At 33.9% G+C, this 144,179-nt stretch overlaps 2 protein-coding genes, 2 long non-coding RNA genes and 1 pseudogene across 8 annotated transcripts; 1 reads left to right on the top strand and 4 right to left on the bottom strand.

Annotated features, from left to right (window-relative positions):
- Positions 1–3,460: 3,460 nt before the first annotated feature.
- Positions 3,461–11,838, bottom strand: LOC133182244 (perilipin-2-like). 2 transcript variants are annotated; one of them, XM_061317009.1, is made up of 9 exons: positions 11,580–11,838; positions 11,356–11,438; positions 11,111–11,221; positions 10,722–10,914; positions 10,267–10,442; positions 10,038–10,163; positions 8,769–8,939; positions 8,450–8,572; positions 3,461–4,018 (listed from the first exon to the last, which is right to left on the bottom strand). In XM_061317009.1, exons 1-9 carry the CDS (start codon positions 11,803–11,805, stop codon positions 3,902–3,904), a joined length of 1,326 nt encoding a protein of 441 aa, XP_061172993.1. In that variant the 5' UTR covers positions 11,806–11,838; the 3' UTR covers positions 3,461–3,901. The 2 variants fall into 2 exon arrangements, with proteins under 2 accessions (XP_061172993.1, XP_061172992.1); XM_061317008.1 differs by lacking the exon at positions 3,461–4,018 and adding an exon at positions 6,500–6,869 and having other exon boundaries at positions 11,580–11,806.
- A 4,251-nt stretch (positions 11,839–16,089) lies between these two features.
- LOC133183612 (uncharacterized) lies at positions 16,090–25,301 on the bottom strand. The gene is made up of 6 exons (XR_009720687.1): positions 25,204–25,301; positions 23,454–23,763; positions 21,456–22,035; positions 17,893–18,295; positions 17,017–17,110; positions 16,090–16,905 (listed from the first exon to the last, which is right to left on the bottom strand). It is a non-coding gene; the product is annotated as an uncharacterized LOC133183612 (long non-coding RNA).
- Positions 25,302–39,123: 13,822 nt separating this feature from the next.
- LOC133182242 (insulin-like peptide receptor) lies at positions 39,124–109,436 on the bottom strand. Of its 4 annotated transcripts, XM_061317004.1 has the most exons (27): positions 109,250–109,436; positions 90,189–90,761; positions 77,411–77,589; positions 74,611–74,785; positions 73,628–73,726; positions 72,445–72,595; positions 71,358–71,569; positions 70,090–70,216; positions 67,679–67,732; positions 67,175–67,350; positions 66,724–66,894; positions 66,392–66,608; positions 65,021–65,035; positions 58,180–58,236; positions 55,832–56,171; positions 55,445–55,538; positions 51,498–51,646; positions 51,100–51,271; positions 50,635–50,793; positions 49,347–49,489; positions 46,232–46,296; positions 45,577–45,709; positions 44,995–45,024; positions 44,615–44,774; positions 44,304–44,433; positions 44,025–44,159; positions 39,124–43,650 (listed from the first exon to the last, which is right to left on the bottom strand). In XM_061317004.1, the coding sequence occupies exons 1-27, from the start codon at positions 109,371–109,373 to the stop codon at positions 42,996–42,998; spliced, it is 4,695 nt and encodes a 1,564-aa protein (XP_061172988.1). In that variant the 5' UTR covers positions 109,374–109,436; the 3' UTR covers positions 39,124–42,995. The 4 variants fall into 4 exon arrangements, with proteins under 4 accessions (XP_061172988.1, XP_061172990.1, XP_061172989.1 ...); XM_061317006.1 differs by lacking the exon at positions 58,180–58,236; XM_061317005.1 differs by lacking the exon at positions 65,021–65,035.
- Positions 109,437–133,400: 23,964 nt separating this feature from the next.
- LOC133182243 (uncharacterized) lies at positions 133,401–134,999 on the bottom strand. Its single transcript, XR_009720528.1, has 5 exons — positions 134,656–134,999; positions 134,378–134,510; positions 134,153–134,272; positions 133,848–134,064; positions 133,401–133,744 (listed from the first exon to the last, which is right to left on the bottom strand). It is a non-coding gene; the product is annotated as an uncharacterized LOC133182243 (long non-coding RNA).
- A 544-nt stretch (positions 135,000–135,543) lies between these two features.
- On the top strand, positions 135,544–137,626 carry LOC133182665 (bifunctional 3'-5' exonuclease/ATP-dependent helicase WRN-like; annotated as a pseudogene).
- Positions 137,627–144,179: the final 6,553 nt, after the last annotated feature.

The raw sequence follows: 144,179 nt of genomic DNA, 5'->3' as shown, positions 1-144,179 counted from the left end.
TGATTATGATAAATTATATACTGATACTCCTTTTGAATGACCGTCTTGAGTTATATGCATTACATTAAATCGGAAAAAAAATGAAGCAATATAGTCCGTATCCCCTCCACACACACACACACACACACACACAAATCATGCCATGATTTAATTTCAGCTCCTGTTGCATTTATTCATTATAGTTTGAACACAATTATGCTTTAATTAGTTGAACTGGAATTCCATTTGGCATTGAAAGTACATAGTACATTAGACAATTGATTTTTAAGTATGGTATTATAAATACTCAAACTAAGCGGTGTGAACTGTTATAGAAAACCAATTAATAAAAAAAATTGCCCAAAATTTAATTAAACAATTATATTTTCTTTAAGATGATTGTCCACAATAGAGATGTTGAACGGTATAGTCCGTAGCCCCCGTGCTCACATGACATTCATCCTTCTTAGATGCTAAATTAAAGCTCATTTTTGGTCTTTAGATGGTTTTAAACAATATTTTATTATCAAAACACCAATTACATGTAATTCTGACATGTATTATTTTGTTCCGAATATTTATATTTTACTCTTATTGTGAATTTATAGAAAGTTTTTGTATTATTTTGTTAAATTTCACAGGATTTTGTATAAATTGATTTACCGTAGTATCCAAATGAAAGGATTTATTAAACACGTGTGAACTCCAAGATGATAATTTTAACAAATATTTACTGAATAAAGCAACTATTTTTCTATGGTCTATCATTAAATGAAAATACTATATGTATAGTCCGTAGCCCAAGGTCTCAAAATAGTCAATCAAAAAATATCTGACACAGTTTTTCTCTGAGTATTACCAAATAAGTTTGAAATTTTCATCCCCATATACAGTATCTTTAGAAAAAATTGAAAGTACTTTAATGTATCTTTATTTCAAATGTCCAAATATTAAGAGTAGAAAAACTCTCAAAGATTAACAAATTTACCCATGTCCTTTATATACGGTAACATTTAAATGGAAATGAATTATGTGATTTTTTTGCTCAGACAATATTTTGTGAAGTTTTTATTTGAGTTTTTATTTGAATTATACTTATTTTGTTAAGTTGAATATGATAAAGATAAATGTTATGCCTGAATATGTATAGTCCGTAGCCCACTTGGGTCTCTGCTATAGTAAGAGTGAAATCTTTTTAACCGCTTGACAGAAATGGACAGAAATTTCAGACAATTTGCCGAAAGGATGTAGTGTTACATAGAACATACTTATAATACATTTCATTTGACTTAATTTTTTGACTAATCTGCAACCAACATGGGCACCTGATCTTGGCCAAGCCGATATATCTTAATTTGTACCAAAATGTAGGAACTTCATTGAAAATGCTATATCTGTGACAAACACACATACAAAGCAATCATCAGTGAGTCATTTTGCCCCTTTCTGTCCTCTACCATATTAAGGACATACGCAACGTAGTTTGAACTTTTTCATTGGAGTTGAAGAGTTTCGAACTCTGTGCTACATTTTAATGTCTATATATGCTGTTGTACACCTCTTGTAAAACAAGTTTGGATGAACAAAACATCTAGAATATATCTTTAGAAATTTTTGTATATTTTTCTTTGAATTATACAAGAATTTTCATCAATTGATATCTTTTGTCTACGAACATCTGATGGCACTATAATCTTAAATTAAGAATATCTGAAAAATTATCAGTAGGTAAGGTACGTTGCGTATGTCCTTAAACTAAAGTCAACCAGAAGACTCTGACGAGAATGTAGCACTACTGGTTTGTACTTATAACACAGGAAGAGAAAAGTAGCACTCGGATTTGAAACTTTGTAACGACAATAAACAGAATAATCTTTTCTTTTTGTGGCAATTTTTATTGCAACCACATTAAAACTGTAGGAGTAGCTTTTTGAAAGAATTTTACGGAAATTTCAAATGTTAGTAAACCATGGCAACACAGTTTATCGAAAATCAAAAACTGATAAAGAGAACTATGTTTCTAAGTGTAGTCTACTTGTCTGCCAAGTTACGAGTATATTGAAATCACACCAAAACTGTAGGAAGAGTAGCGTTTTTGAAAGCATTTCACAGAAATTTCTATTTTTAGTAACCATGGCAACAAAGTTCATGGAAATAAAAAACCGATATACAGAATTATGTATCTTAGTGTAGTCTACTTGAGTGTCACACCAAAACTATAGGACAAGTAATGTTTTGAAAGTATTTCACATAAATTTAGTAACAATGATAACACAGTTCATCGAAATGAAAAACCGATATACAGAATTATTTCTTAGTGTAGTCTACCTATGTGCCAAGTTATATTAAAATCACACCAAAACTATAGGAGTAGGGTTTTGAATGTATTTTAAAGAAATTTAGAAACCATGCAAATTTTCAAACTTGGACCAATCCCAGATCAAAATTAAACTGATCCCAGCCAGAATTATATAAACTGGAATAAAATAACAATTGTGTTTGCAGACGGACAGACAGCTGGACAGACGGACGTATGAAGGACACCTTACTATCGCATAACCTCTTTTGGTCTCTGACCAGTTGAGCTAAAAATTAAACAAAACTGCTTTTTTCAAAAATTGTTTATTGCACATTATACATTTTAAATGAAAAGCACAAAAAATACTCGGAAGAAACTAACTTCATACACGAACATGTAATACGAAACAAATATAAAGAACAAACAAATCTTCTAAACCAAGACGACATGTACTTCATGAAACAGGCGAAAAACGAGCAATTTCTACAACTGTATTCTTTAAAACATGTAATGCCAAATCAGAAGTAAGGCTAATTCTGTGTCCCCGCTTAAGGGAAAAGGAAGAGGGTGGAAGATCTGAAAAATCTTGCGGAGAAAAGAAAAGTCGACCATGACCTTTCAGCTTTTGGCCTAAAAATAAATATGGGTCGACTAAGGGTATAAAATTTAATTGCAAAACTTCAAAGAGAAATAAAGTTATCACCAGGAAACAATTATATACAAGATATGAATTTCTGACCTTGAACATTTGACCTTAAATATCTCTAGAAACATAGTGTTGCTAAAAAAATGTATGTAATTTCAGACCTTGACCTTTGACCTCAAAATCAATAGCAGTCTTTTTAGGCCACAGGAAGTTGTGAAATTACATTTCGTTGAAAAAGGGCTCAAAGAAACCTGAAGTTATTATCTAGAAACTGTAGTTTGCAATGTATAAATTTATGACCTTGATCTTTAACCTTTTGACCTAAAATCAACAGTGGTCTTTTTAGGCCATAGGGAGTTGTGGTATAAAATGTCATTGCAAATGCTCAAAGGTTTTTCGAGATATCGTCCGGAAACGAACGTGTTCCACACAGTGTATGAATTTCTGGGACAAAAATAGTGAACCTATTGTGTTTAATTTACAAAGCGTCACTAAATTAATATAATATTGTGTGTTCTTTGACTACGAAAACTTAGTTTCAGTACATATCATTTTTATTTATACATGAATTTACAAAGTGAATAAAGCTTTGTCTCACACAGGTCAAACAAAATGTTGGATCCAACTTTCCACAAAATATCACAAATACAGTATATATTATACTATTTACCTTCTTTCCTCAGATGACTGATGATATATACAAAATTATAAGGATTTCAGATTCATCCTGAGTTTCCTGTTAAATAATTTTATGTTTTATAAAGCTGAAGTTTATTATCATTAATACGTATTGTGTTCCATTCATGCAGATTTTCAGAGTATGCACATTAACAGTGAGTTTAGCTTCAGTACTTCATTTTTTAATATTGTCCCAAAAAATTACATTTAAAATAAATAAGAAGTTCGGAAAAAACAAAACAAAAGCGATGAATGTAAGTAGAGAGGGATGAGTTTTTGCTTTACATATAAAATATTGATCAATTCATAACAAATCGGCCATTGTTGTCAGTAGACAGATTGGGCACGTGACCATTACAATCCGGATGATATTCTGGATCCTCAAGGTTCAGGTCCTCAATCTCTAAATCCATCGACTTCAAAGGAAAAAAATACACTTGTTAGGATTGTAATGGAAGAATTGTCAACTATGTGTGTCTTTGTAAAACACTTTGACATGTTGCAAGAAGTTTGACTCTAGTTGAGGGAAAAAAGCATTCAGTGTTGTTAAGTGGAATTACCATGAAAAGGTATTTCCAGTATAGAATTAAGCAAGGATAAATATTTTCTTTAAAAAGCTTTTTAAAAGAGTTCCAAATGGTGATAAAGCTTTTTTGTTAAAAAAAAAAAGAATGCATGATGGAAATAATGTGCTTAGTTTGCTTCTTTGGTATTGAATTGTGTTTATTTAAAGCTAGATTTATTCACTAACACGTCCAGTAAGTAGTCTCTATATGACATTAATTATGAGAACAATTGTCGGAATATTTAAATATTCCAGCCGTTAATTATCGGAAAAATTTGATGCCTGTCCACGCTGATGGAAGAAAGTATGTTGTGTGTTTAGGGGGGGGGGGGGGGTCATACTATATAGTAGTTAATTAACGTATGTCACCAGTGTTTTCATGTAAGTCCGAATTTAAAAGCAGTTTGACCATAACCCTCAAAGTTGCAGCAGTATTAAATTACAATGATTTAACTACGCGTATTATTTCCAGGGTTGGGGTGGGACATATCAACTCAAACAAATGTCAGATTCTTGAATTAACAAGCAAAAAAAATGCCATAAACTTAAAAAACCCTATTCCGTGCTAAGGGGGTAGAATAAGGTAAATAAAACACTTAAAAAGAGGGGTCCAAAGTCATTTTTCTGTTCCTTCTGCACAGAAATTAAATAACTGTAAAATTCCGGGGACCGGGGGGTGGGTCTGTGCATGTTTCGCGATTGACGATGAATAGCGGGATTAGATAATTAAAAGAACTAAAAGTAATAAAGACAAAAACGCTACCGAAAAACAATATATTTTTAGAGAGAGGGATCCAATGTAATATTACCGAAGTGGGATTTTCGAGTTTTGGACAATTTACTTTTTTTTTTTAAATTTTTTGCTTGTCATATTTTCGGACAATTAATTAATTAATTAATTCATTCATTCATTCATTTATTATTATTTTTTTTTAATTTGGCTTGTCATAGATTTTTCTGGTAAGTTTTCTGACTGGCCTCCCCCTTTAACAAGAGGCCTATGGGCCACAAACTCACCTGAGTAACTATGCCCTTTCTCTTCTTCACAGATCCTTTTCCCCTATATATTCTTTTGTAAAAGTTAGACCACAAATCGTGGCCCCACTCCATCCCAGGGGGGTCACAACTTGAAGAAACTTGAATTTAAATATTACCTGAGGATGCTTATCAAATATCAATATGACCAATCATGGCTTTGCTGTTCTTATGAAAAAGATTTTTTAAAATTTTTCTGAAGTATTTCTATGTACAAACTTTATCAACAATTGTGGCCCACCTTATCCCAGGGGATCATGCTTTGAACAAAAATTGAATATACACTACCTGAGGATCCTTCCATATAATTATGACCATTCATGACTTTGCTGTTGTTGAGAAGAAGATTTTTAAACATTTTTCCTTTATATTTCCATGTGATTGTCCTTAGTGTCTCAACCCTACCAATCATCATTTGAATGAACTTAAATTTTCACCATGTTGGAAAGCTTTCACTCAAGTTTCATCTTTTCTGGCCTAGTAGTTTTTGAGAAGATTTTTAAATGACCCCACCCAGTTTTCACTATAACTTAATTATCTCCCCTTGGAAGAGGGTGTGGCCCTTCTTTTGAAGAAACCTGAAACCCCATCACCCAAGAATACTCTGAGCTAAGTTTGGTTTAAATTGGCCAAGAGGTTCTGGAGAAGATGAAATTGTAAAAAGTTTATGGAGACAACAAAGGCAACAACGATGATATGACAATGATGATGACAGACAACAGACAAATTTTGATCAGAAAAGCTCACTTGAGCCTTCGTTTCAACTGAGCTACTATATGCCTGACCCTTGATAAAATACAAAGGGAAAGTTTTCATCTTGTTCAACATTACAGCTAAGGATTATGTTGTTGATCTTCTGTTCTAAAGGAATTTACTGGTAATATTCTTAAGAGAATTACTAGCAATTTAATAGTTTCCTTTACAGGGTACCTGATTCAGTTTGCAATTTTTATGCAAATGACATGCAAAAATGCAAAATTCAAAGCATATGCATAATGGTACCATTTGGCCATCTTTTACAATGGCAGTCTTAATAAAATTGTCCTCTGATGTCCATTTCAAATTTAATAATGAAGTGATGGTACATGTAATCAGGAGACTACATCATTTTATACACTTTCTGCTTCATAAGCTTGTTTATCTGTTTGAATGTAAATATTTTTCATGCTAGAACAATTTTTATATGCAAATGGCAATTTTGACTGAAGCAAAGGGTATCTGAAATTAAATATTTTATAAAAATAAAAAAATTGATGATACCTCCATAATAATTGGTCTGAGAAAAATAACACATGCAAACATTTATAGCAATATTTATTCATGCCTGATGTCAAAACTTAAAGGATCGAGAACAAGAAAAGCAAAAGGAACAAAAAATGTATGTTTGAACACGAAAGGGTCCAAATTCGATATATCTTTTTTTCCCAATAGTTTGTTATATTTTAGTTCAATTACTTGTAAAAAAAAAAAAAAAATAGCAATTATTTCCAGTGTAGTTACTAAACTCTTTTGCAAAGAATCAACAACTGATAAATATTGATATAAGAAATTCAAAATTTTAAATGTCTGTATTTAGTGGAGTATAGAAATCACAGCATTAATCGTGTCACAAGTCCTCATATTCACTCTACTTTCTCTTCAACCTTTTCCTCTTATCCTTTCCAACCCTAATAAAATAGGAAAACATTTTCATTATTGAACTGGCTTTGGGTAGGCAACTGCTATCATGAAATGTATCTATACACTCAGTGACAGTTCTGCATTAAAATGAAGGAGGAAAGCTCCTCCTTTTCAAACAAGATGATAAATGATAATCTGGCACTGACATGATGTTACATGTATAATATGCTCAACCTACATCTACCAGGACAATATTAGTGAATGCAAATACAAAATGTCCAATCGTAGTTTGGTTTGGACTGGAGTAGATTGTCAATGACATGGAGCTAGTAAACTCTGGAGTAGTAAGTATGATATTCAAATGGGATATCCCCACTTTAATAACAAGATGTCTGAGAATTTCAAGGTTTCAGATTATTAGGCATTTACCTACACCACCAGAATACATTTTCCTCTCTTTTGATCTTTTTTTTTAACTGGGTAAACTTAATCTTGTTCACAATGAACTTCAATAAAGAGAAACATAAACAAATGAATTAATAAAATACAATTATCATAAACACATGAGGAAGGGTACTTGTATTAAAAGTTGAAACTTCCACCATGTTATATAAACTGTAGAAAGTCAAAAAATTAACAGCATGGGAAACCACACCCAAGGAAATGAATCAAGTACCGGTACAAAGATGTTAGGAGCTACTCAACAATTTTTTTTAGAGTGTTGGTTCTCACAATGTATAAGACTTTTTTTTATATTCACAGGAATTTAAAAAGTATTATCTGCAATATTATTTGCTATATTGGTAAATTAAAAATCACACAAAACAATTTTGGGTCTTTCATGTTCAAACACACTTCTGGGAAATTATTTGGACAAATCAGAAAAAAGTCAAGAAAATGAAGAGGAGGAGGAAGATTTAAAGCACACTCTCACATGTACATATTACAAGTAAATTTATTTTAAAATTGCACCTTATTTTTTTTATGTTTTATTTTACTCGAGTTTAGTATATGACACTGATATCATAGACAATTTTTTTTTTAAATTGAAAAAAAAATCTAGCTTATGCAATTGTGCTTAGAGTAAGCTTAAATTTTCAATTAAATCTGCCATTTCCTTATTTTTCTTGCAATATGTTTTCAGCATGGTACTAACAGCATAAATGAGTTTGTGGAAGATGCAATGGGCACAATTAACTTGAAACTGAATTGAAATGAAAATGCATTTAATTTATCATAAAAACTTTCTCACCCAATTTTACAAGAAATGTTTTTTTTTTTTTTTTTCAAATAAATTTGCTTAGGAAATATCTAAGATGTATATCCAGCAATGACTAAATTTTGACAAGGAAATGGAACCTTTAGTTCTATTTTTTACATACATGTAACAACAAAAAGGATTAAGGAAAAAATCAAAGTTAGTTCATGCAAGACACAATGCAAAACATTTAATATTTAGTATTGGCTGTTTGAACGAAAAGCATGGGGCATAAATAACTAAAAAAAAAAAAATAAATAAATAAAAAATAATAATAATAATTGTGATAAAATACTGCAGAATTATATGTTTGTTTTTGAACAATCAGCCAATTCTAAATTCTGTCCCAGTTTACAATGGTGTACCTACCAGCCAGTTAAGAGGGCCTGTTAGAAGCTTCTCTGTCAGGAAACTGAGAGTTTCCTGTAAATAGGCCACCCTCTCCTTGGTCTGAGTCAAAACCCAAGCTGGAACATCTTCATATCTCTCAACCTTTAAAAAAAATTAAGTCCAATGGTTATGTTGGATATAAATTATTCCTTTTTTTTCAACTAATATGCTTTTCACCATCATATGATAGGAAAATGTATATAAATCAGATCAGTTAATCATATTTTACTAAGATACATGAAGTAAATAAAGTGATTTCTTGCTATAGACCATTTTGCTTATTATCAAAGACCCTTACTTTTTGAAATGACTGGTATAATTCTTCTGTAAAAGCCTTGGCATCGTGTAATCTTTCTTGTACAGCTTTAGGTTGGAGGGAGTCTGGTAACAGGGAGGTAACTCTTGTGATGCTTTGTTGTAGTTGCTGGCTCACATGACGTGCGACTGCGATTGTTCTACCCTCTACAGTCTGAAAAAATATAAATCTTTCAGTCAAAAGGAACATCTTGTTATTCAATAAGAACTTAATCATTTTTTTTCAGCTTGGTAAAATCATTACCAGGGGGTATTTATGATGCAATTCTATGCTGCATAATCTCATAAAGTTGGTGAATGTCCTTCAAATTAAAATGCACTTTGTTTTGCAATGCATGTGAATAACCTTGTACTTTTTATGCATTATCAAGGACTCTAAAAATAGCAAATAATCAATTCATAAACATGCCAAGGTTGATATCTTGCAGATAAACACCCTTAGAAGATTGACATATACCAACAAGGACATGGACATGCCACTCACAAGGACAAAGACACATGTAGCATGTCTTAATTGCTTCATCAACGTTTATGTGCTTTGTTCACCAACTAGCAAAAACATAATTTTGCATTTTAAAGCTGAACACGCTTCGTAAAAAGAATGTGTCCGCCATATTCGATCAGATTCGAGCTGTATCTGAGGGCCCCTATATATAAAGCAACTCACTTAGTCACTGTTCAGTGTAATCAATCGTCATCGGTGTAGACGGGACGTATGCTATACAGCACTTGGTAGCGACAAAAATAACTGTTCTTCTTTTAATGCAGGAGAGTAAGATACCAAAGACACTTATATATAATTACAACAGTTGCAAAGGTCAGTGCAGTATACAAACACAAATATACGTAACTGACATAAAATGTAAACAAAAGGAATGCAAGATGACCAGCACTAATACGGGTCGCCATTCCACGCCGATACCCGTGACAATAAAGCAGTCAGGTGTAACGAATGCGAAGAGTATACCCTGGTGCTGATATCTAAGATAGTAATATCGAAAATGGCGTATGCCTTTTTACGAGTTGTGTTCAGCTTTAAGTTTACAAAGCAGTTCATCTTGAAGAAAACATTAATATATACAGATAAATGATATACCTGAATGCAGGCAGACATTCATTTTTTTTTAAAATAGAAAATGGTTCAGCTGTAAGGTTCATATGGAATAAAAAATTTCCTCTCTCTTTTCTTTGTCCCTGGTGGGAAAATTTGGCATTTAATGGCAACAAAACTTAGATTAGCACTTGTACTTACATCAGGTAAGTCAGGGTTCTCTGCCTTGATTTCTGACCAGGTGCTGGAGATTTTGTTCTGTGTAGCTTCAACTGTTTCCCCCAACTTTTCCTTAGCTGAGTCCATATTTGTTTTTGCATACTGAATCTGATAATTTGACAAGAAGCACATTCAAATTAATATAAGGAGTATTCATTTTATTGTTTTCAGCATTTTCATACATGATATAAAAATTACAATCAGTGTTTACCAGGTCAACAGTGAAGTTGAGTTTCTGGAGGTTTTCCTTGCTACGGAGCTGTATCCCTTTGAATTCCTTGACCGCTCGTTTGTACATTCGTCTGCGGACTTTGGTGGTCAGAGTTTGGGCTCTGGACACTGGGTCCTGCGGATATTCATCCATTTCCACTTCCTCCTTCTCGGTCTCTGAAAAAAAGGCAACAAAAGTAAGTAATCGAGTCACCTGTTGCTAAACAGAATCCATATAAACCTACATATAAAATATCTGCAGAAAATCTCTTATGTATTTGTAGAAATCCACCAGAATTGTTTTATGAATATATCTCTTCAATCTTTAAGAAGACTCAGTATCTGATATAACTATTTTTTATGACTTGTACAAGATAACAGCTGTGTAAAATCTAAAAAGATTTTTTTTTCAAGCACACAATATTTTTTTTAACTTCCTGTATCTATGTAACCTACCATTTTCTTTCTCTTCCTCCTCCTCTGGTGGCAGGTATTTGTTGATGTAGTCCTCAGAGACAGTGAGGGCATCATTCATTTTCTCTGCCACAAACTGACCATATGTAGTCTCCATCGACTTGGACACCACTGTCATCCCCATATCCTTCACAGATTGTACTGTACTCTGTCCAAACTGCATTACTTTATCTACCTAATAACAGTATCAGAGATATTTTCCTATTTTAATTCATTTGTTCTAAATTTGGAGACAACTGGTATCATAATTTTTAATAATGGAATATTTCTAAATAATAAACTTTTTGTATTCCTTGTGTGCATGTACATCTACATTTCTTTTACTTTCCTGTCATTAATAATTCTGGACTGTATTTTAATTGATTACTAACCTGTTCCTTTCCTTGGTTGTACTTTTCAGAGCCATACTGCTTTACTGCATTCACTCTGTCGATGGCCGGCTTAAGGACGGCCTGGCATGCCTCCTTTCCATCATTAACCAGCTGTTCAACAAATTATGACCAAACATTAAACATATTGAATATATTCCAAAAGCAAAGAAAATATTGATATTAATTGATTAAAAAAATAACTGGATAAAGAATTGCTTTGAAGTTACAAAAAAATAACAACAGACCTCGTCAGTAGGTTTGGTAATAGCTGGGTATCTCTCTTCCAGTTTCTCTAACTGGTCACATGCAATCTTGTTCACGGCATCCACTAAAAAAAGTTTAAAATTTAATTAACCATGTATAATATTATGCTTACTTATCTCATACAGCATAAATCTCGTTTTATATTTGTCCAACATTTATCAAATTAAAATTACATCCCTCTGTCAAACATATGTACTGGACTTACGCTGGGGTTGGTATTTCTCCAGGTATGGTTTCGAAGTCTCAGCCACGGTTTTGATGCTGGATTCAGCCAGATTCAGCGATGCACGAAAGAGCTGGTTGCTTTCCTTGGTTCGTTGATACAGATTGCATGTTTGAGTGACCGCAGTACTGACCACTGGAAGACTGGCCAAACGGCTGACGAACTGCTCCTGGTCTCTTTCTGGTTCCATTATACTCCTCCTGTACATGAAACTGTCAAAAAGATGGATATATCTACCTTTTACAACTTTGCCCTAAATAACATGCATTTTACACTTATGTTTCCTACCTAATATGCACAATTTAACTTGCTGTTTATGATATTTCAAAAAAAAAATCTGAACGGATTTTTCAAAGGAAGCCCCCCCCCCCCCCCCCCCATGAATTTTAAAAGACAGTATATTAAGGTAAGCAACACATTCTATTAACTTAAGACTTCAAATCATATATTTTAGTAAAATACCTGGCTTAATTATCTAAAACAATTAGAAATCTTGTGCAGTTGTGAAAACCAGCTTTCATCATTATTATAATAATTTAACTTCTGGAATTTTCCTAGATATATTGAACACAAAAGAAAAGAGTGTTCTTCAAACAAATGAAGCGAAGGTCTCTATAATCTGATAATATTACTTCGCTATGCATTAGTACATACCTGATCACTTATTCAGTTGGTTGTAAAAGACGAAATTATTCGTATTCGTTGATCTGCTGCTTTTATACACGTACACTGCTAGACGTCGATAAAAACATGAGTTCAAAGTCCAAGTTGCTTGTAACGCTGACGTAAGGGTGAACATGAGGGGTTCCAACCAGGAGACAGTATTGGTTGTGAAATATGATGATTTAGAATGTTTAATTTTTTCTCTCTCATTTTTGATGTTCATTATATGGTATACATTTGCAAGTTATTCAAGTATTCAGAATGATTTTAACGTCATTGCAGCATTTTAGATTTTACTCTCATAACCACGCCACTCCCAATGACGGGGAATTAAAAATAGATCAGGGAAAGCCCCCATTATGTGTGACTGATCAGCACGTGAAAGGCAGACAAATGCTGATACACTATTTTTTAATTTTTTTAAAGAAGGACGAAGGTTAAAAAAGATTCACTGACAATGTAACACGTGGACTGTCATTGTGCTCAGCTGTTGTGAGGAAATGAATTTTCACAAATAATTAATTCTGAAGTAAATACGTGCATGTATGCCAATTCCTATAGCTGTCATCGACTTATTGATTAAAAGAATATGAACATCTCTTTCAATTGTGAAACAAGACCCCTTGCCAGACCCTAGAATAATTATTTGGGGGTCACTTTATGCGCACATGTCTCACAATGCCTGTATTAGTTTCATGTTTAGTTTAAACACATGGGATAATATTAATTTATGTTAGCTGTAGTAATAAAGTTTATAATAAACAAAAAAGTATACAATATATCCTAAAGGCCTACATGCACTTACCCTTGCTAATTACAAACAGGGGTAATATTGCAATGAATTTTTAATCTATGATTCAAAGTTTCCTCTGGTTCACATTAAATTGTCCCTTGGTAAAGAAATTAAAGCTCTTTCCAAACCCGTAGCCCCTCCATGGCTTTTCTTTAAAGGAGTGCAACTTTTACATTTTGTCCTATTACATGTTCTGTATATATGTCAATGGAGGAGGTTTTTTTTACTCAACTTTTCCTTTTTTCCCTGAAAAAAGCAAGATTTAGACTTGAACTATGTAAAATATATACATGGACCTATATATGTTTTAGCAATATGATTTTCTTTAGCCAGAAAAGGAAGTTTTCCCCAAGCCCAAGGATGAAAAATGATATTAATTTAAAGATTTCTTTTGTTATTGAAGTTCATATGACCATTTTTAAAGGAATTGGCTAGGGTATTAAGATTGATAAATCAACAGCAATGAATTCTTTATACACCAACACTGTTCATTCAAAGTTGATAGAAATGTTTGGAGTTGAGATGGGAAATAAAATCTTAAAAGAATGAGTTTATGGATTTCAGCATTTTAAAATAAAATATGCCACCACAGATAACCGTTCCCATATTTATATTAAATTCCAAGCACATATTATCATTTTTTTTTTTTTTTTTTTTTTGGAAAGTGAGCCTGGGTTTTAGCAAGACAAATATGAAAAACTTGCATAAAAAAAAAATTGACCAAAGAGAGAGAGAGAGAGAGTCAGAGAGAATTTTTTGACCAGAAAAAATTTGAATACATTATCATGAGAGGAATTCACCATACTGCAACAAATTAAAAAAGAGTAGGGGGCAGCTTTCAATGAACACCTTTTAAAACTAAAAGGTAAAACATTACAGTTGGGGAAAAAGGGGCAGGGCTAAGCCAATATCAAATGCCTGATACTGAAGCATATATATTTGTCTGCAATTACAAATCGTTATCTCAATTTCAGCAAAGAAGAGCAAATTCCAAAGGACAAAACTTTTCTATAAATTTGCAACAGATAAAAATTCAATATACTAGCTGCTAACACTGATGAAATATTTCTGCATTAAATCACCGTTTGAGAGCTAGAATGGTTTTGGCATACTTGGATCTATATTTACAAGCATATACTACCAGTATTTAGCATATTGTAAACAAGATGCACATGGACCACACTGATCACCTGAGCACTTTGGCTAGGAAAAAGCAGAAATCAGTTCAGTATTGAATAGCTTAAATATAAATGTAGTTCCGACATTTGATGTTCTATTGAGGTCTTGTCCTACCTCCAGGGACATGATTCGAACACATTTGGAACTACTATGAGGATGCTTCTGATTAATAAGACTGCATGGCTTTGATGTTCTGGAGAAGAAATTTTTTATTGATATGTCCCTTTTATTCTATTTTATAACTTTGATCCCTTATTGTGGCCCCACCCTACCCCCTGGGGTCATGATTTGAACAAACCTAAATCTACAATACCTGAGGATGCTTCTCCATATTAATATGACTCAAAAAGACTTTGCTGTTCTTGAGAAGAATAATTTCCAAGATTTTTTCCTATATATTCCTTTGTAAAACTTTGATCCCCCATTGCAGCCCCATTCTACCAGGGGTCATGATTTGAACAAATCTGAATCTACACAACTACACTACCCAAGGACCAATTTATAAATATGATTAAACATGGCTTGCTGTTCTTGTAAAGAAGATTTTCAAAGATTTTTTCCTATGTATTCCTATGTAAAACTTTGATCAGATGCAGCAGAGTAATGATAGACGATATTATATCCCCATGTGGTTTATTTGAAACATGGCCCCTAAAGAATACCGGTATCTCTGGAAAAATCTAAAACTAGAAATATGTCCATAGGACTCAAATGCCCCAGCTAGGGTTCATTAGTAATGCAACATGAAAATAAACCCTCTTCTTTGTTTAACATTAGTACAAGTAGTGAGTTTAAGGTCACCCAGGGAAGGTTAATGTCAAAAAATTATGTCACAGTTAAATACTGCTTACCAATTTGTATAAGTGTATTAATTTGATGGAAATATATAAAACATTTTCTTTAAAACTGGGTTCTAAATATAATACATTTACTAATAAATAGTAATGTTAAAAGTCGAAGTAATTCAGATGACCTAAATATGCTTTAAAAAATCTCTTTCTCAAGAACAGCAGGATCAATATAATTAAGATGAGCATCGTGGCCCATTTTCCTCTTTTAATTTTTGCAGGCATTAATTCAACTTCTGATAATAATCAATTTTTTGAAGAAGGCAACAATGTTGCATCTGGAAAAAATGATTTTGCACCTCATTTCAGCAAATACTGCACCAAAAAAAAAAAAATCAGAATTGAAGATATATATATCTTTACTAGTAATTATTTGAAGAGATTTGAATTTTAAAAATAATATTTGAATTGATGCATTGTACACATCAAATTAAATTATATCTTCTAATGATTAAAAAATTCCTATGATCAGTTGTGTCTACATTAATTTGGCACTCCATATATTCAGTAATGTCATGTAATCTATATATATAATATCAAAACTTCTCCTCTGCTTTTAAGGGCTTGGAACCTTCTGCTTGAAAAAACATGCAAATATGTTAATTCAAACAGGCAGCATTAAAAGTTTTGTGCTTTTATTGTTTTGCTCCTTTTTAAATATTTTTTTTCATTCAAATCTTTTTTTTTTTTTGCCTATCTTTCTTTCTTTTTTCTTTTTTTTTTTTTGGCTTTTTTTGTTGTTGGTTTTTTTTTTGGCTTTTTTTAATATTCTCTTTTCTTTTCTTTCTTTCTTTCTTTTTTTTTGTTTCTTTTTTTTCTTTTGGCTTTTGTTTTGTTTTGTTTTTTGTTTTTTTTCATTTTTTTTTTTGTTTTTGCACAAAACTTGCCAATGAAATCAGACATTCACAAATCATTATTTTACATAAACAAAACTTGCCAATGAAATCAGACATTCACAAATCATTATTTTACATAAACAAATCCAAATTTAACATTTACAAATCACAGTTTAACATTAACAAATCATAATTTAACATTTTCAAATCCCAATTTAACATTTTCAAATGCAAATCATAATTTCACATCAAAATTTGTCAATTACTTTTCCTGCATATTTAGTCACATCAGTATATATACACGTAAATGCAATCATTTAATTGCACAATAACTTAATAATCAGAATCAACTATACAAATTATTACTGGTACAACTGCTGACAGAAATTGTACATTACAGGAATACTAATTTAATATTGAACAATGATTACATCTGCAGCATATTTAATTTGTTTAATTTCAGATAAAATAAAAAGATTATTAAAGACAAAGCAGCCTACGACTAGTTGCATTTTCAACCTCTCCTCCCCAGGCCAGCCTGGCAACCGTAGCGGCCAAGGACCCATGAAGTTCCAACCAGTAATGCCCTAGGGTATCGACAAGGCCTACTAAACAACTAGCTTTCAACTACTTCATCTAAACATTTTATAATAAAAAATATAATGAACAACATAAAATAACATTAGAGCAAAACAATAGATAATAAAAGATATTTACATTAGAATATTCTCAAAGTTAACATATTATCTCATTGGCATAGAGAAAAAGAATGGGGTCAGTGTGGGAGGAAACCGGAGCACCCGGAGAAAACCCACGTGTCTGAGTGGGCGACCCCATACCCTCTTACAACTCAGACACCCATTTCCAAAACAAATGCTTCAAAAAAATTTGTTTTGGATGTACTTGTGTGTGCTTCACAGATCAGGCTTTCTACATTGTCTTTCTCCAAATACAATCACAAGGATTTGCCTCTTCAATACTTTAATTTTCTGTCAATAAATGAGAAAAAAGTAATTACCGTAATTAATCAAAATTAGAACCGATGAAATAAAATGAAGAACAGAGTCTTACAGAATGACATACTTGGGTAACTTCCATACCTGAGGGCTCCTTGTTATTCATTATGTGAAGCACACCAACATAACTTCCTCTGCGTTCTCTTACTGGGTACTGTCACCATATCATCAAAGCACACTATAAAATAGTTTATATTCTTCAGCATCAATTCAAGTATAAAACAGAAATTAACAAGATATATGTGAACAAATGCTAACTAAAATTTGTAATATATCCCCACTCTGATGTGAATATACCCTCTTATGTTGAAATGAATCCCACCATATGACTTGCCCAAAGAAAGAGTGTGCTAAAATTTCAAGCATCTGTTGCTGAGAAAACTTCAATGGAAATTTGATACAGACAGACCCAGGATAAACAAGAAGTTGACATCAGATTCAAACAAATATAAATCCCACCATATGGCATGCCTAAACAAAGAGTATGCTAACATTTCAAGTGTCAGCACTGAGTAGTTGCTGAGAAAACTGTGACAGAAAATTGGTACAGACAGAAACACGGATAATCAGGAAATTGACAACAAATTCGAACAAAAATGAATCCCACCATATGACATGCCTAAACAAAGAGTATGCTAAAATTCGAAGCATCTGCACGGACTAGTTGCTGAGAAAAATGTGACGGATATTTGGTATGGACAGACACATGGATAAACAGGAAGTTGACATCAGATTCGAATGGTTAGATTGAATAGTTGCTGAGAAACTGTTATGGACGGACACACAAACAACTAAACAGACATTCAGACACACAAGGGTAAAACAGTATACTCCCCTCTCCTTCGGAGCAGGGGTATAATAAAAGAACAGACATATCTAAGTGAAATATTATATAGCTCTAAGAATTAATATTCCATTTTTTTCAAAAAGAGATGTTAGATTATTGATTATGTTACATACCTTAACAGTGACAGTGTAACTGTTGGGAAGGTCATCACCTTTCAGTCTTGTCTTTTCCAGTTGTTTTCACCAATTCCTGTCTGGCTGTTGCTGCTCATTTCTGCATTTTGGAGGGTCCACATCCATCAGTCTGGCCATTCTCCAGGTTTTTCTACCAATTATTTCTGTCTGACTGTAACTGCTCATTTTTACATCTTGAAGGGTCAACATCCATCAGTCTTGCCGTTTCCAGGTTTTTTGCACCAATTCCTGTCTGGCTATCGCTGCTCATTCCCTATCATCAGCTGTCAGCATTGCATTTTCCAGTTGTTACAACCAATATTCCTGTTAGGCTCAAAGGCTCTTTTTCACATTGTTGAAGAAAAACTTCATCAACACCATCCTTTGAAGTCTCTTCTTTAACCTGTCAGATGCAAGTGTCTTTTTTCAAACAATATCAGCTTATGCATGATTATCATTTATTAGTAAGTGGAATTTCTAGAAAGATGCAAATTCTTCATCAGCAGCTTTTTCTAATTTTATACTCCTGTGAAAAACTTTTATCCCTATTGTGACCCCACCCTACCCACAGGTGTCATGATTTTTATAGATGTAGTCCAAGATACTTCCATGTCAATGTGACTACACATTGCTTTGTTGTTCTTGAGAAAATTACTTTAAAGATTTTTTTCCTATACATCCATATGTTAAACTCTGATAGTGCACGGTGACTCCACCCTACCCCAGGGGGTCATGATTCGAACAAACTTGAATCTACACTACCTGAGGATGTTTCAACATGGCTTACAATGGCCTTGCTGATCTTGAGAAGATGATTTTTGACAATTTTTTCTATTATTATACAGGTAAACTTTGTTATCTCGACACCAATGGGACTTTCAGAAAATGTTGAGATATTCGTAGTGTCGAAATATCAGAGTGGAGACTTGACATCCAAGATTTCACTGCTTAGCAAGGCAAGACAAGTTTATTATTTACATGACTTCAATAGACAGTAGTTCGTCTTATTTCAGCAATCCCTCTATTTTTTATTACAAAATCTTAAGAGTTATTTTTAAAAATCTTATTTACAAAATGTGTTCTTTGTCTATAATTATCGAAATCTTTCTAATTTTACAAAGTTTCTATCCAGTGTTCCATGTGTAACTTGCTTTTTTTGTCAGAACAGGATATGATATGTGCTCTATAAACTTCGAACTGTATAAAGCCGACATCTGAGATACAGAAAAAAGTAAATACATACTGTTAATCACTTTTTATTCACGAGAACTATACTTTCTTGTAATTACGCGAGGTTGTCTGCTCACGAAAATTTTATTCTCATTTAATTTGTATCGTTAAGGATTTATATACAACAGGGTTTCTTCTAAAGAAGAAAGGCAAAGTCATGATTAGTCATATTAATATGGAAACATCCTCAGGAAGTGTAGATTGAAGTTTTGAAATCATGACTCCCTGGGTAGGGAGGAGCCACAATGGGGGATCAAAGAGCTAGGTTCACTTTATGCATAAAATGGCCCTGTAGATATACCAATTTATTGACTAATACCGCGTGTACCATTTTCAACATTAATTTAAAGTAGAGACTTAGTGCTTTCAGTTTATATAACAGAATTTCCTTTGAAGAGTCCAGGCATTGAAAAACAGGCTGTGTGAAATTGCAATGTTATTGAATTTTGCAGAAAACAGGTGTTTTTGAGAACCTTCAGCAAAGAATTAAAATATGAGCACACCCCTCGATCCAAAAATTAAAATATGTTTTATAATCTTCATTAACAGTTCTTTTATAACATATTTACATATTTTGGATCGGAGGTTGTGCTGTATACAAAATATTAAAAAAAGGCATCATATTTTGACCATTTTTGAAGAAATATTCAGGATATGTGAATAATGACGCAATTCATGACGTCATAATGTATTGACTAGAAAGAAAATTATGTCATTCTCAGGAGATATTCATTCACCAAAAGCTCAAGTATTATTTATTGCCTTGTTGACTAAAACTATACTGTTTTGAATTTTTAGAAATTCACAGGGCCAAAAAAGGCCCTAAGTGGCTCTTGCTCTTTTAACATAGGAATATAAGAAAAAATCTTCAAAAAATTTTCTGCTCAAGAACAGCAAACCATGATTAGTCATATTTATATGGAAACATCCTCAGATACAGTGTAGATTTAAGTTTGTTCAAATCATGACCCCAAGGGGTAGGGTGGGGCCAAAATGGGGGATCAAATTTTTACATAGGAATACAGGTAAATTTTGGTATCTCGACATCAGATATGTCAACAACCTGGACTTATATCGACATATGTCCTCGGTCCCAGCAGTATTTGCTATACAAATGATGTGCAAAAACTCCGAGTCAACCTCAGTAATGTCGGCTTATCTCAATGTATATATTCACAGTCCCAAGAGCAAAATTTACTTGGTATATGTCGACATCGGGGCAATTTTCTGCTCTACTAAACCTAATTTAACTGTTTGTCAGATGGTCACTTATCAAGCACGGATGACTCCTTGTATCTCGACATTCTAAGAAATTCATACCTTTCACATCCCTGTTTTGACTTATTAATAATTAATTCAATAGACTGTGTTGTAGAAGTATCCCAAGCCCCCTTTCCCATCTTTGAGATGTTAATTGTTTAATGTTTAATGTTTAGATTCGGTAATATCAATGATAAATCTATACAATTCTGCGTAAATGTACAGGTGTTTATTTATATCGAACCCTAACATATAACTTTTAAAAGTAGGAAAAGGTAACCGAGTTATAATGAATAACCAAAGAAATAAAATAAATGTCAAAATGAAATGAAATAAAATTTGATAAGAATTTCACAGCGATAACAAATTAATGTTTATTTGTTTAGAAAAATCCTTACTTAACTTTGTTTGAGTTGTCTTAACAGTAGTTAGAGTATATGAACAATAATTTCTTAGCAAAAGTTTAATTTGGGTGTGAAGAGTCAGAATATCTGGTATCACGATTACAAATGCTGGCTATTGCTAACAAGCTCATAATGAGCCTGGCTAAAAATTCAGTTGGCTTATATATAAATTAACTTTACCTAGTTACTAAGATTTTTAATATATTGATATCAATTGTCACAAACACATTTAAAATATGGTATACAAAAATATATTATTTATGGATATAATAAACAATACAAAAATTGTACAATATTGACAATTGAAATAGAGAGGATGAAAGGGGGTGAAAGTGCTTGAAAGAAAGATATCTGCTAATTATAGTACTGGTACTAGAGTAATTGTCAAAGAATTGCAAGTTGTCTCTAACTGCCTGGATTCAGTCTTAAGTAAAAGCCAATCTTTCCATTTTATTTTGAAAATCACTACTATTTATAAGTTTGTAGTATCTTTCAAGCCAGTTATAGGCTCTTGAACAGGACATATAGCAACATACAATCAATCAATCAAACCGATTATGTAATACTTTATTCGTAGCTAAGATACGTTGATTTATTCCAAATTGAAGCCATTGTAATTTGGAACTTTTTATTAATAAGATGATCTTGGATCATGATTATGTCACATACCTGATCAGTGTTAGTTATCTACTGTGATGTGTCTTGTTGGGAAGGTTAACATCCATCAGCCTTGTCTCCTCCAGTTGTTTCCTATTGGCTGCAGCTGCTGTTTCCGAATCTTGGAATGTCAACATCCATCAGTCTTGTCTCCTCCAGTTGTTTCCATCAAGTCCTGGCTCCAAGAACATTTTTTTCCCAATACGGTATCCTGAGTTTTATCCATGCAACATATTTGCTTAATCATTTGCAGTTTTGTATAGCATTTAAATTCAAACAAATCATGGAATTTTTGTTTTGTAATCAAAATTATTTCAAAATTTATTTCATTTTATGGTCTTGGGGCCTGTTGAGAATAACTGCTGTTTCCACCTCTTGGGAGATCATTCTCCATCAGGTTTGCCTTAACATCAATCAACCTCGCCTCAACATCCATCAGCCTTGCCTCCTCCAGTTGTTTCCACCATGTCCTGTTGTCTCCAGCTGCACTTTTTCAGAGTCAATATCAATTAGACTGAGGAAATATTCCATGCTTTCAGGGCTCCTTTCAATCTGCCAGATAGTTCTTCAAGCATCTTTTCAATCTCTTATCCTGGGAGAGGCAAAAAGGGGTTATAAATACTGACACATCTTAACAAAAAATCAACATAAGGTAAGAAAAATGTATCATTCTGCGTTAAAGGCCTACAGACTCATAAAAGGGAATCTCTGATACATGTACAATGCAGTGCCATTGATTGAGCTTAAAATGGACTGGGACACAAAATAGATTAAGAATGTGTACCATTTCTCCTTTTTTTTTGTTGGGAAAATTTTTTCAATGAAATGATGGTGGGAGAAACATAAAGGACAAGGTATGGCCCATATTTAATATAACAAGAGGCCCATGGACCACAACGCTCACCTGAGTAAATTTGGCCCTGCTGTTCTTAACCAGATTTCCCCCTTGTAATACTTATTGTGGCCCCATCCTACTCCCAAGGGTCATGATTTGAACAATTTGAAATCTACACTACCTACGGAAGCTTCCACCTAAGTTTTAGCTTTTCTGGCTCAGTTGTTCTTGAGAAGACTTAACCTATATATTTCAATGTAAAACTTTGATTCTCTATTGTGGCCCCACCCTACCACCGGGGGTCATAATTTGATTTAGAATCCCCACTACCCCAAAGAAGCTTCCAAATAAGTTTCAGCTTTTCTGGCCCAGTGTTTCTTGAGAAGAACATTTTTAAAAAAAATTCCTATATATTTCAATGTAAAAATTTGATTTCTATTGTTGCCCCACCCTACCCCTGGGCCATGATTTGAACAATTTAGAATCTACACTACCTCAGAAAGCTTCCACATAAGTTTCAGCTTTTCTGGCCCAGTGGTATTTGAGATTTTTAATGGCCCTGCCCTATTTTTGTCTTTTTTTGATTATCTCCCTTTGTAAGGGGACTTGGCCCTTCATTTTAAAAATTTACACCTCCCTTTACCCAAGGATGATTTGTACCAACTCTGGCTAAATTGGCCCAGTGATATCCTGAGAAGTTTAAACTGTGAAAGTATACAGACTGACAGATGGATGGACAACAAATAATGCGTGATCAGAAAAGCCCACTTTCGCTTTCAGCTCAGGTGAGCTAAAAATCAAAATGCAGTTAATATTTGTAACTAATAACTGTAAATGATGCTTATTTTGTTTGATTTAAAGTGTAGATGGAGGCTACAAGAATGTGAAAAATCAGAAAATTCCTTAATGCTGATGAAATTTCATGAGATTTCTGAGATTTCCATACATGAGGTATATCTGATACCAGTGTATGAAATATGTAAATTTGATAGCTAGACAAGCTTGATCTTAAAATTATTACAGAACAGAGTATAATTCAACCCAATTTTATATTCAAACCAATTGTATAACACTTTATTTGTAGCTAAGATATATTAATTTATTCTGAATTGTAGCCATTGTAATTTGGAACTTTTATTAATAAGATGATCTTGGATCATAATTATGTCACATACCTGATCAGTGTCAGTTATCTACTGTGATACGTCTTGAAGGGGGGAAGGGGGTTAACATCCATCAGGCTTGTCTCCTCCAGTTGCTTCCACCAAGTCCTGTTGGCTGCAGCTGCTGTTTCCACATCTTAGAAGATCACCATCCATCAGGCTTGTCTCCTCCAGTAGTTTCCACCATGTCCTGTTGGCTGCAGCTGCTGTTTCTACATTTTGGAAGATCAACATCCATCAGGCTTGTCTCCTCCAGTTTTTTCCACCATGTCCTGTTGTCTTTTTCAATCTCTTCACATGGGAGGGACAAGAATATTGACATCTTTACAAAAAATGAACATAAAGTAAGTAGAGCTTATCATTCTGAATTACAGGTCTACAGTCTCAGAAAGGGTATCTCTGATAAAGTGCAGTGTTATGAATTGAGCAATAGACTGGGTCATAAAAAACTAAGAAGTGTAATTTTTTTTTTTTTTTGAGAAAAAATTTCTTTGAAAAGATGGTGGGAGAAACATAAAGGACAAGGTATGGTCCTTGTTTTATATAAAAATCAAAATGCAGTTAAAATTTTTAATCAATAACTGCAAATGATGCTTATTTTGTATTGATTTAAAGTGTAGATGGAGGCTACAAGAATGTGAAAAATTAGAAAATTCCTCAATTCTGATGAAATTTCATTAGATTTCTGAGATTTCCATACATGAGGTGTATCCAATACCAGTGTATGAAATATGTAAATTTAATACATGTCGATAGAGAAGCTTCAAAACAAAATGACTCTTAAAATTGATAAAATTTGAATAAAAAAGAGAAAATTCAGAAAATAACAGCATCCTTTCTGTGACCAATTTTGTATCCTATTACTTAATATCATTACTCATTTTGAAATATAAATGAGTAAAGCTTTTGATTATAAACTATTGCATTGTTCTGAAAGACACCCCCCTTCCCTCCACAATTTGGGCACAGAAGGGGCCTTAGCCTGTCATGTCCTTTTAAAAGTTTCTTACAGACAATAGATATATTAACAATGAATAAAAGTCTCTGAAGAACTTTAGCTCTATTGGTGTGTACTTAAAAAAGAGATGTATCTTTGTATAGTCTGCTTGTATACCATTGTCTTATTGAAATCAGACCAAAACTGTACATGTAGAAGAAATGTTCTGAAAGAGTTTCAGAGAATTTTAGCAGCCATCATTTGGAAAAACCAAAAAGAAATATAAAAAATTATGTAACTTAAGTATAGTCTACTTGTGTACCAAATCCTATTGAAATCAGACCAAAACTTTAGGAATAATGTTTTGAAAAGAGTTTCAAAGAAGTTCCTTTTCTAGTAACCAGGGCAACATCATTTTTCAAAAGCAAAAACCAGTATAAAGAATTATGTATCATAGAATAGTTCATTGTGTATTGATTTGACTTATTAAAAATGGACCAAAACTGAAAGAGAAGTAGCTTTTTGAAAAATTATTTACAAACAGACAGCTAGACAGACGGACGGAAAATGGACATTTTGTTAATGTATAAGCTCTTCTGGTCTCCGATTAGTAGAGATAAAAATACATTGGTCCTTGCCAGGGAAAGCTACACTATATTAAGGATCATTTTCTCCATTTTGGAAAGATGAATTAAGTCACTAATATTAGGACTATTTAACTTTTTTCTGGAACATTTTAAATCACCCAACAATAATGCATAATTTTAGCTGTTATTTTCTGGCTCTGAATTTTTAATTAATTGAATGTTTTCTATTACATTTTACCTCATCTCGCTTAAGAATATTGCTTATTCCTCTGCAACTTTCAAGCTTTTCTGCACCAGCTGCAACGTTACTTCCCATAATAACAACCAAAGAAAGCATATTATTGTTTATATATCCACCATGTCCAATGTAGATACTACTGGAAAATACAACAAAGAACATTAGACACATGCTTAATACCAGTAACAAATAACTAACACTGACATACCAATAACTAATACTGACATACCAATAACAAATAACTAATACTCAAACCAATAACAAATAGCAATAACAAATAACTAATACTTACACACCAATAACAGATAACTAATACTCAAATCAATAACAAATAGCAATAACAAATAACTAATACTGACATACCAGTAACTAATACTGACATACTAATAACCAATAGCTAATACTGACATACCAATAACAAATAATTAACACTCATAACAAATACCTAAACTTGATCATAACAAAAACAACTAAATAAAACTCATAACAATAACAGATAACTAATAAAATCATAACAATAACAAATAACATAATCATAACAACAACAAAAAATTACACTGATAACACTTATAGAAAATTACTAACTTAACTTTCCAAACAAACATATCAACAAACAAATGTCTAACAAAAAAATAAACCTTAGATGTAATAAATAACTAATATAACGAACAGAATAACAAAACAAACATTAAATAATGTTAAATAACATTACCTAAAAATAAACAACTTACAACTAACAACACTAACAAAGCAAAAACTATAACAAATAACTAATATAACAATAAAAACCTAACATTAACATAAAAAACTCCATTCCAGCGTTGTTGGGATGCTGTTCCAATCCAATATGCCCAGCCGCCTCCAAGTCCTAATTCCACCATCTCCAACGATGAAGTCGCGGCAAAGAGAAAACAGAGAAGATTAGACAAACAAAAAACAACAGAACAAAAAAAAATTTTTCACAAAAGATGTGCTGAGAGTGGGGGAGGGAAGGGAAATGTTAGTACTTAGTAGGAGTGCCAAAATAATAATGAAAGGATCATACCTCTGCTATTTCTTAATGACTAAGAAATACCTCCATTCCAGCGTTGTTGGGATGCTGTTCCAATCCAATATGCCCAGCCGCCTCCAAGTCCTTATTCCACCATCTCCAACGATGAGGTCCCGGCAAAGAGAAAACAGAGAAGATTAGACAAACAAAAAACAACACCACACAACAAAAAACTATTACTGTACAAAAGATGTGCTGAGAGTGGGGGAGGGGAGGGAAATGTTAGTACTTAGTAGGAGTGCCAAAATAATGAAATTACCTCTGCTATTTCTTAATGACTAAGAAATACTTCCATTCCAGCGTTGTTGGGATGCTGTTCCAATCCAATATGCCCAGCCGCCTCCAAGTCCTTATTCCACCATATCCAACGATGAAGTCCCGGCAAATAGAGAACAGAGAAGATTAGACAAATTAAACAACAACAGTACAAAAATACAAAAGAAAACAATTTTACAAAAGATGTGCTGAGAGTGGGGGAGGGGAGGGAAATGTTAGTACTTAGTAGGAGTGCCAAAATAATGAAACGATCATACCTCTGCTATTTCTTAATGACTAAGAAATACCTCCATTCCAGCGTTGTTGGGATGCTGTTCCAATCCAATATGCCCAGCCGCCTCCAAGTCCTTATTCCACCATCTCCAACGATGAGGTCCCGGCAAAGAGAAAACAGAGAAGATTAGACAAACAAAAAACAACACCACACAACAAAAAACTATTACTGTACAAAAGATGTGCTGAGAGTGGGGGAGGGGAGGGAAATGTTAGTACTTAGTAGGAGTGCCAAAATAATAATGAAAGTATCATACCTCTGCTATTTCTTAATGACTAAGAAATACCTCCATTCCAGCGTTGTTGGGATGCTGTTCCAATCCAATATGCCCAGTCGCCTCCAAGTCCTTATTCCACCATCTCCAACGATGAGGTCCCGGCAAAGAGAAAACAGAGAAGATTAGACAAACAAAAAACAACACCACACAACAAAAAACTATTACTGTACAAAAGATGTGCTGAGAGTGGGGGAGGGGAGGGAAATGTTAGTACTTAGTAGGAGTGCCAAAATAATGAAATTACCTCTGCTATTTCTTAATGACTAAGAAATACTTCCATTCCAGCGTTGTTGGGATGCTGTTCCAATCCAATATGCCCAGCCGCCTCCAAGTCCTTATTCCACCATCTCCAACGATGAGGTCCCGGCAAATAGAGAACAGAGAAGATTAGACAAATTAAACAACAACAGTACAAAAATACAAAAGAAAACAATTTTACAAAAGATGTGCTGAGAGTGGGGGAGGGGAGGGAAATGTTAGTACTTAGTAGGAGTGCCAAAATAATGAAACGATCATACCTCTGCTATTTCTTAATGACTAAGAAATACCTCCATTCCAGCGTTGTTGGGATGCTGTTCCAATCCAATATGCCCAGCCGCCTCCAAGTCCTTATTCCACCATCTCCAACGATGAGGTCCCGGCAAAGAGAAAACAGAGAAGATTAGACAAACAAAAAACAACACCACACAACAAAAAACTATTACTGTACAAAAGATGTGCTGAGAGTGGGGGAGGGGAGGGAAATGTTAGTACTTAGTAGGAGTGCCAAAATAATGAAACGATCTTACCTCTGCTATTTCTTAATGACTAAGAAATACTTCCATTCCAGCGTTGTTGGGATGCTGTTCCAATCCAATATGCCCAGCCGCCTCCAAGTCCTTATTCTTCCATCTCCAACGATGAAGTCCCGGCAAATAGAGAACAGAGAAGATTAGACAAATTAAACAACAACAGTACAAAAATACAAAAGAAAACAATTTTACAAAAGATGTGCTGAGAGTGGGGGAGGGGAGGGAAATGTTAGTACTTAGTAGGAGTGCCAAAATAATGAAACGATCTTACCTCTGCTATTTCTTAATGACTAAGAAATACCTCCATTCCAGCGTTGTTGGGATGCTGTTCCAATCCAATATGCCCAGCCGCCTCCAAGTCCTTATTCCACCATCTCCAACGATGAGGTCCCGGCAAAGAGAAAACAGAGAAGATTAGACAAACAAAAAACAACACCACACAACAAAAAACTATTACTGTACAAAAGATGTGCTGAGAGTGGGGGAGGGGAGGGAAATGTTAGTACTTAGTAGGAGTGCCAAAATAATGAAACGATCTTACCTCTGCTATTTCTTAATAACTAAGAAATACCTCTATTCCAGCGTTGTTGGGATGCTGTTCCAATCTAATATGCCCAGCCGCCTCCAAGTCCTTATTTCACCATCTCCAACGATGAGGTCCCGGCAAAGAGAAAACAGAGAAAATTAGACAAACAAAAAACAACACCACACAACAAAAAACTATTACTGTACAAAAGATGTGCTGAGAGTGGGGGAGGGGAGGGAAATGTTAGTACTTAGTAGGAGTGCAAAAATAATGAAACGATCTTACCTCTGCTATTTCTTAACGACTAAGAAATACCTCTATTCCAGCGTTGTTGGGATGCTGTTCCAATCCAATATGCCCAGCCGCCTCCAAGTCCTTATTCCACCATATCCAACGATGAAGTCCCGGCAAACAGAGAACAGAGAAGATTAGACAAATTAAACAACAACAGTACAAAAATACAAAAGAAACACAATTTTACAAAAGATGTGCTGAGAGTGGGGGAGGGGAGGGAAATGTTAGTACTTAGTAGGAGTGCCAAAATAATGAAACGATCTTACCTCTGCTATTTCTTAATGACTAAGAAATACCTCTATTCCAGTGTTGTTGGGATGCTGTTCCAATCCAATATGCCCAGCCGCCTCCAAGTCCTTATTCCACCATCTCCAACGATGAAGTCCCGGCAAACAGAGAACAGAGAAGATTAGACAAATTAAACAACAACAGTACAAAAATACAAAAGAAACACAATTTTACAAAAGATGTGCTGAGAGTGGGGAAGGGGAGGGAAATGTTAGTACTTAGTAGGAGTGCCAAAATAATGAAACGATCTTACCTCTGCTATTTCTTAATGACTAAGAAATACCTCCATTCCAGCGTTGTTGGGATGCTGTTCCAATCTAATATGCCCAGCCGCCTCCAAGTCCTAATTCCACCATCTCCAACGATGAAGTCCTGGCAAAGAGAAAACAGAGAAGATTAGACAAACAAAAAACAACACCACACAACAAAAAACTATTACTGTACAAAAGATGTGCTGAGAGTGGGGGAGGGGAGGGAAATGTTAGTACTTAGTAGGAGTGCCAAAATAATAATGAAAGTATCATACCTCTGCTATTTCTTAATGACTAAGAAATACCTCCATTCCAGCGTTGTTGGGATGCTGTTCCAATCCAATATGCCCAGCCGCCTCCAAGTCCTTATTCCACCATCTCCAACGATGAAGTCCCGGCAAAGAGAAAACAGAGAAGATTAGACAAACAAAAAACAACACCACACAACAAAAAACAATTATTGTACAAAAGATGTGCTGAGAGTGGGGGAGGGGAGGAAATGTTAGTACTTAGTAGGAGTGCCAAAATAATGAAACGATCTTACCTCTGCTATTTCTTAATGACTAAGAAATACTTCCATTCCAGCATTGTTGGGATGCTGTTCCAATCCAATATGCCCAGCCGCCCCTAAGTCCTTATTCCACCATCTCCAACGATGAAGTCCCGGCAAATAGAGAACAGAGAAGATTAAACAAATTAAACAACAACAGTACAAAAATGCAAAAATACAAAAGAAAACAACAAATTTTACAAAAGATGTGCTGAGAGTGGGGGAGGGGAGGGAAATGTTAGTACTTAGTAGGAGTGCCAAAATAATAAATAAACGATCTTACCTCTGCTATTTCTTAATGACTAAGAAATACCTCCATTCCAGCTTTGTTGGGATGCTGTTCCAATCCAATATGCCCTGCCGCCTCCAAGTCCTTATTCCACCATCTCCAACGATGAGGTCCCAGCAAAGAGAAAACAGAGAAGATTAGACAAACAAAAAACAACACCACACAACAAAAAACTATTACTGTACAAAAGATGTGCTGAGAGTGGGGGAGGGGAGGGAAATGTTAGTACTTAGTAGGGGTGCCAAAATAATAAATGAAACGATCCTACCTCTGCTATTCCTTAATGACTAAGAAATACTTCCATTCCAGTGTTAATGGGATGCTGTTCCAGTCCAATATGCCAAGCAGCCTCCAAGTCCTTATTCCAACAACTCCAACAATGAAGTCCAGGCAAAGAGAGATTTCAAATGTCAGGAAGGAAACTGCAAATAAACAATACTTTTCAAAGTTTTCTTGTGTACCAAATTATACTGAAATCAGACTAAAGTGTAGGAAAATAGCATGTTGGAATATTTCTATTTTTAATAACCATAGCAATAACACTGTTCATCAAAAACTAATATATAAAATTAAGTAACTTAGTGTAGTCTACTTGCATGTGTGCCAAGTTATATTTTAATCAGTTCAAAACTGTGTGAGGACTAGCATTTTGAAAAATTGTTTACAGACGGACAGACAGCTAGATAGATGAATGGACAACAGGCACCTCACTATCGCATATTATTATGCTTCCTGTCAGTTTCTGTCTATATAGTCAATACCCAACTATTTTTGCAGAGTGGTCTAAGGATTTATATAGGGTAAGCATACTATGCCGAAATAGAGCACGGCTTCTTTTTCTGAAGAAAATCCGACAGCGCCCACGCCGGGGCTCGAACTCACCACCCCGAGATTGTCAGTCCGACACGCTACTGATTACGCCACAGACGCCATTATCTATAGCACTGTATTATAATATATATAAACTTAGTATCAAATATTTTACACTAAAAGAAAAAAAAATAAACAAAATAATTTTTATAAAATAGTATCTTGCAATTTTTTACCCTTCACATAACTAAAATTCTCTGAAACTATCTGTACATGGAACATTCAAAATTAAAGAAAAAAGATTATGATGTACATGTAGCACAACATGACGTCATAATAGGGGTGTACTAACATGAATGTAAGAGGTGATGAAACTGTAACAGGAAAGGAGAAAATGTATGGCTGGACCGGGAATCGAACCTGGGACCCCTGCATCACTAGTCAGGTGCTCTACCGACTGAGCTACCCAGGCCGATATCCACTTATAATACAGAATATTATCAACTAGACTCTCCACTTGAGTCGAAAAGTTTGAATGAACTGTTTAAGACATTAGAATCTTGTGTAGAGAAACTATCTAAATCAATCAATAAGAACTTGGGTTGTGTCTTCGAGGGCGAAGACAATTTAAGGAGGGAGGAATGTAATAGTTTGGGCCGTGGATATCGGTCTGGGTAGCTCAGTCGGTAGAGCACCTGACTAGTGATGCAGGGGTCCCGAGTTCGATTCCCAGTCCAGCAATACATTTTCTCCTTTCCTGTTACAGATTTGGTGCCGTTGACCACCCCTGGACTTGCAGGTGAAAGTCCTGCCAGGGGCAAATAAGAACTTGGGTTGTGTCTTCGAGGGCGAAGACAATTTAAGGAGGGAGGAATGTAATAGTTTGGGCCGTGGATATCGGCCTGGGTAGCTCAGTCGGTAGAGCACCTGACTAGTGATGCAGGGGTCCCAGGTTCGATTCCCGGTCCAGCCATACATTTTCTCCTTTCCTGTTACAGATTTGTGGGCCGTGGATATCGGCCTGGGTAGCTCAGTCAGTAGAGCACCTGAATAATGATACAGGGGTCCCGGGTTTGATTCCCGGTCCAACCATACATTTTCTCCTTTCCTGTTACAGATTTGTTAAAAAATGTATTTATTGCACTAAGAGGTTCCATACACCCAAGAATGTAGGCCAACACTAATAATAACACAGAAATAGCCTAAATATATTTATATTACTGAAATAAGGTAAGGGATATCTAATTCTGCCTTGAACCAATGAGTGACTCTACTATGGGTAACTACATTCCTAACACTCTGCTAGGGGTCAAGAACGGCAAGGTTCGTGCCTTAAGAACTTCAAGTTCGGTAGCAAAGTGTTAGGAATGTAGTTACCCATAGTAGAGTCACTCATTGGTTCAGGGCAGAATTAGATATCCCTTACCTTATTTTAGTAATATAAATATATTTAGGCTATCCCTGTGTTATTATTAGCGTTGGCCTACATTCTTGGGTGTATGGAAGCTCTTTAGTGCAATAAATACATTTTTTAACAAATCTGTAACAGGAAAGGAGAAAATGAATGGCTGGACCGGGAATCGAACCCGGGACCCCTGTATCACTAGTCAGGTGCTCTACCGACTGAGCTACCCAGACCGATATCCACGGCCCAAACCATTACAAAACATTGGAAATGGAGAAAATATTGTCGTTTTTATACAACAGTCAGCATAATTATAACAATAGTGTTGTACTTTGCATGCACTATGCCTAAATAGTAGTCAGGGTTTGACACATAGTGCACTCGCCTCCGGATTGTTCACCATGTGTCAAACCCTGACTACTATTTAGGCATAGTGCATGCAAAGTACAACACTATTATATAATTAGTTCTTTTGGTCTCTGACGAATTCAGAGAAAGTCTAAGTCTCTCATTTTTAGGTCTTATTGGTTAAGGTGCAATTATTTGGAGCATAATCTTACTGTCTTGTCTGTCCTGGTTTGTCTGTCCATCATGCAAAAAAAGTTTTATATTTTGAAAAAAAATCATGTTCTCGTGCAAGATATGGCCAAGATTAGAGTTAGTGAAAGTCAAGCTGATCTATGTCATGAGAACAAATCATAGTAATTCTGAAATGTCTTGTCACAGGTAATGGGCACTTTGGAAAAAAATATGAATGCCTCGTCTCTTCAGATGCAAAAGTATTTCAAACACGGGTCATGAGGTCAAAATGGTTGTACTTCTTGGAAGTGATGTCAAAGGTAATGTACAATAAAAACTTTCTTAGGCGCCAATTGAAATCAATGGCCACCATAGTAAAGTATGTATCCTTACCTGCTCTGAACTTATATCACATTTTGTTTATTGAAATGAAATAGAAATAGTATTCTGATCAAGCAATAACAGAATAATGCAGATTGCTAATGTCTTTTTCAGGAATACCTTGCAGGTTATCAATTGGTATTCTGTATTCAATTGCCATCCCATTATAATCATTGATGTAATTTTTTAAAATAAGTCAAACTTCAAGGTCAAGGTCATGGGGTCAAAACTTAATAAATTTGGAAAGGCCTTTTCACAGGTAATGCACATGAAATATATTAAAGCCATATTTTCTCTCATTCAAAAGTTATGACCAATTGCAAGGTTTAAGTGCTTATGACAGATTGACAAAGAGATGGACAGACAGCACATTTTTTAAACCCAAATACTGTACAGGAGCCTTAAAAACACTGGAATTTAGGTGAAAATACTGACTGTACATTTCTCATCAGAAAACTGTGCAAAAAATAGCTGTAGCAAATATTACCCCAAATAATCAATAATCTAGGTAAGTGTCCATCCTTAGTTGCATGGTCCATACAAGTTCATTCACAACATGCCATATAGTGCAGCTACTCTAAAAAACATTACCCTGATTACTCATCTGGAAAATAAAGGTCAGATCCAGCATCTGAAGCAAGTCTGGTAGTGTCCATCCCTTTATACATCATCCATGCTAGTTTGGTTCTGGTAGCATTTGGAAAATATTGTTCAGTTCCAGAATCCAAAGAGATTGGATAGTGTACATTACCAGATGCATCATCCATAAAAGTTAAGCTTATAGCTACTTGGAAATAAACTTGCTCTGAAAACTAACCTGGTTACTCATCTAGAAAAATTAATGTAGGTCAGATCCGAAGTAAGTCAGGTAGTGTCCATCTATAAATGCATCATCCATGCTTGTTTGGCAGGTACATGTTGATCTTATACATCTTTGGGATTGGATCTGCTCCAAAAACTTTAAACTGTCCACTCATCTGAAATACATGTATATAGATCAAATACAGATATATAGTTAATTAGGAATGGACCTGCTCAAAAAACTCATCTGGAAAATATAGGGCAGATCCAGCATCCAAAGCAAGTCTTATAGTGTCCATCCCTAGATGCATCATCCATGCAAGTTTGGTCCAGATAAAACTTACAGTTAATTGGGAATGGACTTGCCTTCTAAAGCTTTAACCTGGACAACCATGCTAATACTGACACCAATTCTAGTTTGGGGGGGGGGGGGGGTAACATAAACTCATATTGACTTCATTGAGGTGAAATAATAAAAGGACATTTTTTTAACTTTATTTCAAATCAAGAAATGTATCTCAGCATGTAGTGTTAAGTATACTTATTTCAAGCAACTTTTGCAGCTTCTTTTCACCTTAATATCTCTGTGCTCAATATTTATTTTTTGGGGAAAAAGACTGTCCATAGTACCACACACCATGCAAAACACTCTGTCTCACAGACAAGGTTCTAAAAGTTTTGGGGCTATATAAAGCAACAAGATACATGTAATTGATTGGGAATAATTCAGCACAATGAGAAGCAATCATGCTTATCCATGCCTCAATGCACACAAGGTAGTGTACAGTTACTCAAACTTTTGCTTAAAAGTATTCAAAAGCTGCAATATTGGAACTATCTTTGATATGAGTTACTTTTTTGAAAGAAAAGTACATACATGTACATGTATATGACTAGTCAAATACAATGATTTCATATTTCATTAAGTAACTGCTCCAGAATTACTAAAATAGTGCAAATTACAAAATTAAGAAACTACTTTGTAACTAGCTGACTGCGATGCTTTTCTACCTGCTTGCCTGCTAAAGACAGGACTGAAGAGAAGCATTCCTCCAGAGAACACCATTCGAATGAAGACCTTCAAAGTGAGGACTGTCCACTAGGTATTTTCCATTTCACCACATCATCCAGGACGTACATCTGCTAAACAAGGAAAAAGCATTGAAACATTACATATTGTCTTGTATTAGTATTACTGGTTAATTCAGTATATCAAATTAACTACATTTAATAAAAAAAAACTGTCAGACTGGCACTATATTAACATTGAACAAAATACATTAATTTAGAGACGACTCACCTGGGTTAATAATTAATAAAAATCCATGTATTATTAAGATTCAACGGATATACCTCACACACACATTCAACAGGACAACTTTCAAGGCGGCAATATGAACAAAAGATCAGCAGAAAATTCCCACCAAAATGTACACGTGACTAAAGATCAAAGTGCGTCCAATGAAAAACAAGGTTCACCAACCTATATATTCTATTTATAGCACCAAAGTGGGAAAAAAAACACCGACATAACACTGCTACAGATCTCAAGATTTTTTTCCAGTGGGGACCAACTTCTAAAAAAAAAATTCAATCCAGAAATATTTTGAATTAAAGAAAAAAGGTCAACTCCTTTACAAAACATTCAAAAGCTATTTTGAAGGAGGGGGTATATTTTTACCATTCTTCAAATCCTTCATTCTCATCTTAAAAAAGTTATGAACTTGCAACAGTAATATGACATGAAAATCGAAGATTAAACCTTCTCAAGATCGCCAAACTACTTACAAAGAAATTCTGTCAAGTCTGGCTTTCAATTAACGCTAATTAATGATCATTCTGATGACGATTTGAGATGGAAGCAGCTTTGAGTGGTGGGACTTAAATTAAGTGCTAAAGCTTTTCGCAGAAACATGTTTTTGATGGGTAAAATTAATATTATTTATGATCAGAAGACAGTTGAATTCATTTTCAGCTCCAAACTGTCTTTTAAAAAATACATGTACCTAATATCTGAATAAGAGATATGTGAGGTTTACGATGGCGTCCGAACCCCCCCCCCCCTCGGAAATTTGCAGAGTTATTAAATGTACGAGTAAAGCAACGATAAAAGTGACTTTGGAGCAAATATGAAATAGACTTTGGACGCCGCCCTCACCTTCACAAGCAAAAGGTTTTTCACGTTTGGAAAACAAGTTTAGGTTTTTTTAAATGTATATACTTAAGCAACTAAAAGTAACCTTGGACCCCCTCCCCAGAAAATAGGTTTTTCCCTTTGGAAAACAAGTTTACGTTTCATTTTTCTTCTTTCTTTCAAGAAATTTCTGGGTTGGGTTTCTTTTTTTTTTTTTAAAGTGGCCCCCTGGAAAAATTCTTGAATCCACGCCGGCGGTCTCTTCCAAAGGAACGGTCTCTACGTCCAGCAGTGGGATTCAAACCGGCGACGCAAGGATCAACTCCTTACTCCGCGACCCTAGATAGAGAGAACACTAACCACTGCGTCACTAGAGCTACTCGCTCAGAGATAGGGATACGTTTCCATAAAGCACCGCGGCTCCTGGCTTTGGGGCCATAAAACTTAGATGGACTCATTTTTGATCTCAGTTCATATTCCTTTTGTAAAAGTGAGACTGAGATCAAATTTGAGCTCCTTTAAGTTTTGTGGCCACGGACACTGCGGTGTCGGGCGCCCCTCTATAGATGATCTATTACTCAGTTCATTCGTGATTATGGCTTCACGTTATAGATTATTACTAATAGCCAGACATGTTATCTTTTGATACATTGTTTCATTTTTTTTTCACTTTCTCCTTATTTATTTAACATTACAGGGCCGTAGAAAACATTTTCATTTTGGGGGGCACAACCATACATTTTCAGTTTTCAGTCGGGTGGGCATTATCACTACCAAAGATTCCTTGACAAACCCCAAAAAAGGGTAATCAGGCGTTATCATTATATAGTAGCTGTTTTTTAAATAGTATTTTATATATCGGCAAAATTATTGGGAAAGGGACCCCCCCCCCCCGGTTCCTTCTGCCATGCATTACTAATTACCATCCTCGTTAATCATCAATCTTCGCTATTTTTGTATATAGAAATATGACATCTTTAAAAATTGCAATTTCAGTTGGTCATAACTTTTGAATGAGAAAGGATTGGGCTTTCATATTACACATGCATATTACCTGTGACAAGAACTTTCTAAACGTACTTTGACTTTTGACCCCCTGACCTTAAAGTTTGACCTACTTTTCAAAAATCAAATCCTTGCTTATAACTTTCGATCAAGAAGAGACGGGGCTTTCATATTTGATATGTACATTAGTGGCAAGACCTTTCCAAATATGCTATGATTATTGACTCCATGACTTTAAAGTTTGACCTACTTTTCAAAACTTTTAACATTAATTTAAATTGGTTAAAAAATTTGAATGAGAAAGGTAGGGCTTTCATATTACACAAGTACATTACCTGTGACAAAACCTTTCCAAATCTACTATGGTTTTTGACCCTGTGACCTTGACCTTGAAGTTTGAACTACTTTTCAAAAATTAAGTCTTTACTTATAACTTTTGATTAAGAAGAGATAGGGCTTTTATATTTGACAAGTACATTACCTGTGGCAAGACCTTTCTAAATATACTATGATTTTTTACCCCTTGACCTTGATGTTTGATGAAGACAGTTACAATATGTCATAAATAATGGCATCCGATCCACTAAGACACCGAAAGCGGGGGACCATAATTCTTTGATTTTGCTTGTCTGATTTTACACCAAATGATGTGAAAATTTGATTAAAAATCTTAATACAACAAACTTAGCCCCTCACCCCCAACTCTGGGATCTCCTGAACCAAGCCAAAGGATTTAAGTTGTTTAATTTCTCAATATATTACAATCTTAGCCCCACCCTGGTACCTGAACCATAAGTTCGGTAGGATTTGGTAAACTCTGCTTTTCTTGAAAAGTCTGTAATTTTTTTCTCTACCGGTATTTATACTTCCACTCCAAGATTCTATTAATGTGGCTCCTCAACACTCTTGGTAACCAAGATTTGAACGTTAACAAAAATGAATTTGCATTATCTTAGGATACTTGCATATTTATATGACATACTATCATGGTCCTGTTTCCTTCAGATGAAAATTTGTATCTGGCATAAAACTTTGATCCTCAATTGTAGCCCCACCCCATCTCCCAGAACCAAGATTTGAAAAAATCTGAATCGGTACTATCTGAGGATGCTTGCATATTAATATAACTAAAAGCCTTGCTGTTGAGATTTTTTTCCCTCTAATTTCCTACATAAAATTTTCATCCCCTATTGTGGCCCCAACTTGCCCCCAGGACTGCAATTGAAACAAATTTTAATCTGTATTACCCAAGGATATTTGCATATTAGTTTGACCTTGTTGTTCTTGAGAAAAAAAAATTGTTTAGCTAAACACTGCACCACCTGAGGATGCTTGCACATTAATGTGACTGAACATGGCCCTGCTATTCATGAGAAGAAAACTTCAAAGATTTCTTTCCATATTTTCCAAAGTAACTTTTGACCCTCTGTGGACTAACCTTACCCCCAAGGACCATAATTTGAACAAACTTGAATCTACACTGTGTCCGGAAGCTTTCCAATGAGTTTCAACTATTCTGGCCCAGTGGTTCTCGAGATCGACTCCATCCCTATTCTTGCCTTTTCTTGATTACAAATGTATCTCCCCTTGGATTGGGGTGGCATCCTTCTTTTGAACAAATTGAATCCCCTTCACTCAAGGATATTTTGTGGCAAATTTGAAACTGGTCCATTGATTCTTGAGAAGAAGTTGATGATGTGAAAAGATATACACAACAACAGACAAAATCATTTTGCAAATGGTTGTCTGTGACTCAGTGATATTCCAGCAACATCACCCGTGCACTCTCACATAAATGAACAACAGCAACATTTTCATCCAAATTGCTGATACATGTACACAGAAGACACCATTTGCTTAAATAACTTGCTTATTAAACAATTTTTGCCTCTGTGCAGTACACATTGCAAGTTTGCAAAGGTCTGATGTGTTAAAGATAAGATATGGACACATACAAGTCATATTTCCATCCACATGCCCAAAAAAGAACAAAAATAATTAAACATTTTTATGACTCACTTTATTTACACAATCATTTTTTGTACTTTGGTTGGTAGGCAAAAGCTACAAAAAATTGAATGCAATTATGTACAGCCCAATGACAATGCCACTTGAATCAACTCAATGACTATGAACATATGATCAACAGACAACAAAGTATACATAACCACAGACCTCGAGCCTGTCAATAAATAGTCATCTGTATTTACAACACTTCAGTATTGTTCTGAACACACCCTTTCTATCTTACTGTCACCTTGTTTCACCAATTTTAACAACATTTTCAACAGTAATTTTGTTTCTGACAAAAAAATTTCTCCAGTTTAAATCACTGGCTAGTACTCTAAAAAAAATTGCAAAAAATTTATTTGTTAAAAAAAATTCACAATTTGAAGGAAATAAGTAAAAAAAAAAAAAAAAACAACTTTAAAATAAAACTATTTTTAAAAATTTGAAATTATTTTTATTGCTTCCTACAGAAAAGCTAGAGCTCAACGTAGCAGGCATATTAACCATATAAATTGATCTCTCTCATACACACACAATTGGTAATAACTTTACACAACAGTATTTTACATTCATACCCATACTCCATATCAACTGTTCTTCTCACAATCCAGTCACTTCTCGTCAACACACATACTACTTTGTACTTCATGAACGAAAATATATAAAATATCCTCAGTAATGAAACCTACATGTTGGCATTCTGTTTCATTTCAAATATTTAATATTGATATAGTTGTATACAAAAGTCAAGCCCTGTTAGGAGCCTGGTGTAATAATATTTGGTTTCCCCGATATCATGTCTAGATGTGGTACAACAAGTTAGTTCCATTTAATGATTTTTATCTTTAAAAAATCTTTGCAATAAATAACTTTCATACAAAGTATACTTTCTTTTCTATACATCTTGAAGTAATAGATTAATAAAATTTCTGTGTAATGCAAACTTGGTATGAAAATTTTCTTAAAGTACAATATTGTTCTAAAATTATAATAAAAAAAGTAAATTACGGTAATAATTTAAAACGATAGTCAAAATTGTTCCCTCTTTACACATCACTGAATGCCTTCATAATTTAACAACCAGTTCTTTCTCTAAAAAAAAATATATATGAACAGACTGATAAAATTGATCTTAGAACTTCCTCAACTTTGAAACAACCTATTTGTATTAAAATGTATTTTTTGATGATGACAATAAATATATGTATCAAAAGAGGTAGAAAACAAAATAATACAGTAGACTGACTCTATAGATGATCACAAATAGGAGGTCCCTTATCTACATAATTAAGTAAAAAAAAAAATTAAATGTATTTATACATTAGTGTTAAAAACAAGGCATTGTCCTGTAATGTTTATGTCCTATGCACATTATTCTTCCGAGACAATTGTAAACAACAGTTTACTTCATGATGATTGTGTAGAGGAACATTTCTCAAGTCTATGAAATGGCAGAGCAATTATGAAAATAACTTACCAACTAAAAAATTATAGAAATGCGTTTATATTTGTCTTTATCTTTAAATGACTGAAATTACTCAAAAGAAAAACTTGCCTGTAATCATGCTATAAAATGAAAATACCAAATAAAAATACAAACAATTGCAGTACATATTACACTTGTTTTTTACATAAAAAAATGAATTTTTTTTTTTTAAAGAAACTGAAAATTTTCTTTCAAGACAAAACATAACAAATTAATAAAAAAAATCTTCCTAAAAGCCATGAATTCAAATAAAAGCTGCTCTTCCCAACTTTTCTTTTATACAATGTGCCTTAAAAAAATCCCACACAGAATCATGCTGACAAAGGACTGAGGTACAAAAACCCAGAGAATATCAGTATATACAATTGACATAAATAAACATGATGTAATCACTCATTAAGTTTGGTCAACTGTCTGAGAGTTTTTATACAGGATATGTAACTAATGAGTATAAATATCACCCTGTCCCTGACTGTAATGAATCTGACATTAGCATCTTTGATAACCTTTGAAACCTTTCTTAAATTTTTCTTTCACATCAGATCCTAGTAAATATAGGCACAGTTTCTATAAATTAAACCTTTTGTGAATTACAGAAGTATTACTTATTGATTAGAAAACTTAACAGATTAACTGTCTGAATTCAATAAAAACCTCCAAGTACATACACAATGAATCAAAAATTTTGATTTTGTAAACTTTTATTCTCAACATGTAAAACACAATTTTGCTTCCTCTCTATTGATAATCCACTATGATCTCAATTTTTCATTCAGTCTTTTCAACATCTTATAACTCATCGAATGTAATGGCCGAGTAGGACATGTACTGTGATCAAATATGTATAGGAATGTAACTTAGTCCAAACCAGACCGTGTTCATATACCAAGTCGATGGACACACTTATCTTGTGTTCAGTCAAATCTGTGTATTGCAGTTTTTCAGTAATAATATCACACTGTAAACATGGTAATAATAAAACAAATTTTCTCCATCAATTTCTACAGATGTTCATTTGTAAAAACCTTATTTCTTTTACAATTTCTTCAACATGTTAATTAGCTGAAAGAGTACAAATTATCAAAAGATAAAGTTACTGCCTGCACAGCCATATATGATTGAATGACTTTCTGTATGTTTTGATCCCTCTGAGTGAAAATCTTAGTTCCAATATCCAATTCAAAATTTAATTCCAAATCATGAGATAAGAGATGCTGCAATACATAAATCCCTGCCACTTTGACGATCTAGGAATATCTGTCATGTTTTCTACATGTATATCATAACGTATCATTCACTACCTCTTATGCCATGGGGTTACATCATATTTTGATTTTGAGAAAAAAAGAGATCCAAGGAGAATATTCTCATCAAATTAAGAAAAACAAACTTTGATAAAAATACTGTCAATGCCATAAATGGTTATTGAAATTTACAACCAAGAAAATTTCCTCTTTCTCACTATACCATCGCACAGCACTATGACTAGAATGTATACATTTCTGTTGTTTGACATTTGATTACATGGTCAGTTTTACATTAAGACTAGTTAAAGGGGGAAATCATCTATACTATAAAGCTTGTCTGAAAGAACCTAGAGAAAATGTCTGTACTTTTCATTATTTCTTTACAACTTCTAATAGTATTTACATTTATATTAGTGAATTTCTAACGCCAGCATCAAAATGTGTTCAGAATTTTCTCTTAGTTTAAAAATTTCAGAAGTACATCTTAAATATGACCAATTACTAAAAATACCAGGCTATATGATGTCAGGCAATCTTGAAAACAGGAAATACAAACTTGGTTTAGAAAAAAAAATGTTTATATCAAATTTAGTTGAACAAACAAGTATTGTAAAAAAGTAAAATTTAAGACAAAATTTAAACCTTCTCAAAATTAAAATCTTAGATATTCTGTTACACTAAGGAAATTTTTAGATGTTAAAGAACAGTCAGTTTTCTTTTCTCAAAAACGCATCAAATGACACAATAAGTAAATTGTAACACATGATAAAATATAATCATTAAAGTTAATCTCAAAACTTTAGATCTGTAATAATGGGACTGAGAACAACTAAAACTGAGCTCAATGTATTCATACATTCAACAGTGTATACATTTCAACCCATGCCCAAATAAAACATTCTCACTAAAAAACGAAAGTTTACTTGTTTTGACACAAAGTCTATGATAAAAGCAGGACCAGTCTTGAGAGAGTTGACCAAGATCATGTCAACACATCTGGAAAGAATTTCATAAAACTGACATAATAAATGAAAAAACAATGAAATATGGTAGAAATGAGATCACAATAACATCTATTTTAAGACATGACTATGAAGGATAAAATGAGAGAAAGAAAAAAAAAAACACTAGCATTTTGTCGTTTTTAAGTGATGCATGGCAATATGTCCGTTCGCAATATGGACGCCGTTCATTTGAGCGTAACTGCTACTGGAACTCTTTGAGCTATCCTTGCTATCGTCACTTGACCCTATTGCACTGTAAGGATTGGAACAAGAACTAAACTGATGATCCGGAAGTAAATCCGGATTATTCTCCTGCGTTAGAATGCAGTCACAAGGCTCTGTGCCATTTAGCATCAGTTTGTCCGCTTGTGAACGAGAATATAACACATTATTCACTTTATCAATCCTCAGCTCAGGGAATAACTCCCCATTCTGATTCGAATGCTGTGCTTCCTGATAGTCCGGGGGATAATAATCCACCCCGATGTCTATATCATCATCCAATTCTTGGTCCTGGAGCTCATGGAGGTCAACACCCCCTTCTGCCCCTTTCATGTCACATTCGTCCTCATCCTGAATGAATGGCGTTTTTGACTCGTCCACATCTTCATCACCTTCCTCTATGTATTCTAATGAGTCTTGTTTATTTTCATCACTGAAAAAGTATGACTTGTGGGCAAATGATGGGTCCAATTCTGGGACCAACTCCTCTAAAATCTCCTTGAAAGTTGGTCTTTGTTTTGGTCGATAGCGCCAACACTTTTGCATTAATTCAAATCTGCAAGTAACATACAGAACATTAGATATTTCAATTTATTCCACACTGGTTTATATTTACAAGTTATTTATTTGAATTCAAATTTATTTAAACTCCAACTGAGTGACAATTTCAGATCAAATCATCACACCTTACTTGATAGTAAAGCAAAGGAGTCTCAAAACCATCCCTTACTTTTATTCAATCATGAATGTATGCTAGTGTTTTAATTACATGTACATTTTCCCATATTTATACATTCCTGATGTTTTGGTTTACTCTATTTGTTGTTGCTGGTATACTAAGGAATCACACAAACACATTTTCCAAGTTGAATTACAGAGAAGTACCCTGTTGTAATATATATATAATAAATATAAATGTCTACTACTCACAGTCTGTCTGGACAATCCTCAGGTTTCTCCATCACACGGCCATTCAGCACATACCTCAGGACCTCCTCATTGGACAGGCCCTGATAAGGCTGGGCAGCCAGAGTGGCCATTTCCCATAAGACCACTCCATATGACCTGTTGAAACACACTTTCTATTATTCATAATTTGTATAATTAACAACAGAGAAGTTATGAGAATGCTATTTTTTCATACATCGTGCAATATTTCACACCTTTCGATATGGAATAGTTCATCAGACATAGGGGATGCTAACTTACCATACATCAGACAGACTGGTAAATATTCCGTCTTTCAATGACTCAGGAGCCATCCACCTCACCGGTAATAATGCTTTACCCCCCTTCCTATAATAATCTGTCTCATAAATGTCTCTTGTCATGCCAAAATCTGCAACATTATAGAGCACAGATCTAAGTCTCACATCATATACATGTATAAAGTCAAATATATTGTAACTTTCATTTTTTATTGCTAGGCTTATCACCAAGAGATTAGGTAAGCATATCATACCTGTTTACTTTGTCAAATAAACGTAATATATTATGTTTACCTCCCAGTATATACTGACCTGCGATTTTGACTGTGAGGTCTTCAGCAACCATACAATTCCTAGCTGCTAAATCCCTATGTACAAACTTCTTATCAGCTAAATATGCCATGCCATCAGCTATTTCTCCTGCCATCTGAATAATTCGTTTAATGGTGGGTGGTGTTCTACTAATGTTTTCCTGAAAATAAATATATCACCTGAATATTTCTGAAGAGAGAGTTTCTCTATGTCCAATCATCAGCCTTAAAATTGTTAATATCAGGTAATTTATATCATCAAAAACTGTTTCAACTACATGTATATAAGTTTAATTTCACACTTGTATCTCAAAAAAATACATCTACATGTATATAAAACAATTGAAACCCAAGTAAAATAAAGTTAATGATAATACCAACCTTTATTCCAGCAAATGTAGAATCAATGTCCTGTAAACAGAAATAAAAACCACCTTTATAATAAAGTTAAAGAACAACATGGTACTGATGTTTGAAACTCTGCTAAACACAAACAAAGGCCAAAGAAAAACAAAATAAAGAAAAGTCCACTTCAAACAGTCCCCCTCACGGAAAATATACTGGAAAGTCAATCTCTAATCTATCACCTTAACATCCTTCATTGCACAAGAATAACTGGATAAAACATTGTTAAAATGATTTTGTCCTACAAACCCAATTTAACGAGAGAATTCCTTCCATGTGCTGGCGATATAGCAAAATAAACAGGGCAGATAATTATAGTCTACATACATGTATGCACTATGAATAATTCCAAAAGTCAACACGTCAGATAACTTAGAAGCAAGAGAAATTGTGCCGAATTGTAACAAATTGGACAAATTCATACTGCAAGACACAGTTAAATTATTCTAACTATGGAATAATTAACTTGACATTTTTATTCAACTTTTACTTTCTTACTCTCAATATTTATCCAAACATATTTCTTTCAATATGTAACACTGTAAGATTCAAACTCACTTCTTCCACTGGTCGATGCATCCTGAGAAAATTCTTGAGATCGCCTTTCTCCATCAGTTCCATAATTAGCAGGGCTGGCTGACCATCCGAGACCACACCTAGCAACCTGACCACATGGTTACAGGCAAAGGCCCTAAAATCACACAAAGTCACAATGAAGTCTGTATTATATAATAAGGAGAAGGGCTGGCTGGCCATCAGACTAAAACCTAGCAACTGAACCTTGTACTGATGAAAACACCTAGAAACAGTCCACTTTAATATATTGACTACTGTAAAAAATGCACCATCGAATTAGTTGAATACATTTTATTTGTAGAAGTAATACAAGAAATAGCAAAGCATAAATGAACAAGAACATTTTATTATTTTTGAGAATCAAAGTTTCTTTACAGGTAGAAGCATGTTCTGTGACATTAGATCCCATGCTAAGCATTACTGATGCTAACAGTGTTTGAGAGTACCACCTTTGCAAGGTCGCCTATAAAAAGAATATTTTCACACAGACAGTGCTGGTCTGTTGATGACTCGATTCTTGTGATGGTCAGTATATTTGCTCATTCTAAATAAACAGTCAACTGAAACCCTTCTTTAATTATATGTATCAAGCTTTATTATACAGCTTATACAAGGTGACAGTGGTACATGTACTTACTTCATTCTAGATGCTTCACTCAGGAACTCCATCCTCTCTCTGTATGTAGCATGTTCATTGACAGTCTGAAATTTTAAACCATTCTAATTTTTAAAGACAAATCTATTTTAGTTTTCATTCTTCCCTCCAAACACAGAAGGGTATAAACAATAATGAAGAAAATTAAATGGCTAAATAACAAAGTTGCCCTTTTCCCATTTTTTTAATTGCATATAAAAACTTTCAGTGATTTTGCAACATTTTTTTGAAATGTTGGTTTTGAATGGGGAAAAATTATCAAACTTTTGAACAAATTTGGGAAAACAATACTGTAGATTCCTTATTTTTCACAAAATGACTTTTGACGTCAAATCGCGAGAACAATAATTCACGAGTGGACGGTTGATCGAGAGATTTTACATTGATTTCAGCACCATAAAAATACAAGAGGCCAATGGGCCACATCGCTCACCTGAGTAACTTTGGCTATGCCGTTCTTTACCAGATTTCCCCTTGTAATACCTACTGTGACCCCGCCCTACCCCCGGGGTCATGATTTTTAAAATTTAGAATCTACACTACCCCAGGATGCTTCCACATAAGTTTCAGCTATTCTTGTCCAGTGGTTCTTGAGAAGAAGATTTTTAAAGGTTTTTCCTATATATTTCAATGTAAAACTTGGATTCCCTATTGTGGCCCCACCCTACCCCCAGGGGTCACCATTTGAACAATTTAGAATCTACACTACCCCAGGATGATTCCACATAAGTTTCAGCTATTCTGGTCCAGTGGTTCTTGAGAAGAAGATTTTTAAAGGTTTTTCCTATATATTTCAATGTAAAACTTGGATTCCCTATTGTGGCCCCACCCTACCCACGGGGGTCATGATTTGAACAATTTAGAATCTACATTACCCCAGGATGCTTCCTCATAAGTTTCAGCTATTCTGGCCCTGTGGTTCTTGAGAAGAAGATTTTTAAAGATTTTCCCTATATATTTCAATGTAAAACTTGGATTCCCTATTGTGGCCCCGCCCTACCTCCGGGGGTCATGATTTGAAGAATTTACAATCTACACTACCCCAGAATGCTTCCACATAAGTTTCAGCTATTCTGGTCCAGTGGTTCTTGAGAAGAAGATTTTTAAAGGTTTTTCCTATATATTTCAATGTAAAACTTGGATTCCCTATTGGGGCCCCACCCTACCCCCGGGGGTCACGATTCGAACAATTTAGAATCTACACGATGCCTGGATGATTCCACATAAGTTTCAGATATTCTGGTCCAGTGGTTCTTGAGAAGAAGATTTTGAAAGATTTATCCTATATATTTCAATGTAAAACTTGGATTCCCTATTGTGGCCCCACCCTACCCCCAGGGGTCATGATTTGAACAATTTACAATCTACATTACCCCAGGATGCTTCCACATAAGTTTCAGCTATTCTGGTCCAGTGGTTCTTGAGAAGAAGATTTTTTAATGACCCTACCCTATTTTTGTCTTTTCTTGATTATCTCCCCTTGTAAGGGGACTTGGCCCTTTATTTTAACAATTTAAACTCCCCTTCACCCAAGGATACTTTGTACCAAGTTTGGTTAAAATTGGCCCACTGGTTCTTGAGAAGAAGTTGAAAATGTGAAAAGTTTACAGACGGACGGACGACGGACAACAGGTGATCAGAAAAGCTCACTTGAGCTTTCAGCTCAGGTGAGCTAAAAAGCAAGTAATTTTATTTCGCGAGTGGTGCTTCTCGTGTAATTACGCGATAATTAATTCCTCGCGTATATTTAGGAATCTACAGTAAGCAATATCATTTTAAATACCCCTTTTCAAAATACATCATATCAAACAAGTAATGAATTATCTCGACACTCTCTCTTGAATTAATGAATTATTTCAACAGTCTCTCTTGAATTAATGAATTATCTCGACAGTCTCTCTTGAATTTATAAACTAGAACTGTCCAAAAGGGACAAATACCCACTGCTGGGTTTTTCAGAAAAGGTACCAAATCACTAATGTTTTCTAGATGTGAGAGGTGTTCACAATTTGCTTAAACATTTAGAGTGAAAATTTAATTACTCATTATATTTTTTTTAATGAATGAAACTAAGGTGCAGCCTAATAAAACATCAATTCCAATAATTACAGTGTTTTTTATTACATTGAAAAAATAGTTTGCAACTATCTGTCATCTTTGTGAGACATGACACTCTGCAAACTGAGTGTTGAAAAAAAAATGATCATAATTAATTATACAAAATCAAGTTGATCTTAATACCTTTATATCAAATTCATTTTAAAAATAAAAGGCTGGTTCCAGTTACTATGTATTTTGACAGACATAAATTACAATTAGGAGACTTAGACAACAGAGATCTTTATTTCTTTCTGCCCAATTCCCAGGAGATCTGCTTGATCAGAGATGCCCTAACAGCTTCCCACACTGAACTCATTAATTAATCTTTAACTGGATGCATGTCCACTCTTTACTCCCAAGGGACAAATGGATTTACACTATCTGCTGTGTAATGTAAAAACTGTTTTTAATACTTTTTGATTTTTTTTTTAGTTCTAATGAGTTGTTTTAAGCTGTAGTTCACATTTTTGTACAGATGTTCTAGATTCTATGTCTCAAACCTTAGACATGAACCCGAAATGACTAAGTCAATAAAAATGAAAAAAAAAAAACTGTGAAATGCAGAAAAATTATCAAATAATGTTGAAAATACCAGGTGCACATCTCCATATGGTAAATAATAAGTATACAAATTTTCATACAAATCTATGCAATAGTCTCTGGGAACAGATTCGGACAAAACCACATAATAAAAATGAAAAAAAAACAACATGTAAAATGCAGAAAAATTATCCCATCATGATGAAAATACCAGGTGCACACCTTCATATGGCAAATAATAAGTGTACAAATTTTCAGACAAATCCTTGCAACAGTTTCCAAGAAATGGTCCGGACAAAATCTCGTCTACAGACAGACGGACGGACAGACAGACAGACGGACAAGCTGATTCCAATATACCCCCCCTAAACTTCATTTGCGGGGGGTATAATTATCTTGACACCCTTTCTCTTGAATTAATGAATTATCTCAACACTCTCTTGAATTCACGAATTACCTTGACAGCAACTTTGATTTCCCCTCCCTTTCCATACAGGTCTCTGGCAACACCTTCATACACCATACCAAATGAACCTTGTCCCAGTTCCCGAATCAGCTGAATCTTGTCGCGCTCTACTTCCCATTCATCAGGGTTGTAATCTGTATCAAATGTTCAGCATTAGAACATAAAAGTCAATAAACTTGCAAAGTGCAATCAGATACGACTCATTTCCTGCTTCTTTGAATATTAATTTTTTTATAGGATTACATTTCAATTTCACAATCTCTCTTTTTCACCATTATCTGAAAGAAGTATCTTAATTCTGAAATATGATTTTAAAAACAAAGATACAAAAGATGCACTTAATTCACCCAAAAAGAAAAAAAAAGAAAACATCTAATTTGCATTATCGATATCATCTAGCATTTACATTTGCAAGTATTTTGCCTTAATACATATCATACTTATATGCAGTTCAATGACCACAAGTTTGTTTTGAAGAAGTAACACAATTTAACAATAACAGCAATGACATAACTGGTTGACATGTTCAATAGATCCAGAAATGTATCCCAATTTATCTTCATCACATTTCTAGACGATAGTAATGAGATGTGACCCAAAGATTTAAAACTTTCAATTTAATATTTTCAAGGTCAAAAGCCTCAGTTGACTCCAAAAGGTTTATACTGAAATCATCTCAACTTGATCTACTAAAGAGAAGTAATCCAACTAAATTGTTTACATATTAATTTAAGCGATAGAGAAGTCAATTCTCACTTCCCAAATTATTTATGAGTTTGTTTTACATTTTCCAAAATATTTTACTCTTCTTGGGATGTCATCAGTTGCTTGAGGAAAGATGATAATTGAGACCTATGTTTTGTGCTTATGGTCACTGAGCAGTGAGGTATCTTTTTTTGTGCCAATAAACACCTACTGAAATGTGTGACCTAAGTTTATATGGTCTCAACTGAAGGACAAGTCTCCACATCCCACAGTGGGATTAGAGACTTTAATGTAAGGATCAATTCCTTACACGGTGACTCTAGAAGGAAAGAAGACCTTTATTCTAACCAATATGCCCTACAAGCAACCACATTCTGCAGCTCCCCCCTTCCATTTCTGCATAGAGAATAGTAGTGTGCTAATCCATTTTGGCTGGCATATTTATTTTAGCATTTGTTGTGAATGAATAATACTGTCTACATTAGAAGGATTTACATCATTTCAAACATTTCCTTTTAGAAAATTTATTCTTAATTTTGAATAATTTTAAATAAAATTGTTAAAAATGTCATACGTTCATAATCAGGGTTGATAGAAGTAAAATCTGGTCTGTCAGGTATCTTCTTGAATCTGCTACGAGCGATGAGCCACACGCCAATGACGACGATGAGAATTAGGAGGAGAACCCCTGATACTGTGACAGCGATGATTGTTTCAGGAGGCCACTCAGATTCTACAGATAAGAAATGATAGTATTAACTGTCTCAGCTCAACAACTTCAGAGCTAAACAACTTTCATACACTATGATCAAGTACATGCATTTTATTATTTTGCAGAACCAAGAATTTATATGCATTCATGATGCACTGAGGTCACTTAACTTCAGGATCAGTTTTCTTGCAGGCAAACTCTGAACTTCTACACTACCTTTGCAATATTTCCTTAAACCTCTTCTTTATTTAGAGACAAAAATAAAGGTCTAGTGATGATATCTACATAAAACAACCACTTTAAAGAAAGTCAAAATTAGTAACCTACCAGTTGCTGGAGCAGAAACAAAGAAATATTTAGGCTCAGTGTAATTGGTTGTAAAGGCCAGGGATGTGGCTCTTATCTGTACAGAATAATTTCCAGGTTCCAGCTTCTGTAGTTTATAGCCATGAATCTTCTTGTACTTCAGGTGAGGTACACATAAAGTATTGGGTTTCACCTATGGCATCAAATATATTAAATTTTAATAATACAATCTCATCACCTCCAATTCATTGTGACAAAAACCAACATGAAAGAACCATTTAATACAGCCACAAATTTCATCATGATAATGAAGTGTGAAGTCTTTCATTCTATATTTATGGTGCAAAAATATTGTCATACTTTTCTCATAGTGGTGGAAAAAAATTTCATCAAAACATTATCATTATTATTTAACTTACATCTTTGATGACTTTGCTGTACTGAATATCATAGCTCAGAATAAGCCCATTGGGTTTTTTAGGCTCATCCCAGTTCACAATTACTTCCCCAGTATTATTAGTCATTTTGTAAATCTTGATTGAATTTACATCAATGTTATCAGCCTTTTCTGCAAAAAAAGTAAATAAATAAAATAAATAAATAAAAAATAATAAAAATTCATTCATAGGCAAAGTTAACTAGATGCCCATCGGCCACAATGCTCACCTGGGACAGCCTTGCTGTGATGGAGATTTTTACAATTTTTTTTCTATATTCCTATAAAATTTGTTGATACTATATTGTAGCATCACCCTACCCCTAGGGCCATGTTTTAAATGAATCTTTACTACCTGGGGATGCTTGTAAAATAATATGAATGACTTTTAAACCCCCCTCCCAACCTCTTTTAGGGATTCTTATTCAAATCTCTTGATCTGCACTACCTGGAGATGCCTGCATAAACATGTAAATATGACTAATCATAACCCTCAAAGTTTTTGTAAAGAAGATTTTAAAAGAATTTTGCATGTAATCCAATGTAAAACTGACCCCCTATTGTGGCCCCACCCTAACCACAATGGCAATGACTGGAACAAACTTGAATCTGCATTACCTGAGAATGGCTGCATATCAATATTATTAATCATGGCCCTACTGTTCTTGAAAAGAAAAAAAAAAAAAAAAAGATATTTTTCTATATATAATCCCTTTGCAATAATAAGAGCCCTTATTCTGGCCCTATCTTACCCCTGGGGTCATGATTTGAACTTTAATATGAACTACCTGAAAATGCTTGTATATTATGATCAATCACAACCTTGGTGTTCTTGAAAAGATTTTTTTAATATATTCCATGTAAATCTTTGATCCCATATTGTGGCCCCACCCTACCCCCAGGGCCAAGATTTGAACAAATTTGAATCCACACTATCTTAGAATGCTTGCATATTAATATCACATACCATGGCATTGCTGTTGTGAGGAGATTTTTTCCAATATATTCACATGTAAAACATATCAGCCAGTGTGGCCCCACCCTACCCTCACGGTTATTTGAACAAACTTGAATCTCCACTACCTGAGGATTCAACAACAATATGAACAAGCATTCTGAAAGTATTGCATTAGCAATACTAGTCCCCTACCGGCAAGTGTAATCTGGTTCCCGTTAAGAATTGAAAATGCCATAATTCCATCAAAAAATTAATGAAGCGGGGCGAAATGCAAACTTGATCTATAACTAATCAAAGTAAAGTCACATACCAAACATAGGTAATCAAAGATTACGAAGCTCACCTTGACGAATGTTATCTATAAGTAAGGCAAATTTCACATATTTTTTTTTTCTAGTTAGGGTACATCCCAAGATCAGTATCCATGCAAGATTGGTTTAAGTATGACTTGTAGTTATTTGGAAATAGACCTGCTCATTAAACTTTTAACCTGTTTAGTAATCAAGAAAATTGTGGTCAGTTCTAACATCCAAAGCAAGTCTGGAAGTTTTCATCCTTAGATGCACCATCTATGCAAGTTTAATCATAACAGGCCACAATATCATCTGCAAAATGTAGGTCAGATTCAGAATCCAAAGCAAGTCTGGAAGTGTCCATCCCTAGATACATCATCCATGCTAATTTGGTTTAAAAATGGCTAAAATTCACTCATGTAGAAAATCTAGGTCAGATCCAGCATCCGAAGCAGGTTGGTTAATGTACATCCCTAGATGCATCATCCATGCAAGTTTGGTCCAGGTAGGGCTTATACCGGTAATTACTTGGGAACAGGACTGCTTCAAAATCTAAACCTGGTCTCACATGTGGAAAATCTAGCTCAGTTCCAGCATCTGAAGCAAGCGTAGTGTCCACCCCTGGATGCATCATCCATCCAAGTTTGGTCCAAGTAGGGCTTATAGTTACTTGGGAATGCACCTGCTCCAAAAACTTTAACCTGGTCATTCATCTGGAAAATCTAGGTCAGATCCAGCATCCGAAGCAAGTGTGGTAGTGTCCATCCCTAGATGCATTATCCATGCAAGTTTGGTCCATGCAGGGCTTATAGTTACTTGGGAATGGGACTTGCTCCAAAAACTTTAACCTGCAGTGGTCATTCATCTGGAAAATCTAGGTCAGATCCAGCATCCGAAGCAAATGTGGTAGTGTCCATCCCTAGATGCATCATACATGCAAGTTTAGTTCAGGTAGGGCTTATAGTTACTTGGGAATGCACCTGCTCCAAAAACTTTAACCTGCAGTGGTCATTCATCTGGAAAATCTAGGTCAGATCCAGCATCCGAAGCAAATGTGGTAGTGTCCATCCCTAGATGCATCATACATGCAAGTTTAGTTCAGGTAGGGCTTATAGTTACTTGGGAATGCACCTGCTCCAAAAACTTTAACCTGGTCATTCATCTGGAAAATCTAGGTCAGATCCAGCATCCGAAGCAAGTGTGGTAGTGTCCATCCCTAGATGCATTATCCATGCAAGTTTGGTCCAGGTAGGGCTTCTAGTTACTTAGGAATGGACCTGCGCCAAAAACTTTAACCTGGTCATTCATCTGGAAAATCTAGGTCAGATCCAGCATCCGAAGCAAGTGTGGTAGTGTCCATCCCTAGATGCATTATCCATGCAAGTTTGGTCCATGCAGGGCTTATAGTTACTTGGGAATGGGACTTGCTCCTAAAACTTTAACCGGGACACCGACGCTAACGCCGACGGTATAGCATAAGCTCATCTCGACTTCGTCGAGGTGAGCTAAAAATCAGCTCAATATCTGAAAGCGTTTAGAAGAAAATTGCGGAAAACCCCTAAAAATTGAAAAGGCCATAATTCCGTCAAAAATCAATGAAGCGGAATGAAATGCAAACTTGATCTGTAACTCATCAAGTTACACTGACAAACCAAAAATCAGCTCAATATCTGCAAGCGTTTAGGAAAAAAGTGCGGAAAACCAAGTGGGACAGACTGACAGACAGAGGGACAGACAGACAGCTAGACAGACAGACGGACAGACAGACAGATGGACGGACAGTCTCAGAGGAAACCTATAGTCCCCTCCGGTTTCACCGGTAGGGGACTAATAATCACGCCTTTACTGTTCTTGAGAAGATTCTTAAGTTTTTCCCCATATATTCCCAAGTTAAAATTAGTTGCCCAATGTGGCCCAACCCTACCCCAAGGGGTCATCACTTGAACCTACACTACTTGAGGATGCTTCCTTATCAACATGACTAATCATGGCTTTTCTGTTCTTGAGAAAAAGATTTTTTTAAAAGATTTTTTCCAATATATTCAAATGAAAAACTTTGAACCCCTGTGTGGCCCCATCCTATTCCTACCCCCACGGGTCATCACTTGAACGAACCTGAATCTACCCTCCTTAAGATGCTTCAATATTGATATGACTCATTATGCCTTTGCTGTTCTTGAGGAGATCTTAAAGCTTTTCCCTATATATTCTCAAGTTAAAATCAGATTGCTTAGATTAGATTGTAAACTTTGATCACCCATAGTGGCCCATCCCTACCCTCTGGAGTCATGATTGCAACAAACTTGAATGTACTCAATGCCATGGAATTTTTATACATGTATATGTTTCATTTTTTCTGGCCTAGTGGTTCATAAGATTTTTAAATAACCCAACCAGTTTTTACTATTTTCTTTATCATCTCCCCTTGGAAGAGGGCACAACCCTTCATTTGAAGAAACTTGAATCCCTTCACCCAAAGATACTGTATGCCAAGTTTGATTGAAATTTGCCCAGTGCCTCTGGAGAAGACGACGAAAAATTGAAAAGTTTCAGATGACAACAACCACAACAACAACAGTTTGATCAGAAAAGCTCACTTGAACCTTCGGCTCAGGTGAGTTAAATACACACCCCTTTCTTCCACAACCTATTTTTGAGGGAAAAGCCAATGCCACTTACTGTCGGGTAAGGTCCTGGCCAGTGATATAGCCCTGATACTGCAGAGCTTAATTCTGGCTGGATCCCGAGGATCTCTCTCCTGACAAGCTATCACCTATTGAATACAGAAAAATTCACATCACATAAATCATAGGCTTGAATTTAAAAAAAAAGTGTCATTGCAATAGAAAAAATAAATGAAATATATTACATACCGGTAAATTTACAATGATTCTGCCTGTCATTTCATTGTCATTGCTAATATGAATGTAATGACTTTAACATATATTACCCAGTTACAAAATAAGAAAATTATTAAAAAAATAAGTTTCACCATGGACATCAATACTGTTCAGAATAAAATTATGTTTTAATTTATGAATCTTTTCTGAGCTAAGGTTAACATACCTCAATTCTATAGTCCTGAAAGTGGCCTAAGTTGCTGATAATGTAACTCATATCATTCTTTTGTACTGGAGTCTGAACAATGACCTTATTAAAGGGGAGATCTTTTTCTGTCTCATTCGCTTCATCTGTGTCATTTTCCAGAGAATCATTTAAATTGAACTTGAGGTGGCCAGGGACAGATGAGTTATACTGCATGGAGGCCTCTCGACTATACCGCTTGGCTCTCTGTCGAGCAAACTTAGGGTTCTGATTTTTTGGCAGTCTGGTAGGACGTGTGATATTAAAGTTCTTGAACTTGCGGTTTTTTTTGAACAGTCTTTCTGCTTTTTTGCTGTCCATTCTATAAGAAATGTATTAGAAAATTATTATTCATTTAAATGATCATTTTCATCGACAGCTTTATAAATTTATTAGAAAAGGAGATCTTTCTCCATGTTTTCTTAAGGTTGACCAAATCGAATGAACAAATTTAACAATGGGTAATTTCATATTATTTAGCTATAAATTAAATAAATTATATAGGTGTTAAGTTAATGAATCATATTCCTGAAATAATCACTCGTGTTAATGGTAAAAAAGTGCTTAAACACAATCAATATAAAAACTCGTGATTAATCAGTGCTGTGAATTAGATCAACTCAAAATGTGTATCAAATATATCGTGCATTTCAAGATTCTTGGAGGCTGCACTTTTGTTTTAATGTGTTAAGCTTATAAATTGTTTAGAATGTAAATTAAAATGAAAAGGAAATAATCTCTTTTAAGTTATTACAAGTGCAACAATCCAATGATCTTCACATGCATATAGACTAGCTAGCTGTCAGATATACAAGAAAACAGAATATATAAATGAATTTCATAAAGGCATATACACTTCGTAATGTGTTTACAAAATACTATCTAAATATATACATATATATATATACAGGTAGCATCACTCTATACTCATAGGTCTGACAATAGCAGTATTATTCAAGTCCATCACATCATAGATTATGCACAATTCTGGAAGGAAGTGTGAGAGAGGGGGGGAAGGTAGTAGGGGGGTTAACAGCCATGCTCAAGTCGAAAGAATGAAAAGGCCTCAGTCCTATTCCCAAAGCTGGAAAAGAATGTCTGAAAAAACCATGAAAATGACTAGTCTGAGTTAATCAACTTGACTGCTGGGTAACCTCTTGGTTTCAGCCACTGAAATTGCTCAAAACTAGCTACACCATAAAATCACAATCTTCCTGCTTCCATGAGCATGGAAAAGGTTATCTGTATGAAATTTGATGATCAGTTTTAGTGAAAATATATCAGCACTACATGGAGTGTAGGTAAGTCTACTAATGGGAGTTTTAGAAGATGATTTTCTACAATAATATATAGGTGTACAAGCATATAAAAGTAAGATGTTTTTGCAACTACCTAAGTATGGTGAACTGGCTGTAAAGCTTATCACATTTAAGAAAAGAACAAATTCAACCATCTCTTTTTCCGATTGATATGAGGCATTTAATATACGGTATATGGGTGCTATTTTGTAACTAGCCCTTGGGGAATCACGACTGCTCAAGGAAACACCAAAATACCAAGAAGACAGCACATTCTGAATTTCCAGTCATTCAAATTGAGGGTATATTTTCCATGGATTCTTAAAATTTTGAAGTCAATAAAAAAATTAATCCATGCAAGCCAAAAACCTAGAGTGCATTAGGTGAAAGCCATTATGAATGCCATGTTTCATGCACCTCATTATATAATAGTAAAGGATATAGAAAATTCAAAATTCTGTTGAGGAATAAAGAAAAAAAATATAAAAATATAAATTATGAAAAATTTTACTTTGTAATCTCAAGCCAAAATGAGAAAGAATTTTAAGCATGAATTTAGCTGGTGCAAAAATTATTGTAAATTTAGACAATTTTACATTTTGATTTTTCTTTCTTTTATAGAATGCCAAAGTTGATAATTCAGGGTTTTTTCTTGCATAAAAATACACTGAAAGCGACTAAATTTATGGACAATATCTTGCCTTCTCTCTATAAAAGCAAACAACATCAATAATATGAATTTTGAATTTATAAAAATTTCTGCATTTAGTATAAGCATATTTTCATCATTTTTAACAATTTTCTTAAGAGGGTCATGAAAAAATTGTTATCCACTTCTTCAGTAATCTATTTATCTGTTGAGATCATCTCCGTTGAAATTCATGCAAATCTTGTTTAAAAACTCTTTCAGATAATGCAAGATGCACATTATTAGTGTTGCTGGCGATTATAGGCAGAGGTGCATTTTACACTAGCTACAAAAAATGGTTGGCCGACTCTTTAAAATTTTTGGTGGTATGTGGTCAAACTCACGATGTGGGCAAATCTGTGGGCAAATCCGGCATTGGTTTTGGGGGACCGTAATCTGTCCTGTGATAATTAAGCAATACAAGCCAATTGTGATTACTACAGATATTTGCTGACTATAAACACAAAACACATGATCAAAAAACACCTTTCCTCAAGACTAAAGCACGACATTAAAGAAGAAGAAAAAAAATATGTACAAAAGACTGAAAATTAAACAGATGATATGATATTATTAAGAAATTAATCAAAAAACCAAGAGAACATGTATTATAATTAATGCATGATTTACAGAATGAAAATACCCTGGAGGATAAAATTTTTCAAAAATAAATGACTTTCATTCCATGAAAAGAGATTTACTGACATGAATATGATTGTGGATTAAAAGCAAGTAATGACTGTTACAGTACAATGAAGGGGTATCTGATATATGATGTTACATAAATAACTACAGTAGCAACAAAGACATCCTCACAACACATTTACTGCATTTATTTCACAAATCTGCAAGTTATAGCTTTTGTTAAAGAAAAAAAGTTAAATTTTAAGAATAAAAATGTATCTGCTTAGGTCTTTTACTTGTAATACATGTATGGCGTACTATTAATTTATTACTGCCAATATTATTTGTATGTTTACCCACTTTTGTTGAAATATGAAATCTTACAGTATATATGTATACAATTTCTTATACAATGGTATGTTAATCTAGGGCATAAAAAAAATTACACTCCATATTTTTAAAAATTCTGGACTGACAGAAAAATGGCCTCAAAATTCAAACCTATCATTTTAATTTTGGGAATAAAAAATATTTCAAAACTCTTTTCAACATAAACAATGAAATGATCTTGTGAAGGGTTTCCTTCCTTGTGCACTGCCTGATATACCAGTCCCCTTCCTTAGAATTCATTAAAATTGGAAAACCACAATTTTTTATTGGATCATTTGCTAGCAATTATTAAACATATCATCAAAAGAGAAAAACAGAAGACCTATAGACAACATATAACCATTGTATTAATACTTCAAATCATGACCACAATTTCGAGTTCTCTTGGTTTTTTTTAACCACATTAAAATATTTAGAGTAGCATTATCTTCTGTTTAGACAAAAAGTGTACTTTTGAACAAATGGGTCACAAAAAAAAAAAAACAACTTCAAGCTTGCGTGGCCTTAAGGGTCATGGCTGTTCTGCACTGTAAAAAAGTCACATTTTTTCTCATTGGGCAACATCTTAACTTTTTTGGTCTAATTACACTTGTCAAAAATTTTGCTGTAAGGAACTTAAATTGTCTGCACTGTCAAATAATAAGCTGTTTGGGGAGACAAAACAAAGAGATATTAATTTAATAAGTGTAGTGTGTATAATTGACTTCATGCACTTCTTGGCTGTATGTGTGACTAGGATGGGCAGGGTGTGTGCTCACGTCTCACTAGGCAGGTGCTTGGTGGAAATTTTAGCAAAGCTTTAAAAAAAAATCTCAGTTTCCCTTAATTTGTGAATCTGTGTACATTTGTCTATGACAAGATGATACTAACTTTGAAATCCAAATAAAAATCTCAGCACAAGCATGATAATGAACAGATGCATATATGTATATAAAATAGCTGTTTTCCTTTCTCAGGCATTAAAAATAAAGGAGCAACATAATATGATGGATGAGCTGTTAATTTACGATGATTAGCACTTGGGAAAGTTTATGCTTTGTAGAGAACAAATAAATAATACACACTGACATTTATATCTAAGATTATGAATAAATTCTACATTAAACTGATTATATTTTAAAGAAGGGGAAAGGGTGAAGGTAGAGAGGGACCAACTTGCAATAATTATGTGTTAAAATAGTTGTAAGTAACACAGATTTCAATTTTTTTCTAATCAAAGTAGACAGTATCATTGTAATGCAAACTTTATATCTTTATTTAAATAACCCTTATATCCTAATGAGAATTCTTATCATGAAACAAAATTACCAATCAATTTTTAAATTAAAAATGGGGGAAGGGGGGGGGGGGGGGGTTGTGTAGAACAATCAACATTTTATGTTCCTAGCCACCCAAGTTTCCACTGAGAGTCCTATATAAGAGGAAGGTTTACATGAAGACAAACACTTACACCAGACTCAATAGGACAAGACGAAGAAAGAGCAGAAAGTTTCGCGGCAGACTTAAAGCCCAGAAGCACAAAACTGGCATCAATTATCTATCTAGCAACCCAAATTTGAAATTCAAGTATAAGATAGAAGAGAAGAGATAGAAGTATCTAACATCAACACCAGACTTTGAACAAAACAAAACAATAGCCTCTCATTCTATACATGTACCAGTCTGCACAATTCAATCACATCTAAAGACCTGAAAATCTAATGGCCATATTCTAACTGGACATCTGCTTTTCAATCTAATCAGTTTGTCCTTTTCTTCCATATTGATAAATCCCTTCCCTTCTTCATGATTCCCCATCTATAGTCCCCATGTCTTCTTAAACCCTTCATCTATAGTCCCCATGTCTACTTGCACCCTTCATCTTAAGTTCCCATGTCTACTTGCACCCTTCATCTACAGTCCCTATGTCTACTTGCACCCTTCATCTAAAATCCCCATGTCTACTTGCACCCTGCATCTTTAGTTCCATGTCTACTTGCACCCTTCATCGGTAGTCCCCATGTCTACTTGCACCCTTCATCTATAGTCCCATGTCTACTTGCACCCTTCATCTACAGTCCCTATGTCTACTTGCACCCTTCATCTAAAATCCCCATGTCTACTTGCACCTTTCATCTATTGTCCCCATGTATACTTACTCCCTTCATCTAGAGCCCTCATGTCTACTTAGAACCTTCATCTATAGTCCCCATGTCTACTTTCACCTTTCATCTATAACCCCATGTTTACTTGCACCATTCATCTAAAGTCCCCATGCCTACTTGCATCCTTCATCTATAGTCCCCATGTCTCCTTTCACCCTACATCTATAGTCTCCATGTCTACTTGCACCTTTCATCTATAGTCTCCATGTTTTACATGCACCCTTCATCTATAGACCCCATGTCTACTTGCACCCTGCATCTTTAGTTCCATGTCTACTTGCACCATTCATCGGTAGTCCCCATGTCTACTTGCACCTTTCATCTATAGTCCCTATGTCTACTTGCACCTTTCATCTATTGTCCCCATGTATACTAACTCCCTTTATCTATAGCCCCCATGTCTACTTAGACCCTTCATCTATAGTCCCCATGTCTACATGCACCCTTCATCCAAAGTCTCCATGTCTATTTGCACCCTTCATCTATAGTTCCCCATGTCTCCTTGCACCCTTCATCCAAAGTCCCCATGTCTACTTGCACCCTTCATCTATTTTCCCAATGTCTACTTGCACCCTTCATCTATTGTCCCCATGTCTACTTGCACCCTTCATCTATAGTCCCATGTCTACTTGCACCCTTCATCTATTGTCCCTATGTCTACTTGCACCTTTCATCTATAGTTCCCCATGTCTCCTTGCACCCTTCATCCAAAGTCCCCATGTCTACTTGCACCCTGCATCTTTAGTTCCATGTCTTCTTGCACCATTCATTGGTAGTCCCCATGTCTACTTGCACCCTTCATCCACAGTCCCCATGTCTACTTGCACCCTTCATCTATAGTCCCATGTCTACTTGCACCCTTCATCTATAGTCTCAGGGCTATTTGCACCCTTCATCTATTGTCCCCATGTCTACTTGCACCTTTCATCTATAGTTCCCCATGTCTCCTTGCACCCTTCATCCAAAGTCCCCATGTCTACTTGCACCCTTCATCTATTGTCCCCATGTCTACTTGCACCTTTCATCTATAGTCCCCATGTCTACTTGCACCCTTCATCTATTGTCCCCATGTCTACTTGTACCCTTCATCTAAAGTCCCCATGTCTACTTGCACCCTTCATCTATTGTCCCAATGTCTACTTGCACCCTTCATCTTAAGTCCTCATGTCTACTTGCACCCTTCGTCTATAGTCCCATGTCTACTTGCACCCTTCATCTATTGTCCCATGTCTACTTGCACCCTTCATCTATTGTCCCAATGTCTACTTGCACCCTTCATCTATTGTCCCAATGTCTACTTGCACCCTTCATCTATTGTCCCAATGTCTACTTGCACCCTTCATCTATTGTCCCAATGTCTACTTGCACCCTTCATCTATTGTCCCAATGTCTACTTGCACCTTTCATCTATTGTCCCTATGTCTACTTGCACCTTTCATCTATAGTTCCCCATGTCTCCTTGCACCCTTCATCCAAAGTCCCCATGTCTACTTGCACCCTGCATCTTTAGTTCCATGTCTTCTTGCACCATTCATCGGTAGTCCCCATGTCTACTTGCACCCTTCATCCATAGTCCCCATGTCTATTTGTACCCTTCATTTCTATTTTTATTAATAAACAATCCTCATTTATAATACCTTTAAGTCCTCACTTTTCACTCAGGTTATTCTGTAATTCTTATTTCAAGTCCTAGTCATCTAGTCTTTATTTCAAATCCTTTTCCTCTTGTCCTAATTTCAAATACCCATTCTAGTCTTCATTTCCAGTCAATATCCTCCAGTTGCTTTAGCCATTCCCATAATTCCTTCATAAAGCATACTCAAACTCTCATAACCTTCGTTTATTCTACATTCCTCAAAATAACTACACCTTCCAAACTTCTGATCTGACATAATGACCTTATTTCCCTTAATATTTTTTTTTCTTTAGAATAATAAATACCCCCGGGTAGTATGATTGGGGCAAAAGAAAGGCAAACTCTTTGATTGAAAATTGGAAGATTGGATTTCCCTAGTGATTGAATTGTGCATAATTTTTCCTCCACACACACTTACATAACAAGATACACATTTATTGTTATTTCACATCGAAAGATAATCTTGTTTTTTTTTTTTTACCATTAGAGGTGTCACTTCACACTGCATCAGAACTTTAGACTAGCTCTTAACTCCAAGGAACAAGTATTCATTCATAGCATAACATTCTCAAAAGTAATTGAAGCAAAATATATAAAAGAACTATATACGGTAAGGGCGTATTCCTGCCCCCATAATAGTCAAATTTTGAAAATCTCTTGAAATGAGCAAGGTGCATATATTGTATAAAATAATCCAAATTAAGACAATATATTATGAAATTGGAAAAATTAGTTGGCTTTTCTTGTCTCTGTGACGTCACAAACTATTTGGATTTCCGTTTTTTTTTTTAAATAGAGGGCAAAATGCACAGAGTTTGTTCAAATTTGACTATAGTATTTATAGAGCGCAAGCTTGCTCAGGTTCCATATTCACATATTTCATTGATATTATCATTCTACACATTATATCAAAATATCTAGTCTGAGCAGACCTGCGCTCGATAATTTCCAATCAAAATACCGACGTAAAATACACTATTTTCTCTCAAAATCATTGCATTTTGGAATTTACGTCATTTTATTGACGTCATATCTAACTAATGATGTCATAGTTGATAAAAATATTTAATGCTTTGAAGTCTGCAAATATCCACCTGGTTTAGAACATAATTAAAGATTTCTCCATCAAAGTTTTATTTTGGGGGCATATACTGGCCACTACAGAATATAGTCCTTTCCTCATACAATATTTCTGTATACTGTATTTCATGCCAAAGAGTATAGAAAGAAAAAATGCATAATTCAAAAATGTACACGTAATGCAGCAAAAGGAGGCCAAACTGTGATACTCTCGTTACCCTAAAAGTCAAATTCAGATTACTAGGAAAACAAAAGGTTTTTTTCCCCTTTTTTTAATTGACAAAACAGAAAATTTAATGGTTTATTTCAAATACTTTATAAGCACTTGTACTTTTAAAATGAATAAATGAATTTAAAAATTGTAAATGCTAGCTTACTTTTAAAAAAAAAGGACAAAGAAATATCATATTTACCCAAATAAGCACCCAATGCACTTAAAACCTAGAAAGGGTCATTTTTAGTTAATGACTGTCAAAAAAAAAAAAGATCTTGAATTCCTAATAAAGATTTCTCCTTTTTAAGTAAATAAAAAAAAAGATCTTTTTTACTCCAAGATGCATAGAAAATGCATTTATTGATGTGATTTTTTCAAATTATGAACAAATATTTTTTCCCCGGGCATACAAAACAAGTATGAACACTTAATGGGAAAAAAAATGGTTACAATTTTCCTTTATATTTTTCATAAATTTCTTTTTTTTTTAATGGCAACACTGGATTTAAAAGAAAAAAAAGAGCCAAAATAATTAAAGTTTGAAAACCCCACAAGCATAACCTTTTTTAACACTAAAATCACTATGCAAAATTTATAAAATGTTTTAATTTACTGTAAATAAAATCTCCCAGTAAAACCATTTAGCAATCAAACTGAATGTTATGCCATGAACAAATACAGAGGGAAAATTTTTGTTGAACTGTGTCTATACAATACGAACACTCAATATAATATGAAGATATATATGTGAAAAATTAAACGGTATACAATACAAAAGGTTTTTTGTCAAAGTGAAACACGAAAATAAAACTAAAATTAGAAACTAAAAATAACTCACTGTACTTAACAAGTGGTAGATGGTGGTTATATAAATAGAAATGGTAGGAATTCACCTTTGTGATTTTAATCATAAATTCATAAATTACAAGATGCAGTCTACAATGACAATGAGTGAACACAAAAATTTTCCCTGAAGGTTTGGTTTTTTTGGTGGTCGAGTAATAGAGTTAAGTTTTAAATGCAGATGGTGCATCACTCATACATTTTTTTTTTTGGAAAATTTCTTTTTCAATCTGCTTCATTTCATCATTACTTACCCATCTTGTTTGTGCCTAAATGTGATAACAAAGAAGTTGTAACATTATGTAAAGAACGACAAGAAACGTGAGAGACATGGCCGGCATTGTTAGTGGTGAATACAAAAACACATACATATACACTCTTAACACATCAAGACTCTTAAAACACACATTCTTTAGTATTAGAACAAGCATTTTGTTTTCCAACCCATATTCTTTCATAAAAGGAAAATATGGCAGGCAAAACCAAAAAAGAAAAGTTTGGAACCAGTTATTTTTTGGGGAATTGAGATTCTCTTAATTTTACGGTATAGTTGTTACCTAATGAGAGAACTGTTCCCCCATAAAAATTGTGCAGTTTTTTTCTTCTTTGTATGTGTTTTGCTTTATTAAAGCATATTTTAAAAGCATGATGGATGCATTTTTTTTACAGAATGAATAACAAAGAAAGAAAAGAATAAGGACAAGACATTCAACACATAGAGTGATAATCTTAATCTCACACGTTTACATGTGGCTCAGACAGCAGTTTGTGCTCAATGTTGTGAAGTCCCAAATAATGAGAACATGGCCATGATTTTATACAACATTGATAAAAATTCTAGAAAAATCCATATATAAAATAAGAGCAATATATAATGTTCCTCCCTGCATGCTAAATTTGGCTGGAATTCCCCCCTCCAATTAGAATTATTATGAACTGGAAGATTGAGTCACCGTAGACATGTAAAATACAAATATCCAGTTAACATTTTAAATCAGCAATTCTAAAAAAAAAATTATTTCAATATGTGAAAATTAAAAAAAATAGAATCAACAACATTAAAAAACATTAAACTTGCAATTTGATAGGTCATGCTGACACTCTATTTTTACAATATTTATCAAACTAACGTTGGGAATGAGAAAAAAAGGAGACATTTTGGTTTAATAAATTTTTCTAGTGACATTCCAATTCATAGGGAAAAAAAATTGGGGGGAATGTATTTTAAGGACCAAGTGTAGGTGAATCCCCATGCAATTTTAATTCCTGCACGCTATGTTTCCCCCACCAATCATTAGTAGTGTTTCTCCGGATTATAAAAGTCATTCTCTTTCTTGCATTACTTCTAAGGAAATGGCAGACAATTTAATCTTAAAACTGGGGGCACTCTGACTGAACAAGTGAAATATTTCTTGTAATTATATTAAAAAAGTTAAAATAAACACATAAATATTCAGCAGATATTCAATCTTGAAAATTCACTCAAGAATACTTGTAAATGCACAAGGGATAAACTATAATAAAGAAAACCCTATATATATATAAATCACACAATGCAATCTTCTGCCATTTTTCCCTAGTCATTGTTAAGATGTTTTCATTGGCTATACAAGCATGCTATTTACCTCTTGAGGTAGACATAGTTATGTAAGAAGTTCTCAAATGCTATCTGCATTTCTCTCTCCTTCCTCTCCACTTCTTCTTCCTCGTTAGATTTTGGGCACGCACATTCTCCCTGTAACGTCTTGTTGCTGATTTCTCGTCCTAATTGGTCCCGGCCAGTGTCCAGTTCATCCTGTTCGTCATACAGATCTTCTGACTGTTCTATCAGCGTATCTAAGGCTGTTAATACAATACACATTTATCATCATATACTTATTTTTATCAAGTCAGCTAATAAAAAAATCAATCAATTTAAACTCCTGTGACAAATTACTGAATCTCATCAATAACTTACGTTCTGAGCAGTAGTCTCTTTCATTAAATTTTTCATGCACCAGTGGTCGTTTCCTCCAGTACACCTCATAATGTGTAACATTGCCATGAGGGTTGGAGGGAGGGTTCCACATGATTTTAAGGGTCCCAGGTGCTAATGCTTTCACTCGTAACTTGTCTGGTATAGTAGGATCTGTAATTATAAGTCCTTTTCAAGACTGTGCACTTCAAAAAATTCTTGAATTTCAAATGTTTATATCAAGAGTTTTTTTTTTTTTTTTTAAATCTAACAAAATACTTCAACAAGCAATCTAATAACTAAATAAACTAGTTACAAAATTCAATGACTATGTTCAAAGATAAGAGAAAGTTTTCAAAAATTATGAAAGAAAATTATATACTTATTTCAAAACAAAAACAAACAAATCTTTAAAAAAAAAAAAAAAAAAAGTAGGTTTCAATCATAAACATACAATATGGGAGAGTAGTGAAGTAAACAATCTTGCTGATGGCTCCAAATTTAGCTGAGGATGTAGTGTAGGTCTGTACGTATACTGCGTACTGTGTCCAGGGCTTCAAATTCAGCAGCAAAGATGTCACATGGTCTTCATCTCTCCCCATTTTGTTCAAAATATCCTTTGTATTCCACCTGTAATAGTATATAGGAAATGAAGGGCATGTGTTCTATAATGTCATTTAAATTGGAGCATTAATTCTTCCAATACGTTTTCCTAAATGGCAGAGCATTTATTTACATGTAAAGTTTTGGTTCTAAATGTGACAGATAAGGTGGTCAGCATGACCACATTCTGCTGTGCAAGTGTCAAATCAAATTTGTACTGAAAATGTTGACCTATACACCTACTGAAATCTAATTATTGGACAGCCCTGAATATTAAAACATATACACCTACTGAAATCTGATTAATGGACAGCCCTGAATAATTTCATGAAAAAAAAATAGGATATAAACTTACACATCATCGTCACAAACATCTCTTCCTTCATAGATGGAAAGATTTTTGAATGGCCTGCAAAACAGAAAAGAGATTGATTTTTACCCATCATTCCCTTCAGCAACTTCCTGTAGAGGGGAGAACATCAGAATACAACATTGATCATAAAAAATAGATAGATTCATATCACGCTAATGTTCTTGGTCTTCTAAGGGTTTGTAACAGATCTACATATAATTAAAGAACACCACAAAAATTGCATCAAAAGTTCAGAATATCTGGGTCATTCTGACAGTGAGAGCAAGAGATATTATTCAAGCAACTTTTTATTTGTAAGCTAGATAAATTTATTTCATATTTTGTTTTAAACTGCTTTTACCTAAAAGATATGCAGTTAAGTAGGTATATATGTAAAATATTTTATCACTTCTTACCTAACAGTACAAAAGATTTGTAAATTTAGATGATTAATTTAGAAATTGTTAATCTATTTACTAAAAAAAAAAAAAAAAAAAACTAAAACTACAGTGATGCCGTTATGAAATCTCTGAGTGTTTTTGTTTTTTAGGTGTTCACATTTCATATTAAAGATTTAAGGAATATTAAAGCTGCAAACAAAATATCTAAATGTGTTTTATACTACATTTATACATACAAATTATCATTTTAAAAATTGAAGAAAACAAAAAAAAGCTGCTAGCTAGGTTTTTGTTGGGTAACTTGTGGATAAATTGGAAGATTTATAGTGTATCGGTAGGCAGTAGATGGGTTTATAAATATCGGTAGACTTCTGCCTAAATCAGTAAGATTTAACATGTATGATATCTCTAAATGATTGAGCAAGTTCCTATTCCCTACAGCCAATCACAAGAAAAATAACAATTCTACCAACATATTCCACCTGTTTCTTAGAGCAAAATTACCTTGAAATAAATCACATACTTCTTCATAAAAAATCCAATATTAGAAATGTGATTATTTTTAGATGTGTATGTGTGTTTCAAACTATATAGGTACTTATATTAATCATATCACACTACAACAAAAAAATAATATAAACTAAGTGTGCTACAATCTTCTGTCATAATCATCAAGCTCAATTTGGTTAATCAAATTTTATCAAATAGTAATGTTTTTAAATTTATTTTCTATGCATGAACAAAGGAAAATATTCTAAACAATCAAAATATATATATCATTAAATAATCCTACGTCTTGAAATCTGTTATATTCTAATCTACGTTAAGCAATATATATAAACATTCTAATTATTACATTTCTAAAGTTTAAGCCCTAAAGACATTTTCTCTAAATGATGAGCTTATGATGTCAGGAAAATAACAAAATGTGTTTAGATGGATCAGGGTGACCCTAAAACCAGTTTTGTACCAGTCACAATGTGGACATGATGTAATCCCTTCAGTGCAACATGGCGTATAAACATTAACATTAATCAACCAAATCCAACAAAGAAAAAAAAATTACTTATTTTTTTTTTTATATACAAATTTGCCCTTATAAAAAAATCCTACATTGCATAGTACAGATTTCTGTATCAATCTTTGAATATTTACACCTTTGTTTTGTATAAATACTATCAATTTTTTGCTAGTCTATGTGACAAATTTCATGTTTTAGTTGTCTGAGAATGGATCTTATACAAATGGTTTTGATAATGGCATTGAATAATTTGTCAAATTGTTAAGAAATAAATCATTTCACTACTTCAGATTAAAGTAAAGATTTAAAAAAACAAATCTTGTAGGAGGGAGGGGAAAACAGTGCAAAACATAAAAGTGTCAAAATATTTCCTTCTTTTAATGCTATTTCATGAAATGTAAATTATGGAATATTTTGATCTAAATGAGTTTTTCCTGGAGTTAAGCAATCTGTATACTTTTACCTTAGAAATAAATTTAGGTTGACAAAGTCTCTTGATTAGTGGAAGATTTACTGGTAAAATAGAGTCTATTTACAGCAATTTAAGGTAGGGTGGGGGTCTATATACGTAAACAAAAAGTCATCTAAATCTATTTCATACATATTAATACGGTAAATTTAAATATATTGATTTATAAAAAAAAAAAGAAAAAAAAAGCAAAAATATTGTTAATGTAAGGTTGTAAAAACTGCAATTTTTTTCTATATGTAATATAGACTAATCATATACACTGTCAAATGAAAGAAATCCTTAAAAAAATTGGATTCATGCATTTTTATCTGGGATAATTTCACATATCGCAGCCATTGCAACTGATCTTGTATAAATACTTGGAGGGCCATTGCTTAATTAACTTTATATGAACATTGACTTACTCTTGTAAACAGCAAAATGCAATCCGGCACATGCAAATTTTAATTATCCTTCATCAACAATTCAGAAGCTTGCACCACAAAGTTACCAAGCCTTAGTTGTAATTAGAATTACTTACGCCTCTTTCCAGTTGATAACATAGCTTAGCAATTGCCTTGCATCAGAAGTTTTGAAGTTATCCCAGCGTAGGAAAGCAATCCGTGCTGCTATCTTAACTACTGTCAGGTTCAAAGTCTCCACAGTGCCTGTATCAAGATATAGCGGGGTCATACGTAAGCTTTGGTCATCATGCAAGACACATACTATGTATAGCTACATCTCAAAGGTGAATAGAAAGGTGTGGGCAATCATACACTAATAAAATACATCACCAGAACAGAAAAGCCTATGAAGTAAGAATAAAACATTCTACAAAAAGGTAACTGGGTGGATCTAATATTATTGGAGGTGTCGGCCACGTTCCACTTACGCTTCTCTATAGATGATAATATAGCTTAGCAAATTGCGTCGGTCTGGAAATTTGATGTTGCTCCATAGCAGAAAAGCAAAGGTGGGAGTCACACCTGAAACTCTGAGACTAAGGTGTCTCAAACTGCCTGCATATACATAGAGAGGAGGCAAAAACATACAATATTATATGTACAAGGAATTCTGCATCTAACAACTCCCTGTATCAAGGAACGCCCCCCCCCCCCCCCCAAATAAATAACACAACTGTGTCATAACTTCTTCATCGCCTTACAATATACTGATAACCCAAATATCATTCATTAAATGAAAACCAGATATGCAAATATACAGTTTCAAATGACAAAATACTTTCTGGTCAAAAACATATTGTCAAAAATAGATATAATAGTACATCACACCAGGTAAAGATCAATGAACCTGTTCCTTATCAACAAAAGTCAAACTTCACTGCATATCTGCTGTAAATGTCTCAAAACATGCATGTTGTCTTTTTCAGAACTTTGTTTTCGGCAGACAAGGAAGAGGAAACCATTTAGAAAAAAAGAAGAGAGAGGACTTGATTTCCAGTCTTTTTAGACATGATTCATTATTTGTTAAATTCTTTTAATTTATTCCTTACTTTGACAAACTGGCTATAAAGCTTTCATTCAGACGAAATAAACTGAATATTTTAACCATATTTTTCTATTAAAAGCAGATTTAAAAGCAAGTATAAAATTATCAAGAAGAATGTAATATTTTTTGTGTACTGTATGTTAAATCTGAAACTTTAAATTTCTTTCAGAAAAGATATCTTGATCAAACTATGTTAATTACCATTGATTTTGATACCAAAGAGAGACATGAAAAATTTCCTAAATATCCAAAAAACAGATCAAATTTTCTACAGCATAAACATTTAAAACACACACTTACATGGCATTTGGTCTCCATTAGTGCTATCAGATATATCATTCTGGGACTTGTTTGGCATCTTCACCTTCTCTTCGAATGTTTTAATCTTGTTGTAGCAGAGTTTACGGTTGTAGTGGAATATCATTTTGCCATTTTCAATTTCCAGATTGTTCATAACATTTTCTGGGAACAGTTCTTGTAGATTCATGTTGTCGTGGACAAGGAGGGCAAAACTACAACAAGAAAGCATTATCACTAGATTATTTTGTCTTTGATCCACTGACTCTTTAGTTTCAAATCTGTGAAATATGGGAATGTAATTGGTTTTGAAATACATTGCATTTTATCAAAATTCATGCAATCATGTGAATAGTTAAAGTTTGCCAAACAAAGCCTGTCACATGGAATACGAATCATTTCATTATAACAAGCAAATTCAGAGAAGTAGATTAAAGTTCAAGGTCAAAATCACAAGGTAAAAAGTCATGGTATATTTGGAATGGTCTTGTCAGGGGTAATTCACATCTGAAATATGAAAGCTCTATCGTCTCTCATTAGAAGTAATAACCAATGTTAGAATTTTTGAAAGTAGGTCAACATTCAAGGTCAAGGTCTTGGGGGTGAAAAAATTATAGTACGTTAGGTCTTGTCAGAGTTAATGCATGTGAAATATGAAAGTCCTATCTTCTCATTCAAAAGTTACAAATGTCAAAATTTTTGAAAAGTAGATCAAATCTCAAGGTTACAGGGTGAAAAATTATAAACACTTGGAAAGGTCTTGTCAAAGGTAATACACAAGTGAAAAATGAAAACTTTATCTTCTCTCGTTTGGAAGTTATTACAAAAGTTATTACTTTTGAAAAATCAGTCAAAATTACAACCAGGTTAAAGTTTTTGTGACAGATGGACAGACTAACAGACAGATGAATGAGTACTTTCACAAAAGCAGGGGACAACAAAGTCATATTCTGGTTATATTCTTAGAGGTTTACTATCATTCTTCTTTGCATGTACATTAATTTATATATGATTTGTTAGATAATAGTGAATAAAATCCCAATCAGCATTCACTCTTTTTTTGATCAAATGCTAATTTATGTAGACTGACCTATTTGCTGCATTTGAGGATTGTCCACGGATCATCCTAAGATTTTTGAAGAAGCCTAGCGAGAGAAGTATATTTGAGTTATGAATCCACACATAGCCTTGAACTTCCTCAATCTGACCAAGGTTCTTTTCCAATTCCTGAGCAACATTGCCTGCAAAAGTTATTCTCATTCTTTAAATAGAATTCTACATGTAAAATAAAAATTCCAAATCTAACATCAAATTTATATTTACAATTATTATTAAATCATACACGACAGAACTGTTTAATTTTATTTCTCAATAATTTTCTTGATTTTTTTGATTTTCTTCAAACTTCTTTTTTTGAAGATTATATAGTCGAAATGAACTGTTCTTTTTTAAACCTATTTTTCAAACCAAAAAAAAAAATTATCATACTCTCATTAATCTGAAATTTTGTTTCTGAATTTTTTTTAAACCTAAAATCTTCATTTTTGAATTTCCAACTATCTTTTTCTTTTGTTTGACTCTATTTTATGCAGATGTCAAATGTACTTTGCCATTTACTAATATTACACTAAAAATAAAACATTTCTCATAATCAATAACCACTTTCTAGGAAATGTATGCAAAATGATATCACCAATAAAACCTCTCATCTGTAATAACAAAAGTATTGCTAACTAGTACCTGGTGATAACTGTGTCTACTCCTCAGGTAGCACACAACTGTACTGTGTAGTACAGCAAAACTGAGTCAGAGTGAACAAGAGACTAGTGAAAAACTTGCTACATTGTAATATATTTCATGGAAAATTTGTAACAAATTTGATTACAAAATTCACAATAAAACAGAAGTTCAAAATTTCAGACTTTGCCAGTATTGCATAATATTTTGATATTTTGTTGAACCTGGGTTCATTATACTGCATAATATTTTGAACCCATTATCTTTTAACTGTGAAAGTCTCAACAAGGATCAAATTATTATTGCAATAATATTTTGAATCCTGGGTTCAGTATATTATATGGGGGGTTAATATTTCATGGTGATATTTTGAAAATGAGTTCAAAATATCATAGAGTTCAAAATATAAAATCACACCTTAACATTAAATTATCACAACTGTAAATTTGTTATATCCATGTTGGTTATATTTGAGTTTTGCCGTACTTAACTAGAAATGACTATCAAACTACTATCTTTTGCAAGTATTTCCTTACTTCCTTTTCTGATCCTGATTTCTAGGTGGTTGACAATTTTTGTACAACCAAACAATTCCTGTGATTGTGCAACAGTCTCCAGCTTCTTTCCATTACAACCTGCAAGTCAGTCAAAAATCATCATTATCCTGATAACTGTAACCATGGAAACTTTTGTATCTTTTTGTGGTATATTTTATATCAAGTCAACAGTCAATAAGAATTTCAAATCTGAGTCAAGTTGTGGGAAGGGTTATAAAATTTCTCTGATAGAAATATCTTTCAGTAAATAGTATATTGAAGATTAATGAAAGAAAAGAACAACTAGTTGGCAGTTTAAGAAGCCTTTGTGCAACTTGGTCTTTTCATTAAACTTCTGTTAAAATTTGAAAGGATTGTTCATATTGTAAGATTATCCTTTAAATAAGAATACCTATATAGTTGTATTATGCACTATACCAAATGAATTATTTTTAAAATCATGAAAAAAATGATTACATTCCTTAAAGAGAAGTTGTACAAAAATGAGAAATTCCTTCAATAAATAATTACAAAGGGCTATGGTCCACAACACTCACCTGTGTCACCAATTTCTTCCAGATGAATATGTTCAATAGATGATAAAACTATAATTCTTTTTTTCTCCAAATGAAAGGCCATGAATTCAACAATTTTTACTCACAATTTTACCATGAGGCTTGATGCCATTTTTGCTGATTTATTTACCTCCCCCCTTGAAAAAGGGCGTGAACCTCCATTTGAATAAACATGAATCTCCTTCATGCAAAGTTGCTTTGAGGCAAGTTTGGTTGAAATTGGTATTAAGATGAAGATGAAACATGAGGAAAGTTTACATGCATATAAACATTTGTATATATACATACAGATACACATACAACTGGCAATCATTGATCAGAAAAGCTCAATTAAACCTCCAGCTCAGGTGAGCTAAAAACTCTGTAAATCAAGACAACTCCCAGACGATTTAATAACAAACTTCATACTTTTTGGACATTTGTCAACACACTTGACACACGTCATGCCATCTTTAGACTCAAGGTATCCTGCGAGGCATTTGTCCACACACTCTCCAGGATGTTCCCGTTGCTCGCTCTGGACCAGTTTGTACTTGATCACATCCGTACACTCATGCTCCAACAGACATCTTCTTTTCCGCAGCTATTGCAAAAAAAAAAAAAATTTACTTTTACAATCTATTTCAAAAATCTTCAACATACACGCATTATTGTTAAAAACCATAATAACAAACAATAATTTGCTTCCCATAATAAGTTTGTAAATCTCAAGATGCCTCCTCACTATTTCAGAGAGAATGATATTCGCTGGATTTCCATTTGATAATTTGCATTATTTTTCTTTTAAAAAAGGTTTTTCTTTCAAAACAAAAAATGCCCTCCCTCCCCAAAAAATTCAATGTCCTAAACCCCTGCTACACCTATTTCTAAAAATAATATTTTTTTTTCTCCCTTTCATCAACTACCATAAAGATTTATTTGGAATGGAATACTGAGCAGATAGCCATAAGCTAAAAACATAAGCTGACAAAGCAATTGAATCTAATTTCCACAAAACCTATCACCCTTATTCATCACATGATCAAGATGGTTCTATGAATTGGGAAAAAATGTGGGAGAGTGCTTTTTGTTGCATAAGAAAAGGGTGAATGGCATTTTATGCTGTCATTTGCAAACATCAACTTAATGACTGCGGAGTAATATAATGACTTGCTGTCACCTGCAGGACAAACTCTAACGAACAAAAAACCTTCTACACAGAAAAAAGATATTTTCCTTCCTTTATGAAAAGCAACATCATAAGATTATACACAGTATACATTCATAATATCATTAATTATCAGTCGTCAAAATCTTTACAGTGAATAAATACTCCATTTTTTAAGTAAGACAATTTTACTTGTTCTAAAAATACACACCTATTCCAAAACATTCAAAAGCTTTCATGTTTTAGTACAATGGATAATCTAGCTATGTGCATCATAAAGGGTCCAGTATTTTTAGAAAAATTCAAAGTGTTCTTCAAACCAAAAACTGTAAGAGATTGTTTTTATATATAACATGATGGTATTTAAAGACACTGTTTATTTCCCAAGGCAGCTCTAAAGAGAATTATTATTGTTTTGGTTTGATACATCAATCTCTTATCAACAGGTCTGTTTTAATTCAAATTTTCAAGTGAGTGCACCTACAAACTACAGGTGGAATTGTCCATTCATTAAAAAAGTTTTTATTTAGAACTATTATAACACACCAGATGGTTTTTTTTTTTAAATACACTCACAAATAACTTCAGCAAATATCATGTAACCATCTATTTAGGGCACATCAATAACTATTATAAGCAATTATACTGTAACAACTGGCTTTAAAATGAATTACTTACTTAATAAAGATTTTTTTTTTTTTGAATCAGTTGTTTAATAAAAAATATGTACAAGGATTTACTCAAACCTGCAGATAAAAAATATCTTAAAAATCTGATAGTATAAACTAAGGAAGTCATAAAAAAAAATCCAACCATGCATTATTCAAAGTAAAATAAATTGTCTTCATTGATGCACAAAAATATGTATATATAGTTATATTTCAAAGGAATTTATTTAGAGATGGTCAGTGTATGTGTGATAATAACATAATTAAATCAATTATAGATAAATGTACTAGATTATGACCTAGAACATCACTTAAACTCTCCGGTCAAAAGGGGGATTGACAGTAGGCACTTCATGGTGTATTTATACCCACTACTGTAAGACTGGGCAGTTAGGTTATTTATAGATAAGGAAGACAATGAACTTTTTGCACTGAGACCTAATGCTGGCAAGCACACAAAATTCACAGCCTCCAGCTGTACCCACTCTGTGCTTAAGATTCAGGACAAAGCAGGGCTCATGATTAATAATAATAATAATGAAGTATTTATAGCAATGAGATGATCAGGGGTTTAAAAATACTGTGGTCCAGGGTCCAGGACCTCGAGTTTATAGGCCAGGCTAGCTAATAATCACTCGCCAAAATCCATTGGAAAAGAAAAATATTTGTAAAGTAAAAAATTTATTCAAAATTTTTTTTTCAAATGCAATTACTTTTCATTTCTTCTAGCACTTGTTTACTTCAGAATTGGTTTTAGTATTATTTAGAATTAAAGCATCAGGTTGTTAGCATTAGTTTTATAGCGGGATGCAGCAGGAGCCACAAGATAATGAGTTTACACAGGGTCAACAAACATTGCTTCAGTTTTGTTTTATTTGCCAATGGACTAGTGAATTAACATTATATATGGACTAGTGAATTACACAAACTCAGTATTCCCCGGACTATTGAATGTTTGTTGAAAATTTAAAACCCCTGGATAACTACAATTAAATGGAAAAAAAAAAACAGTGTGTATTTGTTAAAAGTTATATACACTTCCAAGTGTCAAAAAGTTGCTTTTTTAAAACAAAAATTATTCAAGAGTCCCTTATATTGTCCAATCACATATTCTCTTCTATTTAACAATAAAATGCTTTGGTTGTTAGCATGAGCATTTATATTGCAGCTGTTACAGAAAAAAAAACCCACTTAAGCAAACAGAAGATATGTTCATAACATTTTCATTTGTTTGAAATGAAGACAAAAAAAAAAAGTTGCTTTAAAAAAAGAAACACTACCAGTATTTCATTACAGATCCTCAATGACCATTAAAGCACTTTGCAAAGTACTGATTGTTATGTAAATTGTTGTTCAACAAATGCCCCCCTCTTTTTTCCAGCACTCTACTTACTGTATAGGTTCCAGGTAAACACTGCTTTTGGCAGATGGTCTTGCCATTGATCATGCTGACAACATTTTTGCAGACTTTGCAGTCATAGTCTGTGGGTCCAGTACAGCCTCCTAGACAGTTAGGATGACAGCAGATACCCTTGTCACAGATTCCACTCAAACAATCCCCTCTGTCACAACCTGTAATAGATATTCAGGAGGTTTGTAAAAATAATGGCCTTTTGATGAAGATTCACACTTGGATTTTTATGCAATCACTGTGTTTGAAAGGGAATACCAACAAAAAAAAATCTCACTCTATTTGAACTAAAATATGATAATATTACTTTCATATTCAGATTACTTGGGAGGAATATATATGCACTGTAGCATCATTCCTAAAGTTTCTATTATCATTCAGCAGAAATTAAATTTATTTTTCTGCACAAATTAAGGCAAAATACTCACCATTCTTAAATCATTTTTTAAAATTGTTTTTGTTTGTCAAATTATTTTTTGTCAGTGAAATCACAAGTGAAATCCTGTGATTGTGTATTTCATTTTTCCAATTCAAACATATGCATTGCTGCTAGTGCAATGACAAACTGTATTTGTAAACCACCTCTGAATGTATATTATTTCATATGCATCATTGCAAGTGCAAAAAACAAAATGTATTTGTCAAACCTTCAAAACTGCACACATTCACCATTATTATATTATATACCATCAGAAGGTGATGTGTCGACTTCGTGGCATAGTTTGAACACATCAGGTTCTATAAATAAGAAGTCTTGTAGCCATTGTGTGGCCTTTATGACCATGAACCAGAGGCCAGATATTTAGTACATGCAGAGAAATCAAAACTTGTGTGATCCTTCAAACTCTCATCAGACAAAGATATCCAGCTAACCACAAGTTGATGAACTTAGACCAGAACAAGAATGTCATCCCAGGTGCATAGAGAAATGACAATACTTCTGAATAATTACCTTGAAAGGACAAGAAACAATAGAACCCAGGCAGGAGGGGAGGCAAATTAGAAGTACATAGGCCACTTGTTTACCTCAAAGGCTGGTTCAGAGCCATGGCAAGAACAAGACGGATGCTCATGTAATTATCCTCACAAATGGTAAAAGTGAAATAAATACAGACACTAGCATTGTGATGATAACAAATTATATCAACATGCTGTCTTGTAATTAAAGCAAAATGTATATGTAAATCAAAACAGACCCACCTTTATTGGAGAGAGGGAGGGGCAAGGTGGTGAAATTCTGATGCATGTAATTTTATTTGTGCCAGATTTATAAACTATCCTCTGATACACTTTCATGTACTACTTGCCCAGATCAACTTCACAATCAAGGACTTGGGTACTAAGAATTTAGTTATGTAGGTACAATCTATTATCATAATAATTTTCTTTCTTGTGTTAATACATGCATATAAAACAGGGTTATGGAATTGGGTTAAATGGTTTGTAATATAAGTTTTTCAGGACATTCCAATTAATGCTCTGGTGTCAAAAATAGATTGAACAATGAACATGATACTGATGGGTACAATTCTTTATGTTTTCTGATCAATAGCTATGTTCCTAGTATTACTGTGCATGTTTCCCATTGATTTCCATGAATAGCTGCACACAATTCAGAACCTGATTAGAAGCACAAACATCTGGGTCAATGTAATGACAGTTGAACAAAGACAATTCAGATTTCCATTTTTTTCTCATTCTTCCTTTCAATTCAATTTCAGTTGCCTGAGTACTTTAACTAAATTCCTTGAAGACAAATTGACACTGGATCAAATATTATATCAAAGTCACACTTGGAGATTAACAAGATGCTATAACATATTATTTCTACAAATTCAGTATTTGTTCTCATTTTATACTTATATAATGGAAAATATTCAGCATGTTCAACCAACACTCCTGCATAGCCAATTTCGCAATCAAGGGAACTTTTATTTTTAATTCAGGAATTATTATGTTACGGAGAGCTTTACTATAATCCATCCCTTATTTATCCAGTATCAACTGCACGCAATTTTATGACGAATCAATACTGTAAGGTTTTTATACTGGGTTTTCTTGACACAACAACAAACATCTCTGTTTCACCAGGAGCCCAGCTTTCTTGTAATATTTCCATGATTAGGGAATAACCTACCCACACTTAAAATTTCAGTTAAATTTTATGCTGTGTTTCATACTTTAATGGTTTAGTTTCATCCTGATTAATAAGTACATGTACGAGCAGAGAACACAGTTATAAGTACAAAACAATATGGAAAAGTGCAGAACTGTTCAGAACATTCTTCATCTCAGAATGTTTAGAAGCATGGTGGTATTACCAGAAAAAAGGTATTGCCAGAGAAAAAAAAATGCTGTCACTGACAGGAAAAATTAAAAACATATAATAAATCATCTATCTAACTGTTAATTAACATATATGTATTATACATCAAACTGTAAAGTTATTATCTAGATTTCAGAATGAGAGTGTTACCTTTTTGATTTTTTGTAAAAATAAAATCACCCCCTGACAGACATGGCGTTCTTTGATGAACCAAAATTAATACAAATGTACAAAACAACCATATTATTGAAATTTCCACCCTTCATATTCATGAAAAATTGCAATATTAAAGAAAGTGATGGGTGGGAGGGGCATTGTGTCTGTTCCTACAGAGCAGCCGGAGGTTTTGACCTTGAGGGTTTGTATTGTGGCTGATTAATTTCACACATTTACTGTCTGCCGAGTAATCCTGGTATAGTTATGACTTGTTGACACCTCAGTCCTGACTGAACACACAGCTACTGTCATATTACTCTCCACATACCAATTAAAAGGCATAAACAAGGAAATATCAGCCATTACTTTATTTAATATATGGACATGTTTCTTTTTCTTTTACAATGTTTTCAGAAATGCCAGATGCCTCCCTTCTTTTGCTAGAGTGCAAGTCTAAAATTACTGTAAATTTTGAGATTTTTTGTGTATTCTTCTGCATATTTTCTTTCTGCAGAGCTGTGGACATTGTTTACGCGAAACAAGCTCATAAAGACACAATAGCCCTTGGCAATTTTTGACCACATTTATTTAATATGACGAACGGAGAAAACTTCTTATACGTTCACTTTGTATTTATATATGAGATCATACCTGAAAGATCCATTGTTTAATAATTCACTGATAGTTCATTGGACCATATAATTCTTGAAATATCATTCCTTGGAATTTAAAACAACTATTAATATTGCCTAAAAATATTATGGAATTTTTTTTTTGGTGGCTGTACAAATTTTAGTCTAGAATTAACACTGCTGGAATCGTATTTTAGTACCAGGTAGTTATACATTAGCTGCAATAATGTAGCCCTCTCCAATTTTTTTTTTTTTTTTTTTTTGGGAGAGGCCCTCTCCTGAAAATATCAGATTTAAAAAAATCAGAGAGGGCTACATTATTGCAGCTAGTTATATATATACATGTATATTGTATTCATCATCATATTAGAACTTTCAAGCATACAGCTAATATTTAGTGTGCATGCATGCATCGAACATCTTTGCATCAGAAATCTTTAGTCTTTGAGCTTATTTTTTCTTTAGTTTTTCTTTTCTTATAAATATAATGGCTGGTATCTAAATAAATATGCAATTTATGCTGCTTAACTTTAGTTCAACTTCATAAACATGTATCTGCCATAAAAATTCAAAACACATTCACTTGGCCTTCAGATGTTTCCGTGTCCATTCAAAACAGACAAGCTTGTTTTAAAAGAAGCTTGAATTATTCATATGTAATATTTCATAATTGTTTTTATTCCATGTTGTGTTGAAAATACTACCAACATTCAGGCAAGCAGAAAGATTAGTTCATCAATTCACCAATGACTTGGCAAACCTTCACTGTTGCACTGAATGTCCCCCCTGTTTTCTTTATCTTGGAGGGATATGTTATTCAAAAAAAGTTGTTATCGAGCAGTCTGCGCCACTCTTCTCTTCTTGTGAAAGAGGTATTCAGACATTCTATTTAAAGCCAAATAAATTGATGAAAAAACATGCCACTGTGACCTAAGTTGGCAAAAATAAAAACAAGCTTTAGCTACAACCTTGACTGGTAGATTACAACACATTGCTGTATGGGGCCAGGCAAAATTCCACACTCTAAATCAAGTTTACATTTTACTGGCTTGTTTGATCATGCCTCCACTTTCTTGTGTTGTGTTTCTTTTTATTTGCACTTTCCATTGAACATATAGTGACAATATATAAATGGAATAATGTTACAGAGATGTGTGTGTGCCTCCAAATAGATTTGAACCTGGGACATCTGGGCATGCCAATCCAGTGCTCTACCAATCAAAGGGTTATCCCACTAGCCCAAGCCAGTAGGATCCCGTTTATCTTAAACTACATGTACCACCTTAATTAAAATGGGATTTTTTAAAAAGCTTTCACCATTCATTCATATATATATTCAATCTTTAAGTACACGTAACTGTGTACATATAGTGTACATGTAACTGAGTACATGAAGTATATTTTTATAGGTTATTTATATGAAAGAATACAATTTATGTTACAACTAGAAATATGTCCACAGGACATGAATGCCCTGCCGAGGGTATATTAGTAATGAAACATTTTAACACAAATTGAGAAAAGTGAGATCAAGGTCAAAGGAAAGGTCAAGGTCAAAAAATATTGATGCAGTTGAATAGCTTACATCAGTATGTATCAGCATATGAAGTTTGACACTAATTTAAGAAAAATGAGGTCAAGGTCAAAGGAAAGGTCAAGGTCAAGAATTGTTGCCGGAGTTGAAAAGGTTATATCAGTATGTATAAGCATATGAAGTTTGATAAAACTATTATAAACAGTTTCTTTAAAACTGAGCTAAACACTAATTTAAGAAGAGTGAGGTCAAGGTCAAAGGAAAGGTCAATGTCAAAAAATATTGATGCAGTTGAATAGCTCTCACAAGTATGCATCAGCATATGAAGTTTGACACTAATTTAAGAAAGTGAGGTCAAGGTCAAAGGAAAGGTCAAGGTCAAAAAATGTTGATGCAGTTGAATAGCTCTCATCAGTATGTATCAGCATATGAAGTTTAATAACACTATCTTGAATGGTATCTTTAAAACTGAGCTAAAAACTTATTTAAGAAAAGTGAGGTCAAGGTCAAAGTAAAGGTCAAGGTAAAAAATATTGCAGTTGAATAGCTCTCATCAGTATGTATCAGCATATGAAGTTTGTTAAAAATATCTTAAATGGTTTCATTAAAACTGAGCTAAACACTAATTTAAGAAAAGTGAGGTCAAGGTCAAAAGAAAAGGTCAAGGTCAAAAATGTTGATGCAGTTGAATAGCTTACATCAGTATGTATCAACATATGAAGTTTGATTACACCACCTTGAATGGTATCTTTAAAACTGAGCTAAACACTAATTGAAGAAAAGTGAGGTCAAGGTCAAAGGAAAGGTCAAGGTCAAAAATGTTGATGCATTTGAATAGCATACATCAGTATGTATCAACATATGAAGTTTGATTACACCATCTTGAATGGTATCTTTAAAACTGAGCTAAACACTAATTTAAGAAAAGTGAGGTCAAGGTCAAAGGAAAGTCAAGGTCAAAAAAAGTTGATGCAGTTGCATAGTTCTCATCAATATCTATCAGCATATGAAGTTTGATAAAAATATCTTGGATAGTTTCTTTGAAACTGAGCTTTGAACAGAGCTAAACGCAAAGCGTGACGGAAGGACAGACGGAAGGACGGAAGGACAGAAGACAGACATGACAAACACTATATGCCCCGTCCATATTCATGGCGGGGCATAATAAAAATTGTTACTGCAGGGTCCAATACTGAGGATACAATCAGCATCATTCAAGTTTGAATTTAAGTACAGGTCAGTTTTAGTTATCTTTTCTATAACCAGAAGTCTCTGCCGAGACTGTAGCTCTACTGTTGAACTTATAACAAAGGAAGAGAAAAAGTAGCACTTGGACTTGAAACTTTGCAACAGTAATAAATAAAATAATATATGATCCTTGATTTCGTTTCTTTTTGTGGCAAGATTGCAATCAAACTAAAACTGTAGGGGGAGTAGCCTTTTAAAAGAATTTTACAGAAATCTCGATTTTATTTACCATGGCAACATCATTAATCAAAATAAAAAAAACAATAAAGACATTTATGTATCTCAGTATAGTCTACTTGCATGCCAGATTTTATAAAAATCAGACCAACGTAGGAAGCATAGCATTTTGAAAGTATTTCACAGAAATTTCTATTTTTAGTAACCATGGCAACACTGTTCATCAAAACCAAAAAAAAGAAGGTACACAGAATTATGTATCTTAGTGTGCAAAGTTATATTGAAATCAGACCAAACTGTAGGAAGAGTAGCATTTTGAAAGTATTTCACAGAAATTTCTATTTTTAGTAACCATGGCAACACCATTCATCAGAATCAAAAACCAATGCACAAAATTATGTATCTTAGTGTAGTCTACTTGTGTGCAAAGTTATAATATTGAAATCTGAAAAAAAAAACTTTCAGGGTAGCATTTTGAAAGTATTTCACAGAAAATTCTATTTTTAGTAACTATGGCAAAACCATTCAGCGAAATCCAAAACCCATAAATAGAATTATGTATCTTAGTGTAATCTACTTGTTTGCCACATTACATTGAAATCAGACCAAAACGGTAGGAGGAGTAGCATTTTGAATAATTGTTTATAGACAGATGGGCAGACCGACAGACAGACGGATGATGGACGCCTTACTATTGCATATTAAGCTCTTCTAGTCTCTGACCAGTAGAGCTAAAAATCAACTTAGTCAGTAACTATTGTTTATTTTGAAATTACAAAACCTTTCAAATATATGAATATGACTTTCTCAAAATAAAATCTCATAAATTTCTCTAAACTCTTAAAAGTAAACAATAAATTTTAGATTTATATCATGCTATTCTTAACAGCAATATTATTTGGCTTCATGAACATGGTTTTAATTTTTTTAATGGTGAAAAGTCCCCCGAGAATAATAGGCAAGGTGTTAATGATGGGCCACATGGGAGACTGCCAAATGAATTTAAATCTTTTACACGCAAAAAACGGGATTAAAACATGACCTTGACAAAAGTTATTTGGAAACCCATTTCAATGATATACTTAGGTATAAAGGCAAGATTTCTACTACTAAGTATATATACTGGTATTAATGTGCTAAATCTAATTTATACACATATATTAATAATCCCTTCTGGGTGTGTACCAATTAATATTTTTATTGTTACCTTTTCAAGGTTTTTGTACAATTTTCCACTAAACTCTGATTATAGAGAGAGTATGCAGTTTAATTTTCTCTCAGTAAATGAGTTTTTGTTTTGTTTTGTTTTTTTTTTTGTTTCTGTGATCAGAATTCATGAATTTGGTATCCACACATGTATGATACACAAGCATTCTAATAGGACTACATATACCAATGTGGCAGTCAGACAGGTTTGATTGCTGGTGGCCAGATAGCTCAGTTGGTAGAGCACCCATATAGAGATTCAGAGGGCCCAGTTCAAATCCAGGTCTGGTCTGTCAAATTTTTCTCCTTTCCTGTTACATTTGGTGTTTTGACCATGCTCTTGAAGTGACAGCTGAAAGACCTGCCAGGGAAGAGCCTGGATTGGTGTCTTCAGGGGCCGAAGACCTTTAAGGAGGGAGGAATGTGGCAATTCGATTGCCTGTGGCCTAACAACTCAGTTCGTTGATAGAACACCTGACCACAGATTCAGGGGTTTAAAACCTGTTCTGGTTCCTTTGCGTTTTCTTCTTTCCTGTTACAATTATGCAACACTAGGTCCCCTACCAGCAAGTGTGCTTTTCTTAAATATTTAGCAGAAAAAATTCATTGAAGTAGAAAATGTGTATACTCAATCTGTAACTCATCAAGGTGTACCCACGAAAATAAGTTCAATATTTGCTAGCAGCTAGGGAAAAAACTGGAAAAAAGCTGTAAAATATACTAAATTTTTTAAGTCTGAGGGCCATAATTCCATCAAATATTGTTCAAGTGAATTGCACTGTAAACTTGATCTGTAACTCATCAAGGTAAACTCAAATACCAAATCAGCTCAATATCTGCAAGCAGATATTGTGTTTTGAAAGAATTTTAAAGAAATTTCTATTTGTGGAAATCAAAAACTGATACACAGACCAATGTTTATTAGTATAGCCTACTTCTGTACCAAGTTTTATTAAAATTGGACCAAAACTGCAGGAGGAGTAGTGTTTTGAAAAAAAAAAATTGTTTACAGACAGACATACAGAAGGATGGATACCTTACCAATTGCATAAGCTCTTCTGGTCTCTGACCAGTGGAGCTTAAAGCTTGAAAACTATTTGGACTTATCCACATACAGAGTGCAAAAGTCCCTCTGGCATTTGTTTGTACATGTTGTAGGGGACTAAAGGGGTTAAATGATACAGCTTTTAAAAGACTAAAAATAAGTGTAACATGATATATCATGATATACTGAATCTGTATCATGATATGCATCATGATATTTCAACTTTCATAATTTAATACAAATTGAAATGCGAAACTTTATCATAATGTGAAAGCTAGGATAAAAGTTGTACATTATTTCATCAAGTTCACAAATACATTATATGTAAAATTTATAAAGCGTTGAACACAATAAAATGCAGCATAAAATTTGTTTGCTAATGGTAGGTTCATTTACTTAAAGGAAATAAATTGCTTTAAATGTATGTCATACATGTATATTGTGATACTCAGACATACAGTTTTTGTATCTAAATAGGATACAATTTTTTTCTGTACTGCAGTATACTGGCCAGTACATCCCTACTGATTTATATTAGTTAATTTAACAAGAAATCATGACTGCTGTGATAATCTAACCTAGGTGTACCAGGCAATATCTATGTACACTTCACAGTGCCCCCCCCCCCCCCCTTTATATTTTTGCCAGTATATAAATGTACTGTATTATAGAAAACAAAGCTGCTTTCCAGTTGTGCCCCCCTCAATAGAATTGTGCCATTATATACTGTGGAATCATCATTGTTTGTGGGGGATCGATATTTGTGGATTTCATGGGGTATTGTTCTTACCTACGAATTAACGTCCCCATGAACATTGAAACACACATGCATTTAGTACATTTAATTTATTTATCTTTATAAAATATGAAAAGTTACCCACAGAATTACGTCCCCATCAACCAGTCAAATTTTGGTTATCCATGAACATTATCCCCACAAACAATGATGATACAATTAATTTTTTTAAAAAACCTAATTTGAGATTGAACCCCCTCAAAAAACATCTGATGGCTTATTTCAATATTATTTTTGGTAGGTTGTGCCCCCCTTCCTAAACTGAAATTGCTCCCTATGGACCTGAAAGTCGTGAAAAATAACCTTAACTTTCGCTGGAAGAAGGAAAATTTGGTTCTAAATTTGTATTAAAATACATGTATATATATTATTTTGATTTAAAAAAAAAAAAAATACAAAAATAACTGAACAAACTCAAAGCTATATATATTAAGATTTTTTCACAGTGACTGGTTTGATCCACCCCTTTATACTGTTAAATGCCTCAATGTAAAAGTTTTTGATCCACATGTGACAGCTGCACCCTTTCTCTGTTAAACCACAAAAATCAATGGCCTGCTGTTCCTAACATGTCTTTGTACAATCTAATTAGTTTAATGTAAATAATAGTATTCTCATTCATTGTACTTATTTGGGCCGCTTACACATATCATTTGGAAGACTGTATAATTATATATATGTTAATTAGAGAAGAACGTACCTCTTAAATATTCATTCATGTATTAAAAAAAAATCAACAAGTGGCTTCATAGGGGAACAAATTTTTCTTCATTTCATATACATGTAAATTTATTCTCCATGTCAGGAAGAAGCATGAATGGAGATTTGAGGTCCTACATCATAAATGAATGGAAAATGTGATTGTTTCATGTCCAATAAAACATACGATGGCCTTTTAACATGTTCAATGACTCTTGTGACATAAAAGTAACAGATTTCATGGTAATGAATGAAATTTAAGAAAAATGTCATCCTGAGAGAATATTTACCAAAAGAAATTTCCAATTCCAAATATTTCGTTAACAATACCTAAATACTGATCTACAAGGCACCTGAGTTGTTTTTGGAAATGTGACAACAGAAGAAACATGTATTAGTCCTCTGCATTAATTTTTTGTATTTTAAAACACAGCTTTGTTTGCAACTTCAAGACTGACTGTTTACAAAAAAGAAAAAAGAAAATAAAACTACACAAACCTACAATCTACTGAAAAAGCTGAAGAGGAAGGGCATGCAGCTTCTTTGTGCTTGCATAATCTGTAAGCTAAAATCAAATCTTCTAAAAAGATAGCCTACACTTTCACAGCTGCTTGTGAAGGGATCAGAAACAACACCAACTGTGCACACTGTTAAATTCCAGTTCTTGTGAAGGTTTTTTGTGCAGGAAACATATCATAAAACCTTGACATTGTGAAAATGTTTCAATGCTTAATATCTTTAGTAACAAGAAGCCCATGTGCCACAATGCTCACCTAATTTGCTATGGCTCTTAAGTTCTTCATCAGCAGTTTTTTTAAATCACATATTGTGCCCCCCTACCCCCTGGTCATGATCATGATTTAAACAAACTTGAATCTACACTACCTGAGACTGCTTCCATATAAATATGCCTATAATTATGGCTTTGCCATTTCTTGGAAGAAGATTTTTAAATATTTTTTTTCTATATATTCTAGGGATGTCAACGAATAGTCGACTATTCGACCATCAGTCGAATAGACCGACGATCGAATAATGAAACGACATTCGAATAAATAAATTTCAATAAAGAGTGATAAAGAGATGGAATTCTCATCCTAAAATTGAGAAACCAGCCGTCTTTCCTCAGACACAGTCAATAAGATAATTTTCCTCATTAAAAACTGCTGGTTTTATATGTAGAAAGTACAGTAATTAGAAATGCTTCACTTCCGCGAGTATTATTTGTCAATTAATGTGTTGTTTTTGTAATAAAATTATCTCGTTATACTGCACTTTCTTTGTAAAATTATTAATTGGACTTGATCTCATACCATGTACCCATTATAGCCGTGACATGTTTTGACACTAAGATAATTATTATAAAATAAATATTCTTTTATATATTTCAAAGACATTTTGATAGTTGGTACAAAAAGTATATTCAAATATTTAACAATACAACATTATCACAGATTTATCGTGTGTGTCCACCCCCCACCCCCCATCATTTTAATAAGCTTTAAAAAATATATCATACTCTCATTTTTATGCTTCCTAAAACAAACGACTTTACAGATCGATTTATGAACATGATTGACGGGGAAATCATACATTTTAGGTCCATGTAAACATCTGTGTGTAACATTTGATGTTACTTTTTAATAAATTTAAGAAAAGGGGACTTCGGGTTAAATATGTCATGTACCAGTGAAGTTTGAAATAAAATTTTAGTTTCCGAAAAAAGTTTCGAATATATTCGACTATCGTTCGAATAATGCAATCGAATATTCGACTACAGAAAATAAATATTTTGACATCCCTAATATATTCCCATGTTAAACATTGATCCTTTATTGTGGCTCCACCCTACCCCAGGGGGGTATGATCTGAACAAACTTGAATTTACACCCACCCTACCTTGAATCCTCTTCAACGGGTGTGGTTGAAATTGACCCAGTGGTTCTTAAAGATGAAAATGTGAAAAGATTAACAACAACAACAAAGACCGACAAAGGACAAATTTTGATCAGAAAAGCTCAATTAAGCCTTAATCTCAGGTGAGCTAAAAAGCTGGAGGATAGAAGTGATTAGAACATGATATCCAGAGCTGATGAACATGATGAAAGGAAAGTGAGGAGAAGGTCCAGGGCCCACTGGAAAACATTGAAATGATTGCAAGTCAATCAATTGCTGTAAGGACTTTTTCTCATTACAATAGTAAACAATGAAGATTGACAGCTTATAAAAATTCTGTTTTTTCAAATTTTTGGCAGAGGAAAACAGAAATCCAAAGAATGAAAAGAGAAATTGTAAGGTGTATTTTAGATGCAGAAACCATAAGGCTTATCAAAATCATAAGGGTTTGCAGCTTTGCAAGTCTCTCATCTGGGCAAGCAGGTACATTTTCCTTGTATTTCATTGTCCTGGAATTTACCTCACCCATCTTCTGCTAATGTCATGTACCAACACATGTTAAAAAGTGTTATTTGTGCATAAAAAGTATCATTTTTGAACACAAATTCTACATATTAACTGTATAGGAAGTTGTTGATTTTTTTTTCAAAGAAAAGCAAAATTATACGATTCACTTTTAGATCCAAAATCAAGAAACAACTTTGTACCAATATCTATTTTTGTCAATTTACTATTCAACAGAATCTCAAAACAATAAAGCACTGGCCTGCTTTAGAAATCAAAAATTCATTCATTTAAATTTCAAATTTGTTAAATTTTTGGCCTGTGCAAAATTTAATCAAGTTTTGATGAATTGTATCACTGTCACTTAATAAATGTCATGATTTACCACGTAGGAGTTAAGATCTCCAGCTACGAATATTCAATTTTTTGACTTTGGAAAAAAATATTCTTTGGGCTGATAATAGTAAAGTAAAAGTTTAAGTAATGGGTAAAACAAATTGAAACACAAGACATCTTTTATCCAGAATAAACTTCTACTTACTTAAAATCTTTTGGCAATGCGATTTGGTCCAGCACCTATTCTTTACTTCCTTGGTAACCTCCCCTGATGCTGTGACAACCGCTGTGCTGGTACAGTTACTTGGACACACATCCACACATTCTTTGGCAATTCTGTTCCTTTTAAAATAGTGCTCACTCATTCCCTGAACACCGACAGCTATTTTGGTCCAGTCAATGGTATCAATATAACAAAGCATAGGATTCTTTTCAAATCTGACTGCTCCGCGTTCTATGGTAGTCAGACCAATCAAACCCAGCTCCTCTAAGTCCATCAATTCAAACACCACCAAAGCAAAATTGAAGAAAAGCTTGTGACCGCGAATTATGGACAGGTTGGGAAATATCCGTCTGAGACTTTTTAATCCATAGACACGGTAAAGAAGAAAGAATTCTGTGATCTCCACTAGATCAGGAAAGTACAGATTTTCATACTGTTGATGTGAGGCCCCCTCAATCAGAAGAATTTTCAAGTTCCCCTCGATAACAGTACAGTTTTCTAGTTCAGCAAATGCATTCACATCATTTCGAATATCAACATCTTCACATATCATACCTGCAAAAAAAACAAAAAAACAACATTGTTCTTTTAAATGTAAAAACTGTTGACAAACATCTAAAACTGCAGAAATACACCATTCTGTCAGTTAAATGAAGTTACACACACCATCTCTCAATAGCGTTAGTCATATAGATACAGATATGCTATAAAAAATGTCTGTGATAGGCAATGTAACACTGAATATCTAAATGAAAAAGTGTTCAATCATAATTCAGAATCTCAAATTGCTTTCTCATTTACAATATGTTTTCCGTACAAAATATTTACCCTTCTAAAGAAGATGTAATAGATTCATGCTACCTCGACAAAGCAAATTACAGACATTTTTCATACTAGTGTAAGACCAATTTTTGGAAGAGATAAAAAGAAATATAGTACACTACATATAGATTGTGCTGTCACCATTTCTTCATGACCATTTACCGATCTTTTGATGTATGAATTGATGTAATTTTTTATTTTTTGGTTGGTTGGGGAGGGGGAGGGGGGAGGGAGATTTCTGTAAAGGTGTTAAGGGATACTAAATTTTTTAAATGATTTTTTTATCTGATACCTGGCAGATTTAAATTCTCTCTTATCTTTATGGCTTTGTACCTAATGCAAGATTCATGCACCAAGCATGATGTCAACGCAAGAAAAACAAGAATGGGCCAAGGTCAAATACCTTTAATCGCCTATTGACCTTGAAATACACTGAACACGTTTTTTTCTAAACATAGAAGAGGAAAACACACAGCTCCAAACATGTATAAGATAATGAAAAATGAACAAAATGACTTCATTATGTGAAAACTTTTATCTTTTTACTAACTCAGAAATGTCTGTATTAGGGACATCAAACAGTTTACAAACTATCTGCATCGTTCTGAACTTCAAATCAGAATAAAGAACTATATACGGTAAGGGCGTTTTCCTGCCCCCATAATAGTCAAATTTTGAAAATCTCTTGAAATGAGAAAAAGTGCATATATTGTATAAAATAACCCAAATTAAGACAATATATTATGAAATTGGAAAAATTAGTTGGCTTTTCTTGTCTCTGTGACGTCACAAACTATTTGGATTTCCGTTATTTTTAAAATAGAGGCCAAAATGCACAGAGTTTGTTCAATTTTGACTATAGTATTTATAGAGCGCAAGCTTGCTCAGGTACCATATTCACATATTTCATTGATATTATCATTCTACACATTATATCAAAAGATCTAGTCTGAGCAGACCTGCGCTCGATAATTTCCAATCAAAATACCGACGTAAAATACGCTATTTTCTCTCAAAATCATTGCAATTTGAAATTTACGTCATTTTATTGACGTCATATCTTACTAATGATGTCATAGTTGATGAAAATATTTAATGCTATGAAGTCTGCAAATATCCACCTGGTTTAGAACATAATTAAAGATTTCTCCATCAAAGTTTTATTTTGGGGGCAGATACTGGCCACTACAGAATATAGTCCTTTTGACACACATAGACGAGTCATAAACATACTTGACATAGCTTCTGTTCCAAAATATTCTGTGGCACATATTATGATGTCCCATAGTAAAAATGATGTCAAAATGTTAAAATGACATCTGTTCACAATTTAAAAATGACATGAATACCTATATGTAGAAGATGCAACAGAATTGGATGTTCTACAGGAGCAAATGGCAGTTATAAAGTTTAATTTATGTAAAACTTGATAAACTATTTAAAGTTTATGGCCATAAAGGACTTGCCAAAACTTCAACTAGTAAGTGGATGAAACATTTCAGCTATGGAAGGGTAAAGTCCACAATGATGCTCATTCTGGGTGCTCAATGAACTTGGGTATGGAAAGCAATGAGCAACTCTAGTGCAGAGCAACTTTTAAAGAAAGGTTACTGATCAAGTCACAGTTAACCAAATATCTGAAGATCTCGTTATGTCCTATGGCCCTAATCAAGAGATTTTTGACCTGTGCACTTGGAAAAAGAAAAAAGAGACAAAAACCAAAATTTGAATTGTTTTATGCAAGTTAATCAACTAGTCTGCAAACTTGCTGACCACCCCTTGTACATTCAGACAGAAAAGTAAGGTGTTTAGAGTATGCAAAAATTTATCATTTCAGAGATATATTTCACTTAAAGTGGGCAAACCCTAATTAGCATGTGAATGAGATAAGATTATGTGTCAATCTAAAAACAACTCATATAATTCACAATTTATCAATTAATTTATGTGATTTATATTCAGAAGGAAATGGTTTTGAAGCAAAGTCTAATTTATTAGAGTAAAATTATATGCTTAATAATATATTGCAGCAGTAATTCTCATATACCATGTGCTATGCATCTATGCATGTTCAACATGTATGTGCAACATGCATTTATTGTTTTTTGGAGGGGAGGGGATGAAAGATGACAAATTATTCTTGTGTGTTAACAATAAAATCAATTTGGGCTGTAATAGAATTAAAGCTTAATTAGGAGAGAAAGGTTCCCTGAAAAAGAGAATTTCAGTGTATCCCCAAGGTAAATTCATATCACTGAAACACTGCCACAGTATATATAAGAATGAAAAGGGTTTAAATTCTGCATGCAGCCAAATATTAAATTTCCTTTCACCAATCTTAAAATCAAATGCCAGGAATGCAAGAATTTTGCTGACAACTTTTAAGTATAATCGGAATGTACATCACAATAAAAGTGTAAATATATAAAAATGCAACAAAATAACTCCATTGAAAGATAGCAGATCAAGTTTTCAGAATTATCATAACTAGTCTTGATAAACAACATTTTGTGTACATAGCACTAACTACCAAGGACAACTTGACATATACCAACTAGCAGTGAATGTCACCTTGAAAAAAACAAACTCAGACATCTTGCACCAAAACACTTTATTATTGATTGCTTTAAATTTTCATTAGCAAACATCAAACTGCTCTAAAAATATATCATACAATTAACTTTGCTCTGGTTTTTCAAATGATCACACGACCACAACTCTTGTGAGCAGGCATTCAGTCAACATATTTTTCCATTCACTAAAATAAATGCTGGTGACTATGTACTTCATAAACCATGCGAGGAATTCTATTCATTGTTCATGGCTAAGTTAGCATGTAAATATGTGGGGTACAAAACCTTAACTTCCATTCTATAAAACATAACTCACAAACCTGAGATAAACTGATTGTATTACTGAGAATGAATTTCTTTCAAAATGAATTAAAATTAAAATATTCTCTTCAATATGAATATTCAAGGAAAAGCTTGTGAATTCTTGTACATCTTGCCCAGGTAAAATCTGGATTTAACAATTTGATGTTATCACATTTACTCAGTAATCATAAATATATTAAGTTCAGAATCCCTTTTTTAAGTACTATAAAATATAAATATAAAACTTCATCCTAATGGCACAATGATGGAGTGTGGGGTTAAATAGAAAGTATGACAATATAATCAAATGTCCTCATGTGTTGAAAATAAATCTCCCATAAAGTGTGCAACATTTGACAAAAAATTCAAGTTAGATGACTCTTGTGATTACAAATTCCAGCCACATGTCATTATTTTCCAGTTGGATTTATCTGGCAATAAGACATGATCCCACAAAACCCATGGATTCCATGTTTTAAACATTAAAAGAGGCATAATTTCTCTTATTTCAGATGTAATTATATATATCTTAATGAAAAGTACATGAATGTGATAAAACCTTCATTTCAATATAACATGTATACATGCAAAAAAAATGGACCTTTAGACATATCCATGCCTTTTTACAGAAATCTTGATCTAACATGCCACTAATGACAAGAAAATTAAACACAATAAGATTTTGAATGATTTGATCATTGCATGACCTGATTCACCATTTCTTTCTTGAATCAGTTCTCTGATATATACATACCAGGTACCTTTAAGCTTGCTCAACTTTAGGTGTACATTAAATTCTGGTATTTTTGAAGTTACTACATAAATATTTACTTCATCTATTGGATCAGCCTTCACAGTTTTTTTACAGCCTGCAATTTAATTAATTGGATTCCACATACAATTAACCACCTGCAAATCTTCCTCTTAATGATAAAATCCAGAATGTATCAAGGTTGCACATACAGTATGAATTCAGAGAAACAAAATTACCATGAACTAAATAACTATACAGTATTAACTGGTCTGCTTTCCATTATAATTTTTTTTTTAAGGAAGTGTTTCTTTTGCATCATGAATAGTTTTGTTGTAAAACAATTTTTATCTCTTGGTTAATTGGAAGTCACATTATTTTTAAAAACATTATTTAAAACAATTGTGCAAGATATTTTCCTCTACCTCTATTCTTTATTGCAATTTCTTGGAAAATTTAAATTTATTAATGCATTTCTAGAAAAAGTACATAATTATACAACAAGAGATGTTTGTGAAACACTTTAGCCCCCTCCCCCCAATAGCTGGAATTTTTCCAAGTCCAAGGGGCATAACTCTGTCAACAAGAGGTACTTTGGCCTATTGTGGCCCCGCCCTACCCCGGGGGCCATGATTTGAACAATTTAGAATCTACACTACCCAAGGATGCTTCCACATAAGTTTCAGCTTTTCTGGCCCAGTGGTTCTTGAGAAGAAGATTTTTTAATAACCCCACCCTTTTTTGTCTTTTCTTGATTATCTCCCCTAGTAAGGGGCGTTGGCCCTTCATTTTAAAAATTTAAACTCCCCTTCACCCAAGGATGCTCTGTACCAACTTTGGTTAAAATTGGCTCAGTGGTTCTTGAGAAGAAGTCGAAAATGTGAAAAGTTTACAGATGGACAGACAGACAGACAGACGGACGGACGGACGGATGACGGTCAATAGGTGATCAGAAAAGCTCACAGGTGAGCTAAAAATTGATCGATCGTACCCAAAACAGAACTTAATTGACCTAGATGTTTTTATGATTAATCTGTATACCAAATTTCATTTCGGTACGTGCAACCTCTGCAAAGAAAATGAATGGAAACTGCAAATAATTGGAATTTTCCCAAGTCCAAGGGGCACAACTCTGTCAAACATTGTTCGATCATACCCAAAACAAAACTTGACCTAGATATTCTTATGATAAATCTGTGTATCAAATTACATTTCAGTATGTACAACCTCTGCAAAGAAAATGAACGGAAACTGCAAATACACTGTAATTGGAATTTTTCTAAGTCTAAGGGGCATAACTCTGTCAAAAAATTGCTCGATCGTACCCAAAACGGAACTTGACCAAGATATTCTTATGATAAATCTGTATACCAAATTTCATTTCAGTATGTGCAACCTCTGCGAAGAAAATGATCAGAAACTGTTAGTGGACCGACAGACATACAGACTGACCGAAATACCGACAGCAGCAAAGCAATATACCCTCCCTTTTTCGAAGGGGGGGCATAAATATGTGCTAAGCAATCAAAACAAAATTCACCTTTCTTCTAAAGTGCCAAAAACACCAGCACAATATGAATGACATAAAACTCATCCTGAACCTCTAGGGTTGATTATTTTTTCAAAATATTGAAGCAAATGTATACTGTACAAATATTTTTACCATCCTTTTCTACAATTAATTATTAAAAGGGTGAAAAATCAAGGAAAATGACAATTAAAACATTGATTATTTTACAAATTTACACAATCTTAACGAAATTAATGATCGTTAATGGAGTTTTCGTGGTATCATTTTCATTTTTTTTTTTTTGTCTAAAGGCAAGAAAACATTATTGATTCCAGGAAGTTATCAATTAATACTGAAAATGCAGTTTTACCAAAACAGTGCAATGGACCAATGAATGATGAGCAGTGAGGATGTGTGGGTGTTCCAGTGATGGCTGCCATTTTGTGCTATTGTTCTAAAGATTTTTTTTTTCTTCATTACCCCAATATTTTGTGATATAACTCAATACTTGGTTTAAAAATCCACATTGAGGATAAAAGCAAATGAAATATAGTTCAGAGAAAGTATTAATTTGTATCTTTGACTGACATGAGCTTACATGTTACTTACTACTCAGCTAATATACTGAATGTTAATCAGCATCTACAGTTTCCGCAATTCATAATTTACATAGACAATGATAAAATTCATTCATTTATACTATTGGAGGTATTTTCATCGACATATGCAAATTCTAAGGTTTGTAATTATACATATAACTGACACTGTATATACATGCAGTTTCAAAGAGAATAGACAGAATGGAAATGGGTAATTTCCAATTCAAAATTTTTTTGCAACTGATTGACCCTTCAAAGATAGACATCCAATATTTGTCTTTCTTTACTTTTTGTTTTTCTACTAAAACACATGATTGTAGGCTATTAAGAAAAGTGGATTGAAATATTTTGCTTTCATTTCTTGCAAAATTGATTAAATACAAGTAATCAAGATATTATGATCAACCCATAACACATGAACAAACAGATAGCAATGATATCTTTTGGGTAATGTGCATGCATATTCTGTCATGGACAGACTCCAAAGCTGTATTTCACTTTTATTTCAAATTCATAATTATATTTATCTGGCAATTCACTATTAATAGAGAGCTTTATGAAGATTTATACTTACAAAACCAAAACTCCACTTGAAATTATATCTGTTATTTGGGTATTATTATTGATATTATTCAAGCAGAAAAAATGTGATCAAAACCATGATCATTGACAAATAAAAAAAAAAAACCCAAGAAAATTCAATTGTTATGGTTAAAAAACCCCATTTTTTAAAAAAAATATGCAAATGTCATTTAAAATGTCTTATTTACTAGGATGGTGTTTTTTTTTTTTAGCATTAACACCAATGTTGATTTGTACATGTTTCAATTGATCACCGAACTTTTTTTTCAGCAAAGCAAGTTCAAACAGTACATTCAATTTCAATACATTAAGATTTTTTGGGGAACAAATTTGTATTTCATTGGATTTTAAAAATCAATCTTGGCACAGTTGTTTTCGAAACCCCCCAAAAATTAATTCAAACATAAAAAATTCTGTTATTCAAGATATCAAACAAAGCAATCTTGGTACATTGTTTGAACCGTCAAAAAAATAAATCACTGCAAAAGATATATAATACAAAGAGTTGGTTTGTACTATGACCTTGAAAACATTAATTATTTTTCTCAAGTCCAAAAACACAAAGTCATTCTTATTTAGATCTCCACAATTTAAATGTGCATGTTATATCCATCATGCCTGATTACTTCTCGTTTGTTTTGAGCTGGGATTTGTTCGTAACCTGATAACATAAACATTTTTGGTATTGCAGATAAATATGGTATCACAAGTGTTCTTTGATGATGTTCTAAGGAAACCAACCAAATACAACAAATGTATCTGCAAAACATATTGCATGACATTTTCTACAGTCAAAAAAAGAAAAAATCAGATGTTTTTGAATTTTAAAACAAAAAATTACAACAATATACAGAAATGGCACGATTATAATTTTAACTAATGGATTATATAAACATTGCAATTAAATGTATTTTTTCTGCTGTGCTGATATCTTACAAATTGCTCATTTTTGTATATCTTTCCAGTCTAATCAAAAAAGAACAATATACACTGTATACTAAGCATGAAATGCTATCTACAGTAAATTTTGTTACATTTTAGTTTTCTAACAACTCCATCATTGTTAACTATCATTCTTCATTTTATTAACATGTAAATTATAATCCTCCATTCTACTTTCACATTAGCAAAGTTTAAAAATGAATGTTAACTTTAAAAAAAAAAAAATTCTGGACATTTATTATATCCATTGTCCATATTCTCTGCCTACCACTCTTAAACAGATATGACCAATCCTAAATACTTGTGGTTAAAGGATCAGTTCAATCTTTTTATATCCCTTGGTTGCTTATCAGATACCCTGAGCCATGTCCTTATTCTAGGTCATTTACTCTGCAACATCTTTGTTTCTTCATTAAAGGCAACACAAAAACAAATTTCTTAAAATTCATTGCAACCTTGTACATGTATTTCTACTTGTCCAAGAAACTACGAAAAACAGAAAAAAAAGATGATTTTCACAATTAGAAAATATGGGGTATACATTATCCAACGTCAGTTTGAGATACAATTGACTCTCAATTAGAGCCTATCAAGTGATTGGTTGAATCTTGGCTTTTATGCCCTCCATTTGAAAAAAAAAATAAAATACTAACTAAAGGTCAGTATTGGAATGTTGCACCCTCATATATGATAAAAATCCGCCATTTTGAGTAGACTCCACTGGTTGTAAACAACTCCCATGTCCTGATGAAATATTATCTGGCATTATCTAAATTTAAATACCAGATCTTTTGTAAAAATGGTCCAGGTTAAGGTCACCTAACAGAAATAAATTCAGTCGAGTAGTTAGGCACAACAGAAAAATCAATTCATGCTTGTTTTGGATTGGAAGGCATGAGATTTTTTTTCCTCATTGCACGCTGCCGACACACTTTTTGACTCAGCCGATTTTTTTCCCTCTGTGTCTGGAAACTGTAACTCACCCAAAACAACTTTATTATCTCTCCAACTATCAAACATTTTTCAAAACAACCTACACAGTAAACACATAAAGGCATATATCTCATAACTAGTAACATAGCTCCGTCTTTATTACTTAAGGAAATATTTTCAATGTCTCAAAGGCAAATTGCCCGAATTACACTCAGAATGCCCAGAAAGTGCTTGATGGAGAATTAAAGATCTAAAACATAAATTTATACAGCTGGATGAGGGAGAGACAAATTCCTACACCCTATATCAGCTTACCTCCCCTGACAATGCTTAAAGCATGTATAGTCAAGATAATTTTCTGGGTTTTTTTTTGGTCATCTTCCTAAGGAGTAAGCTTCATGAGCAATTCTCGCAAAGATGTTGATATTTAAATTAAATTAGAACACTGATTCATAAAATTGTTAGGTCGTTTTAAAGATCTTAATCACGTTTAGCAATAAGAATTCAGAATTAAGTTTGAGTGCAAAGAGTAAAATTTGTTATTCCATCTGTCTTTACACTAGCTTGTTGTTTGCATTTTTTAACCTTGAAAAGTATTGAAAATCAATACAATTCCCATTTGAAAAAAACAGCTGGAATTCCAGAATCTGTCAATATGTCTGGGAACTAATACTCTAATGCTGGATGTTTAAAGCACAGAATCCAGTTTGCATGTTTTTGAATTAAAGAAATTTATGAACATAAATCAAAAGCCTGAAAGGCTTCAATGACGTCGAAGAAGAAAAACAATTTCAAAAGATCATTTTGAATTTGAAGATAGCAATAAGTCAAGTGAGTGACTCAGGAGAAATAATAAAAAAAATAGCTTTAAACAAAATATCACAATTACAGTCCGGGGCCTTATGTCATGGTCCGAATGGAGCAGGGTTCGAATTGACGAATCCGGGATGTTTCGCGCCGATTCTGTTTCGCACTGAGATGGTTCGCGCCAGGATGATTCGCGCCGATTTGGGCGCGAAACATCTCACGTTTTATTTTAAATCTTTCATCACATTTTCATCCGTTTTAAATTATTTATCAAATATGATATAAATATTTTGTGTGCTCAAATTCATGACTTAATAACATGCACTGCTATAGTTAACGGATCGTACCGTGCCCTTTTGCTCAGGGTGTCTGTTCAACAATTCAACAATGTTTCAATGAGGATTTAATTGTAATAAGTTGGAGATCAAAAGGTGAAAATTAAAGTTGATGTGTGGGTTGTCCAAGCCAGCAGTAATTACTTAATTAGATGGCGGTATTATAATTATCTACTTATACGTAATTAGTACGGTGTTGTAATAATTCATAATTATGCTATATATGTATACTTCAAACACAGACATAAATAATTTACTTATCTGCTTCAAATATAATCTTCTTATTAAATTTAAAAAAAAATGTTCCAAAAATATCTATATTTACATATAGTTAAAATCTAAACTCAGTAGCACATTTATGTACTTGGAGTGAAACATCGCGGGGCGAACCATCTCAGCGCGAAACAGAATTGGCGCGAAACATCGTGGGGCGAACCATGCATAGGTGCGAAACATCCCGTTACCGAATTGACCAGACACCGTCGAACATGTTTATGCTAAATTCTTTTCAGTCAGTTGAAGAACTATGAAGGATTTCATGAATTTATATAATATTTTTTCTAATTGCCAATGTCAAAGCGTTGTATTAGTGATTGCATCTAAACTACAACCAAGACTGTTCTGTTACAGTTACGATCGAGTTACGATCGGGCGTGGTATACGGTATACTGGGAAATGGAGGAAATAGAGAAATACAGTAATACTGGTCAATATCATCGGTTTTTAGGATAGAGTTGGTTAGACGATTGTATAAGTAAAGCTAAGATTTAGAAATTCAATCTTTTTAGTCTTGTAGTATTCGTGTTTATGTAATTTTGTAATTATTTTACCTCCTGTTGTGTTGTTTATGTTACACGGTTATCGTTCCGAAATGTTATTCATGTCATTCAACGCACCCTTTCTGTAGAAATTCATCCGCAACAACCATCACGTTTTTCTTGTGTGAGAATAAAACATAATATTGTTGTTTTGCAATAGAATTAATTGCAGATATAATTGATGCAATTTTATTTTCAAGCTATTATTCATTTTGAGCGTTTTCAAAGAAATTGGTTTATAGCTATTGCTATTTTCTATTGCGGATGCATCGACTGACACATTCGGTCGCGTACATATCCGGTCGCGATTTCAACTGGGTGCTTGCTAGATGACGTTCGAGCTCCAAGAGCTCGACGTCATAAAAAAGTCGGTCTTTATCAACAACAGTAAATCTAGGTACTATTCATTCAAGTGTCTCATGTATATATGAATATATGTACTAGCAAGAGAATTTCAGCAATTCTTGGCTCCATTCATGAAATTTTCAATTTGTTTAAGAATAACAAACATATACCTTTGGGTGTATACAAGTCTCCTGTTCTTGATTATGATTATGAGTGCATATAGTCATTCATAATATAAACTTATATTTATGTATGAATAATACCTTACATCTGATATACTTGATTACTGTATCAAATCAATTTTGTTCTGAAGCGTTTTTAACAGGTCTGGGCGGCCTCCGTTTTTGGAGGATAGCTAGATTCAATATGGCTGCCAAAATTTTTACCATATATGGAAACCGCATTGCATTGTGGGATAGTTTATCCTCCGATTTCAGAGGATAACACAGGTAATTTTCAAACACCTCGTGCCTCTCTTTAATCAAAAAGTGCAAGCACCAGAGTACATGTAAATGAAAGTTCAAACATTAAACTATCGATTGTATGTGGCGATTTGAGATTCTATGTCTAGATATTTTGCAATTTATTTTCAAAGTTGGCACTTTTAGCGCTCCATTATTACTCAATATTTCTTGTTATTTTGTTTCATTTTTTATGATTTTTCCCTATTTAGACAAATAAAAAAGGACTTTAATATTTCTTTCATGTTTTCTTTTAATTAAAAAAAGGAGAACAAAGGGAAATACAAAGAGAAACATATTTTAAGCGTATTTAAAACGCAGAATATACTCTGCCTTATAATTAAAGCAAATAAAACTATAAATGGATTGAATAAATAATTATGAAAATAAATAAATAATTTTAATAGCATTAATAAATAAAATAAATAATTTAACACGTTTACTAAGAAATTAACATATATTCATACAGCCATGTGTATACATAAACAAAATATTACAAAGTGATGTGCTTAATAATTATTAAATGAAAGAAATAATAAATGATTAAACTTCTTTTTTTTTCAAATTAGTTTATCAAAAGTTCTAAACTGCTTATCACATAATTACGGTACTGGAAAATCAGAGTGGGTTTAATTAACCGCAGTCACAGGCACTGCCAGGTAAGTGCAATATAATTTATGTTCCAAGCTGTATACGGAATAACTGATTGACGGCAATTACAAAAATATAGTTGTATTGATTTAATATCTGGAATTATCCATCATCATATTAAATTGTACCTTTTATTTGTTTTGATTTCGAATTCAGCGTACGGTTCATAAATGCAAGAGTTGCTGTTATTTGTTTGGTTAAGAGTTAACTGCCCTTTGTTTTGAAAATTCCGGTAGGTGGCAAGACCGCTATCCTCTGTTTTCAGAGGATAAAATCTATCCTCCAAAAACAGAGGCCGCCTAGACCTGTTTAAGGTTTCCTCAAATGCTAAAATGTCATGTAAAACACACTTAAAACGAAGTGCCAGGAATGGCGGATTTTGCTTAGTTATGTCTGTAATTCATTATACATGTACTTTGTTAGGGGTAACAATATATTTTACAGTCATGAGGAATCTAAATCACTTTACTGTAAGCTTCAATTCACTATGAGCATGTTTGAATAAAGGTGTTTTACTGTATAACAGGTTAACCATATACCATTGCCTCTAGATCGCTGCAAGAACAAAATAAATGAAAGATAACCATTGCCTCTAGATCATGGTTAGAACAAAATTACAAGACATAGTACATGTATAACCATTGAACCATAACCATTGCCTCTAGATCACGGTTAGAACAAAATTACATGTATAACCATGGAACCATAATCACTGCCTCTAGAAAGTGATGAGAACAAAATTGTATGTATATTCATGGAAGCATAACCATTGCCTCTAGATCATGGTTAGAACAAAATTACAAGTATAACCATGGAACCGTAACCATTGACTCTAGATAATGATAAGAACAAAATTATATGTATATTATTGACTCTAGATCATGGTTAGAACAAAATTACATGTATATCTATATATATATATGCAGTGTTTTCCCTAAAAACCGGCTAGTGGCCAAATTAATTGACCTCTTCAATTGTGATAACAGATTAACAAACAGATGGACAGACCAAGAACTATATGCCCCTGAATCTTCAGTTAAGGAGTCATAAAAAAATAAAGGGAAAATGCCAAATATTTTTCATGCTTAACTGATACGAGTTCAATCTAGTTTTCTTTTAAAGTATATGAATTTTTTAAAAGAAATTATTGATCTTTTTTCTTTTTTTTTTTTACAGTCCATGAATATTTTTTCACTTTGTTGTTAGAAGAGTAGAATGATAGAGGGGAGGGGGAGGCTGGGGGTAAACCTGTAACTTAATCTACAAACTGTCAAGTTTTAGCAGAGAAAGAGAAACAAATTCAAAATAAGAACAAAAATCAAATAATCACTGACTAATCAGTGATCTCTAACACTGCTAATCACATATTCATGTAAGCCCGCGTGGGGCAGTGGTTAGAGCATCTGCTCTAGAGTCACAGAGTAAGGAGTTGATCCTTACATCGCAGGTTCGAATCCCACTGCGGGACGTGGAGACCGGTCCTTCGGATGAGACCGAATAAACCGAGGTCCCGTGTCACAGTAGGTGCTGGCACGAGTGCCGAGCATAGATCAAAATTTGTAGCCCTCCATCAGCAAGTGGTGGCGTCTCCATATGAGTGAAAAATTCTTGAGAGGGACATTAACAACAAACAAACAAACATATTCATGTAAAGATTGGCTGAAGAGGAATTCCAAAGAGACTTTGGACTTTTACACAAATAAAACCAACCATTTCACACTTCTAATTTCATGAATCATGTTATTCTTTTGTTGACTATTCCATTTCAATCATGGGGAAGAGACAGTGAAACTCTTCAAACTGCAGGCAACATATGTTCCTGTTTGTAGTATGGCTGCAATAATTAGGATTTATTTACAGATACCATGAATATTTAATTTTTTTTTAATTTCAATTCATATGAATGAATTTATATTTTTATCATATATTGAGAATGCCAAAACCAATAGCGTTTTATAACTCTGTAACGTACTTGACAGTTTGAGTTGGTGGGATGTTGATGGAATATGTGTCTCCTAGGGGATAGAATATCTTTCTCAGAATCTCCATGCATCCTGTGGATGGTTCTCACTTAGCATCATCAGATTATGGAGAACTTTTTACTTTATATCTTATTTTTGAAAAGTAATACATGTGCATGGATTTTATATAGTATTTTATTTGGATATAAGGCACTTGGTGTAGTGGTAAAAAAAAAATGCTACACAAATTAATATATGATCATCATATATACTGCAGAAAAAAAAAAGACAGAAAAGAGGTTACTTAGTTTGTCACTTAACCTTTATAATGAGACTATATTTTTAAAGCTTTATTCTAACACTCGACATTTCTCTAGTTTTCCTTATAAAATTAAATTTGTTGCAAAGTTAATACCCACCCGCCCCGAAGACTGCAAGTTCTTAAGTTATTTTACATGATGACTTGTATAGAGGACAGTCTATGAGACATGTGTCTTCAGTTTATGTCTCTATTGTATTGTATAGTGGACAGTCTACGGGACATGTGGCTTCAGTTTATGTCTCTATTGTGTTGTATAGTCGATAAGCTACAGTACATTTGGCTTCAGTTTATGTCTCCATCGTATGGTATAGAGGACAGGCTACAGGACACGTGGCTTCAGTTTATGTATAGTGCATGTGGCTTCAGTTTATGTCTCTATCGTATTGTATAGTGGACAGGCTACAGGACATGTGGCTTCAGTTTATGTCTCTACTGTATTTAGTATAGTGGATAAGCTACAGGACAGGTGGCTTCAGTTTTTGTCTCTATTGTATTGTAGAGAGGACAGGCTACAGGACACATAGCTTACTTCAGTTTATATCTCTATTGTGTTGTATAGTGGACAGGCTACAGTACATATGGCTTCATTTTATGTCTCTATCGTATTGTATCTAGCTATAGAAGACAGGCTACAGGACACGTAGCTTAATTCAGTTGTGTTGTATAGTGGACAGTCTACAGGACATGTGGCTTCAGTTTATGTCTCTATCGTCCTGTATAGTGGATAGGCTAAAGGACATGTGGCTTCAGTTTATGTCTCTATCGTATTTTATAGTGGATAGGCTACATGACATGTGACCAGTTTATGTTTCTATTGTGTTATATAGTGGACAGGCTACAGGACATGTGGCTTTAGTTTATGTCACTATTGTATTGTATAGAGGACAGGCTACCGGACACATAGCTGGTTAATTCAGTTTATGTCTCTATTGTGTTGTATAGTGGACAGGCTACAGGACATGTAGTTTCAGTTTATGTCTCTATTGTATTGTGTAGAGGACAGGCTACAGGACATGCAGTTTCAGTTTATGTCTCTATTGTATTGTATAGTGGACAGGCTACAGCACATATTTCAGTTTATGTCGTTTAGTGGACAGGCTACAGGACACACAAATTCACTTTAATATGTCTCTATTATAAAATACTTCTTGTCTTCGGTCAGTGACCAAACAACAGTGTTCACCCAAGCAAGACACAAATCAACTTCTGTAAAGCATATGCATGAAAACAACCTACATCTTGTTTGTGTAATGTTTATAATTCAGAGAAATGCAAAGGGGGCATTAGAAGTCAATTTCAATGAGAATAAATATTTCTAGTTTCATTTCTGTATCATCAACAGTTTGTTTCTAAATGTCAGTTCTTTCAGACATCACTAAACTCCAGTATATTCATGTATTTGTGCAAAATTGTGTTAAACATGTTAAATAAAAGCTTGTGCTGAACCCATACACATAAATGAAAACATAATATTACACAATTGATATCAACTACAACTATTCATAAACTACAAAATAGTCTCTATAGACGTGTTTGACTGGGAAATGAAGACAAACACCATGCAGATATGAATTTTCTATTTCTTTTGTAAATTGTAAATGATGTACAGCTTGAATACCAATATCTTGAATACCATGGATGTGTAAAAGTGATTTGGAAGTCCCAACCACTCTTTCTTAAAGTACTTTACTCCTAATATCTTGAACTCTCAGATATCTCGAAATTTTTTGTCAATCCCACTGAGCTCGAGATAACAAGGTTTTACTGTAATTCTACATTACACTTTGTAGTACAATTCATGTGGATTTCAGCATTATTTTCTCCTAAACTGAACCTAAAATGTTTGCTTGTGTTTATTGTAAGTGTATTGCCTAGCAATGAGAAGTCAGTGTATGCTATACAACATATAATACCATACAAATGTACTGTAAAATTTTCATTTATAAACAAACAAAACTGACCAATAGTACAATGTTCTCAGACCCTCTTATATCTGCAGCTGGACTTGTCAGTTTCACAATGAGGACAACTGCCTCTACACAACACTGCATTTTTTTCCAGTGTATCTGACAACAGGGTTGGGGAGCCTCATACACAAACAAAGGAAATGATTCATAGACCAACAAAATGTCATTCCCTTTCACTGGTTCATGCATGATTCAATTCACAAGTGTCAATTTGTTAGGTGAAATCTTGTTACACAATAATGTCCTGATAGACAAAGTGCTAACACCATTTTATTAAACCAGACAAAACCAATAGACCAATGCCCTTTCTTCTTGCACTTTTGACTAAAGTACCGGTATATATCTTTATAAAAAAATTCATTAACTCATATGCCAATTTTTAAGTGAAAATTCACCATAGATGGAGACTGAAAATAATACTGACTCCTCAAGAAAGAGCTGTTGTTTTATCGATATACAGATTCAATTTCATAATAAAAAGTATTGATATAGATCTATATATTAACTTTTTTACTACAAATATTTCTTTCACATTAAAGAGACACATCATGCCTAATAGTCAACTGGTTTTATTGTATTTTTTGTTGTTGGTAGTGGGTTTTTTTTTTTTCAAATAAACTTAATTATGAAAATGAACAAAGGAAAACATATTTAAGAAACTGTGTTTATTTGACTGACAATAAACTAAAAGACCTAATAAAATGAAATAAAATTTCTAAGATGAGGAATATGGACTCATTGGACAATGAGAAATTAATGTATCAATACTCAAAGAATGTATCAGAATTATATCAAAACAATTTGATTCAATATTACATTACCTAAAATCTATTAATGACAACTCTACCTCTAAATTTGTGTTTATTTGCTGTTAAACTCATTTACATTAAATGAAAGTTGAAAGTTTAAAAAAAAAAAGAGAGAAAAGATTTCCCTAAAACAGCATGAGAGGGACAGAAGGTTCACAAGTATAGTAAAATAGTTAGGACAATTAAACTTTAAAATTGTTTTGCTTGCACTTGCTGACTCCATTTTTGGATCGAATGTGGTAATTTTATGGGGAGGGGGGAGTTTTTATTGGGTAATCACAGGGCTTTTGATAAGGTTACAATTTTTTTTTTTAACCTGCACAGTAGTACACTTATTTAACCTCATAAAATTAAAACTTTAAAATACACAACTAAATAAAGTTCTGATATCCAGAAATTTATACATCTAAAGAAAAAATTCATCTTGATAAATTGCTGGGAAAAAATGGTTCAGGTGCAATTTAAGTTATAGGCAATTTAAAACAAACAATATTTTATTTTAGGTCTTACTGTGTAATCAATTCACACAGTTGATGCAATTAATTCAGTCATTTGACTTTGGGCTTTTCTGATGACAAAATAAGGACTTAATTATAGCTATAAGCAGGTATTAATGTTTGCTAGAAAAATATGTTTTAAACTTTTTACCATACATGTAAGAAGATCAAAAAAGTAACATTGTATATTGCATGTAGTGAAAAGATTTCCGTTATTGTAAACATACAACCAAACCAATTTTTTTGCTATAATAATAATAATTTGTGAACTCTTAATAGTCACATGGATGATGAGTATGACATTATGTACAATAGAATAATTATATATAACATATTCAAATGGAGTTTTAAACATTGATACAAGAAATATTGCCATTTTCTGAAAGAACATGGTGGAATGTGCCAGTAGGAAAAAAAAGTGCATTGCATTAAATCATCAAAATCAATACTTTCTGAAGACAGACTACACAATTAATTCTTTGTCTCCATCTGCAACTTACTACATGATGATTAAAAATACCTCCATTGCAAATATCATTCAATGGACCTCGCAAAGCAACAAATCAGTTATTGCCAATTTAACAATACACTGATGTGGATGCAATTGATCACTTCATTCTGCTAAACATATGTAAACCACAATACAAAACACTTCTCAAGATTCATTGTGGATAACAATAAAATGAATGCAGAGGTGGATCAAATTTAAAAAAAACAAAATCATCCAATTGGTTATGCAGATGTAGATACAATTCCAAAAAATCATAACTGTCAGTCAAGATATAATTTACCAACCTACAGTCAAAACACCTGTCAATTTTAAAAGCAAATGTCCTCAATCCACTCATTTGTCAGTATGCTGGGGGACTGGAAGCACTCCAATCAAAAGCCACATATTCTCTTTAGTCCCAAGACCAGCTACAATGGTTGTGCAAGTGGGAGTGAAATAATTATAATTTTGGTTTCAAGGCTCTAATATGATAAAATTCATGATTTATCTAATGCATTCCACCTCTGCATTCAACGCACATTTTTGTGTAGGACTAGAAACTCACCTTTGCCATTTGGGTTGGGGTACTTGGTGGTTTTCTTGTCCATAGCATATCTTGCCCCCACCATGCACTGACACAGGATGACCAACAACAAGAAACATGCTGTTTGCTGAAGTAGTTTTACCATATTAAATTCTAGCTCATATCAAAATAGTGTCACATGTGCTGAGAGAGAGAGGAAATATAAATATGCAGGTTTGCAAGGTATTTGTTGTATGCTAATTAAAGAACTATGTATATATTATATAAATATTGTTAATATATCAGTTATTTCAAGTATGTGAAGAAACACGTGTGGGCAAAACAACAAAGGGTCTGGGAAAGTTATCAAAACGAGACCCTTGTCGCGGTGCGTAGCAAACTATAAAAATCCCCAGGCTGGTCATAAACAAACATCGACCATATAAGCTTTACGTTAATTCGTTTGAGGAAGGAAGGGTTATTTCCGATCTTAAAAACTATACAAAATCACATTTTCAATCACAACAAATCACATGTACTAAAATTGATCACAAGAATCTATCGTAAATCCACCGTTGTTTGTTCACATTTAGAAGAACTTAGCCTTGAACTCTCGCCGTATTGTTTAGGCTGTCGAATGAGTAGCAAATCCAATGAAAAAGCCATATCGATTACGTTGTTTCTTTAATTCATCCATGACAATCACATCTGTATAAGTTTAAGTTCCATAATACCATATTCTGATGCACCAAAAGTCCACAATAACCTTAAAATCAATTAAAAACCATAGGTAATACACAGTCTATTACATGCTATAACATTTCTCTAGAAGTAAACAAGCCCGTAAAATGATTGGTCGATTATTGTTCTAAAGCTACCACGTTCAGTTAATCCACGGTTTCGTATCATGCTGTCAAGGTCATATAGTAAGGAAGTCATTTCCCCCGTTTAATAAATCGATCGTAAACTAAAAATTAATTCAAACTCACAAGATTATGTTAGAAAAGGAATTGTCGGACACTCCCCAACAGCCCTGATCTGCAGCCTTCATAAAATTTAGCACAGGTCACAAAATGTTGTGCAATCATGTACGTAGACCGTGTTTGACTATACAAGGCATGGTTATATTTTCCCTTCCCTTTTCTTCAAGCGGTCGCAGTAAAACTGATTTATCTTCATTTATTAATTACTTTTATAAATTTATATAACCTAATTGTGTATAAATCTTTTGAATTAAAAACATACAGCTCACTCTTGCTAAATACAGTATGTGATCACCCCCCCCCCCTTTTTATCCAAATATGAAAATCTTAGAAGTTCACAACTATGAAGAATTATTGTTTGATTTTTATCAAACACCATATATAGTCATAAGTCAGATTATATTTTCCTCATTTTTTGTTAGGATAAAATATGGCATTTTTTCTCCTCCACTGTCCGAAATATACATAGTTGTACATGCGTAGGGTTTCAAGACTGAGTAATCAGTTAATTTCAGACGAATACTTTCTGAGAATTTTAGATACAATTTATTTAATTAGGATATCAAATATTTCTCTACTACCAGTTTTCGAAACATAGAGATTGTATTTGTATTTAAAAAAAAAAAAAGAAAAAAAAATTGCCACAAAGCCTATATTTACCTTCATTTTGTTACTTTCACTTCAAACATATAGTGTTTTTCTTTTGATAATACTGACTTAGTCAGTATCTTACTATGTATTAAAAAAGTACATTGATCAGTGGCGGATCCAGGAATTTCGTAACGGGGGGTGCAGTAGAAGGCGGGGAGGGGGGGGGGGTCTGGGGGCTGCATTGAAGCCCCCAGTGGGTCTAGGGCAAAGCTCTGATGGGGGTCCGGAAACGAAGCCCACGGAAGCTGACAAATTCTTACAAATAAGAGATGTCTTTTCCTTGATTTTAGGATAATGGACATATTCATAAGTTCTACATACATAAAATTCAAACGGGGGGGGGGGGGGGGGGGCACGCCCGGCCGGCCCTGGATCCGCCTTTGTTGACGAATACTACAGCATTTATTTGGATGTAATGACTTGTTTTTTTGAAAGATTAATCTTTTGATGAAATCTTATCATGTTTTCAAGTGCATTATAACAATCATCATTCATTTGAATTACATGCACGGAGTATACAAGAATGATATGGTCAATGACTAAAATATAAAACCATAACGCTACAGATCTGCAGCTAGGTTTGGAGAAACACTTTGAACCATTAAAGGTTTAGAAAACTTGTTCTCTACGAATTCCTCCTTGTAATCTGCCACTATGATAGAATCTGTATTACGGAAAGTCATTGAATCTTTGCACAGAATCTCATCAGAGGGCAATATCATTACATATAATCGTCTTATATTTATAATTTATCTAGTAAAATCTAGTAAAATCCAACTAAATAAGAAGAAATAATCAATGATATACAGTTTCATGCTTGTCGCTATTTAGTTTCCAAACAGAGTAAAAGTAACTAGAAGGAACAGACAGGGTACCAATAGTGTTTGGATGCAAGCTTCGCACAATATCTTGACAGAAGACAATGTATGTTTACTGCATGACACGCTGAATTCACATAAAATAGATAAACATAGATTAACTGTTCATAAAGTAGGTTTTTCGATAGTAAACTACAGTTTACGAACCGTAAACTATAGTTAACGATTCATGAACTGTAGTTTTCATCCTTAAAACTATATTCAACGGTTGTAAGTTATAGTTTACGAATACTAATCTAAGTTTATCTGTCTTTAAAAAACGTGACCAATAGATTTTGTTAATAAACATTTGTAAGCTATAATTTACATTCATTAACCGAAGTTAAGAGTTGTTAATCATAGTGTCACAAATTGCATCCTCACAATGTCAAGGTTTTGTGATTTCGGAACACAAACCCTAGGGTTTGTGTGGAGTTCCGAAATCACAAAACCTTGACATTGTGAGAATGCACAAATCGTAAAAATACATTTATCAGATAAACCTAATTTTTACATTTATTAATTATAAATTTCTTCGTAAATAATAATTATTTGTCATTTCAGGCCCGTAGAACGCAGGGGGTGGGATGGGGGGGCACTTTTTGCTGAGTATACTATTTTACTATAGTAAATTTTCCTTTAGATGCTCCCCCCCCCCCCCCCCCGCTTTTTTGATTGTTTAAGGTCGTCGATCACTGGCAAATTTCAGGATTCAGACAGGAAATTACCTTTTTTTTGCTTGTCAGCTTTTTTGGGGAAGTTCTCCCCCCCCTTTTGAATCCGTTGCTACGGGCCTGCATTTATACTCATAAACTATATTTAAAAGAGGTAAACTATAATTAAAGATTGAAAACAGTAGTTTGGAGAGATGCTACACTATGATTCAGATATGACAATCATAGTTTATCGTTATTAACTATTATTCATACTCGTTAACTAAAGTTAAGAGTTGTTAAATAAAGATTGAGATCTAAACACCTGTTAACTGTTATTAACGATATAGTTTTCAATTCAAAATCTAGCGGAACAATTCACGAAAGGTAATATGCAATTCAGTCATTGCCGTAAGTTCTATATATATATAGAGAGAGAGAGGGGTGGGGGGGGGGTACAAATCCTGCATCGTATAAGCAGAATTATTTTCTCTTCTTAATAATCTTAAGGACCCTCTCTACACTAAACAAAAATGTTTTTTGGACATTGAGAAAATTATATTGTATAAAGGTGTAAATATTGAGCTTATTTATATCGTTTTCAACATCGGGTGCCTGGCTTTTACCCCCAGGAAAAATGTTCAAAGTCAACAAAGTTTTGATGAACAGAAATCACTGTTGTTTACCTAAGTGGGGAAAAAGCATGCAGATGAGGTGTTCAATTAATTTATTTTGGCCTAACAAAATGTTCAGAATGTTCGAATTCATTAGAAATTGATTGAAAAACTGTAGATTTCGACTTATTTTATTTTAGATATAAGGGCAGATTACTCTAACTTCATAAAAATACCACAGAATTAGAACTCTTTAGTGTGCAGTGTATAGAGGGTTCTTAAATAAGTCAAGCCTTCAGCGACTCGAATGTTCAATCATCTTTGCTGATCTACGACACAAAAGGCTGGAAGGATGAGAGGATAAATTGTCGGTGATTTACTTCACTTCTTATGAAGAAAAAATAGATTACAACATGCCCGCCTTTTTTCTAATAAATAAATAAATTTTAATCAACAATTGTCCTGTTATTTTTCCCTTTCCTATTAGATTGATAGAAAATTTTACTTTCAACAAGTAATATATTTTCATCAACCAATGAAAATAATCGTTGCATAGCAAAATCTTAACATTCTATAACTAGAGGGACAGACAGACGGACGGACAGACAGCTAGACAGACGGACGGACAGACTCAGAGGAAACCTATAGTCCCCTCCGGTTTCACCGGTAAGGGACTAATAATGACTAGTCTATATAGTTTAGAGATGAAACCCATAGTGTTTAGATCGTGAAACCATATTTATAAGATAAACTATGTTTTGCAATAACAGATGATTGTGTTTGTTTTTAGTATTAAGAATAGTTTACTAGTGAAACACAGAATAAGGCTTTAACTATGGTTTAGAGATGTGAAATATAGATTAACGTCATTAACTATAGTTTAAGGTTAGCTAAATTTTGTGAATTTCGCGTGATCATTTATTTTTATTTATGAGTTTTTAAATTTTTTTTTTAAATTATTTTTCCCTTCAGAAATAAAAGAAAGAAAAATGCCAAGGTCAAAATAACAAAGGAGAATTACCCAGATGTTCTAATTAACATGATAATTATATCAACGTTAAAAAAAATGGGGGGGGGGGTATAGGGTTCCACCAGATAAACCAATGACGGAATATCAATGTTAAATCTGAAACTTTACCCCTTAAAAAAACATGAGGTGAACTAGATAAATGAAGTAAAATGTCAAAAGCAAAGTCAGTAACTTTTTTTTAGCATTAATTAAACATATCATTATATTGCTTGCACCTCAACAGATATTGAGTATATATAGTGTAGGAAAACAGAAGGGTGGGCAAAGTTAAGGTCACATGTACAATCATATTGCTTCTAATACATAACATGATACAGGCCTGTAGAACCCACCCCTTTTTCTGGTCACAATTATTTTGAAAAGTTGCCCCCCCCCTTTTGGGCAGTTTTTGTTTGTTTGTTTGTTTGTGTTTGTTTTTGAATGTTTGTTTGTTTTGTTTAGTTTTTGTTTATTGTTTTTTGTTTCTGTTTTTTTTTTTTTTTTTTTTTTTTTGCTTGTCAGATATTTTTCGGAGCCCCCCCCCCCCCCCACTTTTGAAACCGTTCCTATGGGCCTGTGATAAGGGATACAATAAACAGAAATAACGAAGGGAAAGATGGACAGATGAACAAAGAAAGTGACACTTTAATATTGCCCTTTACAATAATAATAATATTTTCACCTCATTAAGTTTTACCCTTTCCCTCTTTCTTGTGATAAAAAAATAATTTGTATATGAATGCCACCATCCACACGTTTATTACCAAATACCCCCAAATTAAGCCCCCAAAATAACTGACTTTTGAATAATATTATCATGTCCTTTCTCTATAGATTGTGGTCGACTTACGAGAAAAAAAAATTCGACGTGGTTTTAAAATTCAAGGAACAACTTTCTAACCGTGTATTTGATCACGACATTCCATGGATTACAGGTAGCCTTGACAGGGAACGTGGATCAATATTTCACCCGAGATAATCCCGCCATAGTGAATAGCAATGTGTGAGAGGACTGGTCATAAGTGGGATTAAATAGTTAAAGAGAGATTTTTCCCTTCATAAATGGATTTCAAAATATTTATATCTTAAATTATTGTTCAATAGGTAATGGCAGTTTATGTTTCGTATCAACATATTTTTGGGCGATATAGAAATAACAAGGTGTTAAAAATCAACACGTCTGGTAACAATACCCGAAATAACATTTCGTAATCTCCTTTTTTTTCTTATTAAATAAACTAAATGACAAAACTCCATTACAACCTACAGATGCATCAGGTGTGTTTCAATACATTCAGAGAGATATATACATAGAAAAGTAATGCCTAGAATGTGTCTGCTCTGACAATCCTTGGACATAGTTTCAACATTTGGTTCTTGCCATTCATGAATAGTAATTTAATGTATAAATTTTTCGAACCATTGTCGCCAAGTAAACATAACATGTATACTGTACATATTGCTAAATAAGAAATAGCCTGGACATAGCAATAGCTGATGACACACACATATATACATATACTGTTCAAGTAGGTGAGAACACTATGCACACAAAGCAAGATCGCAATACCAGTAAATATGTTTACAACGGTAACTAGCTAAAAATTATACTGTATTTTGTTTATTCATTTATTGTCTTACAGTTTCATCCTGACAAACGGTCCTTATTAAAATCTATTATATGGTTGAATAATTACTAGCTCTCTGATTGGCTGAGATCCAATATCACACTTAAGTAATGTTCACTTGTACGAGACTTTCCAGGTAAACATAACATTTTCTTTTCTACATTGGACCAAAAACACCGAAATTGATACAATTAGATTAGGTAGTTATGGTCTTCCGATCCCCCCCCCCCCAAACATTGGACCACATTTCTTAAATGATAATTATCTTTCAGTGTCATGTTTGTGATATAATCCATACCATCAATTCGAAGAATACCTAAATTATATATATATATATATATATATATATATATATATATATATATATATCTACAAATGTAGCTTTTATATATATAGAGTGGGTAGAACTTTTTATGAAATGTTTGTTTTAGGCACTTTTTCGAATTGAATTTAAGTCAATGCAATGAGTAAGCAACCCTCGGGCGAGGTAAATACTGTATTTTGAAGGTTGCTTAATCATCGTCGTCTAAAAAGATTGATTGATTGTATGTTGTTTTACGTCCCATTCGAGAATTTTTCACTCATATAGAGACGTCACCATATACCGGTGAAGGGCTTCAAATTTTGCCCTTTACTCGGCACTCAGGGCCATTGAGCATTGAGGGATCTTTATCGTGCCAACGCCTGCCGTGACACGGGGCCTCGGTTTTTAAGGTCTCATCCGAAGGACCCGCAACTTTAACTTCAAAGTGCCGAGCGCATGGCGAAGGAACAGTTGCTACCCATTTTTATCGACTTATGTCAGTCGTGGCCGAGATTCGAACTCACGACCTCCCGATCACGAAGCGAGCGCTCTACTGACTGAGCTACCGTGAACGGTCGTCTAAAAAGAAAGCAATGTACATGTAATTGTACGTGCAAGATATAAAGTTGACCGCCCAAGCGAAGTGTCTTTTATACTCACTTTTAGTCATGACGTCATGTGCAGAAAAATCAATACTCGACCTATATGAGCCTCGACTTGCGGGGGGGGGGGGGGGGGGGGGACAAGGAGAGTTCCTAAAAAATAATTTATTACATATACTGCTACTCTTAATTTATTTTATCAATGAGAGGTCCATATGTCCATAAATTTTTTGGTAAAGATTTTTTTTTGAAATATTCACTTCAATAATTTGACAAAAGTTAAAAATATTTGTAAATTAACTTTGATTTGTGAAAGGACAAGGCAAGGTAATGGCCGAATTTGGCCCCTTGTCTGATTTGAAAAGGAAAACACAGTCAAAATGGTGATTCTTTTAAGTTAAGAACTTTAAACGTTGCTTGTTTTAAAACCAGCATTAATTTTTATTCAAAGCGTACACGGACGCCACAAGAGGGTGCCTAAGTAGGACATTTTACAGAATTTCCTCAATTCTGATGGAATTTCGTCAAATTTGAGATACTTTTCACTTCGCTTAACATATAGCACAAACTTGCCTATCTGTGATATTTATACACAAGATGCATCTGATGCTAGTACATGAAATACATGTATATAAATTTAGTTGATAGGCAAGCTTGTGCTCTGTGTTTTCTGAACAACGAAATGTGTTTAAAAATGATGAAAATTTGCATAAAAATTAGAACATCACATATTTTGTGACCTTCCTGTGACCTTTGTGTATCCATAAATCAAAATCAATACTTATCTATGTAAAAGGGATGACAACGGATTTTTAAAGATGAACTACATGTAAAATTGTGTTGTTCTTGTAAATACCCTAAACCAGGGGCCAAAAAAGGGTCTTAGCCTATCTTGCCCTTGCATAAATCTTTCTTATTTGTTAGTTGCATAAATTCGGCTCCAGGCATGTGATCGGCAATGGCACATTAATTAGCAGTAAATACTTGAAATTGATCCATTTATATTTCCTTTCATCATCTGGTACATGTATTACATGTACCAATATCCAGGTTGCACAATTGGTACTTTTTCAAAGCCACATGCACAGAACTCAGTATTTTTTACTCAGACTTTTTCAACTTGCGTAGGAAAAATGTAGACGAGGAAGATGATGAACGTTGTTTTTGAGAAGGAGCGACCACTTTTTTCTTCTATACTTGCTTGACAAAAAAATCTGAGCTCACGTTTTATGATAGGCGTTTCCTGCTTCCCCTTCTCCGGAACTTTTGTCTGTCAAATTTTTTTTTGTCTTCATCCATGCCGAAGCAGTGCAGGTACTTCAAAAGAACGATATATTTCTTATTTTTCCTACTTAGATAAGTGATAATTTTAGAAATGAAGACATAAAAGAAAGAAAGAAAAAGCATTAAGGTACAATGACCCTTTGATACTTACTAGTATTCCTTATAAAATTGTCAGTTAAAAGACCATTTCTGTTAAATTCTGCTCTGCAAGGTTTTTAGAAAATATATGTAATTACAAACTAGAGGTACTGTGAGCACTGAGCTTACAAAATGATAACCCCCTACCCGCTCCCATATGAGTATAATGGCAAAGTCCATGTTTTGCTATGGGAATGCCTAGATATCAAAAACTGAAATAGGAGGTGCACAATGACACAATGTAACAAGCATTCTGAGAGTATTGCATTAGCAATACTAGTCCCCTACCGGCAAGTGTAATCTGGTTCCCGTGAAACAATTGAAAATGCCATAATTCAGTCAAAAATCAATGAAGCGGAACGAAATGCAAACTTGATCTATAACTCATCGAGGTTAAGTAACATACAAAAAATCAGCTCAATATCTGCAAGCGTTTAGAAAAAGTGCGGAAAACCAGGTGGGACAGACTCACAGAGGGACAGCTAGACGGACGGACAGATAGACGGACGGAGAGACTCAGAGGAAACCTATAGTCTCCTCCGGTTTCACCGGTAGGGGACTAATAAAGATTTTGTGAAAGTTTCATTAAATTGCGTTCAGTGGCGCAAGAGAAGTTGCGGATAAGAGATCAATTGCTATCCCCAGTTGCAACGGGCGGACAGACATACAGACACCGATCACTAGACACCCCCGCTTTTCAAGCGGAGGGTATAATTATATTTTTGATGATAAATTATACTGTGGTACTGATCCCATTAAAGAAATTGTTAACCCATGTGATTATAATACTACAAAACGTTTATGTATCTACTTAGATAAATACTTTATGCAGAGAAAAAAAATCCAGCGACTGTAAGGAATTGTGTAAAATTGAACTGCATGCAATTATGTTATAATATTCTTCTTTTTTTCCCGTTGTCTGTCATTTGATTTCTTATTTTGACTGTATACCAACATGGCGATGTCAATAAATTGAATTGAATTATATTTCTAAAGAAAATTATCAGCACTATCCAAAGCAAAAAATAGGGACGTTGGATCTAAACTTTGCATTTAAAAGAACAAAATAGATCGTAAATGATTCACATCAAGACAAATTCTGGAAACTGAGATACAATTTACGATCGAAACGTATTATGTTGACAATTTGTATGGTTATAGCTATATCATTTAGCGTTTATTATATCGTATAAGCAGTTAAGATGTGATGCTGCTTAACTTATATAGTAAAACATGCTATTAAGGAAGTCATGATCCCTTTTAACACATTCTGTAGGACCTATTTACTTCCGGGAAGCGATAAATCTAATGAACAAGTTAACAAAGAAGTAGCTATTAACCGGATTAAAGAACTATTAAAAAAAGACATCATAAAGGTAAGCCAGAACTGGGAGACTCTGGAGATAATAAACAGATTGTCTTTAGTGTAAATAAATGGGCGTGACCTGGAGATCTGGGAGTGACTAGTATATCCGTCCAGTAAATGAGACAATTTCAGTGAAAAAATACCTTCAGTTATAATGTTAAGCGTGAATTCTTAAAATTAAGCACACACACACACACACACACATATATATATATATATATATACATACATACATACATATATAAATATATATATATATATATATATATATATATATATATATATATATATATATATATATATATAATTACGAAGAATGATTTCTAAGAAAATTATAATCAAATTCTCTATAACACTCTTTGTGAAAGGATTGAAAATCGCGAGTTTTGCCCCATTTTTTTTTTTTTTTTATATTTTCGTGATGACAAATATCCCTTTGGTATATTCATCTGTGAACAAGATGTGTTTGTGAAACACTGATGCCCCCGTATGACAACTTATAATAAAGGTTAAACTTTCTCAAATTCAAATCAAATATGTTGGTACCCTAAGTAAGGTCTTGTCTCGAGAAGTACCTGTGAAATATGAAAGCCCTAGCAGCAACCAATGATAGATCTGGAAACGATTAAAGTTTTACAAAAGTAAGTCAAACATCAAGGTCAAAATTAATGGTGCCTAAGGAAAGGCCTTTTTGCAAGAAATACACACGTGAAATATGAAAGCCGTAGCACCAATCGTTCTCTAGTTATGGCCAAGGTTAAAGTTTTTCAAAAGTAGGTCAAACTCCAAGGTCAAGGTCAAAGGAACACCATTGTTGGTATCCAAAGGAAGGTCTTGTCACAAGGAATAGACATGATAAATATGAAAGCCCTAGCACCAACTGTTCAAAAGTTATGGCCAAGGTTAAAGTTTTCCAAAAGTAGGTCAAACTCCAAGGTCAAAGTTGTTGGTATCCAAAAGAAGGCCTTGTCAAAAGGATTATGAAAGTTATGGAGTATGAAAGCCCTAGATCCAACCGTTCAAAAGTTATGGCTAAGGTTAAAGTTTTTCAAAAGTAGGTCAAACTCCAAGGTCAAGATCAAAGTTGTTGGTATCCAAAGAAAGGCCTTGTCACAAGGATTACCTATGTGAAGTAAAAAAGCCCTAGCACCAACCTTACAAAAGTTATGGCCAAGGTTAAAGCTCGGTAAAATTTTGCAAAACTGGGCCAAACTCCAAAGTCAAAAGGTCAAATATGATGGTACCCAAAGAAAGGTCTTGTCACAAGAATACACATGTGAAATATGAGGGCCATAGCTCCAACCAATCAAAAGTTATTGGCAATGTTAAAGTTTTTGCGGACAAACAGACAGACGGACGGACAGGGCAAAACTATATACACCCAAATCTTCGATACTGGGCATAAAAACATCACTTTCAAAAATGTCACTTTTATTCAATGGATAAATTACAGTATTTCACTGTTGAAAATATAATGAACTATTCACTGTACCCCTTTTATATATCTATAAGTTTATACTAGCTGATCTTCCAATGCGAATTGAGTTTGATATGATTCTGACAAAGCTTGAATCCAAGGTACATTTTTATGTCCTTATTTTTATTTTCGGTACCATCATATTTGACCTTGACCTTGAAGTTTGACCAAATTTTACAAAATTTTACCCAAATTTTTAACCTTGGCCATAACTTTTGAACAGTTGGTGCTAGGGCTTTCATTCTTCACATGTGTATTCCTTGTGACAAGACCTTCCTTTAGATACCAACAATTATAGTCCATTAACCTTGACCTTGGAGTTTGACCTACTTTTGGAAAACTTTAACCTTGGCCATAACTTTTGAACGATTGGTGCTACGGTTTAATATTTTACAGGCGTATTTTCTGTGGGAAGGCTTTTCCTTGGGCACCATTATTTTGACCTTGAAGTGTGACTTATTTTTGAAAAAAAACTTTTTTCCCCCCATATCTTTTCAACGACTGCTGCTAGAGCTTTCATATTTCACAGGTATTTACCTCGAGACAAGATCTTACTTTGGGTACCAACATATTTGATTTGCATTTGAGAAAGTTTAACCTTTGCCATAAGTTGCCATACGGGGTCATCAATGTTTCACAAACACACCTTGTTTTTTCTCATTTTATGGTCAACATTAATTTCATCCATATCCTTGTTTGAGGGGTAGTTGATTTTAATGTGGTTCTAGTGGCTGAATGGTCCTGGTAAGCACGTTTCGCAGTGCCCGAGCTGCACAGACAATGGAACCGAATCGGATTGATTGATTGTATGTTGTTTAACGTCCCATTCGAGAATTTTTCACTCATATAGAGACGTCACCATATACCAGTGAAGGGCTTCAAATTTAGACCTATACTCGGCACTCAGGGCTATTGAGCAGTAAGGGTTCTTTATCGTGCCAACGCCTACCGTGACCTCGGTTTAAGGTCTCATCAGAAAGACCCGTGCATGACTTTCACTTCTAGTGCCGGGCGCTTGGCGAAGGAACAGTCACTACCTATGTTTACGTCTTAAATTTGACGCGGCGCGGCGAACGAGAATTGAACCCGGGCATCCCCATCACAAAGCGAGCACCCTACCACTAGGCTACCGTGACCGTCTAGGAACCGAATCGGAAAAAAATCTCGAGTGAACAGAATTTTCTTTAATTGAAATTTGAGAAAAATATTGCCCTGCATTCTGTCCTGAGTAACATTTGTTCATCTGACATTATGAAATCTTCAGTTCAGACATGGCAATTGAGCTTCCAATCGAAAAGTAGAACTGTGGTGTAAAGAAAGGGTTGACAGCCTCGTCAAAATGAAAGACAAAACTCTCACGATAAATCGTTTAAAACATAATCTATAATTCAGGAAAGAATATCTGTAGCAGTCACAACAAGGGCGGGTAAAAGAAATGCCAGAGATAAAATGGAATGTGCACTTGTCTAGTGCTCGTATCCTCCATACAGCTAAACCTATCAAACCTTCAGTATCGTAAACATTGTCTTTATTGTCAATAATCTAGGATCTCTTTGTAAAAATATATATGGTAAAGTGTGGTATCTAGAAAAAATGTATATAATATTCATTAAGTCTTCTTTATGTGTCGCATCTATTAATTTAACTAATGAGAAATTGGCATCTTGGTCAGCAGAGTCATAATCTTTTTTTCTTTGAAAATCGCATTTCTTGTATTTAGACGATTCACATTTTCTAGGCATATGATCGTTCACAGTAGAATCATATTGATCCTTTATTATTTATTTCTTCCCCGGCCAATAAGGAAGTTTTGGCATGGTGTCTGTCTCTTTAGTCTGTTACCAAATTGTGTTCTGGCCGTAAAGAAACTCATCTTGACTGCAGTAATTCATACTTTGGCATATTGTTGACATTTATTCGTTTCACATTGTAATAGGTAAATATCATCACCTTGACCGAAGTTTGTATCTCAGAGGTCAAGCTTATTGGATTGAGGATATATCTCCCCCAATACTTCGTATACAAGATTCATTTCCACATATGACATTCACGAGCAACTTCTATATGATTTTCATGCATGGCAAAATTCCGTCTCTATGTATATGTCATGTAAATTTTGAATTTACCGGGTGGCAGCAAATTCAAAATTTACAACATGACATATATTACAGCACAATTCTGAAACGTGATTTAGACAAGAGATTACGCACTCCTGGCCAAAATTATGAATGTCACATAAACAAATGTTTTTGTATATTTTGATATTAACTGAAAAAGTAGAAAAAAAAAATTAAGAAATTACCCTGATTAGGATTATTGCTAGATGTGACTTATTGTTGTGAATGTAGAATTACTAAAGAACTCGTAAATAACAGTCAGGATCGACGCCCGAATTATCAGCACGATTGGTTAACAAAATGATAACTATAACAATCGATCACACTGGTTCCGCCGAATTGCGCTTACTTTAATTCAGCAAACAATTTGAAAACTATGTTATTTTTTTATTCCAATGCAACTGACCGCTATATGATATCTGAGTACTTTATCTTGGAAACACCTTGCAATTTTTGATTCCTTTATAATGATGTGTCCAAAGATGGAATAGTTAAAATAATGCGTCCTCATCACAGGTCTTTAGATCGCTTTAATCCGACTTACAAAAAATTGGGGTGTAAAAAATGGTTACTATGGAACTCCTTACATAGGGTACCCACTTTCGGCAATGAAATACTTTTAAATCAAATTATCTAAAATTTTACTTTCTATTCATATGTATTCACATATAAACAATCTACATTGTTATACCTTTAAAAATTTGTTCCTGTATAATTTTATTTAATAATATAAATCAATGCTAATTAAAGTCTAACATTTCCAATGTTTTACTGAGCGGACATAAAAAAATCGATATTTGTATGTTGATGTACAATGTATGTCAAAAAAAAATAAAAATAAAATAAAATAAATAAATAAAAGGTATAACAAAACATTTATTGACCGTGTTCTCAGGCAAACAGTTTGGTTCTTGGGTCCGACAAAACGCATGTTGCCCTCGAACCCAGTCAATAAATGCATAATGCTACCAAAGTTCATTTCGAAATTCCATATAGTTTGAAATCAATTCCAAAATTGATTTTTTTGAAGAAGTTTCCGAATGTGCTATGATATTTGACCCGTGGTCTTGACTTTAAAGTTTGACGTAATTTTCAAAAATTTTATCATTGCTGCCAACTTTTAAGGGAGCAAAGATAGGGCATTCATATTTGACATGTGCTATTTCTGTGACAAAACCTTTCCAAATGTACTATGATTTTCCCCCATGACCCTGAAGTTTTAACTAATTTTCTAAAAGTTTAACACTGCAATAACTTTTGAATGAGAGAAGACAGAGCATTTATATGTCATGTGCATTACCTGTTTCAAAACCTTTCCGAATGTACAATGGTTTTTGACCTCGTGACCTTGACCTATAAATTTATTAACCTACAGTCTTTATCATTTTATTTCTCCTTGGTAAGAACTTTCGACCGACAGGAGATAGGGCTTTCATGTTTTATATGCAAATTACCTTTGACAACACCTCCCAGAAAGGTATAACAATTTTTGACTTCATGACCTTGATCTATAATTTTGAAGGACACACAAATAAGGCAGTTAAAATATGCCATAAAATCATTGCATCCAAACCACTAAGACATTGAAAGCAGGGGACCACAAATCTTTGAATTTGCTTGTTCGTTACATTACACGTTGGAGATAACGTTAGCGCGAATTATTACATATACGAGGGGTGATCAAAAAGTTCGCGAACTAAATGAATTATACTTCCTTAAAAGAAATAAAATGAGGTTTCAGTGTTCATTATTTTTTAAAGTAGTCCTCTCCGATTTTAATGCACATAAGCCATTGTTCTGCCCAATCGCGAATCACGTGATCCAGGCTGTCACGTGACATGCTCCGTAGCGGTCTGTTCACAGAAGCTAAGAGATTTTTCCGAGTCTTATAATTATTTCTTACCATGCAAGTTATTTTTTATAACAAGAACAGACCATCTGTAGAAATGGCCAAATCTCGGCAATAGAATGGGTGGATAAGGATATCCTTTCCCAGAATTAGCATGGTGACCATCATAACCCGAGTTCTCCGTCTCGGGAGTCGTTTATCCAATGTGGAAAAAGTATGGGCGCCTTCTTTTTTTCACATCTCATATGTTTAAAGTCTAAAGTAAAACGACATTTTAGGGATTTAATAATTATATTATTGTTCCGATATTCAACTATTTTTCTAATTGCAACTTGGCGATCTTTCAAAACAAATTGCTTAACTAAGAGCTCTAAGGACACATCCTTTTGCCGGCTTGCTTTCGCTGGGCAACAGAACAAACATCATTTTTAACCATCTCTCTGCCTTCACTAAAACAATCAATCCAATTAATGATTGAACTTCTGGTAAGTCTTTTGTCTTCACAAGCCTTGTACAAATTATCATATTCTACAGCAAAGGAATTTCCGAGATATATGTTAAACTTTACAGCCGTTCGTTGCTCGAGTACGACTGAGTCAACCATTTTTTTGTCACAAGTCACCTATATATTGACGTCATTTTCACATTGTGACGTCACAAACAGCAAAACATTCTATAACATTTGCTATTTATAGAACATGTACATGACTATATGTGTGCTAAATTTCATTCTAATCTGAATTGTGGTTTTGTAAATATAGAGATAGATCGCGAACTTTTTGATCACCCCTCGTAAAATACGTTATTTTAATGTTATTTCTTTTTCTTTTATAGATCACGTAATCTAACAACCAAGCTTTATGATAAACGTGATGACTTTAACTTTTCAATTGTCAACTTCCCCTACTTATGTAGCAATATACCTTCATCAACTGCATACGGGGTTTATATCTCTCAGTTGATTCGATACGCAAGCGCATGCTCTACGCATGTACAATTTCTAAAACGAGGTAAATTACTGACAAACAAGTTGATGAAACAAGAATATCAGCAGTCTCGTTTAAAGTCATCATTTCGTAAGTTCTATGCTCGATACAATGACCTTATCAGCAAATACAATTTATCATTGAGTCAAATGCTGACTGATTTTATACTAATTGTTAGGTTATTATTTACACACTGAATTGTCGACGGATTTTCCCATTATTTCCCGATCATAACAAGGAGCAACCGGCGGGTGTGACCGGTCGACAGGGGATGCTCACTCCTCCATGGCACCTGATCCCACCTCTGATGTTTTGGAAGTCCGTGTTAGCTCTGCTCCTATTTTGTATTGTCTAATAGACTTTTGAGTTTGAATACTGTTTGTTATCTCCATATATTTATAGATTAATACGTTGGCAACCGTTCACGGTAGCTCAGTCGGTAGAGCGCTCGCTCCGTGATCGGGAGGTCGTGAGTTCGAATCTCGGCCGGACTGACCTAAGTCGATAAAAAATGGGTAGCAACTGTTCCTTCGCCATGTGCTCGGCACCTTGAAGTGAAAGTTGCGGGTCCTTCGGATGAGACCTTAAAAACCGAGGCCCCGTTTCACGGCAGGCGTTGGCACGATAGAGATCCCTCACTGCTCAATGGCCCTGAGTGCCAAGTAAAGGTAAAAAATTTGAAGCCCTTCACTGGTATATGGTGACGTCTCTATATGAGTGAAAAATTCTCGAATGGGACGTAAAACAACATACAATCAATCAATCAATCAATCAATATGTTGGCATATTGTAGAGGGCCCTGGCAACGGAGTTAGGGTTCATAGGACGTAATGTACACGAATGTGATACACGTTCCATTTAGTGGTGTTGTATATAAGCCCAATAACAGCAAATTTTTGTTTTAATTACTAAAACAATGTTTAAGTTCATTACTACGTGTAGCAAACAAGAAACAAATACATGTGTACAGTCATATTATTACGAGCATAGCGTGGCGAAAAAATCCATTACAACTTTTTTTTCTTGTTCACAGAATCCTATGTTAAAATCTAGCGCACTCAACTGCGTTCTTTCTTTGACGAGTATGATCAACAATGCTGACTGTTGTTTTTCTGTAATGTGAAATGAAAAACAACACACCCTCTCGGTTTATGGTAGAAAAAAAAATTATCTGAATTTTCTATTTGTCCATTTGTGATTTTTTTGGTCCCTTCGTAAGGGGCTTTGGTGTTATGGTGGGGCTATGTTGAATCTATAGTGAAAATGCATTATATCTTTAAATATATTTTTCTCTGCTCTTGGAATCTAAGGAGAAAACAAAATATAAAAAGTTGCAATAAGCAAGGGTATTTTTACTAATTTTTTGAAATTCTGCACTACTTGGTCAATTTATTAATTTGTATTTTACTGAAAGAAGTTATTCACATTTGCTATTCACCGATGATAATAAATCACTTTAAATAATGTCATTGTTCTTCAAGACTAAAAGAGGCTTATGTGAGAGGGAATGAAATAGGTTTACAAGTAGTGCTCAAGAACTATTGGTTTGTTTGGTGACTGGTGGGGGATTGTTTGGGGATGGTGACTATTGGGACAAGTAAACATAATTAATTATTTTGCTGATCCCTGATCACCCATTTCTCTTGTTTTTGGGCAACATAGCTTCACTTATCTGCTTACTTAGCTTTATTTTAAATTCAATCTTAGGATTCTTTACAGTGTTACATTGTACTCAGGTGACTGTTAATACATCTCCTCAAATACTATAGGAAAATGGTGAAGATAACGACTATGTATCGATCTCAAAAAACCAACACACAATACAAATCTGTGAACAGGGCATAACTGCATAAAGCACCCACCCCCGAAAATTGTTATATATAATAGCTGAAAGAAGAGGAAGAGCGAGAACACTTAAGATATCTGTTTCCTTAATGAAAATAGAACTGGGAAACTTTCATATCTTGTGATTGGTCATCACAAAAAGATTCACTCTCATTCTACACACACGTACTCCGGATTTGATACTTAAAAGAATGATGAAGATCCTCATTGACAGCATCCATGTAGTCTTCGGAGACCACATATTCCAATTCAATGGAATTCAATGGGCCCTAATTGTGCTTCTTTATTAGCCGACCTGTTATCATATTCCAATATTCTGATGAAGCGAAATTTATTCAAAAACTTCTACACGAGAAGGAAACACTCGCGTGATTACTTTCATTCATATTTTGTTTCGGCATATCCCAGTAAACTCAAAAGAAAAGACAACACAGAGTTTGTCACTTCTGTTTCATATTTCGATGTTTTACTGACTATAAACTATTATGACCAACTAACAACTAAATCGTATGACAAACGAGATGACTCCATCTCTTCCATCGTCAAACCGATCATGTGGCCTAGTGGTAGGGCGGTCGCTTTGAAATCGGGAGGCCCGAGTTCGATTCTCGTTCGCCGCGCCGCGTCAAACCTAAGACGTAAACATAGGTAGTGACTGTTTCTTCTCCAATCGCCTGGCACTAGTCACGGGTCTTTCAGACGAAACCTTAAAAACCGAGTAGAGGTCGGCACGATAAAGAAACCTCATTGCTCAATGGCCCTGAATGCCGAGCATACAGTAGGTCTAAATTTGAAGCACTTCACCGGCATACGGTGACATCTCTATATGAGTGAAAAATTCTCGAATGTGACGTTAAACAACAATCAATCAATCTATCGTCAACTTTCCTTATTTATGTAGTAGTATTTCGCTATCACCTGCATATTGTGTTTATGTCACAACTTACAGTATTCGATACTCAAGAGCATGCTTTGAGTATGATCAATTTTTAAACCGAGGCAGGCTACTGGCAGATAAGTTGATATTACGGAGAATTCAACATTCTCTTTTAAAGTACGCATTTCGTAAATTATATGGTCGTTATAATAACCTTGTTAGCAAATACAAACTGTCATTAAGTCGTATTTTGACTGATATATTCCTAAAAATTGTTAGGTATTTGTTTGTGTACTAAATTTGACTATGGAATATTCTGTCTACTTGATTAGTGTATAGGGCTCACGGCAGATGTCATCGGTCGACAGAGGATGCTTACTCCTCCTAGGCACCTAATCCTACCTCTGAAATTTTAGGGGGACTGAGTTTTTTTGCTCTGTTCACAGATTTGTAATATTTGTATACTTTTGGAGATGGTTCACTGTTCGTTATCTTTGTCCTTTTCATTTTTAATGAGTAATACATATTATAATCAGTCTATGAAAGTCCAACAATGTGAAATACAAATTAAGGCAAGAAATTGTTTTTGCGATCTATCTCATGGCGGTCCGGGTTTCTTTTTTTACAACTGGTTATAAACTTCAAATCAAACATGTAACATTGTAAATATATATATAGTGTTTGGTACTTTAGTAGTAGTGCTAGTTGTTTTTTCTGTTTCCTTTGTTTTTATGACTTCTTTCTAAACTTTTTTCTTTGTCCTGAGGAAGGGACAGGGCGTCCGGAAAATTTGACAATTTCTATTGTTCGTGTCGTTGGTCATTTTTAGTGCTATATATATATATATATATATATATATATATATATATATATATATATATATATATATATATATAGCTTTACTTTACGTTACAAAAAAATTAATTCCTGTCGTCACGACCATTACAGCTACTCACATAAGTGCACCTTTCCTTCAAGATGATGTTTAGTTCTTGCTCTTGTTTTTCAAATTATTCATATTTATATAAAAATTACTCCATGTCTGCGAAATCCATCGTATGTTACCTTTTTCATGTTTTACTACCATCGTGGTAAAAATAACTGTCATCAATTTCACAGCAGTGTTATACTTAATTAACTAAGGTTCACGACAATGAATGAAATATATTGCAATGGAAAGGTTGGGAAATACTGAAGAACAATAGTTTTTGTTTTCAACATAATAGATTCGTTTTCCCCTCACTATGTATAATGTAACGAGTAAGAATTTAAAAATTACAACATTTTGAAAAAAAAAACCCAAACATTACGAATAATCTAAAACAAATTCTGCAAAAATGCAGCTGCTTTCCTTTTATACATATAGTATATGTAATTATTACGATACATCAAATCAAGTAGCGGCGTTGCGTTTCAAGGCGTGACCGTGCGTCTTGCATCAAACTCAAGGATGTCCTGGGAACTTTTTCCCAGTCTATATGTTATGCTAATATCAGCAAGGGTTTTTCTCAAATAGGGAACTGGCGAGTTAACGACTCTATACAAGGTTTCCAGAGAACACAGTTTCGTGAATACGAAAATTGAAAGTATTGATAGAAGGCTCACAGAAATATCATCTCTAGTCAACGACTCTGTTTCGTATAGATTGTGGTTATCCTTATGTAGATTACAGGATGAATGGTAAATCAGGAAGATCCCATGTTCGTTTTGAAAATGATGCTCAAGTAAAAAGCTCAAGATGAGGAAAATGCGACCCAACTTTTGCCGATTTTAGAGGTAAAAACCAAAAGCCCGCAAGTTATGCTGGCAAGACCGATTGAAACGATAGTTGAACTCAATAACTGGAGTGACGTAAAAAATGCTTATGTGCTTGCAACAAGGCTTAGAGGTGATGCTCAAACTGTTCTGAGCGGTATCTGTCCAATTAAGGGTCTGAAATATCAGCAGTTAATCAAAACTCTTGATTCAAGATTCGAGTCCTGGAATCAATCTGAGTGCACTGCACAGAAATCAAAAAAAAAAAAATAATAATTTGAAAACGTGGAGAAATATTAAATTAGCTCATGATATAAAATCACTCGCAAGATATGCATATCCAAATGTCACTCCAGAAAACTGGGACAACTTGCAAAGATTGTTTTATGGATTCCCTATGCGACGCTGAAATTAAATGGGCTGTGTATTAAAGCAAACCTTCATCACTTCAACAAGAAGTTACATTAGCCCTTGAATGTGAAGCTTTCCAGAATGGGCAGAAACCGAGATCAAATTAAAATTCAGTCGAGCATTGAATGAAATTCAGAACAATAGCCCTTCTCCCAACAGCCCACAGGATCCCTTAACTGTAATAAACAGAGACGATCCTAAAAAACACGCAGATTTCAGCGTCTTAAGGTCAGCGTAAAGGCCCATGTCAATAATGCGGCTTGAATGGACACTGGAAGTCCGAATTCAGAAAATACAAGAGAGACCAGAACATGAAACATACACTTGTAAAACAACACTTTCCCCACTGTTCAAAGAAACCCTGCTTTACACTTAGTGTAGCTGACATAATGGGTCAAGTACCACCTAAACCCGAAACACCTGAAAATTTGGATACAAACCTCGCTTTTAGAAATCAGACGTATTGCTTGTGAAAGCCGCTATTTTTGGAGTTGAACTTAATGTCTAATACAAGCATGATTTGATTGTTGCTGATATTGACGAGCAATTCTTCCTTGAATTTGACTTTTTAGCTCAGTATAAATGTAAGATTGATGCTGCCAGAAATAAATTTTCTTTGTTTGTTGTTTAAACGTCCAACTCGAGAATTTTCACTCTTATGGAGACGCCACCACTTGCCGGTGGAGGGCTGCAAATTTAGACCTTTACTCGCCACTCATGGCCATTAAGGGATCTTTTTCGTGCCAGCACGTACTGCGACACAGGCCCTCGGTTTTTATGGTCTCATCCGAAGGACAGGTCGCCCTCGTCCCACAGAGGGGTCCGAATCTGTGACGTAGAGACCAACTGCTTAAACCGCGATTCTAGAGCAGACGATCTAACCACTGCGCCACGCGGGAGACGAAATAGTTTGTAGTATGGACATAAACCTGCATAAAAAAACAATCTCAGGGAACGAGTCAACCTGTCGGATTCGTGGAAGTGAAGATGTTTCACCCCATCCAGTGAAATGGTAAATAATGGAGACATTGTTGGAGATACTGCCATAACAAATGATGTCCTAGGAGTCATGAAGTGAAAAGCTTGCTCAAAGTGGTGTTGTAATAGCCCGATCCCTTGTACATTTGAATCAAGGTTGTGAAATATGAAGATAACGAACAGTATTCAATCTCAAAAGTCCAATGAAACGATAGAAATTTGGAGCAGAGCAAACACGGACCTCGAAATTTAGATATGGGATCAGGTGCCATGGAGGAGTGAGCATCCCTTGCCTACCGGTCACACCCGCCGTGTGCTCCTTGTCATGATCGGAAAAAAACCCGGAAAAATCCGTAGACAGTTCAGTGTATAAATAATGGTCTAACAATTAGTATGAAAAACGTCAGTTAGCATTTAACTCAATGATAGGTTGTATGTGCTGACAAGGTCATTGCATCGACCATAAAACTTGCGAAATGATGACTTCAAACGAGACTGTTGATATCCTTGTTTCATCAACTTGTTTGTCAATAGTTTGCCTCATTTTAGACATTGTTCATATGTAGAGCATGCTCTTGCATATCGAATCAACTGAGAGACATAAACCCCATATGCAGGTGATAAGGGTATATTGCTTCATAAGTAAGGGAAGTTGACGATTGAAAAGTTGAAGTCATCACGTTTATCAAAAGCTTTGTTGTTAGGTTCCCACTAACGTCTTTTTCTAGTAAAATTCATATGTCGACACATTTTACTGGTCTAATAATAAGAAAGACATTATAAACTGGTGTCAAGAGTGCCCCATTTGCCAAATACAAATCCAGTTACCAAACAAATTAAGGCCTATGTGAAACAGTACCAGTGGAAAGTGTGGCCATAAATATTTGTGGCCCTCGACCAAGAACAAAGACTAGAAAAGCATATATATTTGTTATAAGTGATTTGTTCTATCTGCTGGGCGGAGTTTCCCTTTGGTTCATATCGAAGCCTCCACGGTAGCACACTTCTGTTTTTCAATTTCTCTGTAGGTTTGGAGTCCATAGGCAATCCATGCTGATTAGGGTACACAACTCAAGAAATTTGCAAAATATTAGATATTGCCAAAACCAGAACTCCTTACCACCAAAATATTGGTGGATTAGTTGAAGGGTTTAATCGTCCATTGATTGGTTGATTTTATGTTCTTTTTACGTCCCATTCGAGAATTTTTCATCACGCAGAGAGCTTCAAATTTAGACCTATACTCAGGGCTATTGAGCAGTGAGGGTTATTTACCGTGCCTAATCTCGGTGGAGATTCGGCTCTTTTAGATATTTGGTCTGACGCCGAATCTCGGGACAGTCCTTCATAATTCACGTCTGGAAGTTAAGCCCCAACTTCGACCGACTATAGCAAGAATTATTCACCTAAGCGACACTGCCGTTCGCTTCAATTAATTCATTTAGTTGTTTAATTAACTCTCTGTCACTATTATTTCTACCTTCTTACCGTCTAGGCATGTAAATCCCAACATAAAAACATTCACTAAAATCTCCGTTCAAAATATGGTTCCCGTGACGTAAGTGTTTATCTCCTCGCATTAAAGAGTTCATATAGTCTGTTTTCATTTATGTAATTCTGAACCACTATCTACTGTGGCTATTGTATAGATAGATTTGGAAGAACTGTAAATGATTCTAATGTTATTTTAGACAATGTCATAGAAGCAATCTAGTTTCATTTCTGGTCAGTTCCTTTAAGATTTCGAATGGGTTGAGCAATAATTTTTTATTTCTAAATAAAACCCAAAAGCAAAAATCTTACCACTTTGCTCTTTTTACTTTATTCCCTCCAGTATTTGTGCCTAATGTGTTTCACAACCTTGCTGTTGGCAAAGTAAGGATCATGTTGCTGAATTATTTGCATGACAATGATTTCCATGCGGTTTCTTACTTTTTGAAGGTCTTGCTTCATGGGCAGAAACTTTTCCATGGGAATGTCAACAGCCTTTAGAACCTCTTCATCAGTGATATGAGTGGTAGGGATGCGATTTTCTGCACAATATGATAAGGCCCATAGCATCATTTTGTTCCGTCTGTTTGTGTTTTGATGGCATGCCTTTGTCATCTTGCCAACATTGTCCCATGTAATGGTTTACCCAGGTGAAGAAAGATCTAATATATTATATACACATACATGTAGTTACAGTTTATACCTGTATAAGTCTTTATTTTGAAAAAATAAGATTAAATATGATTCCTAAATTTACCCCATTACCTCCTTCAGACTAAATACTTTGTATCTCAACATCAGTTTTTCTATCACTAGGCAACTCCTGCAATGAGCTGCTAATTGTTGGTGATGAAGATACTAAGGCCTGTGATGATTCAGTCTCTCTTTCACTCTCCTCACTTATTACAGAGTTACTGTCTTCACTGCTCCTATAACCAACTTCTTCCTCAGGAACTTCAAACACCCCTGATTTCATCTGTTTCTTGATAAATAAATTGCATAATTAAAAAGCTGGAATTTTTTTCAATTTAATTTCATTTAAAAATAAATTTGTAAAACAAATTTCAAACCTCAATAACATGCTTCATTTTCAAAACATCTGCATCAGCATGTACCCTGAGTTTTGTTATGATTCTTAGGACAGTCTTTAAACTAGTACAAAACCTTAGTTTGTTCAAATGACTAAATGCCTGCAAATAATATTATCATAAATAAGAAAATGTTGCAAAAAATAATCTTTAATCTTCAGCCTTTTATTATATATCATGATGAAAATAATGTTCATGAATGAAAACCTTTCTTTGTGTCCCACTCCTAAACAGCTCTATAGAATTAAGCCCTTGCACAAACTTCACTTTGAAAGGCGATTTCAAGTGCAAGAGGATGGATGCGGCCAATCCTGCTCCAGGAATCAGAGATTTGTTTTTCCTTAAATGATACAAAAATAAGGTTAAGCAATACAGAAAATATTGCAGTTTTTAATCAAATAATTAGTCATAACATTTGGCAGAAGACATTTTTATAAACTAATAGGCAATTTTACTTGCAATTCATTTTTTCATAGCATACATACCCTGACTGAAGAGTTGCTTCTGTCAATGGACTGCTAATAGTTGCAACTATTGCAGCATGCAATAGGGGTATGTGCTTTCACACATCTGTCACTATAGAATCCCACTTGAATCCAACAATGTTTTCCATGCTGCATTTCTTAACTAAGGAGTTATTTGTTTCCTTTAAGAGATTCTTTACTCCCTTTCTGACTTTGTTCTTGATTAAGTTACTGACTGCTTTCTTTGCTCCAGGAAAATGGTTATAAAGGTATCGGAATGCTTTCTTGTATTCATAATTTTCTAGCAATCGACAAGCATTTGCAATGGACCTTCTCACCTGAAATTAATTTTAAATCTTGCAAATAAACTTGAAACACGGTGATTTTCCAATGTAGCACCGAATAAAGGCCCCATTCCCAATTGCAACCCCCCCCCCCCCCTTTTCCTCAAAAATGAACCCACAAGTTGACTTGATCAGAGTTTTGGTAAAAAAAAAAAAAACATGGCCAGGTTTGGAAATCTGAATGAAATAAACAAAATTTTAAGAAACCTGGCTAAAACTTTTTTTAATTGATATTATTCTTTAATTTACAATTCAGAATAATTAAGTAAAAGATCAATTTTATTCATCGTAAGTGTTTATTTCTTGAAAATCATCATGCAATAAAATTTCCCAATAAGTGATAAAATGTTGTTCAAGTTCAAGGGCCTGGGGCCCCAAAAATGAAGTGGAAAATTCCTGAAACAGTTATATTAAATTGCTTACCAATTTTGTAAACATTTTGGCCAAAAAATCTGATGTTGAATTAAACACGCTCCCCCCCCCCCCCTAAATATGCTGATACTAAATTTAAAAACTGTGCATTATTTCATCAATAATATACCTTTCCTTCTTTAAATTTCGGTGTCGTTCCCACTGATCGAAAAACTTTAGATTTTCGTGGGGTTTTCACAGGCGTCAACGAGTGTTTCAACATGGTATCAATCTGTTTACATGTACATTGTTACGTCATCTCCCGCCAAAATGTCCGAGTAAGCTGTATAGCCAGTAATGGATGAAAAGGATATCGTATAGACCTTCAATTCTTTGAAACATTTATACAAGTTTCAATTTACATTAAAAGATGAACAGATGTCCGTCCTGCTGGGTACAATGAACAAACACAATACTTTCGCACTCTTGCCGACAGAGTTTGGAAAGTCGATGTGCTTTACGCTGCCACCTCTTTTACTTGATGAGATATTTATGTCCTCTGTTATTATGATTTCACTTCTGATAATGTTTCAATATATTTTTTTTAATGTTCTGTATGTTTTTTTAGTTGGATTGGACCATTCAACGTATTTCTGTTGTTGTGTCACCATTGAAATCATTGACGGCAGACCAAGTGAATTCCGTTACAGAAATGGGGTCAGAGCTATAGCCATTTCACCAGAAATGCAACATGATATATACAAAGGTGGGATTAACATTAGTAATTAAGTTAACTTCAAATTGGATATAACTAAAACAAGAAATAAATGTTGCACTTAATTGCTTAATATTATTTTTACAGACATTAAACAGGGTAAATACTCCATAGTTTTTATTTCTCCCGAGTCTGCCACGTCCAAATTTTGGAGGGATATCTTCCTATCTGATGATCTCCAGAAAAGGATATGTTTACTTGCCTGTGATGAAGCACATTGCATTTCTGAATGGTACTTATTTTAATATTAAATTACTTTTGGAATTGATTTAATGGGTAATATAAAGTTAAAAAAGCTGTAAACATTGTCATTTCATTAATGGTGTGTATGTTGACAGGGCTGAAGACTTTAGGCCAGTGTACAAAGATGTGTTGAATCTGAGAGTCTTCTTGTCGGAGTTCCTGTCTTAGCCTTAAAAAAGATAAAAAAGTTAGGAAAGATGTTTTTAAATCATTATCATTAGAGGAGGAAACATTAACAATTGCTATTGCACCTGACAGGATGAATTTTAAATTCCTATGAAATTATATTACGTATAAATTTTATCTTGAAGATTTTAATTTAATTGAGTAACATCTTTTAATACATTGAAATCTATATTATTTTACAGGCCTAATATGTATTTGAACTTTAAGGCTTCCAAACAAAATCATGAAAGAGAATAACAGTGGCTTGTTAAATATCTAACACAAGAGGACATCAATGCCAGGAAAATCATTGTGTATAGCAGACAAGAGTACTTTCTACACTTTTTAAAAAACTACAATATATATTATATAATATATATATAAATATAATATATCAACTTATTTCCTATATAGTTTGTAACACAAGCTTTGATTGGTTACAAAGTCGGGTGTAAATTTCTGTACGCTCGACTTGAGCCAGGGGTAAAAAATGTGACGTACACCCTTTATTGGACCTGGATAACTAATAATATCATTTATTTCCTATATCTAAAAACTGTTGTACTTTCCAGATCTGTTACAGCAACCGCAACATTGTACAATCATGTGAAGGACTGTCTTCTGGAGCGGAACAAATCCATAGGAATAATTAGATATGTTTCACCGATCTATAGATGAGAGAAGCAGCCTTAGAGTGTTGGAATCATTTAAAATGCAAGAAAGCAGACTAAGCTGTCTCTTTCCAACTGTTGCATTTGGGATGGGCATACAGAGTTACTGGCAGGAGATTGGAAGAGCAGGTAGAGATGGAAGGCAATCCTATGCTATCTGCTATGCATATGGTAGATCCATGATAAAGAAAAACACGGATGAAAGCATCATTAAAATTGCCAAATCTTCCTTGCAAAAAGAGATGTGTGTGAGATATGCAATTTTGCAACACATGACAATAAAGGGCGTGAAAGATATTTCTTTAACTGAAAATGGAAGAGACTGTAAGGGCCATGGCGAGTGTCCTGCATTTAAATGTTGCTCCTTCTGTTCTGCACACTGTAAATGTAACACGTCTACAATTGAACAAAAACTTGGTATCTTATGTCACCATGTTGGTTGAATTTTTTAAAAACAAATATATGTTTAACTTATTTAGATATCAAATAATGCATTAATTTATCAATAAGTAAACTATAAAATTCATGATACATGAAAATATTGTGTTCACTGAGAATTTCTATCACTAAGCCTACTGAACTTTATATATATATATATATATATATATATATATATATATATATATATATATATATATATATATATATATATATAATCTTATAGACATCAATTTAAATCTAAATTTTTTAATTGATTAATTTAATTACATTTTATCTGATAATTTGTTCTCATGAATATCGTTTTTTAATCATGCTATATTTGAACGCATTTTGTACATTATTTAATATACAATAGCCACAGTAGAGTAGACAGTGGTTCAGAATCACATAAAAGAAAACAGACTATAGAAACTCTTTAATGCGAGGAGATAAACAATTACGTCACGGGAGCCATATTTTGAACGGAGATTTCAGTGAATGTTTTTATGTTGGGATTTACATGCCTAGACGGTAAGCAAGGTAGAAATAATAGTGTCAGAGAGTTAATTAAACAACTAAATGACTTAATTGAAGCGAACGGCAGTGTTGCTTAGGTGAATAATTCTTGCTATAGTCGGTTGAAGTTGGGGCTTAACTTCCAGACGTGAATTATTAAGGACTGTCCCGAGATTCGGCTTCAGATCAAATATCTAAAAGAGCCGAATCTCCACCGAGATTATATCGTGCCAGTCCTTGTCCACTAATATAGAAATGTGTAACGATTAACAAAAGAAAGAGGAAAACGCAAGTCCATGAATAATTTTTTAAGAATTATTTATTGTATATTATGTAATAAAATTTACACAACCCAGTTGTCTTGCGTTGTTTCTTTTGAATTGCATGGTTAGTATGAAATATATGGAGATAACGAACAGTATTCAAGCTCAAAAGTCCATTTAACAATACAAAATAGGAGAAGAGCAAACACGGATCTCCAAACATCAGAGGTGGGATAAGGTGCCATGGAGGAGTGAGCATCCCCTGCCGACCGGTCACACCCGCCGTGTGCTCCTTGTCGTGATCGGGATATAACGGAAAAATCCGTCGACAATTCAGTGTGTAAATAATAGGCTAACAATTAATATGAAAAACGTCTGTCAGCATTTGACTCAATGATAAATTGTATTTGCTGACAAGGTCATTGAATCGACCATAGAACTAATGATGACTTTAAACGAGACAGCTGAAATTCTTGTTTCATCAACTTGTTTGTCAATAATTTACCTCGTTTTAGAAATTTTACATACATAAAGCATGCTCTTGCGTAACGAATCAACTGAGAGAAATATACCCCGTATTCAGGTGATGAAGGTATATTGCTCCATAAGTAAGGGAAGTTGACGATTGAAAAGTTAAAGTCATCACGTTTATCATAAAGCTTGGTTGTTAGATTACCATTAACGTCTTTTTCAAGTAAAATATCCAAATATGAAACAGATGTGTCAGACTCTGTGGTATCTTTTATCTCATGTTCAGCAGAACATATCGTATCGACATAAGAATGGAAATAGTATATTATACGAAAAAGTGAGGGGTGTTACTTTTGCATACTGGCAAGACTGGCACTCAAATAAAATATGACTGCACCAAAATATATCTAGAGCTAAGGAATTCCAGACAATTTTGTCTAACTTTCTATGGTATTGAGGTTCCTAAACGTCTCATGCATCTAGCTATCGAATAAAGGATGTAGTATTTTTGGCGGATCTATTTAATCACCAATGACGTACTACACAACCTGACATCTCGATTGGTAACTTCTCCAAACCGTAAACGGTGCAGCCACAAGCATCAGGTGTAAGAAAAGGTAAACTATCCATTTTAAGCTTAAAAATAGTGTCAATGCTTCCTAGGGATGTAATTAAATATTAAACAATGCTAATGATAATGCAGAGGGAAGTAGTGTTCATATTTATGACGTACAACTATTATAATCAGCAATTATTAATGAAAGCAAAACATGGCGGATATCGAAGTCGAGGACGTGTAATACAAGTAAACATGTGCACATGTATCGTACACAAAATTTTAAGCATAAAGCCACAACGAAAGTTAGACTTGTTGGAAAAATTTCGAAATTTCAATGATAGTGCAGTTTTAAAAAAAATAACATGGTATACTATGACAGCTAGACCACAGCTTTCACACCACACCATTGTTGAAAGAAGAGTTCGCCCTCGAACGGTAACAAATATTTTAAAAATAAAATAATTATTATTCAATAATTTAATTTAATTTTTATCATTTAATTTAATTATTATTGCATTTTAATAGTGGTAACTTACCAATTTATTTTTTAAACAATAAACATTATGTATACATCAATACATTTACAATTATTTCAATACATATAATAACAGGGAACAGATCATAAATACAAACGCCTTAAGACACATATACGAGCAGTGTTGTGTAAACATGAGCGAAAGTAATAGTCACAACAAAATGCATTGTACAATATAAATATAAAATTTAGCAATGAAGTTGATTTATATTTTAGATATGAGTCACAGATCACATAAAAGTCACTGAGTCACAGGAAGATCACACATCAGAAGTCAGGTGGCACATCAGGAGTTCAAGATGAAGAAAACTTATATAAATTCGTATTCACCAAGAGCAAAGGTTTGGATTGTTGATACTTGGGTAGATGCTTCAATTCAGTTTTCCTGGTTTATCACATGTAGATATAGTTTGCGTTTCTTTTGTGTCTTTCAAAACATATTTAGGTTCTCTCATCAAGGTGGTCTTTAAAGAGAAATGGCGACATTTAGGGAATGTCAGCTTCTCATATCTGATGACGCACATGAAGCCCTGCAGAATCCAAGATAGCACCCAATCTTTTTGCTTCAGCGTTGATTTTCTGGAGTAGATGTCCAACAAAATTATTCGACATTGAACTTTGAGCTCCACAGAAGAAGAATCTTTCGCCAGATGTTAGGAGACCAGAGAGGGGAGACTGAACTCCCGCTACGATGAAGAACTTAAGCTGGGGTGGTCTTCTCCTGAGCAGAAATAGCTTCAACCACAGTAGGTGCAGGGATTGAGCAACAGAACTAGAGGGGAGACCATCAGCAGGGATAACAGCTGGAGTCGCGCTGGAGCTGTAGGTAAAGGTGAGATGACACCTGTTCTCCCTGTGGAACCTGAAGGTGAGATAACAGTTGAAGGTGCCAAAACAGCCAGAGATGGGGGTAGAAACGGACAGAGGATCAAATACTGGTGCAGGTTTAGGTTCCACAGGGAGAACAGGTGTCATCCAGACCTGACAAAGAGCTGGCAATGTCGTTGTATGTCAGGCTGGGTATGGGCGGAAATTGATTTCCTTTCATGACTTTCCTAGGTGGAGAAAAGGTCTATACAAGTCAACATCCAAAGAACTGCATATAGAGATGGACATGGATGGGGATCTCAATGGAGACAGAGGGGCAGGTGCAAAAGGCTGTAGTACTTCGTACGCTGACTTGTTGGAAGGTGAGAATGGCTGCCTGAGGTGTTCTTGTCACAAGAGATGGAGATGAAGAAGATGCAGGTTTGAGGTATTTTCTAGTAAAGCTCTTGGTTTTCTTTGTGATCGGCGAGATGAAATACAGCTCGGTCGATAATCAGGGAAGGTAACCACAGGGGAAGGTGGCTGACAAACGTGTCTCTCTTCCTAACGTTGTACCTAAAGGGACCTCCCAAGATGTCTTTTATCAATGTTTTCTACCATCAGGTACTTCTTTGTTGCTGGTATTTCGAAGCGGCAATGATGACACTTTAAGAGATCACAGTGGATTTCATTAAAGTGTCTAGCCAGTTGTCTCCGAAACTTAAAACCACTTGGTCATAAGCGACAGTCGAACATCTGTTGAAAATAAAATAAGGTAATATAAACTTTTTCACACATTAAAATGTTGTTATGAGTATATACACATGCTTGTATTTTAAATGTATTATAGAAAATGTTTATTATTCTCTCAATGATTGCAGATCAGTGAGTGTCAACCTTTCCAAAGTATGACCTAGTAGATACAGATAGAAGTAGATTATGGTGAACAAAATTGACACACCTGTTGGACCTCTTCCATTCTCGTAGATAAGATCATATATTCTTTGTTTAACAGTATAGGGACCCTCCCAATTTCTAGAAAATTTGGGATTCATTTACTTGCTTTCTTTGCATCAAGCAATACAAGGTCCCCAACATTAAACTAATTTTGTTTTGCGTTATAATCGTTTTTCTTCTTTTGTCGGGCGCGAGCTTTCAGCATTTGAAATCTTGCCAGTTCATGAATATCAAACAATTTTTCTTGCATTTTTCTGGCATATTCACTGTACATAAGAATCAATTGGTAACTTGTGAGTATCATGACGTCAATACAACTTATGCATGGGAGGTTGAAATTCTCTTCCCAACATAAGTAGACGAGGTTTCTCCTGTATTGTCATGAATTGAAGATCTGTAAGCAAGCATGAAAAAGGGTAAATATAAAACCCAGTTTTTGGATGTTTTCACATATACTTGTAAGCATGTATTTCAATGTACGATTGACTGGTCACTGTAGCCAAGTGGTAGGGCCTTCACTTCGTGATAGGTAATCCCGGTTTCGATTCTCGTTCGCCGCGCCGCGTCAAATCTAAGACGTAAATATAGTTAGTGACTGTCTAGCGACTAGCACTAGGAGTGAAAGTAACAGATCTTTCGGATTAACCCTTAAAAACCGAGGTCCCGTGTCACGGTAGGCGTTCAGCTTGTGGTCATTGTAAATATACCGTCTGATTGATTGCATAAATTATTAAATTCATAATTTCCCGGGTACATTACAAGGGAGAATACCTGGTGACCCATTACAGTGTAAAATATCTAAGTTTAAAGACATTGTAATCCTGAACTTGACCTTTATACAGGAAAGATGAGCCAAAAGATGCCAAATTTCAAGTTGATATTTAGCACATTTATATAGACTTCTCAAAAATAAAGGTTGATCTCACCCTTGAACTAATTAAAAAAATCTTAAGTATCTTCTACTTAACGGAAAATTTGGGCATTCATTAACGTGTTCATAAACTTCTCTTATTTAAAGTATGAGCTTAAAGACCACTGTCCTAAAATAGTTATTGATCTTCGGCCTAATTTCCACAAAAATAAAATCTTAATATGTCTCTAATTTGTCACGAGTCCTCTGAAAATAATACACTTACTGAACACTTAGCTTCATAACTTTAATAATTGACCATGTTTATTTCAGTTTTTAAGGGTGAAAAAGGATATATTGTTTATTTCTCTCAAACCATATCAATGATGCATGAGGAACAGAAACATGTTTACATATATACAAAATACAAAGCCAAGTAAGGAAGAGTAGTTTAATACCATTTAAAATTTAATACCATTTAAAGTTAAACAGGCTGTAATTTCTTTTCAAACAAATATAGAAGGGTTTTTAAAAATCAGAATCTTTGATAGTCATAAGAATCTCAAATTTGTGAGCATTTAGGGGCAACTGGGGTAAGTGGACACATTAAAGGTTTAACTGGAGTCTGAAAACTTCTAATCTGAACTAATCTTTCTTGTAGTATACTAAACTGATAGTTCACTCTTATCTCTTTGTAGTGTAAAATATTTCTCAGCTTAATTCAAATGGTTTGAAATATATGGGCTTAAAAGTTAAATTTTAAAAAGTGTTCACTTACCCCATAGATTTGGGGTAAATGGACAGTGTTGAAAATTATGAAATAACAGTACACATTGTCTTTGAAGATACAATTACACATTCTTATATTATCGACAAAAAAGTTAAAATAAATGAATTTATTTTTTTTTTTCTTTTTTCAAAATTGAAATTAATTAATTTTCTGAGATCGATCACTAACCGTTAACTTTACCCTTTTTCATTTATGAAAAATTTTGAAATGCATATATGTTTTTCTAACTTTAATGACATAAAATTATCGATATAATTCAGTGACTCAAAACATCCAATATATAAGGTATTTCACACAAGTAAACATTCTCCAACACACAAGAAAGTGGAAAACCAAATCAAAAAAATTATCGATGCTTGTCACATACAAAATGTTCTAGCTGGCATCCATATTTTCCAGTGCAAGATTCGTGGTACCAATCATCACAACTAGTACATTTAACCCAGTCCTCATCATCTGAATCTTCATCATAATAGTACCCCCCACAGTAGGAGCAGCAATTAATGGTGTCAGTGTGAGAAGGGATATTTTCCTTTGACTTTGATGTAGTCTTCTTTGATTTACTTGTAGTCTTAATAAGCTGTTTCTTCAATTTTTCCATCTCTTTCTTTTGTTTCTTTTCTTCACGCTCTTTTTTTCTTATTTCTTTTTCCTTCTGGTCTTTTTCTCTTTTTTCCTCCTTTTGTCTGATTTCATTGATGAATTCATTCTCTGTTACACATCTTGCACCAAGAACTTTCTTAGTTTTTCTTTGAGCTGGTTCTTTGACAACTGTTGGAAGTTGAAGTGCTTCTGTAATTTCTTCTGAGACTGACAAGGAGCTCTTTA

Source organism: Saccostrea echinata, unplaced genomic scaffold (genome assembly GCF_033153115.1).
Source record: "Saccostrea echinata isolate AGI-Se365-2 ecotype Australia unplaced genomic scaffold, CSIRO_AGI_Sech_v1 ptg000009l, whole genome shotgun sequence".
NCBI classification, from domain to species: Eukaryota; Metazoa; Mollusca; class Bivalvia; order Ostreida; family Ostreidae; genus Saccostrea; species Saccostrea echinata.
Note: the sequence above shows the minus strand (reverse complement) of the source record. Positions and strands in the feature narration are given on the sequence as shown.

What these genes read in the sequence shown, in the direction of transcription:
- LOC133182244 (XM_061317009.1), bottom strand. Translation starts at nt 11,805, where the DNA reads ATGTACAGGAGGAGTATAATGGAACCAGAAAGAGACCAGGAGCAGTTC. An exon ending in TATACCAGTCATTTCAAAAA is followed by an intron (nt 8,573 to 8,768) that starts GTAAGGGTCTTT and finishes TTTTTTTTAAAG; the next exon opens with GTTGAGAGATATGAAGATGT. An exon ending in CAGGCCCTCTTAACTGGCTG is followed by an intron (nt 4,019 to 8,449) that starts GTAGGTACACCA and finishes TTTCCTTTGAAG; the next exon opens with TCGATGGATTTAGAGATTGA.
- LOC133182242 (XM_061317004.1), bottom strand. Translation starts at nt 109,373, where the DNA reads ATGGTAAAACTACTTCAGCAAACAGCATGTTTCTTGTTGTTGGTCATC. An exon ending in CTTCACTACTCTCCCATATT is followed by an intron (nt 66,895 to 67,174) that starts GTATGTTTATGA and finishes TTATAATTACAG; the next exon opens with ATCCTACTATACCAGACAAG. An exon ending in CCCACAGATTTGCCCACATC is followed by an intron (nt 56,172 to 58,179) that starts GTGAGTTTGACC and finishes CATTTCTTATAG; the next exon opens with AATGGACAGCAAAAAAGCAG.